The sequence below is a fragment of the Erythrolamprus reginae genome, chromosome 3 (assembly GCF_031021105.1).
Source record: "Erythrolamprus reginae isolate rEryReg1 chromosome 3, rEryReg1.hap1, whole genome shotgun sequence".
NCBI lineage: Eukaryota > Metazoa > Chordata > Lepidosauria > Squamata > Dipsadidae > Erythrolamprus > Erythrolamprus reginae.
The window spans coordinates 16,910,952-17,032,847 of NC_091952.1; the positions used below are offsets into that span (position 1 = coordinate 16,910,952).

Below are 121,896 nucleotides of genomic sequence, written 5' to 3' on the forward strand. Positions count from 1 at the left end.
ATCTTATTCCATCTCTATTACCTTTTGTATATATCTTTCATTTCTTTATATCTTTTATTTATATATCATTGGTATAATACATCTTTGAAATAAAAAGGAAAGAAGGAAAATGTTTGTTCCTTGTTTCTATTGCAATTGTTTCAAGATTTACATTCCCTATATAAAATGCATCCTCAGAGGATTTAAAATATAATACTCCAAACAAAATAAACATACATTAAAGTAAGCTCAAGACAACAGTTTTACCAAAGTAATATCCAAGACAGATAGTTCCTTGTTTACCACTGGAAAATTATTTGAGGACAAATCTGAAAAAAACGTGGAAGACAAGGCTGCTTCATATCTCAAGACCTAAAATGGTCACCTAATATCAAAAACATCATCAAAAAAGCACAACGAAGAATGTTCTTTCTGCGCCAACTCAAAAAGCTCAAACTGCCCAAGGAGCTGCTGATACAGTTCTGATCATTGAGTCTGTCATCTGCACCTCTATAACTGTCTGGTTTGGTGCTGCAACCCAACAAGATCGACACAGACTTCAGAGGATAATCAGAACTGCAGAAAAAACAATTGCTGCCAACCTGCCATCCATTGAGGACCTGCATACTGCACGAGTCAAAAAGACGGCAGTGAAAATATTTACTGGCCTCTCACATCCTGGACACAAATTGTTTCAACTCCTATCCCCAAAACATCACTACAGGGCACTGCACACCAAGACAACTAGACACAAGAACATTTTCCCCCGAACGCCATCACTCTATTAAACAAATAATTCCCTCAACACTGTCAAACTTTTTACTAAGTCTGCACTTCTATTTCTACTAGTTTTTTCTCATCATTCCTATCATCCTTTTCCTCCCACTTAGGACTGTATGACTGTAACTTGTTGCTTGTATCCTAAGATTTTTATTAATATTGATTGTTTCTTCATTGCTTATTTGACCCCTATGACAATCGTTAAGTGTTGTACCTCATGATTCTTGACAAATGTATCTTTTTCTTTTATGTACACTGAGAGCATATGCACCAAGACAAATTCCTTGTGTGTCCAATCACACTTGGCCAATAAAGAATTCTATTCTATTCCAATGGAAAAGGCCTCCATCCAAGTTGCCAGATGCTTCACCTCTAATAAAAGAACCTCATGCCTTTGGCCTCTTACCATAAAGGGAGCCAGAATAACTGTTCATGAAGTACCAAAATGTGTTCTTTATGCCCAGTTGCTCTTAGTAGACTAGCTGTTCTGTTCCAAATTGTATTATTTTCCCGAAATGCCTTCAGAGGCAGCATCGTATAAAAAGCATGACAATTTGATTCCATTTCTAAAACTATAATATTCACGGCTTGTGCCAACAGAAGCACAAAAAGTATTGTCAGCAGTGACCAATTCCAATCTTCACTATAACTTTCTGAAGAAAAGTTCATCACATCCCTGTTGAGAAAATGTTCTGAACAAAATTCATTAAACAAACCATAAACCATGAGGTTTCTAATGAAATAGTATCTGGACATATCTGTGTACGTCTAAACAAACTATGGCACCATTTAATTGGAATCATTACCAAGATTTTGAAGAATACTATAACAGCCCTGGTGGTGTAGTAGTTGAACTATAGTACTGTGGGCAACTCTGTCCACAGCATGGAGTGCGATCCTGATGGGGCTCAAAGTTGACTCAGCCTTCCACGATTGGTAAAATGATGATCCAGATTGTTGGTGGCAATATGTTGACATTAAAGCACTGTGGGGTAGTATATCAGATTAAAAGCTAATGGAATTGCTGTACAATATCTTGCGAAGCACCATCCATTCTTCCTAATTAAAAATGGTCCAAGCTAATGTATTTTTCGGAGTATAAGACGTACCCCACCCCAAGAGGCTGAAAATTTGGGTGTGTCTTATACTATGAATGTAGCTTTTCCAAAGTCAGGAGGTGGGGTTTCCCATGGAGGGGAGTCTCAGGGGAATCCCAGGATTGCAAAAATAGGCATTCTGAAGGCAACGGAACCATGGAGCTCTATGGGGTCTAGTGCCGCGGAGAGGTTGCAGCGGCACAATCCGGTCAAGAGCCTCCGCTGCAGCCTTGTTCCAGGCCTCAGCAAGAGACTCTGCCAAACTGTGGACGAGTGCCTCTGGGATAACCCCAATCGCCCTCTGAAAGCCCTCTGGGTCCATCAGGCGTCTGGGGCGGAACTGCCTAATCGGTTCCACCTCCTTGCGGGGAAGGACTGCAGCCAGGAAGTCAAGCCGCAATAGAAAATGGTCTGACCCAGCAGTAACAACAAATTATTTTACCTTGATTCCTGCAGAAATTCGAGGTCACTATATAATATTTCCACTTAATTTTCCAGTTAAGATATGATGGCTACAGTATGACGTATGAAAGGTTGCCTGAAGCATTCTGCTAGCAAGGTTATGCCTCTTGAGCAATGTTCAAGGTAACTGCTTGACTTAACTTCATATTTATTACTGAATGCTCACTATCAAAACAGAAAAGGGGAAAAAAACCCAGCAGGCTAAAACATTTAACCCCAGGCCATCCATCTTAATAGCTGGTCATTAATATTAAGGAAATTACTAAAACTCATTGCACCACTCACAATGTCTCAATAACCTACTGATTTTTAAATGGACATTTTTCTTAGGGTTCTTTTAAAAATTATTACACCAAACCGATCCGAGAATAAACAAAAACTGTGGGTGTTATTAAGCGTTTGCATCCATCCTGCTTCAGAAGGACTCCAGGCAGCTTAGAACATTAAAACGTTAAAATTGTCAAATATAAAAATAAAATTGAAATACAAACAAAATAAAATCATGGGCACGAGATGGAGAAGGAGTCAGCCGGATGTAAGAGGGGGGAGGTGGATTAGCTCTTACTTAATTAACCAGTTCCACTTTAAAGATCCCTCATTGGGCCCAAAGCCTTCTGGTAAAGCCAGGTCTTAAGAGTCTTCAAAGCAAATAAGTAGGATTATTATTATTTATTATTATTATTATTATTATTATTTATTTTTTAAAAAATATACTTTATTAGATATTTTTAAAAAAGAAAACAGGGAAAAGGGGGTGGGAATACAAAAAATAGAAGTGGGAGGGGGTTGGGGTAAACAGTATTTTAATACAGCGACTTATATATATTATTGTATATACATTCCAAATATTTGTCTATATGTCAATATTTTGTATTCAATACAGTATTCTTATTTGGATGATCTTATAGCTGTAGTATTTAATAGTCCAAGAATAACGTGGAAAGAAGAGGTGATTGGAGGTGGGATAGAAAAGGAAAGAGAATGGAAAGAAAAGAAGAAGAAAGAGAGGAGAAAGAAGAAAAAGAGGAGGGGTGGTACCTGCAAACTAGCAGGCATTTGGGTTGTGACGACTTAGTTTGATTATACAGTATTTATTATTTTTGTTAGTGAGAAGTAATTGTAGGTTGCGATATTAGTAAATTTCTGATAATTATCAAATGGATTGAACCCAGAGAGGGGTTGTATTGATTTTGGTCCGAATTTTTATTATTATTATTTATTAGACTTGTATGTCACCCTTCTCTGAAGACTCGGGAGGCTCACAGGATACAATACAAAAACAATGTGTATACAAATCTAATTAATTAAAATTAGGATGAGGGTAAGACCAAAAAGCAGGAGCTAGTGATGGCCTGCTACCAGAATGGTAAGATGCTACATTCCGGTAGCAATTTTTGGGATGCGCACAGAACTGTGCATCCTGATGCGCGCCTGCGTGAGTTTTGGCTTCTGCATAGGCGCAGCAAGCGAAATCTCATGTGAAGATGCTCGTGTGAGCGCGATTTCAGCGATTCTTGCCGATTTTTTGCTTTGGCGCATGCACGGAAGCAAAAATATCAGCGAAAATCACCAAAATCTCATCCAGGCGTGCATCGTCACACAAGATATTGCTTGCTGCGCAGAAACCAAATCTCACACCGATAGACGCGCGCACACCTGCAATGGCGTCAGGGGGAGCACCGGTAGCGCCAAAGATAGCAGCCCTTTGCTCGCAGGAGCTCTTCTCCTTCTTCCTCCTTTCTCTTTGAAAAGAAAAGCCCATCACAAAGCCAAGCTGTAAACTTCATTATCCAAGAAAATAAAATTCTAGCAAGAACTGACTGACTACCTACTCTGGGATCAAGTGACTTACCCACTTCCTAACCCTCTGTTTGATCTGTGGATCATTCAATCATTCATTCATTCATTCATTCATTCATTCATTCATTCATTCATTCATTAGATTTGTATGCCGCCCCTCTCTGGTATTCATAACTGATGGCAGGCATCTCTTTGGAATTATTTCCCCATCTTGGCTGCATTAGATGAGAAGGAGAAACATTTTTGGTATCATCAACACATTGATGGCACTTCGCCTTAAATCTTCAGGCACCACAAAAGCATTAATGAGGCTGCAATGATATAAAATGACATTCTGGCCCATGTAAAATCATCAAAGAAATATGAGCATGCATATCCAAAGTTTCCCATTACTGTATTTTAGTTTAAATTCAGTTAGCAAAGAGGGAAGTTCATCAGATATAAAGAAATACACAAACCACATAACCACATTCCTATTTCTTCAGGCACAGTTCATTATATAGCCCATAATAGAAAATAATACTGTTCTTTGCTTAAATAGATAAATAGATAGATAGATAGATAGATAGATAGGTAGGTAGGTAGGTAGGTAGGTAGGTAGATAGATAGATAGATAGATAGATAGATAGATAGATAGATAGATAGATAGATAACCTATTTAAAAATCATATGACCACTTTTTGTTTTTCTCTATTAAAAAAAAAGTATGACATACTGTAACTACTAACATAAATATAAGCATTTTTCTAAAGTAAGACTCTTCAGAATGATAGATTTCCTTCATATTTATAGTCTTGACTTCATTGGTTGTGACAAAAACAAAGAGGCAGAACAAAGATGACAAGATACAATAAATACGGACATGAAAACTGGCCAGTTAAATTCAGAGGCTGCGTTTGATCGCACAAGACTGCACTGGTTGGTCCAAAAAGAGAACCTGTGGGAAACACGCTAGGATGATGATGATGAAGAAATAGTTATTTCAAACTAAGAAAGAGATTAAATGAGTAAAATGTTAATTTCCATTAAACAGAGACTGAGTTGATGGGATTTTGAAATCTGTTGTGCGTGTAGATTTCAATGAAATAGAAATAAGTGAGTGGGACATCAAATTATATGTCCTGCAATAACTAATGACAAATTCAATCAGACTGAATTTTCGATATCATAACTTAAACCTAATAGCAGTTTTATTCATATGTATAAGCCCTGGGCCAGGACTGAACCCCAATTACTGCTGCTGCTGCTGCTGTAGTACGGTAGTAGCAGCACGTACATGAAGAATTCATATACATTTAATAACAAAATGCAGATTCTGCCCAAATGTCATAATTAGGAGGGCACATACAAGGTGGGTGGAATGAAAGTATTAGATAGCTAAAGTTCAAGAACTAAGATGGTTCTTTCATCGATATGCGGAAAACCATTAATCGTTGATTTAGATTTGTGTCTTAACCTACTTAGACAAATAAAAGTGATATGGAATGAGCACACTGAAGAAACAAAAGTTAAGACCAGTAAGAGGAAAAAAACAAATTACCGCATATACTCGAGTATAAATCAACCCGATTATAAGCCGAGGCACCTCCTTTTGCCACAAAAACTGGGAAAATTTATTGACTCGAGTATAAGTCGAGGGTGGAAAATGCAGTGGCTACTGGTAACTTATAAAAATGGAAACCAATAAAATTACATCAATTGAGGCATCAGTAGATTAGATAGATAGATAGATAGATAGATAGATAGATAGATAGATAGATAGATAGATAGAGAGAGAGAGAGAGAGAGAGAGACAGAGAGACAGACAGACAGACAGACAGACAGACAGAAAGACAGATAATAGATAGATGATATATATATAGATAGAGATAGATGATAGATAGAGATAGATGATAGATATGTCGATAGAGATAGATGATAGATAGATAGATAGATAGATAGATAGATAGATAGATAGATAGATAGATAGATAGACCGACCGACAGACAGACAGACAGACAATAGATAGATGATATATATATATAGATAGAGATAGATGATAGATAGATCGATAGAGATAGATAGATAGATCGAGAGATCGAGCGAGCGATCGAGCGATCGATCGATCGATAGATAGATAGATAGATAGGTAGATAGATAACAGACAGATAGATATAGCTAAAAATAAAATAAAATAAAATGAACCGGCCAGACCCCTTTTTCCCTATTGTGCCCAGCCAAAAAGCAAGCCGTCGCAATCCCTGGCCGGGGACTGGGCAAAGGGGGAGAGAGATAGAGAAGCTACTATTGCCGATTCCCCCACCCACGATCTCTACCCCCACACACACCTCCACCAAGCCATTCTGGGATTCAAGCCTAAGAGAGGCTCCTCGGGACAAGCGAGGCAGTTGAGCGGCGAGCACACAAACTTTCCGCTGGGCTTTTCCTTCTCTCCTCGAGGCGAAGCAGCCGGACGCTGCACAGCAGAAGCTGTGGACGATGCAGCCGCCTCGGGGAAGCAGGCGGAGGGCGAGGCGGGCAGCAGGCAGCGGCCTCTGAGGGAGAGAGATAGAGCCCGGCTGTTGTTGCCGATTCTGGCGCTTAGCATTCCCCCCACACACACACTGAGCTCTACCCCTCCGCACACACACACCTCCAATGAGTCATTTTGGGATTTGAGCCTAAGAGTTCCAGGCGCCCTGACCAGAAGCCGCCTCCCGCTGCACGGGGTGGAGGTATGTGTGTGTGAGGGGTAGAGCTCAGTGGGGGGGGATGCTAAGATGAACTGAATGCTAAAAAGGCACCAAAATAGAAGTTTTAGTTCCTAACACCATGGGAAATTTGTCTTTTCCCATGGTCTTAGGTGACTCCTGTGAAACAGATGTTCGATTCACCCCCCCCAAGGGGTCCCAACCCCCAGGTTGAGAACCACTGTCCTAAAACATCTTTGGATCAGGTGAAATTCCAAAAATTCTACTATTCCAATTCCATTGGAAGAAAACAGCTACCAAAGGCTATTTCTGTATACTTTTATTTCCACAATGGTGCTGGTACAGTGATACCTCGTCTTACAAACGCCTCATCATACAAACTTTTCGAGATACAAACCCGGGATTTAAGATTTTTTTGCCTCTTCTTACAAACTATTTTCACCTTACAAACCCACCGCCGCCGCTGGAATGCCCCACCTCCGGATTTCCGTTGCCAGCGAAGCACCCATTTTTGCACTGCTGGGATGCCCCTGAAGCTCCCCTCCATGGGAAACCCCACCTCTGGACTTCCATGTTTTTGTGATGCTGCAGGGGAATCCCAGCAGCGCAAAAACGGGCGCTTCGCTGGCAACGGAAGTCCGGAGGTGGGGTTTCCCAGCGAGGGGAGCCTCAGTGAAATCGCAGCATCGCAAAAACACAGAGGTCCGGAGGTGGGGGAAGAAATATTTCCCTTGATTTGTCCTTGCTTTCTTACCTATGAGCTTTAGGGAGTGTCCCCTCGTCCTAGTATTGTGTGATAGAGAAAATATTTTTTCTCTATCCACCTTTTCTATCCCATGCATGATTTTATACACCTCGATCAAGTTCACCCCTTAAACGCCGTCTTTCAAGGCTGAAGAGACCAAGGCTTTGCAACCTGGTTTCAGGGTCCCTAGGTACATGCACAGGGGGCATTTGCATTGCACTTTGGGGACTGGGGCATTCGTGTGCGCATTTTGGGCAATCGGCACCAAAAAAGTTCACCATCGCTGGCCTGTGTAATCCAACTGGTCTATGAATTTTTCCTTCCATGCTGAAAAGGACAGTTAGGTCTGATAAATTCTGCATTCAATGAAACTGAATGTCTGGAGATGGCAAAAGAAATTTGTGCAACTGTGATAATAAATTTATTTCTATGTTGCTTCAGCAAATATACTCCCTAGATGCCAGCATTTTGCCTGTAAGTTTCTTGAAGGAGAATCATCTTCTAACAAGTTTACAAACAAGTAATAGCTGGGTCATATGAGAACTGGGAAAGCAAAGAAACTGACCCGTTATGCCTATATTTATATGTATTTTCACCTTTTTTGGGGTGTGTGTCTATGGAGGGGAGGAATCTACTGGCCAGCCCACTGATCATGCAAGATGCTAAACTTAGCAAATATCTCTCCATTCACCCTGCCAACATAAGTTGTAGTTGGGTGTGAAATGCCAAGTTTTCTTTTTAAAAAAAGCAGCTGCAAGCAATTAAAATGTAACCTTCAAATCCATGCATTTTGCTCAATTCAAGCCCAAGCTTGAATAGTTTACAGGATAAGTAAACTATAAAAGGGAGGAATTATTCAACTGTCCAAGTTCAAACTGATATTTTAGAATACATAAATGAAATCTACAGTCCTAGGAGGAGTGGAAAAACTCGGATACACCTGCATTCTTCAAACAGTTCATGCTCCTTTCTGGAAATAATAGTCTATATGCTGGTTTAAACAAGATCAAAAACTCAGCATTTACCCCTTTTTTTAATAAAGATTCTTTTCCATCTTCTTAGTGGACTAGTCTGCAAAGAGAATTTCCATAAATAGCCAAACCAGAGACAAGGGTCATATTTGCAGGCTAAAAAGATCATTTCTTCTATCCTGATATAATATACTGCTCAAAAATATAAAGGGCATGCTCAAAGATCTGAATGAATGAAATATTCTCATTGAATACTTTGTTCTGTACAAAGTTGAATGTGCACAACAGCACGTGAAATTGACTGTCAATCAGTGTTGGACAGTTTGATTTCACAGAAGTTTGATTTTACTTCATATTGTGTTGTTTAACTGTTCCCTTTATTTTTTTGTGCAGTGTATATAACACATATATAAGATAATACAGGATAGCAATTATGGGCTTCTCTAAGTATGCCCATATCACTCCAACACTCCGCAGTCTGCATTGGTTGCCGATCAGTTTCCGGTCACAATTCAAAGTGTTGGTTATGACCTATAAAGCCCTTCATGGCACCGGACCAGAATATCTTCGGGACCGCCTCCTGCCACACGAATCCCAGCGACCGGTTAGGTCCCACAGAGTCAGCCTTCTTCGGGTCCCGTCGACTAAACAATGCCGTCAGGCGGGACCTAGGGGAAGAGCCTTCTCTGTGGGGGGCCCGACCCTCTGGAACCAGCTCCCCCCTGAGATTAGGATTGCCCCCACCCTCCCTGCCTTTCGTAAACTCCTTAAGACCCACCTCTGCCGTCAGGCATGGGGGAACTAAAGCATTTCCCCCTTGCCCATGTTGTTTTGCCATTGATTGATTGACTGTGTGCCTGTTTTTATATATTTTGGGACTGTTTTATGAATTAATTTTAAATTGTAATTAGATTGGTGGGTATTGGATTTGTTATTATGTACTGTTTTTTATTATTGTTGTGAGCCGCCCCGAGTTTGCGGAGAGGGGCGGCATATAAATCCAATAAATCTAATCTAATCTAATCTAATCTATAAATGGGGATGGATACACACTGTCCTGAGCTCCTTCAGGAAAAGAGGGATACAAATCTAATTACGAATAGATTGTAAATCTAATTAAATAATGACCATAACTTCTGCAAATATAGGATGTCCTTGGAATTATTATAGAAATGGGTTTTTAGGTGCTACTTATTGCACGAACCATGTTGGAACAGCAATTTGATGGAAGACTTAAAAATGAAAGAACTTACTAAATGAGTTATGAAATGCTATTATTTTAGGCCTTCAAAATATCTGGCCCAGGAAAAGATGGTTTTACTGTTTATTTTACTGTTGTTACTTGCACTGAGGTCTCAGGTTTTTCTACCACTTCTTGATTTGAAGCAAAATAATTAAGAGAAAATTCTCTTTTCCCCAATAAATTTGGTTTTTTTAATAAATCGTGTAAGATCCCTGGTTTTATCTTGCAAAGCTAAAGCTTAAAATGAAACCATGCTGTCTTGTATTACCTTAATGATAAAAAACGAAGAGCAAATACATAAGAACAGCATAAATAATATTATGAATTGAGAAGAATACACAAGGCACAGAGAAGCCAGTTGCCTGAAATTTTACTCTATCCAAGAAAAAAAATATTTCCCAAATTGCTAGAACAATTCTTTAACCTTCTTCCAGATTGAAGATTTAAAGCCAGGCAGCTGAAGGAGCAACCTGCTTCCTTTAACATGTTTTGAAGTACAACCACCCACAAGCTCCATCAAAAACAAACTGAGGTCAAAGGTTCAAGATGGCATACAGATCTCCTACGCCAGTGATGGTGAACCTTTTCTTCCTCAGGTGCCGAAAGAGCGTGCGAGTGCACTATCACGAATGTGTGAGTGCCCAAACCCGTAACTCAATGCCTGGGTAGGGCAAAAACAGCTTCTCCCACTCCCCAGAGATTATCTGGAGGCTGGAAACGGCCTGTTTCCCTACTTCTGGTGGGCCCAGTAGGCTTGTGTTTTGTCCTCCCCAGGCTCCAAACTCTTTTCTGGAGCTGGGAGAGGGTAAAAATACCATCCCCCTGGAGGCTCTCTGGAAGCCAAAAACGCCCTCCTAGAGCCTCTGTGCAAGCCAAAAATCAGGTGGCCAGAACACACATGCATGTTGGAGCTGAGCTAGGGCAACGGCTTGCATGGCAACTGATATGGCTCCACGTGCCACCTGTGGCACCCATACCATAGGTTCACCATCACTGTCCTAGGCTGATTTAACCACAGAACAGAATTAGGTCGATTAGGTCAAAGCTTCTTACCAGAACCAATTTGGGGGTGTTCCCATTTTTGAAAGCATGCAAATGCAAATAGATTAACAAATACTACTTTAATGAAGGTAAAAGCGTTCTGTGAGCCTTTGGCATATTGACATGCTGGCCACATGACTTCGGACAATCTTATTTATTTATTATTTATTTATTTATTAGATTTGTATGCCGCCCCTCTCCGAAGACTCGGGGCGGCTAACAACAATGAAAAGACAATGAAAACAAATCTAATATTAAAAATAATTTTAAAAACCCCAATTTAAAGAACCACTCATACATACGAGCCGGGGTGGCGCAGCAGGTAGAGTGCTGTACTGCAGGCCACTGAAGCTGACTTGTAGATCTTAAGATCAGCGGTTCAAATCTCATCACCGGCTCAAGGTTGACTCAGCCTTCCATCCTTACGAGGTGGGTAAAATGAGGACCCGGACTGTGGGGGCAATAGGCTGGCTCTGTTAAAAAAGTGCTATTGCTAACATGTTGTAAGCCGCCCTGAGTCTAAGGAGAAGGGTGGCATAAAAATTAAATAAATAAATAAATAAATAAATAAATAAATAAATACAAGCATACCATGTATAAATTCTATAAGCCTAAGGGGAAGGGAAATTTCAATTCCCCCATGCCTGACGACAGAGGTGGGTTTTAAGGAGTTTGCGAAAGGCAAGGAGGGTGGGGGCAACTCTGATATCTGGGGGGAGCTGGTTCCAGAGGGTCGGGGCCGCCACAGAGAAGGCTCTTCTCCTGGGTCCCACCAAACGACATTGCTTAGTCGATGGGACCCGGAGAAGGCCAACTCTGTGGGACCTAACCGGTCACTGGGATTCGTGCGGCAGAAGGCGGTCCCAGAGATATTCTGGTCCGATGCCATGAAGGGCTTTATAGGTCATAACCAACACTTTGAATTGTGACCGGAAATTGATCGGCAACCAATGCAGACTGCGGAGTGTTGGTGTAACATGGGCATTGTTGGTGTACCATGGCAGCCTCCGCCTAGAAATAGACATGAGCACCACGTCTTAGAGTCAAACACGACTGGAGAGGGAAATCTTTACCATTACTTCCTGCCATGTTCTTCCCTCAACAGTCAAATTGGTGTGTATAAAACATGGGTCCCCAAACTATGGCCTATGGGCTGGATACGGCCCGCCAAAGCCATTAACCCAGCCCGTGCAGAACTATGAGGATGCCCCACCCACATCGCCCCACCCACCCTTAGGCTGAGCACAGGACTTACTTTCACAAGCCCTGCAGAACAATTTTGGCTTGCAGAGATATTCTGGAGGCAAGGGAGGTGAAAAATGAGGTGCATAGATAATAATAATAACAATAATTTATTGGATTTGTATGCCGCCCCTCTCCGCAGACTCGGGGCGGCTAACAACAATAATAAACACAACATGTACAATCCAATATTAAAAAACAACTAAAAACCCCAATTATAAAACCAAACATACACACAAACATACAATGCATGATTTGCAATGGCCTAGGGGGAAGAGCTATCTCAACTCCCCCATGCCTGGCGGTATAAATGAGTCTTGAGTAGTTTACGAAAGACAGGGAGGGTGGGGGCAGTTCTAATCTCCGGGGGGAGTTGGTTCCAGTGGGCTGGGCCGCCACAGAGAAGGCTCTTCCCCTGGGGCCCGCCAAATGACATTGTTTAGTCGACAGGACCTGGAGAAGGCCAACTCTGTGGGGCCTTATTGGTCCCTGGGATTCGTGCAGTGCCCTAGAAGGCGACAAATAGGCCCAAACACACCATTTTTGGTCAGAAACCGAGCCATTTTTCACCTTCCTGGGTCATCTGTGGGTGGGTCAATGTGGGCGGGCAGTCTCATGGTTCTGCACAGGCTGCATTAATGACTTTGGCAGACAGTATCTGGACTGCATGCCATAGTTTGAGGACCCATGCTTTATATATACTGTAGGTCAAAAACTGCAAGCACAGGCGTCCCAAGAGGCCAAAAAATGGCAAAACTGGCCCATTTTTCATCTTCCCCCCACCTCCAGAAGATAAAGTGAGAAAGAGAGACAGAGGAAGAGACAGAGAGATATTTCTCAAGCTGCTTGGGGCGGAGAAGAATTGCTGCAAATTGCTGAGTTTCCTGAAGTGGACCACAGCTGAAAAAACGATCTAGTAAAAAGAAAAGTCAACTAAAAGAGCAACATGCAAACAAAAGTAAATAAAACATACCCAGGAGCAAAACAAATTAAAGTTTAATTTGTGTGCATTGTTTAATGGACTGTGAAATTGGCCACACCCGCCTAGTCACATGACCTAGCCATGCCCACCCAGTCATGTGACCACCTAGCCACACCCTCCCACCCACCCAGTCCAGTCTGAGGGACTGTGAATTGGCCCCCTGTTTAGAAAGTTTGAGGACCCCCTGATAAGGAGGATGTGATAAGGGATAAAATAAATAAATGATAAAATAAATTACTGAATATGTGCTCAAGGTTCAGATCGACTCAGGAATACAGTATTCTGCAGCCCCCAGAGAGATAATACAGCTTGAAAAATTGATACATCACACTTGCCTCGTGAAAAAATATATTTCATGTTCTCTACTGCTAACTGCTGAAAGAAAGAACACTATCCTTAATAAGAACAGATTCTGGATTCAGTTGTAATGAATTTCTTTAAAATAAAGCAAATACAGTGATACCTTGTCTTACAAACTTAATTGGTTCCGGGACAAGGTTCTTAAGGTGAAAAGTTTGTAAGATGAAACAATGTTTCCCATAGGAGTCAATGGAAAAGTGATTAATGCGTGCAAGCCCCAAACTCACCCCTTTTGCCAGCCAAAGTGCCCGTTTTTGCACTGCTGGGATTCCCCTGAGGCTCCCCTCCATGGGAAATCCCACCTCCGGACTTCTGTGTTTTTGTGATGCTGCAGGGGAATCCCAGCAGCGCAAAAACGAGCGCTTCCCTTGCAACGGAAGTCCGGAAGTGGGGTTTCCCAGCAAAGGGAGCATTAGTGAAATTGCAGCATCACAAAACCACTAAAGTCCTCGAAACCCCACCTCCAGACTTCCGTTGCCAGCAAAGCACCTGTTTTTGCGCTGCTGGGATTCCCCTGCTGGGATTTCCCTGCTGTGATTCCCCTGCAGCATCACAAAAACACGGAAGTCCAGAGGTGGGGTTACCCATGGAGGGGAGCCTCAGGGGAATCCCAGCAGCGCAAAAGCGGGTGCTTCGCTGGCAACAAAAGTCCAGAGGTGGGGCATCCCAGCAGCGGCGTTGAGTTTGTAAGGTGAAAATAGTTTGTAAGAAGAGGCAAAAAAATCTTAAACCCCGGGTTTGTATCTCGAAAAGTTTGTATGACGAGGCGTTTGTAAGACGAGGTATCACTGTATAATGGTGGTACTTCATGTAATTTAGTGTTTATGTACAGTCTATCTTTCATTCCCTCTCCACATTTTCCCAACTGTTTGGATTGCATGTGACAGATGCTGTTCAACAGCAAAATAAACTATTTTTATTCACTTCTCTGGAACTCCTTACAAAATGTGCCTCAGAATTTTGGGAAGTATGGGAAGCTTTAGACAACAGCATAGGAAGAGAATTTGTTTATGGGTGTTTTTAAAAATCATATTTACCATTTACTTCAAAACCATACTATAATAGCAGTGTTTCCAGATGCTTCATGAAGGATTAAACATACAGGATTTTGGGGCAACTATTCCTACTTTGTATAAAATAATAAAATATGTTAAACTTCTTTCTATTAAGCATTTAATGGAAAGCATTTAAAAGCACCATTACAAAGACAGAAATAGGCCAAAAATAAATATAACTCTTGATAAAATCAAATTGTCTACGGGATCTTCATAATAGCTACAAAAGGTGGAATCTACCATACCTTTATGAGAACCCCTGCTGAAAAGGCCTTTACTAAAGCAGAAAATGACCAAATTAAGATTTGAACAATTTCTATCCATAAAAATTAATTGGTATAATGTAGAAGTCTGTTTCCTACTTTCAACTGATACTGAATTTTAGCATGACCAGGAAAATGGAGAGATAAAAACACCAAACACATTTTCCTGGGTTCCTTGCATTGTACATACCCTATTAAACCTGCACAAATATCCATTTGAATGATTATTTTATGAATAAAATGGTAAATCTATCAACAGTGAAGAGATTAGGAGTCAACCTTGTGCGAGTCACAATCGAACTCCTGGCAGTCAGCAGAATTAGCCTGCAATACTGCATTCTAACCACTGGACTAATACAGCAAATAAAAACTAAAACCACATACTAGATACATATCTTTTTTTCTAAAGGGAAAGCTACATTAATTCAAGGTCATCCTTTTGAAATGATGTAACACTATGACAGAATATCAGCCAAACTATAGCTAATGAGCCTTAGTGGCACAGTGAGTGCAGTACTACAGGTTCTTCTGCTGCCTGCAAGCTGCCTGCAATTTGGTAGTGCAAATCCAAATTGACTCAGCCTTCCATCCTTCCGGGGTTGGACCCAGATTGTTGGAGGCCATATGCTGATTCTGTAAACTGCTTAGAGAGGACTGTAAATTATTGTAACCGGTATATGTGTATGTGCTATTACTACTGTCTTATCTGAACCATCATACGGATCACTGAGACCTATATAGCCTTTACACACATGACTTATCAATAATGATGCCAAGTATAATCATCCAAACTTTAAACATCTGGCTGATTGTGTGACAAACCATAATAATATTGATAATAAAAAGATAAAATAAAATTATACAAAATAAAAAGTAAAGAGTGGACAATCGATGCGGCCATATCAGAGGAAAGTAGAATAAAAGACAACAAGTTGGAGAACACCACAAAATATCGAAAGCCAAACAATTGAAAGATTATAGCATAAACCAGCCATGGTGATTTCAACACTTAGTGCCATAACAAAAATATATTGGATGTCAGTTAGACAACCTACACATTGACAAAATTTCCATCTGTCAGTTACAAAAGGCCACCTGCTTGATCCACACGAAATGAATGGCAAGCAAATTTAATAAATAAATACTATGCCAAAATATTACAACATCTTGGCTTCTTGGCAAGAACTCAGTACCTATGAAGGCCAACACTAGTTAAAAACCTTGCAGCTGTGATTTCACATTGCCGTGTTTATAATAATAATTTATAAAATCTGTACACAACCAAAGAAATTATAATAAAACCAATAAAGATAAAAGATAGCAAGCGAAAAAGAGAAAAGTGAGGGCCTCCCGTTTCAAAGGGTTGAGATGAGCCAAGCCATCCATAGTTTTTTTTAGGAGAGACAAAAACAACAGCTTCCAAAGTAGCAAAGATTAAACATGATAAGGCTCAATTAGGACACTAACGTATGATGCAGGTACAGAAGGGCAAAATGTAAAAGATACAGAAGGGCAAAATGTAAAATACCTGATCATGAAACTTCTCCCCAGGAGAAAAAGAAAGCAGTTTTCTTGCTGTTGGTTTGTAGAATCCAAGACGTTTTTATAAAATATTCAATGGAGGTGGGGAGGGGAACACTCAAAATTGCAATACAAATTTGTTCGGCAACAATTAGTACCTCTCAACACACAACGCGCTGGCTTACAAAGTTTTTGGGAGAAACTGAATGAATTCAAAGGTAAGTCCTTTGCAATAATTAGCCCCGCTTATGTAAACAGAACTGCCATGGGTCAGAAGCAACCTATGGAGAGGAAGGTGAAGAGAAAATTCCAGGAAAGTCTGCATCTCCTGGAAGTATCTTGCTGAGAGAGACAGAATCAAAACATAGTCCTTCTGGCCTGGGTAAGCAGGGAACTTCCTATGATGTAACAGATGTGAAATTAACAAGGAATACTGGGATATTAAACGAGGAGTAATTGGAATCTTAAATGGCTCATTTCATTTAGCTACTGTGTGGATTTCTGGTATCTGATTCCCAATGGTGGAGCTGTTTCTTCTACTGTTTTTCTCCCCCAGTGTCTTTCAACCAACCTTAACTTCTGGCAACTGCCTGGGATAAGCCATGCAATTTCCTTGGCAATTTTTTTTGGAATTTTATTTTATTTTTATTTATTTATTTTGTCCAATACAAATTGAAAGTTAAAGAGAATTAAAACATGTAGCAGTAAATATAAGGGAAATGATAGAAGAAAAGATATGAGAATAGAATACATCAATGAAGAATAGAGGAAAAGATATATGCAAATGTAGGAAGGGCAATTGGACAGGGGACGGAAGGCACACTAGTGCACTTATGCTAGCCCCTTACTGACCTCTAAGGAACCTGGTGAGGTCAATTGTGGATAGTCTAAGGGAAAAATGTTGGGGGTTGACACCACGGAGTTGGTGAATTGGTTTGCCACTGCCTCCTTCCCAGAGCCAAGAGAGAATGAATGGTGCAAAGTAACCCAGCAGGCTACCTACCTAAGGCTGTACTAGAACTCAAGATTTCCTGGTTTCCTGGACGAAGCCTTTACCTGCTACATGCCATTCTAAAAAGAACTGATTTTGCATGTCTCCTTCCTCTTCACTATTTTCAATTGTAAAGTTCTCTGCATTCACCCCCATAAGAAAAAAAATACCAGAAAAGAACTTTGGGTGTCCAAAATTACTGGAGCAGAAAGCTGGAGTTGGGTGCAAATAATCAAACAAGTTTTTTGGGGGACTGTCTAGGGAAAAGAAATGATGAAGGCATAATCTGAAGGAAAACAATTATCTTTGAACAGATCCTTTGAAGAAATGACTTAGAAGCTCAGATTTTTTCTATTAAACATGGACTTCCTATTCAGAATACTAATTAAAATACTGTAAATTTGTGTCATGTAGAGTTTTTTTTCTAGTCCCATGTCTGCATAAATGCCCAGCGAAATGTTTCAAAGTATATGGCTTGGTTGCAATATAACCTTTTTTTAAAAGCCTGACAATTAAATTTTGAATACAGTGTTCCCTCGATTTTCGCGGGTTCGAACTTCGCGAAAAGTCTATACCACGGTTTTTCAAAAATATTAATTAAAAAATACTTTGTGGGTTTTTTCCCTATAACACGGTTTTCCCCACCTGATGACGTCATATGTCATCGCCAAACTTTCGTCTGCCTTTAATAAATATTTTTTTAATAAACTTTAATAAATAAACATGGTGAGTAATAATCTAAATGGTTGCTAAGGGAATGGGAAATTGCAATTTATGGGTTTAAAGTGTTAAGGGAGGACTTGGGATACTGTTCATAGCCAAAAATAGTGTATTTACTTCCGCATCTCTACTTCGCGGAAATTCGACTTTCACGGGCGGTCTCGGAACGCATCCCCCGCGAAAAGCGAGGGAACACCGTATATCTTTACACTTCACAGTATGTGGCCCATCAGACCAATAGACAATGTCAAAGTGTTGTATCCATCACTGGAAAATAAAATGCAACTATGTGTCAACAATCTAAAACAGCACACTATCCCAAGAAAAATTTCCTGAAGTACAGTAAATCTTAACGTTGTATAATCAAGTATGTGGCGTTTACTTCATGTTTACTCTTCACTGAGAGCAGCACAAAATAATGAGCGACAGCAAAAGCTGGCATGACAGCCACAATGAGGAAGGAATGGCAGCCAAAACCTTGCCTTCATAAAACCTGACAAGCGAACCTTTGATGAAGTTTAGCTAACGACAGTTTCCTTAAACGTATTTCTGAAATCCAATCTCCGTGTCCTGGATTAAACGAAACACGGGGAAGAGGGATGTGGAATCTACAAAACCAGTTCCCAAAATGAAATCACACCTGCATCTTCAAGGAACGTGTAACCAGAATTGAGATTACTTACTCGGCATTAAATCCATTGACGTGCAAGATCCGCATTTGCTTGACGATTGTGCTTTTACCAGATTCACCAGCACCTAGAGAGCAAAAACAAACCAGTTTCAGAAAATAATAAGGAAAAATCCAGGAAGATATGCGTGGCTGCTCCTGTTCAACAAGTAGAAACATAGAAGTCTGACGGCAGAAAAAGACCTCATGGTCCATCTAGTCTGCCCTTATACTATTTTCTGTATTTTATCTTAGGATGGATATATGTTTATCCCAGGCATGTTTAAATTCAGTTACTGTGGATTTATCTACCACGTCTGCTGGAAGTTTGTTCCAAGGATCTACTACTCTTTCAGTAAAATAATATTTTCTCATGTTGCTTTTGATCTTTCCCCCAACTAACTTCAGATTGTGTCCCCTTGTTCTTGTGTTCACTTTCCTATTAAAAACACTTCCCTCCAGGACCTTATTTAACCCTTTAACATATTTAAATGTTTCGATCATGTCCCCCCTTTTCCTTCTGTCCTCCAGACTATACAGATTGAGTTCATTAAGTCTTTCCTGATACGTTTTATGCTTAAGATCTTCCACCATTCTTGTAGCCCGTCTTTATCCCCCGAAACTGAACCATGCAATCTAAACTTGAAAACTGAAAGGAAAATTTTTTAAAAAAGTAATTGCCACTGGAAACTGCAACTGTAAGTAAAAATAAATGCCAAGTTAAAGTCATGTGCGAGAGTGGAAGCTCGGAATGTTTCAGTATGCATTTTTTTTCACCAGGGTCTTTACTGATTTTCTACACAATGTAAAAAAACCTCCAATACCTTAAGAGGAAAAAGATAAGCCACCTAATGCTATTACCATTTCCAACCAAGCAAGACCAAATTGCTGCAGCCCATACCGACCAAAATACTTTTGCCGTTTTAGTCTGGAGATCTTTCATGCCTTCTACCCTATGGCACAGACAGTCAAATGCACCAAACATTGAAGACATAAAATTCTCTGGCTTTCCCTTCACCCCGTTGTGACATAAGTTTCCTATTCTGCTGTATCTCCCATCTGCCCTCAAAGAATGGTGTCCCCCCCCCCATCAACTTCACATATTCTGCATGACCTTAAACTGCCTAGCCAGCCGATTAACCTACATCCTCGCTTCTGCGCCCCTCTTTCTCCTTCTCTGGAAACAAGCTTTCTCCAAATCTGCCCCCACTCAGCCAGCCCAGGAGATGGTTTCAGACATAAAATCCGAGAGCTTATTAGTTTGCACTGTTTTTACACAGAAGGCACCCTTTTCTCCCACAGGAGCACAAGACTTGCTTTACTAACGCAGACCCACGGAAACCCCCATTCCTTTTCTAAGGTAGCTTCCCACCAGCCTGAAGGGGAATAAAGGATACAATGCTTAAAGAGGGCATTGCTCGCGAAAGAACTGTAGTATCTCTGGTGCCAAGCTTTCTCTTAGCACTCACTACAGCACAATCCTCCATTTTGAGTCTCATACACAAAACTAAATTTTAGCAGCTATATATCAAAGGCTATTTGGCTGCAGGAGGCTCCAATTTTGTCCTGTCTTTATCTGCCCTGCCATTCTAGCCCAATTACCATAGCATACTGGCTAATGTTTTCAGCCTTCTTCAAATCCAACCATTAAACGCGGTGAGACAAAAATATTAAATTTTCACTGCCTTTCCCTTTAATTCATCACCAATACTGGTGAAAGTCAAATTTCCCATTTCTCACAGCCAGACAAATAATTGCATCAAATCCTTGCCAGTCACAGAGCTGTAACACGTCTTTCTTACAAATCAGTAAAAGAACTTGATCAAAAGCAAAGGTGTTTCCCACACTTTACACACAAACACACACACACATGTATGTCTTATAATACCAGACCTAAAAATTAAAATCAACCTATACTGAAGCAATGACACATTGAAATAAAAACATTAATCCCAACATTGTTAATACTGTATAGAATAGAATGTATTGATCTGTAAAAGATCAAATTGAAAGATGTTAATTTTTCTCATACGTATAGAAGCCACAAAACATTTGTCAGTTGAGACACTACTTTATGTATCCTAAAGTATATGAAGCCTTATAAATAACATTGGACAGAGCTTCCACCCCAATTTAATTATTTTTAATGTGTTCATAATATGTTGGAATACTCGAAATGCCCTGCATATTGTGCTGTCTTATAGCATTTACAACAGCGAAGGTTTCTTGCTGTTAACTGTTTTGTCCAAACGTAAAATTACTACTTTATGTATGATGATACATTTAGGCCCAGCTAAACATAAAAGGAAAACATATCCTAACTATGAAGAATCTGACATTTTCTCTCAACATGTTTTTGATCATCAAAATTTCAACAACATATTAAATTGATTGCTATCTCAACCTAAAAAATACATATATGGAAGTAAATCCAATGATTTAAAAATATCTAGTACCGGTATTATATGTATTCTTAAGATTGTAACCTTGGCAATAAGGGTTGTCTGTAATATGTATGTGTAAGGTCAACTATTTCATCCCAACTTAAGTTAAACAGGATCCCGAGAAATCATTTATCATAGGAAACATTCTGCTATTCTTTGAATTGATCTTTAGTCCTCCAAATCAACAATGTAAAACTCACTTTTCTTATTTTTTTTCCTCCCTAAAATCAGTCTGTTCAGAAGGAATACTCTACTAGCAAGCACTAACCTATTTAGATAAATACATGCTAGAAAACAGTACTATTCACTTTATTTTTACTCGGGCTCTTCAAATAAAACTGTAGAAAACTGTGGGAAAATATATCCAAATAGGCCGTGTCAAGACTATGCTAAAACTCCAGCTCTTTGAACAAAATGACTTATTCCCTGTCCCATTTTCAACAAAAGTATACAATAGAAGAATGCAATCCAATCCCAGTATTTAAAATTTAATCAAGTGTTAGATTTTTTTTAGCTCAATCCCTTTGCCTTGTATTTCCCAAAGAAATACATGTATTTTTCGCCCTCCACCTCACCAATATACTGCAAAAAAAATTCAAGAGACTTCCTGCAAGGATCCAACATGCCATCTTCAACAGACGGGCAGAGTTGAGTCCCGATTCTCCTCATAATCCCGTGTTTCCATCTACTAGATTTACTTCAGTTCCCACCACCAACGGCCTGTGGCATCAAGCACCTTAACGGAAGTGCCGGAACGAATGTTCTGTTGCATCCCCTAAAGCTAACCACGTCAATCTCAATTGGGATATTTCCTTTTTATAGGAAAGTGACTTTATGCCTTCAACGGGTTCACACCTTTAATTAACAGCTGCCCAAATCATGACTCGAAAAGAGGGGCCACCGCTTCGCCCACCCTTATCACCCCCACGCAAGCAAATGACAAGCCACGGAAGCAGCAGGGCAAGAAGTAGCATGAGGCAATTTTTATTTATTAACCAACTGGGAGGGGGGGGGGAAACCCTCCCAAAGGATGGGGGGAGGGGGAGAAGAAAAAGGAGTGTTATTAAAATAATGACATTATCCTGAGGTTTAAACTAAATTACAAATTGTGACAATGTATACTAGTACAATATATATATTGTACTAGTATACATTGTTTTATATATATAAAACATTTAACATATATATATATATATCTTGTACTAGTACAGCAAAAACGTGATACATACATACATACATGCAATATCTTAGTGAAAGTGTGTTTATATAAGTGTTATATGTTTATATGTATGTATTTTTTTGTTTTTCCTATTTCCTATTTTAATGTACACAACTACAAAAATATGTACCGGTATGTATAAAGCTATAATATTATGTATAACGTACAGCATTATAATACAATGATACATAAAACTAATATAATGTATAAAACTAATACAGTACAGTACAATAAAATAATGACATTATCATCATCACCCTGTGTGTCATCTGTGGAATTTTCTGGCAAGGAAATGACCAGGCCATCCCCGCCCCCACTTCCCACCTTAAGGCCACAAAAAAAAAGGATAATTTGAAAAAAGAGGAGGGGAGAAAGAACCCCCCCTTATCCTGAATTGGCCTGGAGGTCTTAGCCCTTTTCCCTAAGGGGTCTCACGTGCCCCCCCCTTTAAGGGGTTTAGTCCAAGCTGCAGGATTGGGGGGGGGAGACCAGCGGGGTGGGCCGAGGCCTACTTCTTTCCGACCGCCCCCTCCCTTCTCACGTCCCCTCGCATTTCTCCCCTCCCCTCAGCCGCTTCCTTACACCCGGATATGTCAAGCCAGGGCCGCCAGCTTAGGAAAAGGGCAGCAAGAAAGCAACCCCCCCCCCCCTCCACGCCGCCCTGTCCTCTTCCTGGCACAGGGCCTGCTTCGTTGGAGGCGGCGGGCGAGCCAGCCAGCCAGTAGGGCCCCACCTCTCCTGCTCTATCGCCCACCCGTCGTCCGGGCCCCTAGGAGAAGAAGGGGGGGTCCTCCCCTCTCTTCCCGCGCCAACCCCCTCCCCGGCCGCCCGCGCGCCTTACCCAACAAGAGGAGCCTGTGCGTGGCCCTGTAGACCTGCTTGTCCTTCTGCAGCTGCTTCTCGATCTTCTTGTTGGCCTCGCGCTGCGCCTTCTCCTCGTTGCGCTGATCCTCCGTCTTGCTGTTCCCCAAGCAGCCCATCTTGAGGGGTGGGGGGGAAAAAGGAGGGGGAAGCAGGAAGCGCTCGGGGGCGGCGGGGCGAGGCGGCGGCGAGTCTCCCGTCGTCGTCCGTCCCGTCCCCCCCGTCCCCCGCCTCGGTTCAAATATTTCTCCTTTCACGCGCAGCTGTCGCTAACCCAAAGACATGTGGGGAGACCACGAGAGGGGGGGTGGGGTGGGGGCCCGAGGGAAAGGGGTGGAGTGGGGGGGGACAGAGACGGCGATGACTTTGCTGCCGCTCGAGCCGGGCCTTCTTCGCCTCCTCAACGCCGCCGCCAGCGCCGCTCGCAATGCAGATTTGATTCCCCCCCCCTCCAATTAAAAAAAAAAAAGCGCGCACACACACACAAAAAGGGGGGGCAATCAGGGAGGGGGGGTTGCCCGGGAACACAGAGGGAGGGTCGGCAGCCACGGGAAGGGGCAAGAGGGAAGGATCACGGGTTAAAAAATCGGCTTCCCTTTTCCTCCTTTCTGCCCCCCCACCCCCCCAAACCCCGCAGGGAGAGCCACCACCAAATCTGGGTGGGTGTTTTTCTCCCCCCCCTTCTTCTTCTTTAAATATCTCCACAGCTTCCGACGCCGGCGGGGCGCGTGAGGCGGCACGGAACCGAAGCTCCCCCGAAAAATTGTCCTTTTTTCCCCCTTTCTTTTCCCCTTCTTCACTTTTCAGTATAATCCTTCAGGGTCGAGGCGACAGCAGCAGCCAGCTCCAGAAAGCCGGGGGGCAAGGAGGGAGGGCGGGCGGGAGAAAGAGAGAGAGGGACCCTCCCAACTCCGGGCACCCGAAGCTCTAGCGACGCCTCTTCTTCTTTCGCCTGGCCTTTCCTCACCCCCCACTTTTTTTTTTTTTGCTTAAAAAATCGTCCCTTTTCTCGCCGCCGCCTCTTCTTCCTCCGCCTCGCCGAGGCAAAGCGGGGTGAAGCCGCCCGAAAGGGTCACCGCTAAACCTTTTTTTTTCCGCCGCGTCGGGCAAAGGCAAAGTAGGCGAGTCCCTTTCTTGCGTTGGGGCTGGGTAGATTCCCCCCCCCTCCTCCTCCTTCTCTCCAAGCCTTGCGGTGCGGCGGCGGCGTCTTCCTGCTGCCCTTTAATGGTGGTTTGTACAGATCCAAAAGGCCCCGCTTCGTTTCGTTCCTTCGTTCTCCTCCTCGCCCTCTTTAATTTAATATACAGTATATATATTTTTGCTTATTCACATTCGGCTTCCCGAGGCGGCTCGCTCTCGGTCGGCTCTTCGCTTCTCCGGCGAATGCGGGGAGACGGAGGGGTAAAGGGGACGGGAGGGGAGGGAGGAGGAGGAAAGAGGCGAGCCGAGAGGAAAACGCAGTGTTGGATCTCCTCCCCCGAAAACAAAAATAACTCTCCTATGGGGGAGCTTTCCTGCCGCGCTCTCCCCCCTTTCCCCCCCTCGCTCCCTATTTTAATTCCTCTTCCCCTGCATTTCCCCCGCGAAGGAGGGCGAACCAAAGTGACGGGAGGAGGGGGGGGGAAAGCGATTTTAATATTAAAAGAGCGAGCGAGCGAGGCGGCGGCAACGGGGGGGGGGGGGGGGCGGCGAAGCGCGAGCGAGAGGCAGCGACGGGGTGGGGCAACCTCGGCTCGGAGTGAACCATGGGAACTCAACACCATTCACATGATAGCCAAACGTCAGGCGTTGACTGACTAGAGGCGCCCTCTTCAAAACGCCCGCAAGGGGGGAGAGGGAAAAAAACTGAGGGGGGGGGAGAGACGGGCGGTGGCTTGCACGTGTCGCTTTGCCCGCTCCCTCCTTAGCTTCAGCCGCCCAGGTGTGTCTTTTTCTTTGGGGGGGGGGGGGTTGTATTCTCATGAAGACGAGGGAAATCTCTTTTTCATTTTTTTTTCCTTTTGGGAAACGCTTGCAGTTTCGCTTCGGAGTAACTTTCCGATTTGGGGAAAAGAGAGAATAGAATACAATTTTTTATTGGCCAAGTGTGAGGACAAGACACAAGGAATTATGTACATGAGTTGTCTCAGTGTACATAAAAGATAGATTTGACAAGAATCCTGAGGGATAACACTTAATCATACTTGGCCAATAAAATAATTCTATTTCTACTAGTTTTCCTCATCATTCCTATCACCCTTTTCCTCCCACTTATGACTGTAACTTGTTGCTTGAATCCTAAGATTTTTATTAATATTGATTGTTTCTTCATTGCTTATTTGACTCCTATGACAATAATTAAATGTTGTACCACATGATTCTTGACAAATGTATCTTTTTCTTTTAAGTACACTGAGAGCATATGCACCAAAGACAAATTCCTTGTGTGTCCAATCACACTTGGCCAATAAAATTCTATTCATTCTATTCTAAATGGGGTCAAACAAGCAATGAGGAAACAATATTAATGCAAATCTTAAGGATACAAGCAACAAGTTACAGTCATAAGTGGGAGGAAATAGGTGATGGGAATTATGAGGAAAAAAATAATAGTAATAGAATATAATAGTATGATTTTCTTGGCCAAGCATGATTGCAGCCACAAGGAATTTGCCTTTGGTGCAGATGCTCTCAGTGTACATAAAAGATATGATAGATTTGTCAAGAATCATGAGGGACAACACAATGATTGTCACAAGGGTCAAATAAGCAACGAAGAAACAATATTAATAGAAATCTTAAGGATACAAGCAAGATACAGGTTATAGAATTTATACATGGTATGTTTGTATGTATGATTGGTTTTTTAAATTGGGGTTTTTTTAGATTACAGTATTTTTTAATATTAGACTTGTTTACATTGTCTTTTTTATTGTTGTTAGCCGCCCCGAGTCTTCGGAGAGTGGCGTTATACAAATCAAATAAATAAATAAATAAATTACAGTCAGTCGTATGTGGGAGGAAATGGGTGATAGGAATGATGAGGGAAAAACTAGTAGTAATAGTAGTGCAGACTTAGTAAATAGTTTGACAGTGTTAAGGGAATTATTTGTTTAGCAGAGTGATGGCTTTTGAGGAAAAAACCTGTTCTTGTGTTTAGTTGTGGTGTGCCGTGCTATGTAGTGTTGTTTTGAGGATAGTAGTTGAAACAGTTTATGTCCAGGATGCAAGGGTTCAGTAAATATTTTCACAGCCCTCTTTGACTCGTGCAGTATACAGGTCCTCAGTGGAAGGCAGGTTGGCAGCAACTGTTTTTTCTGCAGTTCTGATTGTCCTCTGAAGTCTGTGTCGGTCTTGTTGGGTTGCAGAATCAAACCAGACAGTTATAGAGGTGCAGATGACAGACACAATGATTCCTCTCTTGTACTGTATCAGCAGCTCCTTGGGCAGTTTGAGCTTCCTGAGTTGGCGCAGAAAGAACATTCTTTGTTGAGAGGCTCCTTTGGGTGCAAAACCACATTCTTGGTCCTCCCCCCCTTCCCCAAAAATGAAGGGGGGGTGTAGATGGACCCCACCCATAAAGAGTAAATCCTGGTGCTTGTTGAAAAACCTTTTTTTCTTGGGAATGAAGAAGAAAGCGGAGAAATGGCTTGGAACAAACACCACCGATCCTGGCCATTAGAGCAGATCAGTGAAGGGTTGCAAAAAAATTTACTATCACACTGTGGGCGTGGCTTATTTTGTGGGTGTAGCTTGCCAACCATGTGACCAGGTGGGAGTAGCTTGATGATCATGTGACTGGGGGTGGCTTAAAGGTCATATGACTGGCTTAAAGGTGGCTAACTTGATATCACTCACCCAAGGATTTAGGTGCCTGACCTGTCTTTGCCTCAAAGAGATACAATTTCCCTATCTATTTAATATTAATGAACATCCAAAATATACTATTTAACTCTGTGTATATATGCCATATGTGTACATAAATATTACACACAGGCACACAAAAATATATATTATCTATTACATAAACTGCATGTGTATGTACACACATGCACAGCTCTTCTAAAATTATACACATTCAACCTCATTTACTGCAATAGGAAAAACATATCCAGAGCTCAGAAGGGGGGGAAAAGGAAAAAAATAAAAATGTTTCTACCAGTTCTGTGTACCTGACTGTGCCCGTAGGAGCCCATCACTGAATATACAGTAAGACCTCACCTATCGCTGGTGTTACGTTCCAGACCCAGCCGCGATAGGTGAAATCCGCGATGGGGAATAGTACTTATTTAAGTATTTATATTGTAATTGTTTGGTAAGTTTTCATTGTTTTAAGTGTTTATAAACCCATCCCACACAGTATTTATTTTAGATACAGTATTTAAATAAAGTATTTACAATTTTAGATTTTTTTTTAAAAAAAAACCCTGCTGATTGAGTTCCGCGTGCTGTTTAAATCTGCCGATCGACTTCCTCAGAAACCCACGAACCAGTGAAGATCCGCGAATGATTTTTCTCATTAATATTTCTTGAAAACCCGCGATGAAGTGAAGCCGCAGTAGGTGAAGCGCGATACAGTGTTCCCTCGATTTTCACGGGTTCAAACTTCGCGAAAAGTCTATACCACAGTTTTTCAAAAATATTAATTAAAAAATACTTTGCGGGTTTTTCCCCTATACCACGTTTTTTCCCACCCAATGACGTCATATGTCATCGCCAAACTTTCGTCTGCTATTAATAAATATTTTTTTAAATAAACATTAATAAATAAACATGTTTATGTTTATGTTTATTTAGATTTGTATGCCGCCCCTCTCCGCAGACTCGGGGCGGCTCACAACAAAGTGCAAAAGACAATTTACAACAAATCTAAATTTCTACTAAAAACATTTTAAAAACCCCATTTCTAAACACGCATACATACATACCATTCATAAATTGTATATGCCCGGGGGAGATGTCTCAGTTCCCCCATGGCTGACGACACAGGTGGGTCTTAAGGAGCTTACGAAAGGCAAGGAGAGTAGGGGCAGTTCTAATCTCCGGGGGGAGTTGGATCCAGAGGGTCGGGGCCGCCACAGAGAAGGCTCTTCCCCTGGGGCCCGCCAACCGACATTGTTTAGTTGACGGGACCCGGAGAAGGCCCACTCTGTGGGACCTAATCGGTCGCTGGGATTCGTGCGGCAGGAGGCGGTCTCGGAGGTATTCTGGTCCAATGCCATGAAGGGCTTTAAAGGTCATAACCAACACTTTGAATTGTGACCGGGAATTGATTGGCAACCAATGCAGACTGTGGAGTGATGGCGAAACATGGGCATACCTAGGTAAGCCCATGACTGCTCTCGCAGCTGCATTCTGCACGATCTGAAGTTTCCGAACACTTTTCAAAGGTAGCCCCATGTAGAGAGTGTTACAGTAGTCGAACCTCGAGGTGATGAGGGCATGAGTGACTGTGAGCAATGACTCCCGGTCCAGATAGGGCCGCAACTGGTGCACCAGGCGAACCTGGGCAAACGCCCCCCTCGCCACAGCTGAGAGATGGTTTTCTAATGTAAGCTGTGGATCGAGGAGGTCGCCCAAGTTGCAGACCCTCTCCGAGGGGGTCAATAATTCCCCCCCCAGGGTAATGGACGGACAGATGGAATTGTCCTTGGGAGGCAGAACCCACAGCCACTCCGTCTTATCCGGGTTGAGCTTGAGTCTGTTGACACCCATCCAGGCCCCAACAGCCTCCAGACACCGGCACATCACTTCCACTGCTTCGTTGACTGGACATGGGGTAATTTAGTAATAATCTAAATGGTTGCTAAGCGAATGGAAAATTGCAATTTAGGGGTTTAAAGTGTTAAGGGAAGGTTTGTGATACTGTTCATAGCCAAAAATAGTGTATTTACTTCCGCATCTCTACTTCGCGGAAATTCGACTTTTGCGGGTGGTCTCGGAACGCATCCCCCGCGGAAAGCGAGGGAACACTGTATAGCGAGGGACTACTGTAACTCTTATTCCAATATGTAAATTAAAATTCTGTCTACATCAGGCCCTTGGCCCAGGGGAGTAAACATGTTCCTTTGTGTCATCCGAGACTTAAGCAGCGTCTTGTTAATTTAATTAGGTACTTTCGGGTTGGATACCAAGGATTCTTCCCTGCGTCTTCAATTATTTGTGTTAGATTTATATTCCGCCTGTCTAACAATTGGAGGCAAGGTTTTATGATTTTTTAAAAAAACTAACCAACTTCTAGGTGGCTTCAATCATAACTGAAGTTCTATGCATTTAAGGACTATGGAGAATTAGAATTAAGGCAAGACGGGTCAGAAAAATTTGGGAGAAAAATTCGGGAGTTTGGTGGCATATAAATTTAATAAATAAATAAATAAATGAATAAAATAAAACAACTCATAATGCAGGAATTTTTTTAAAAAAACTGCTACAAAAATAGCAGTAAATGGAATGTCAGTTCACAAACCATCCTGTTTCTGGGTGTGTCAAATAAAGCCAAATCTTCAAGATATTTGAAAACAGGTTATGGTTAAGTTATGGTTTGTTGAATGAGACACTAGTTAATATAGCCTCTGTAAGACCAAGTACAGTTGAGCTTAATCCCAAGTGAATAAAAAATTATATTTTTTTAAAAAGTTAGGTCAACAATTAGTACTAGTTCTAAAACTCAGTTCAAGTAATGAATTACAGTACTGTATATTAAACAAGAGAAATATAAGGTCAAATGAACATGAACCCAACTTGTTCTCAATTTATGAGATTATTTCAAAAGCAACCACAGGTAATCCTTGACCATCACGGAGTCCAAAATTTCTGTTGCTAAGTGAGACATTTGTTAAGTGAATGTTACCCCATTTTGTGACTTTTTGCCAAAGTTGTTAAGTGAATCACTGCAGTTCTTAACTTAGTAACAGTCCTCATCAAAATATTTTTCCTTATAAAGGCTTTAGCTGAGCTTGGTGCAACTGATTGTACACGGGCACTTGCTTGAGTTGGCCAGAATCTTCTCTACAGGTCCAGTGTGGGTCCCAGCTAAATTTGTGCGTCCAGCCCGTGATGATGCGGCATCAGAGTTCCAGAAATCCAATACCAGAACTACAGACGATGACGCTCCAGAAAGCACAGCGCCTTTTTTAATCCAGTATGAGGCCCTTAAGCACCCAATTTGACATGGGGAGGAATGAAGAAAACAACATCAAAAGCTCAGCAGATTTTATGGGAACAGAACCAACCAGAAACTCTCATCTATGCCATCTTTCTAGTTATCACTGCCAATTCACTTCTTCTTATGCTTATTTGTTTTTGCTGTTTTATGCAATGTCTGTCTTCCATTATTTCTTATTGTACCCCTAAGTGACAAACTACACTTTACATAAAACTCAGGCTCATGTGTTATATAAACAACTACAACAATATGAGTGGGTCTTCTCCGAGTCCCGTCAACTAAACTAAACAATGCCGCTTGGCGGGACCCAGGGGAAGAGACTTCTCTGTGGCGGCCCCGGCCCTCTGGAACCAACTCCCCCCAGAGATTAGAATTGCCCCCACCCTCCTTGCCTTTCGTAAACTACTTAAAACCCACCTCTGCCGCCAGGCATGAGGGAATTAAGATTCCTTCTCCCCCTAGGCCTTTACAATTGTATGCATGGTATGTTTGTATGTATGTTTGGTTTTTTATATTAATGGGTTTTTAATTCGCTTTTAGTATTGGATTATTATTGTATACTGTTTATGATTGCTGTTAGCCGCCCCGAGTTTTCGGAGAGGGGCGGCATATAAATCCAATAAATAATAATAATAATAATAATAATAATAGTAATAATAATAATAATACAGTGATCCCTCGATTAGCGCGGGGGTTACATTCCAAGACCTCCCGCGCTAATCGATTTTCCGTGTTATAGTGGTGCGGAAGTAAAAACACCATCTGCGCATGCACGCCCTTTTTTTCCCATGGCCGCACATGCGCAGATGGTGGAGTTTGCGTGTGGGCAGCGGGGAAGACACAGGGAAGGTTCCTTTGGCCGCCCAACAGCTGATCTGCTCCGCAGCGCGGAAGCAGCGAGGAGCCGAAGATGGAGTTTCCCCGTTGCCCAGGCAAAGGGGAAACCCCATCTTCGGCTCCTCGCTGCTGCCGCGCTGTGGAGCAGATCAGCTGTTGGGCGGCCAAAGGAACCTTCCCTGGGTCTTCCTGCTGCCCAGGCAAAGGGGAAACCCCAAGAGAGCCAAAAGAGCACCGGGCCGGTTGGTTCCCAACCAAAAGAGTTTACCCCGATTGTCCTCGGTGGGGGAAAACAGCGCGTCGCCAGGCTCCCCATCTTCAAGAGAGGCGCGACGGCTAGCCAGGATCCACGCAGGGGAGAAAAGGCGCGCGCTCCCAGCCGTTGCGCCCCGCTTGGAGAGCAGCGGCGAGCAGAGCACAGAAGACGACGAGGCTTTCGAGGGCTCCAAGGCGGGCGGCGGCGCGTCCTTCGAGCACGCCGGCGGCGACCCCAAGCTGAAGGCGGCCACCAGACACACACACGCCGCCGCCGCCATCCACCCCGCCGGGTTCCCCGCTTGCTACCTCTTCGCCTTCTCCCGCCTCCGAGGCCGACCAGCCCAAGCCGCAACAGACACATACACGCACTCCCTCTCTCGCGCTCACACAGACGCACTCAGACAGAAAAGAAAAAAAAATCCCCAAAAGAGAGGGACAAGAGGCAGGCACAAAGCGGGGGCACAAGGGGAGCTGCCTGGCAGAGGTTGCTTTTTTTCTTCTCGTGGGCAAGTGGAGGGGGGGAGAGAGAAGGAAAGAGAGAGAAGGAAAGAAAGAGATGAGAGAGGAAGAGAGTGTGAGAGAGGAAGAAAGAGAGAGAGAAATGATAGAAAAAAGGGGAGAAAAAAAGAGAAATGAGAAAATGATTGAAGCAGAGAATGACAGGAAAGAAAGAGAAAGAGACAGAGAAGTGACTCTTGGTGATGACGTATGACGTCATCGGGTGGGAAAAACCGTGGTATAGCAAAAAAAACCGTGGAGTATTTTTTAATTAATATTTTTTGAAAAACCGTGTTGTAGCGTTTCGCACTAATCGAGACCGTGCTAATCGAGGGATCACTGTAATGTATAATGATTATCAATCTGAGTATGAAGATAGGACCTTAAATAAAACAGAAGAGTGAGATGTAGGTTATTGTCAATTATTGTCAATAATACAAATACTGATCTTGAATATCTTGATTAAACATTCTGCTCTCTGTTGTATTTAGGATAACAGTTTCTTACTCGGCTCTTTCTATTCTATTTAAGAGTAAAGGTTAAAAACTAACCAACTTCTAGGTGGCTTCAATCATAACTGAAGTTCTATGCATTTAAGGACTATGGAGAATTAGGATTAAGGCAAGACGGGTCAGAAAAATTTGGGAGAAAAATTCGGGAGTTTGGTGGCATATAAATTTAATAAATAAATAAATTAATGAATAAAATAAAACAACTCATAATGCAGGAATTTTTTTAAAAAAACTGCTACAAAAATAGCAGTAAATGGAATGTCAGTTCACAAACCATCCTGTTTCTGGGTGTGTCAAATAAAGCCAAATCTTCAAGATATTTGAAAACAGGTTATGGTTAAGTTATGGTTTGTTGAATGAGACACTAGTTAATATAGCCTCTGTAAGACCAAGTACAGTTGAGCTTAATCCCAAGTGAATAAAAAATTATATTTTTAAAAAAAGTTAGGTCAACAATTAGTACTAGTTCTAAAACTCAGTTCAAGTAATGAATTACAGTATATTAAACAAGAGAAATATAAGGTCAAATGATCATGAACCCAACTTCTTCTCAATTTATGAGATTATTTCAAAAGCAACCACAGGTAATCCTTGACCATAACGGAGTCCAAAATTTCTGTTGCTAAGTGAGACATTTGTTAAGTGAATGTTACCCCATTTTGTGACTTTTTGCCAAAGTTGTTAAGTGAATCACTGCAGTTCTTAACTTAGTAACAGTCCTCATCAAAATATTTATCCTTATAAAGGCTTTAGCTGAGCTCAGTGCAACTGATTGTACACGGGCACTTGCTTGAGTTGGCCAGGATCTTCTCTACAGGTCCAGTGTGGGTCCCAGCTAAGTTTGTGCGTCCAGCCCGTGATGATGCGGCATCAGAGTTCCAGAAATCCAATACCAGAACTACAGAAGATGACGCTCCAGAAAGCACAGCGCCTTTTTTATCCAGTATGAGGCCCTTAAGCACCCAATTTGACATGGGGAGGAATGAAGAAAACAACATCAAAAGCTCAGCAGATTTTATGGGAACAGAACCAACCAGAAACTCTCATCTATGCCATCTTTCTAGTTATCACTGCCAATTCACTTCTTCTTATGCTTATTTGTTTTTGCTGTTTTATGCAATGTCTGTCTTCCATTATTTCTTATTGTACCCCTAAGTGACAAACTACACTTTACATAAAACTCAGGCTCATGTGTTATATAAACAACTACAACAATATGAGTGGGTCTTCTCCGAGTCCCGTCAACTAAACTAAACAATGCCGCTTGGCGGGACCCAGGGGAAGAGACTTCTCTGTGGCGGCCCCGGCCCTCTGGAACCAACTCCCCCCAGAGATTAGAATTGCCCCCACCCTCCTTGCCTTTCGTAAACTACTTAAAACCCACCTCTGCCGCCAGGCATGAGGGAATTAAGATTCCTTCTCCCCCTAGGCCTTTACAATTGTATGCATGGTATGTTTGTATGTATGTTTGGTTTTTTATATTAAGGGGTTTTTAATTCGCTTTTAGTATTGGATTATTATTGTATACTGTTTATGATTGCTGTTAGCCGCCCCGAGTTTTCGGAGAGGGGCGGCATATAAATACAATTAATAATAATAATAATAATAATAATAATAATAATAACAACAATAATGAATAATGATTATCAATCTTGAGTATGAAGATAGGACCTTAAATAAAACAAAAGAGTGAGATGTAGGTTATTGTCAATTATACAAATACTGATCTTGAATATCTTGATTAAACATTCTGCTCTCTGTTGTATTTAGGATAACAGTTTCTTACTCGGCTCTTTCTATTCTATTTAAGAGTAAAGGTTAAATAAGTACAATATAATCCCATGCTCACCTATACACTTGACATGATCTGTCTGTATATAAATCAATTATCGCACTGTTACTAGTTAACTATCTCTGGGGTAAAGCAGTCATTCTAATTGTGTGCACAAGAAGATTACTATAAGAATAAACACAGCTAGCCAAAAATAGAGACTTCTTAGCTTGGGAAAGTGCTCAAGAATCATGTCTACATAGAAACATAGAAGTCTGACGGCAGAAAAAGACCTCATGGTCCATCTAGTCTGCCCTTATACTATTTTCTGTATTTTATCTTAGGATGGATATATGTTTATCCCAGGCATGTTTAAATTCAGTTACTGTGGATTTATCTACCACGTCTGCTGGAAGTTTGTTCCAAGGATCTACTACTCTTTCAGTAAAATAATATTTTCTCATGTTGCTTTTGATCTTTCCCCCAACTAACTTCAGATTGTGTCCCCTTGTTCTTGTGTTCACTTTCCTATTAAAAACACTTCCCTCCTGGACCTTATTTAACCCTTTAATATATTTCAATGTTTCGATCATGTCCCCCCTTTTCCTTCTGTCCTCCAGACTATACAGATTGAGTTCATTAAGTCTTTCCTGATACGTTTTATGCTTAAGACCTTCCACCATTCTTGTAGCCCGTCTTTGGACAGGTCCATTATTATTATACAGTATCTAAATCAGGGGCGGGCTGCTGCCTGAATGGGGAAACTCAGTGGGGTAGTAAAAATGGAGCTCCACTTCAGAGTACCCAATTCGCACTGAAAGATGTTGAAAGAAAATGCAGGATGTCCTGTATAAGCCGCGCCCAGTGTGGTAGTAAAAAATTTGGTAGCCCTTCACTGATCTAAATGTAAGTGAATGACCAAGGCAGTCCAATATAATCACATTTGATCTAAATTGTGACCAGGTTTGGATATATTAGCTATCCTCTTAGATGATAAAGGAATAGACCTTATTTTCTATGTATAAATGAGATGAGGGGGCATAAAGTTGCATTAAAAGATACACATAGTACATGGTAGAGAAGGGAAATTATTACTGACATTAAAATAAATACTAATCTGTCAATCAGAACTGGAAACCACAAAGAATAAGTTTGAAAAGTAAAAAAAATATACAAAAAATATAAGTTATTTATGCCACTTTTCAGAGAATATAGAATGACTTTTTGTGCTTGGAGGAGTATTTTGAAAAAATAGAACTTGAGGAACCAAAGCAAATCATGGTGAAAAATGATAAAGCTTTAGAACTTCTGGCTATCCAAGAATTGTTAGCAGAAATACAGTACTTCTTCAAGATCGGCCTCTTAGAGGACTAGAAAGGAATCTGGTGGTTCTAGTAAACTGCCCTGGCTAGCTTAAAACCTGTTCTGAGCAATTATTGGGGATAAAATAAACATTCTTGCTGAAGAAGAATTAGCGTGGCTTCTTCCAAGTGACGTCTTCTTTCAATGATGATATATAAATGATATATATTTAGAATGTATATATACCAGTGGACAAAGATGAAATGGCAGGCATGTTTTGTTTTGACAAAGTCACACTAAAAACAATATTTTAGCAATCATGAGATGAAAAAAGAATGCACATTATAGTTTGGTAGAACTGATTAAAGACTAGCAAGCAAAGGACAGAAATAGACAAAGATATTAATAGAGGGGCCTCCATCTTTTCAGAACATGTTTGGGGAGCAGTGCTATAGTTGGAATGAAATATATGATAGCCCAATTTATTGATCACATCATATTACTGAAACTCTGGCCCAGCTCCTGCCACAGGGAATGGGGAGGTGGATGCAGGGGAAAATTCAACATGTCACAGGCCTGTGTTATTGCCGACAGAATCAGTTCAGAGTTTAGTTTCCTCGGACGAAGAAGAAGGTGGGAGTGACTCGGCAGAGGGGGGCTTGGCACACAGCCCAGGCAGTCAATCTCCCTTATCTTCCTTTGATTCGGATGATGACGTTTTGGATCCACGCAAGCGCAGAATTATGCATAGAAGAGACCAAGTAAGAACATATTACAGGAAATAAGGGAGGCCACCTGTGTTTGGGTGGGGCTCCAGTAATTAGGGCTGCTGCTATAAATAGCAGCATGTGAGTTTGGCCATTGTGGAAGAATATCTGATCGGAGTTCGTCAGGAATCTTGTGTTGCTGGACTTTGTTGCCTTTTCACGCCTTTGAAACCAAAGCAGAGCAACGTGTGTGTGTGTGTCTCACTTCGTTGGAAGAAGAAGGAGTGTGAAGTTTCTTCACAGCTGCTAGCTAAGTACTTAATGACTGCTTAAGGGAAATTGTACAGACTACCCGGTTGTTTTGGAAAGAGTGCTCTTTGCAATACAAAAAGAGTGCTTAGTTTATTTTGAATTTTGTGATGAAGAACATTGTTTTGAATTTTCAAACATGTGTGTGTCTGAAATTTGTACCCTTGAATTTTTGGGAGGCTCCTATCAGAGAGCCTGGCAGAACAGTCCGTCCCCCGTCCGTCCCCTGTCCTATTGCTCTCCTATATCTCCTATACCTTTCTTCTATTCCTATATCTCTTCTTCTATTCTTTCATTGATATGTTCTATTACTTTATCTTCTTTTCTATTATTTCTTAGATATATTTTACTATGAGTATCTCCTCTATAACCTCCATCATGTATTTTACTATGTGTATATAGATATAGACCCACTAAAACCCTCATTGTGTATTGGACAAAATAAATAAATAAATAAATAAAATAAATAAATAATTTACAATGTACCATGTCAGATATAATGCCGAGATAGAAACCATTGTCTATAAAATGTTTTCTATAAAACACAGCAAGTGAAGTCACACATATTTAGGGGAATCGTGTTGCTGTAGAATAAATGTTATATCCTATAAATGTTAAAGCCCCTTAAGATTTAAATGCAGGGAACTAGTTTGAATACTTGTATGAGAAGATGTATTTTCAGAAAAGGAAACTTGGCAAGATAGACTTTGAAATATACACTGACAACTGATTCTTTGTTAGGAAAATGGTTGCTGTAACGTGATGGCATTGAATACTGGGCTAGCTGTCAGATCTGAATTAACTTTGTGTTGAAATGAACATGACAGATTTTCCACCTGCCCCAGGTGCAGAACAAAACTGTTGCAGTAATTCTCTATGCTTGGACTTTCTGATGTTGAATGAAGGAGAGTAATTAAACAGTACAAGATTTCAGAAGATATTTTAACATGGAAGTAGGTGCATCCTTTGTACATTAGGTACAACCATGGTGATATTTTTCTGAAATGCAATTGGTACTTGGAAAACTGCAGGGCCGTATGGGTAGTCATATAGTGACCGTTCAAAGTTATAACGGCACTGAAAAAAAATTCCTTATGACCATTTTTCACACTTACACTTACACACTTACTTACAACTCTTGCAGGATCCCCTGGGTGACATGATCAAAATTTAGAAGCTTGGAAACTGACTTGTGTTTATGATGGTTGCCGGATCCTGGGATCATCTTTTACAACCTTCTGACAAGCAGAGTCAACAGGGAAGCCAGACTCACTTAACCACCATGTTCCTAACTTAACAACTGCAGTGATTCACTTAACAACTGTGCCAAGGAAGATGGTATAATGTGGCAAAACTCAACAAATGTATCACTTAACAAGAGAAATTTTGGACTGAATTGTGGTCGTAAGTCAAGGATGACCTGTACCTGCTGTGTTTACATCATCAGCCTAATACAGTGTTTCCCAACCTTGGCCACTTGAAGATATCTGGACTTCAACTCCCAGAATTCCCCAGCCAGCGAATGGTGGCTGGGGAATTCTGGGAGTTGAAGTCCAGATATCTTCAAGTGGCCAAGGTTGGGAAACACTGGCCTAATACATACAAGGGTTGCCCAGAATGTAATGCACCACATTTTTTTTCTTCAACAATGAAACTTACACAAGAAAGAATGATGTTTCTTCTACACTCCCTACGTAATCTTCCACGTAATCTCCATCCCCTTCTGTGGCCTTCCTCCAGTGAGACACAAGGGCTTGTATGCCCTGTTGGTACCACTCCTTGTTCTGCTCACAAAGCCATTTCTGCACTGTGTGAATCACCTCTTCATCATCCTCAGCTGTGCCCAGCGACTAACCGTACTTCTGTCGACTGCAGATTCACAAACATTTGCAAATGTTCCCAACAGTTTCTTTCTCTGCAGTGAGAATTTCAATGATGACACGCTACTTGCAACATGCCATTTCGAGACACGGCTGCAGCCACACTATCTTGCTGAAGAAAGGCAAAATTTACACACGCACTCCTGACAATTCAAATAATGTATATCTAAAGTTTCGCATTTGTACCATTACTGTTGATGGAGAAAAAAAATGGTGCATTACTTTCTGGGCGACTCTCGTTCCTTGTAAACACATGAAATAAATGGTGCCAGAAGATACATTTTTAAAAAATTATTTTTGTTTACAGATGAGCATAGAGCAGAGAGGCTTGTTTCTGCCATTTGATCTGGGTATTTTTTAAAAAATCAATTTGGAAAAATAAAAATACTGGCCTTCCTTTGAAGAATTGTCCATTTTTTAATCAATTTCACCAGCCAATATTTGAGAGCCGTCTTAATTCCTTCTAAGCAGTTTCCATCTCTTATTCTCAATTTCACCATGCCCGTTTCCCACAATTCAATAGATTTGCTAACTATGCCAGATAGATTCTGATGCAACACCATGCAAAACCATGGTGTTGCATTGTTTGAAACTGCACGAATTAGTATTTGTGTTTTTAATGTTTTAAATGGGGCTCCTGATTGGATGGCCTTATTATTCTTAGTTGCCAGGGGGGCATAAAGTTCTCAGGGGAAGGGGGGGTAAAAACCCCCCACAAGATCAGAGAAAAGCTGACATATTTTTGGAAGAAAAACAGATCTGGATGCATTAAGCATTCCATGAAAAAAATCAACCTCTCTTAGAAACATATCCAATGACGGCCTAAAAATGGACTTATTCAGCAATACCAGATTACATATTGTACCGGAATATATATTTATTTGTTTGTTTGTTTGTTTGTCCAATACACAATACATATGGAAGAGAATAGACTTGAAGTAATATATATAAAGATAATATGTAAAAATAGAGAAGATATATGAAAGGAAGAAAATATACATGATATATGAGATAAAGAAAAGACAATTGGACAGGGGACGAAAGGCACACTAGTGCACTTATGTACGCCCCTTACTGACCTCTTAGGAACCTGGAGAGGTCAATCGTGGATAGTCTAAGGGAGAAATGTTGGGGGTTAGGGGTTGACACCATTGAGTCCGGTAATGAGTTCCACGCTTCGACAACTCGATTGTTAAAGTCATATTTTTTACAGTCAAGTTTGGAGCGGTTAATATTAAGTTTGAATCTGTTGCGTGCTCTTGTGTTGTTGCGGTTGAAGCTGAAGTAGTCATTGACCGGTAGGACGTTGCAGCATATGATCTTGTGGGCAATACTTAGATCGTGTTTTAGGCATCGTAGCTCTAAGCTTTCTAGACCCAGGATTGTTAGTCTATTTTTGTAGGGTGTTCTGTTTCGAGTGGAGGAGTGAAGGGCTCTTCTGGTAAAGTATCGTTGGACGTTTTCAAGGGTGTTGATGTCCGAGATGTGGTTCCAGGCAGATGAGCTGTATTCAAGGATGGGTCTGGCAATAGAGGTAGAGGTATAGAGGTATATGGAATAGAGGTAAACCCTCAACTTAGAACCACAATTAGGACTCTTTTTCTAAGCAAGGCCATATTTTACCATATTACCATATTTTTCAGAGTATAAGACGCATCTTTCCCCGCTAAAAGAAGCTTAAAATTTGGGTGTATCTTATACTCTGAATGTAGCTTTTACTAAGTTTTTTTTTAAGCCTTAGCGAGGTGCTAATGCAATTTTTCGTACTTTGATAGCTAAACGATCTTCCCTTTGCCTGCTTCTTTCATTGCTTCTCCCTCCCACAATCAGCTGAGCTTTTTTTCAGCCCTAACAAGGTGCTAACAGTGAAGCAAACTTCTGTGCTTTGCTAGCCATCAATCTTCTTCCTTTTTTTCAATTCTAATGAGGTACTAATAAGTGAAGCGATCTGTGCTTTGCTAGCAAAGCGATTTGCCTGATTTTCTCATTGTTTCTCTCTGAAGCGAGAGAGAGAGAAGTGAAAGTTTTAGAAACTGTTTTTATCCTCAACCAGGGAATAAAAAGCAAGCACACGGGCTTAAAACCAGCAAACGAATGTGTTGAAGTTGACCAGACCATTCCCTATTTTCTTCCCCCAAAACTAAGGTGCGTCTTATACTCCGAAAAATATGGTAGATGAATTTACACCTTTTTAGTGGGTCACTGTAGTTGTTAAGTAAATCCCGCAGTCATTAAGTGAAACTAGCTTCCCCTATTCATATTACTTGCTGGAAGCCAGCTGTAAAGGTTGTAAATGGCAACCACGTAGCTCCCAAATGCTGCAATGGTTGTAAATACTTGCCAAGCGGTTGGATTTTGATCATGTGATTGGAGATGCTGCAATGGTTATAAGCAGTAATGGGCAGCCAAAAAATTTACTGCCACACTGTGGGTGTGGCTAATTTGTGGGTGTGGCTTAATTATCATGTGACTAGGTAGGAGTGGCTAGCCAGCCATGTGACCAGGTGGGAGTGGCTTGAAAGATCATCATCATTCAAGTGAACTGTTAAGTCCTAGACTTACAACCTTACTAGTGTCGCTTGCTGGGGTGACAATTTGGTTCGTGTTTCCCGTGCTCTCCTTCCTGGATTGCCCTCCCCCGCCTCAGGCTGGGTCGCTAGGCGAACGGGTGCTGCCAGAAGCATAAATGCTGCCAGCGCCGCTTCCACCCACACCTTCTGCTTGCTCCTCAGGTGGGAGGTGGCCACATGAGGCTGGAGGGGAGCCAGGCAGGAGAGAGGGAAGCTCGTCCAAGGCCAGGAAGGAGGAAAGAGGAAAAAAGCAAGGAGTGCAGGCACAGCAGCAGAGAATGAAAGAAGAGCCGAGCTGAGACCAGTAATTGAGGAAGTGACAGCTGCCAATCAGCTGGAGCTGCACACGCATCTTTATTTCCACCGGTGGAACTGCGTTCCACCTCGTCCTGCCTGCTGCCCACCCCTATTATAAGTGCGAGGACGAGTTGTAAGTCATGTTTACAGTATCATTGTAACTTTGAATGGATATAAGTTAGTCCACCATTTAATGAAAATGAAAAGAAGTATCAGTTAATGTGCACGAACAATAAAATAATAATTTTAACTCTAAAGGATCACGACATTTTATTTTCTTATTTTAAATATCAATGTAGGGGTGCAGTTTCTTAAAAGTAAATCCATCTTGTAAGACTGGGTACAGAGAGACTGAAACTTAGGTTAAGTCTTCTTTCTGGATTATCTCAATTTAAAGAATTATTCTGACTTTTGACAAGCATGATTTTTTTTTAAAAAAATGGCTCCAATAGAACCCTACAGGGCGATACCTTAACGGTCTTTTTTTAGTCTCCTATATAATATTTTTTTCCCCTTCCCCAACCTCATTTGCTCAAAGTCAACTAAGAAATCAGACATCTAGTTTGTTAAAACACACATGTTTAAATTGACTCCATGTAAGTAGAGGAGCATTAGTTAGAGAAAAACAATGCAACTATTTTTACATTTGAAATGTTTTTTGTCAAAATAAAACAGGCCCAGAAGGTGATATATCCCAGATGAGGACCTGTCACTATGTCTAGCTTTGGAGTTAGCAAAATAGATGCTAAAATGTTATTTTTAGGAACAGCTCTTCCCCATCTTTTTTTAGGATAACATTAACTAGAATGTATGCGTGTGCCAGAATTTGACAGAACTCATATTAGATTATGTATATGTATGCTGGCACCCGTATGTGAATGCTCAATGAGCCAAGATTAATTTTGCCAGTTTCTAAAAAGTGAAGAGATGCACAACTGAAATTTGACAGCCATTTAAATGAGGCTCAGTACATTCACCACTGTGCTTCTGAAAATAAGAGAGACAGAATTAATCTGGGCCATTCAATGCCCATCAAATTTGGGGCCCTGACAGCAGCATAATCTATTTTGTGTCAACATTGAAAGAGTAAAGATGCAAATCTTTCAAGGAAAAAATGTATTACTCCATAGCATATAACCAGATATATTACTTTTCAGGTATAATAAAAGTAAGCAGGATAATTAGTAGCTGAGCAATATTCTTTAGCCAGAGTTTTACCAAAGCTGCCACCATAATATGTCGGATGCAAGCTACGGACCATGGGGATGTGGATGGGTGGAGGATGTAGTATTCCAAAGAAATGATCCTATCTCTGGTGTTCCATCCTTCTAGCCAAATGTCAGTCTGGTCTTGACTCAGAGGTATACGAGGAAGAATAAAAACACATGATGTTCAACATAACCGGAGGACCTGTTATCCTAGGCAGCAGCCCTTTGGCCAGCTGAAAATTGTTAATGGAAACTAACAAAACCTTGCGAGATTCCAAAAGGACAAGAAAAGGTTCTCTGCTATCTCCGAATTGGTTCATTTTAGTTCTTAAAAGTCCTCGGAGAGGGGCAGCATATAAATCTAATAAATAATAATAATAATAATAATAATAATAATAATAATTATTATTATTATTATTATTATTATTATTATTATTATTATTATAGTACAAAACAGAAACAAGATGAGAGAATTATGGGAGTTAAAAATAAAAAAGAAACTCAAGAGCATTTCTGAATGATTGGTGTTAGCTTTAGAGATTTACTTACTTACTTACTTACTTACTTAAATACATATTTACTTACTTACTTACATACTTACTTACTTACATACTTACTTACTTACTTACATACTTACTTACATACTTACTTACATGCTTACTTACTTGCTTGCTTGCTTGCTTACTTACATACTTGCTTGCTTACTTACTTACTTACTTACTTACTTACTTACTTACTTACTTACTTACTTACTTACTTACATACTTACTTACTTACTTACTTACTTACTTACTTACTTACTTACTTACTTACTTACTTACTTACTTACTTATTAGATTTGTATGCCATCCCTCTCCGTACACTCGGGGTGGCTAACAACAATAATAAAAACAGCATATAACAAATCCAATATTTAAAATAACTAAAAACCCTTATTAAAAACCAAACATACACATAAACATACCATGCATAAATTGTATAAGCCTAGGGGGAAAGGGATATTACTTACTTACTTACTTATTTACCTACTTACTTATTCATTTTCTATGCCACCCTTCTCCTGGGACTCAGGGTGGCTTACAACATGTGAAATCCATTAGAGGCATTAATGGGAAAAGATACTTTGGGGGTGTTGATCAGTGCGGTACCATCTAGATTCAGCCACAAAATGATTTGAATGGTTTCTTATTGGGTTTTAAACTGTCTTCTATATTGTTTTTTAGATGTTGTGAGCCACCCAGAGTTGGGTGGCCTATAAATTAAATTAATAAATAATAATAAATAACAACAACCGAGTTGGAAGGGACCTTGGAGGTCTTCTAGTCCAACCCCCTACTTTGGCAGGAAACCCTACACTACTTCAGACATCCAACATCTTCTTAAAAACTTCCAGTGTTGGGGCATTCACAACTTCTGGAGGCAAGCTGTTCCACTGATCAACCGTTCTGACTGTCAGGAAATTTCTCCTTAGTTCTAAGTTACTTCTCTCCTTGTTTAGTTTCCATCCATTGCTTCTTGTTGTACCCTCATGTGCTTTGGAGAATAGGTTGACTCCTTCTTCTTTGTGGCAACCCCTGAGATACTGGAAGACTGCTGAGATACTGAAATAAAATGTGAGGTTTTAAGATTAATAATCAGAAAACAAAGATGCTAACAAAAATATTAAACTGGAAAATTAAATAGAACCTATGGAGAAAGCTGGTTTTAAGATTGAGAAAAAAGTAAAACACTTGGGAATTACTATGATAAATAGGCATGGGAACTTGCCTGCCTTGAACCCCATTGAGAATCTATGGGGCATTGCCAAGAGAAAGATGAGAGTCATGAGACCGAATAATGCAAAAGAGCTGAAGGCTGGTATTGAAGCATTGTGGTCTTTCATAACATCTCATCAGTGCCACAGGCAGATAGCTTCCATGCCACACCGCATTGAGGCAGTAATTGTTGCAGAAGAGGCCCAAACCAGTACTTACTTACTTACTTACTCACTCACTCACTCACTCACTCACTCACTCATTCATTTATTGTTAGAGTTGAAAGGGACCATGCAGGTCATCAAGTCCAACCCCCTGCCTGAGCAGGAATCCTAAAGCACCCCAGCCAAATGGCAGTCCAATCTCCTCTTGAAAGTGTCCAGAGTTGGGGAGTTCACAACCTCCGCAGGCAGGTTGTTCCACTGGTTGATCGCTCTGACCGTCAGGAGGTTCTTCCTTACTTCTAGGTTGAATCTCTCCTTGGTCAGCTTCCAGCCATTGTTCCTCGTCCGGCCCTCTGGTGCTTTCTGTGGCAACTCTTCATATACCTATATACACCTATCATGTTCCCTCTGGCCCTCCTTTTCTCTAGGGTATCCATGCCCAGTTCCTGCAATCTCTCTTCGTAAGTCTTGGTTTCAAGTCCCATAATCATTTCCTTTCTTATACTTTTTAGAAGTTCGATATTGTTCTTGTTTTATTGATCGCATGTAATATTCTAATTTTCTGAGATGGTGGATTTGGGGTTTTCATGAGCTGTACTCCATAATCATCACAATTATGACAAATCACAGCTTGAACTATTTTGCCTTGCATGTAATAAGTCTCACATATTACGTTTCACCTTTTAAGTTGCATTACTAAAATAAATGAACTTTTGCACAATATTCAAATTTTCTGAGTTTCACCTGTATAAACAACCACGTAGTTCGTTTAACAACCATGTAATTCATTTAACAACCATAGTGATTCACTTTATGGTGCTTGTAAGTTCAACTTATGACCGAAGTTCTGAATGCCAATGTGGTCATAAACCAATAGCCATAGCACTATTGCTTTACTCATATGCTTTACAGCCCTCTCTAAGCAGTTTACAAAGTCAGCATATTTCCCCTAACAATCTGGCTCCCCATTTTATCAAGAAGAATGGAGGGCTGAGCCACCTTTGAGCCAATCAGAATCGAACTCCAGGCAGTGGAAGGCAGAGTTAGCCTGCAATACTGTATTTTGACCACTATGCCACCAGGGTTTAGGTAGTCAAGGATTACTTGTAGAAATAAACCCAGGCTGTGCTGGAAACACCTTTGTGGAGCTCAGCTCAAGAAGCATGGAAACAAAACTAGAGATAAGGACAAAGGAATTATTGGAAAACCATCAAGGGGAAATTAAAATTAAACTAAGAGACAATAACAGCAGAAGTTTATCTTTGTCAGTGGTTTTCCCATTTATAGTTATCAGATACAAAATGGACAAAAAATATGACACGTAGCAAATTTAAGACAGAATTAGAAGTATAGTTCCTCATTGGTACTAAACATGTAATCACTAAAATGTATATACTTTTCTTGAAATCACAAACAGAGGAACAACAGATTAAACAATGTATGATAAACTTTGAATAAAAACTTTGAATAAAGTGGGTTAAGAATTTTGGTTATAATATAAAGATGGCCCAATGGGAAAATAGGTGGTGAAAAACTTTGAATTTTACCTTGTGTTGAGAATTCTTACAAAATGATGCTTCATTGATATATGATCCCAGAGAAATCTAGTATGTATAAAGGAACTTCAAATATATGTTGCAAATGTGAACAACGCAATGGCACATTTTATCATGCTTGGTAGACATGTAAATAAACCTAAAATAGGTCTACATTTACTGATGACTAAAAACCTATGGAGTTTTTGCATAAAAAAGAAAAAAAATGAACATGATTTATAATATTTGTGATTAGTCAGGATAGATTATAGAAGAGTTGTGTGGTATCAATTTAGAGAAATAAGATATACAGTGATACCTCGTCTTACAAACGCCTCGTCATACAAACTTTTCGAGATACAAACCCGGGGTTTAAGATTTTTTTGCCTCTTCTTACAAACTGTTTTCATCTTACAAACCGACTGCCGCTGCTGGGATGCCCCGCCTCCGGACTTCCGTTGCCAGCAAAGCACCCATTTTTTGCACTGCTGGGATTTCCCTGAGGCTCCCCTCCATGGGAAACCCCACCTCTGGACTTCCGTGTTTTTGTGATGCTGCAGGGGAATCCCAGCTGCGCAAAAACAGGCGCTTCGCTGGCAACAGAAGTCCGGAGGTGGTGCTTCCCAGCGAGGGGAGCCTGCGTGAAATCGCAGCATTGCAAAAACACAGAGGTCTGGAGGTGGGGTTTCAAGGACTTTGGTGTTTTTGTGATGCTGCGATTTCACTGATGCTCCCTTCCCTGGGAAACCCCAACTCCGGACTTCCATTGCCAGCGAAGCGCCCGTTTTTGCAATGCTGGGATTTCCCTGCTGGGATTCCCCTGCAGCATCACAAAAACACAGAAGTCCAGAGGTGGGGTTTCCATGGGGGGAAGCCTCAGGGGTATCCCAGCAGTGCAAAAACGGGCGCTTCGGCTGGCAAAAGGGATGAATTTTGGGCTTGCACGCATTAATCACTTTTCCATTGATTCCTATGGGAAACATTGTTTCATCTTACAAACATTTCACCTTAAGAACCTCATCCCGGAACCAATTAAGTTTGTAAGACAAGGTATCACTGTACCTGCACTGTACTCATAACTCTTGTGAAAATATTGGAAGCCCTTTCTCTTCTATTTTATTTCAACTTTTTTCTTCTCACTTTTTTCTTAATATTAGCCTGTATTTATCCTCTTGTTTAAAAGTTACAATAAAATCATACTGAAAACACTAACTGGGAGAACGTCTTTCTTACGCCAAGCCAGGTTCCATATATGGTCATTGGATTGCGGCATGCTAATTATAGTATAAATAAGTAAATAAATAAGGACTCTTTTGTCTTGACCTTCAATATTTATTCTTTAATCCAGAGGTTTTTCCAACCTTGGCAACTTTAAGACCAGTGGACTTCAACTCCCAGAATTCCCTAGATAGCCATGGGTCTTAAAAGACCACAGGTCTTAAACATTGCCAAGATTTAGTCTGCTTTAGTCCCTGTAATTAAAAAGATATCAAACAAGGCAAGATGGATGGATGTACGTAACAACACCTATTGCATTTTTACCCACAACAACCTTGTGGGGTAGATTGGGGACAAGGTCAATTTTTATTACTACATTTTGACATATACAGAGAACGAAAGTAAATTTTCCCAATGATTAAAAAAAAAAAACCAACCACAAAGAGACGGTGCAGTAGAGGTGCTGTGATTTCTACCAACTTGAAAATCCCACGGTTCTTATTTATTTACTTTTAAAAAAAAATCTGTCTGAAAATAGCTAATAAAAATATATAAATTCCATAAAGCCTCTATGAAAACGAAGCTCGAAACATGTAGCATACAACTTTGCTAACAAATACAGCATACACATGTACATAGAGAGGAGATTTAATAGGAATTACGGTATGTGCACAAGTAACACATATATGATATTCCAGTGTGCTCACTGGTTAGATCTTTTTAATTTACCTTTCAGTATCACTATTATTTTTGTTGAATCTGTTGGCTATTTCAGCATTAAAGCTTTTTTATGGACTTTCCACTAACTACTCCTGGGCTGGTTAGAAGAAACTGTACTTTTTAACCCCTTTGTGGATTACTATGCTTGATAATGCTTACCTTGTGTCTTTGAAGGACTGTTTTCATTACTTTAGTCTGTACAGATGCTGGACGCCCAAGGAGACTTCAACTTTCTGCCAGTTGAAACCAGTGTTTGGCCAAAGGCTCTTCTCTGCAAATAATAATAATAATAATAATAATAATAATAATAATAATAATAATAATAATAATTTATTAGATTTGTATGCCGCCCCTCTCCGAAGACTCGGGGCGGCTCACAACAAGCGATAAAACAATATTGTACAGGCACAAATCTAATATTAAGAAAAAACTAAAACCCCTATCAATTTAAAAAACCAAACAGCACATACATACCAAACATAAATTATAATAAGCCTGGGGGAAAGGTGTCTCAAATCCCCCATGCCTGGCGGTATAGATGGGTCTTAAGTAGTTTACGGAAGACAAGGAGGGTGGGAGCAGTTCTAATCTCCGGGGGGAGTTGATTCCAGAGGGCCAGGGCCGCCACAGAGAAGGCTCTTCCCCTGGGGCCCGCCAGACGACATTGTTTAGTCGACGGGACCCGGAGAAGGCCAACTCTGTGGGACCTTATTGGCCGCTGGGATTCGTGCGGTAGTAGGCGGTTCCGGAGGTATTCTGGTCCAATGCCATGTAGGGCATAACAAAATTCATCTCTAAAATTTACAGGCACAGAACCCAAGTTTCAACTACTAATCAAATTCCTAATTTTCCAAACTATTTACGATAGCTTATATGACCCCAATCCAACTGACTATTCCTGATAAGTGGTACCTCTACTTAAGAACTTAATTCATTCCGTGACCAGGTTCTTAAGTAGAAAAGTTGTAAGTAGAAGCAATTTTTCCCATAGGAATCAATGTAAAAGCAAATAATGTGTGCCAACCCATCTCAAAAGTCACCCCTTTTGCCTTATTACCACCAGCATTCTGATCCTTGTTCGGGAAAAGGTGGGGGGGAAGACAGCGGAGGCTGCCCGGAGGGAGCCTCGTGGGTGGATTGACACACGGAGGGAGCTGCCTGGCAGGAAACAAATAAAAACTCAGAATTTGGATGGGAGGAGGAGGAAGAAGAGGAGGACGACAGTCGCAGCCCAGAGCAAAGGGAGCGTTTCTTTTCTCTGGGTGCTGGCAGAGGTTTATTCCCTCTCCAAGCGCCCAGAGAAAGGAAAACACTCCGCTCGCTCTGGACTGCCAAAGCCTCCGTAAGCGTCACCAAAAGGCTCCTCTGGCAGCCCATAAAAGCCAAGGTGACCGGGATTAAAGGGGGAATGGCAGGAAACTGGTTGGGCCTTTGTGCCATTCTCAAATTTCCTGGGAAATTTTTCCAGGTTCGGGTTCTTAAGTAGAAAATGGTTTTTGGGAAGAGGCAAAAAAAATCTTGAACACCCGGTTCTTATCTAGAAAAGTTCTTAAGTAGAGTTGTTCTTAGGTAGATGTACCATTTTATATCTAAGAGTTATAATATGGGAGAAGCAATGGGAGCCTTTCTGATATTTAAGAGCACAACCCTCCTTAATTCTAGCCAACCTCAAGCTGAGGTACAATTTGATTTTCTTTAGGCTTAATACATTTTGCTCCAGCCATTTGGTAGATCATGTCTTAATTAAGTGTAGGGACCCAGCTAGCTATAAGTATTCTTTGAAATTCAATTTGTTTACATTTTAGGCTAGTTTTACATCTGTTCTACAGAATTAGGTGATGTTTTTAATATAAGAGAAAATACATGCGCTATTTTAGGCCAGGTCCAATTACATCTAAATTGCCAGGCCAGATCTTGTTTCATTTTGTTCCCAATAAGTATGGGCTGCAGTTTAGCATAATTTTTTAAAGCATACAGGTCACTGAACCAGTGAAGGACTGCAAACTTTTAATACCACACTGGGAGCGTGGCTTATTTTGTGGGCATGGCTTGCCAGCCATGTGACCAGGTAGGAGTGGGCTTGATGATCATGTGACTGGGGGTGGCTTAAAGGTCATGTGATTGGCTTAAAGGTGGCCGACTTGATGTCACTCACGTCAAGGGTTTGGGTTAGGTTAGGGTTAGGTTAGGGTTGGGTGCCTGGCCTCTCCTTGCCTCAAAGAGATACAATTTCCCTACCTATTTACTATTACTGAACATCCAAAATATACTATTTAATTCCATGTATATATGCCATATGTCTACATACATATTATACACAGACACAGGAAAATATACATTATCTACTGTATGTCTACTGTATGTACACACACATATGCACGCAGAGCTCTTCTAAAATTATACACATTCAACCTCAAAAAATCAAAATTTTCTATCGGTTCTGCGTACCTGACTGTACCTGTAGGAGCCCATCACTGCACTGAACTATCAATTAAGTGAGCTAAAAGACCACACAATTAACTCACCAGTCCAACTTTAAGGTGATGGAACCCAGCTTAAACATACCTCTTTCAGAGGAAGGGGCAGATTTTCTCCAAATATAGATGAGTTAAAGGCTGAAATCCTCTCTTGTAACCGACTGCATCATATTTACATTCTAGGTTTCATTTCAAGAAGCGATTAGCATCTTGGACTCAACGTTCAGCGAAACTTCAGATCGTGCAGAATGCAGCTGCGAGAGCAATCACGGGCTTTCCTAAATATGCCCATGTCACACCAACACTCCGCAGTCTGCATTGGTTGCCGATCGGTTTCCGGTCACAATTCAAAGTGTTGGTTAAAGTTTGAGTTTGAGTTTGAGTTTAATCAGAATTGTATACGGCCCCTCTCCGCAGACTCGCGGCGGCTCACAGCAATAGCAATACAATGTAAGACAAATCCAATATTTAAATTGTCCTATTCTTTTTAATATGTTTGTGAGTGACATAGGGGAAGGTTTGGTAGGGAAGGTTTGCCTATTTGCCGATGACTCTAAAGTGTGCAATAGGGTTGATATTCCTGGAGGGGTCTGTAATATGGTAAATGATTTAGCGTTACTAGATAAATGGTCAAAGCAATGGAAACTGCAGTTTAATGTTTCCAAATGTAAAATAATGCACTTGGGGAAAAGGAATCCTAAATCTGAGTATTGCATTGGCAGTTCTGTGTTAGCAAAAACTTCAGAAGAGAAGGATTTAGGGGTAGTGATTTCTGACAGTCTCAAAATGGGTGAGCAGTGTGGTCGGGCGGTAGGAAAGGCAAGTAGGATGCTTGGCTGCATAGCTAGAGGTATAACAAGCAGGAAGAGGGAGATTGTGATCCCCTTATATAGAGCGCTGGTGAGACCACATTTGGAGTACTGTGTTCAGTTCTGGAGACCTCACCTACAAAAAGATATTGACAAAATTGAACGGGTCCAAAGACGGGCTACAAGAATGGTGGAAGGTCTGAAGTATAAAACGTATCAGGAAAGACTTAATGAACTCAATCTGTATAGTCTGGAAGACAGAAGGAAAAGGGGGGACATGATCGAAACATTTAAATATGTTAAAGGGTTAAATAGGGTTCAGGAGGGAAGTGTTTTTAACAGGAAAGTGAACACAAGAACAAGGGGACACAATCTGAAGTTAGTTGGGGGAAAGATCAAAGGCAACATGAGAAAGTATTATTTTACTGAAAGAGTAGTAGATCCTTGGAACAAACTTCCAGCAGACGTGGTTGGTAAATCCACAGTAACCGAATTTAAACATGCCTGGGATAAACATATATCCATTGTAAGATAAAATACAGGAAATAGTAAAAGGGCAGACTAGATGGACCATGGGGTCTTTTTCTGCCGTCAGTCTTCTATGTTTCTATGTTTCTAAATTAATTTAAAAACACCACAAAGCCCTTCATGGCATCGGACCAGAATATCTCCGGGACCGTCTTCTGCCGCATGAGTCCCATCGACTAAAAAATGCCATTTGGCGGGACCCAGGAGAACAGCCTTCTCTGTGGTGGCCCTGACCCTCTGGAACCAACTCCCCCCAGATATCAGAGTTGCCACCACCCTCCTTGCCTTTCGTAAGCTCTTTAAAACCCACCTCTGTCATCAGGCATGGGGGAACTGAGATATTCCTTTCCCCCTTGGCTTATAAAATTTATGCATGGTATGTCTGTATGTATGATTAGGGTTTTTTAAATTAACTTAAATATTAGATTTGTTTATATCGTCTTATTATTGTTGTTAGCCGCCCCGAGTCTACGGAGAGGGGCGGCATACAAATCTAATAAATAAATAAATAAATAAAATAAATTCATGTAACCCACTCAATAAATATGTGGGGGGTTTGTTTTGTGTGAACCCAGCTAATTGTGGCTTTATTAAGTAAATGCAGCTAAATCAAGATTTGAATCCAGTTCCTAGCTGCCAACCCAATGGCTTCCCCATTCTATTTTTTTAAGAACCCACTAGATTCCCCCCTCCCAGGTTGGTGTATTTCCTTCAACAACTACATATTATGTTTAATATAATTTCTAGATTAACCCCATATACCAAGTTCAGACAGTAACAATAGGAAACTTTCTTCTGAGGATGGGATTTGCTGAAATCCTAGTTTGAGTAACATGTGGAGGTTTTGTTAATTTACTTCTGTGGGACTCAGATTAAGCTGGAAAAGGATGGAAATTGGTTAAATTCTGTTTTTCCGTGAATATGTTTCTGTTCCTTTTTCCAAGCCGCTAGGATAGGGAAGAATGATATTTAGAATTTTAAAATGACATCATTTATATATAATGCTTGCGGAAGGACAGTTTTAATGATTTTGAGCATGCAGAGATGTGGAAAATGTATGTGGTATTTGATTATCCACATTCTCACAGCAATGATTTATATGAAAAAACAATGTCCTTTTTTTAAAAAAAAAGGGAAAAAAAGAAAATTATAATAAAAGCTCAAGAATTGAACAATGTTAATTCTGCAGCCAATCCTATAACATTTTAGCTGGCAATAACCATCTCACCTTAAGAGGATTTCCTTCAGATAAGTCTCAAAATTATTTGCTAATTAAGGATGAGTTTCTATAAAACTACAAACATAAGTTTTCATCCCCTCCAACACAGAAGAGTAATAGAAACCTAAAAGCACTTGTGCAATGATAAACTTTTCAGCTACTTGGGGATATAAAAACAGACTTTTTAAGACAATGTTAGAAACATAAAGCAGAGGCCTTTCATATTCATATTTCTGCAACTAGTACAAATATATATATATAAAAAAATAAAACTTCACAGCTAGAGTCAGAGAGAAATTATAGACTTTATATATGTGTACATGAGTGTAAAATAGAGGGGAGGATTCCTACATCAGTCTAGTCACTTCTGTACATTTGGTAAGATCCAGTTTCTAAAAGCTTATTCTTTTAATAATAAAATGTATTGTTCTCAAAAGATACTAATTCCTCCTCTGCCTGATTTTAAGCCACTTTGGACTTACACAACTCTCTTCTCACATTGTTTAGGAGTCCTGCTACTCCTAAACTGCTTTAGGAGTCCTGCTACTTTCTATTTTTTTATAATGCAAGATAAATATGATTATTAATGCTAATAATAACAAGGAGGGCATATGAGTTGAGAACTGAGAGCTGCATTTGATTCCCCGAGCCCTCAAACGTGACAGAAGGTAACCCTTGATAAATACACGTGATTGAAGATGCTCAGTTCATTATAAACTGAATGTAATTGCAGATTAAATAAAATGCTGATCCAGTTACCTTCTTGGATTTTTTTCTATTTATCATGATCTTGAGAGACAAAATATGGACTTGGCTAAGAAGAAGTTGTACATCCTGAACCAAGTCATATAAGCAGTGACCATGGGTTGTTTTTTTTTTTACATTTTAAGCAAAATTTCACTTGCTACAAAACTTAATCATTGTATGGGTAGACTTCTCTCAATAGAAAGGACTTAAGGACTTCTAAAAAGACTTTTTAGTAAGTTTTTTAAAAAAGCACGGGATCAAAGCATGAAATTACCCCTTTCTCCCGCATTATATATTTTTAATTTATTTTGTCAAGCATATATTAGGTAACAGATATAGTTTAAACAGGGTTATTAATACATGAAATGGATACGAATGAAGGATGGTAAGTCACTTTGGTGCATTTATGCATGCCCCTTACAGACCAAAACATCGCAAAACATTTTGACAAGAAATGAATGTGGCAAAAGTATTTTTCTGGATCTTTTCTAATCTTGTATTTTCTAACACTTTAGTGCCATTGCAAAGCTTTCCAGATATAACTCTCCCTTGAACAATCTTGGCTGCAATATAACAATTTTATGTTCTTTCACCCCTTTCAAGCAAGCTTGTTCAGTAACCGATAGATATTACAAAAGCATAAGGAGAAAGGGGAAAAAAACTTATATAAAACATCTGTTCTCTCTGCAGTTTTTTTCACTGTGGAGCAACCACCTTTATAGAATTTTAAGATTATTCAGAAATTTCTTTTCCTGATGTCCCTTCTGATTCTTTTCTTTTCAAGTAATTAAACCATCTCCATGCATTTATTTTTTTTTAAAAAAAACAACTATGTTCCTGCCTCTGCAGAGAACACAAAACACGCCAGCTTTGAAAGCTAAAAATAGACCCGTTCCATTCGGAATGCAAACTATTCAGTCTTCAAACCTATTTATACAGTGCGCGAATTAATTGCAGATGGTCAATTTGTACAGCAAGGTTCCTGAAGCCGATACAATAAGCGCTGCTCCCTTTTCCTAACAGAGCAGGTAAAAATGATTTAGGTATGGGCTATTATAAGATACAATGCAGTTTATTTAAACCTCTTTCTGGCGGGGGCATTCATTTTGTAAAATAACCATTTGCTTTGGCGTACCCTCACAAAAGAGATGTTGTGATGCATTCTTTGTCCTGCTCTGTGTTATATGCTGTTGTGCTGTTTGTAGGGAAAGCAGAAAGAAAGCTATGCATAAAACCCAGGAAGTACAGTATTCTGGATTATACTTCTACCATGATTTCCAACAACTTTTACAACTAAAAGTTTAACAGCTTGCCAACCAAATTTAAAATATTTTAAAAATAGCCAGTCTTCTTTATGTCTAAACAAAAGCGCTGGTGATGAGAGCACTTTGATCTACCTCTCTGTATCAATGCATTTCTATCAGGGCACCTTTTGGTTTACAGATATTAAAACAGGAACAAGATAAGCTTTGTGAGGGCTGTGGTAAAATGGGAGGCAGAGTTTTTGGTTTCTCATATGGTTGCTTGATAAACAATAAGTTTATCTGCAAAATATTTTTTCAAGCTTAAGCCTTAATAACCTTTTGCTTTGGGAGTCAATAAAAAGAAAGGAGAAAAGATAGGAGAAAATTAAGAGTGTTCATCTTCTTAATTCATCAATAGGCAGAGACGCTTCCTATTCTGTTTTTAGCACAATAATTACAAATACATTTTGCCTTAAATCATAGATAAGGTGCAATGTGGAGTCACAAGGGAAACTTTAACTCTGTAAAAATGTATCACAGGCAGAGAGGGATGCTAACGTTATTGTTTGGCCCAGCTTATCTACCACCATCTCCTATATCTCCTATACCTTTCTTCTATTCCTATATCTCTTCTTCTATTATTTCATTGATATGTTCTATTACTATACATTCTTTTCTATTATTTCTTAGATATATTTTACTATGAGTATCTCCTCTATAACCTTCATCATGTATTTTACTATGTGTATATAGATATATACCCACTAAAACCCTCATTGTGTATTGGACAAAATAAATAAAAAAATAAAAAAAATAAACTATATTCTGACTTAAACCCTACAATACAGTTTTCAGAAAGCTTCACAATCTCCTGCATGTTACATTGATGTTAACAAAGAAAACCTAATTTTCTCTGTATTACGTGCTATTTTTAAGAAAAATTCAACATTTTGATGAATCTTTGTTTACCAGATATGATCGCCAGATTGGATAAAAGAGTTGAGTTAACTACACACCAAGCTACAATTGCTTTTCATCATTTCTATATCAGCTGCAGTAGTTGCACTAACCCAAAATGAAGCAGATCACATTTTGGGTTAAATGGATGCACGAAACCTAGACAGGACAGAGTTTAATAATTTGTATTACAATAAACTGCATAGACAGGAAGGTTTAGAGCAGGGGTCCCCAAACTTTTTACACAGGGGGCCAGTTCACTGTCACTCGGACTGTTGGGAGGGCCGGATTATTAAAAAAAACTATGAACAAATCCCTATGCACACTGCACATACCTTGTTTTAAAGTAAAAAACAAAATGGGAACATACTATTTAGAGGGGGGAGAAGATCTGAAATTCATATATGTTTATGTTTTGTTTTAAATTTTCTTTTGTTGACATCTGATTGGCTATACAAGGTTTTCTTGGCTTATGAAAAATGTATAAAGAAAGAAGGAAGCACTTTGGCATAATGTTTAATAAGTTAGAAATATAATTGGTGTTGCACTTTTTGAAGGAACATTAAGGAGGGAATTTAATTAAAAGAAAATGAATGTAACTGGATGACAAAATTAGAAAAAAACCCTGTTGCAACTTTTTTGATGATTGATATTAGTTACTAACAAAATACTGTACCACATTTTATTCATGGAAAATTAGATGGTACACTGTGTTGTTTGAATGTATGTTGAGAGAAAAATTTAAAAAAATTACACACACACCCAAAACAGTCCTTCCTTCCTCTGTCCCTCCATTTCATTCTTCCTTCCTTTCTTCCTTGTTCCCTCCATTTCTCCTTCTTTCCTTCCTTCCTTCCCTCCTTCATTCCTCTCCACTTCTCCTTCCCTCCCTCTCTTTCCATTTTCTTTCTTTCTCTCTCTCTTTTCCCTGTGCTCTTGTCACTCACTGGCGGGCCGGATAAATGGCCTCAGTGGGCCGCATGTGGCCCGCGGGCCATAGTTTGGGGACCACTGGTTTAGAGTATTCTGCTGTTAGAAGTGGCAGAGAAGATGCTGTTTCTCCCTCCTGGGTTAAAAAAACAAAACTGAATTAGCAAAAATATTTTATTTCAATCCTAAAAATGGACCAGTAATAGAATTGATGCAGTCAAGTATGTGTTCCTTTTTGGGAGCACAGCAGGGGCGGGTTTCTTACCTTTTTTTACCGGTGCACTGCATGCGTATTGCAGTGCTATGCATGTGTGCGCGTCCACAGCATGATTCTGCTTCTGTGCATGCGCAGAGGGACAATTTTCTTTCTGCGCATGCTCAGAGAGCCAAAAATCATTGAAAAATATTTTTTAAAGATGGTGGCACGCGTGGACCAGCAAAGAGAGGGGCGCCATTGCACTAGAATTACGCAATCTGCGGGCCGCTACTGGAGCAGCACTGGAGCGGTAGGAACCCCCCACTGGAGTGGCTCAGCCGCACTCAGTCCCCATTGCTTCCCCTAGCTGGTTTCAAGAGTTGTGTTATGGTTTAAGTCATGGCGGTCTAACAGAACAATTCCTTCAGCTTGCTTGGGTATCAAGCAAAATTAAAATTATTAAAAATTAAATTAAAAACAAACCAAGGCCACGGCCTTTTCATAGGTGGCACCAGCTTTGGTGGGATTTCTTCCCTTCTGGAGTGCTTTTGGGCTTACCAAAGAAACTGAAGATCGTTCTTGAACTGTAGCCTTCCCTTCTTAATGGACTCTATTAGAATAAACTATTGTGTATACATAATTATTTTGCCTATAGTTTTCTCAATATTTACCATTTGTTTTTCTCCTTTTCAATTGTTGGATTTACTATTTAAATCAGTGATACATACCATCAGAGGTTGATTCCTTGGGACACTATGGATAGAAATTCAGTAATAAGTAAATACAATTTTCTGTTACTCTTGAAAGCAGAAGGCTAGTTAGGGGCTATTGTGGAAGCAAATTAGTGTCACTGTTGTTGTTTGCCTCCTGAGATAATTATCTATCTGTGCTTAATGCTTTTCCAGTCTTGTGGAAGACATATCATTAATCCACATTTCACTTGTCTTAGCCATGATATTGTCGAATGAAATTCTGCTTATTTGATATCAATTGTGTGGCGCAAGTTGATAATGATATTTTAAATATTCAGAAACTTGAAAATCTATCTAGTATTATTAAATTATCTAATGAAGTCATTTTTAATCATATATGATTGCAAAAAAAAATTAGGACAAACAAAAGAATAATTTAGGTCTTATTTCTTGCCACTATTTATTTTTTTAATGCATTTCTGATTTCAGTGGGAATTGCTGTTTGTTTCCAAATGTTGTAACAAACATCGGCCTCTCAAAACTTGTTTTTTAAAGGACGATGTGGGGTGAATGACAACCAACCAGATGGAATAAAGAGTGTTTGTCCACAGCAGAATTTAGTTACATTAAGTTTAATTCTGTACCAGAAACTTTACAATATAGTTTCCAGGGAATTCAGATAATGCCAAGAACCAAATATTCTCCCCCCCCACCCCATCAAATCCCAGTGTGATTGTGAGTGTATAATGTTTGCATTCCATAAACTGCATATTTGTAGATATTTTGAGACACGTTGTGGTTCGAACAGGAGGATTGTTTTTTAAGTGGGGGAGGATGAATTTTTTTCCTCAAGATGTTTGTAAGAAATGTTCAATCTAAAGCTTGGGTAACCCTTGATAAACAGGCTGATAACAAAAGAAGAAAAGTTAGCTGGGAACAACTTTTGCCTATGTTTTTTGAAATAATTATTACCCTATTGTTGTTTTAGGCATCATAATAATCTTTCCTATTACAGTATTTCAGTATTTTTATGAGCCATTTATCACCATATGTTCATTCCTGTCACCACAGCCTTCAGCGTAGTTCCATTCCAGCCTGTTTTATTTCAATTAAAAATCCCCTTTAAATTATATTACATCTCCCAAGGAAAAAGAAAGTTTCTTTTCCTGCCACTGAAATATTATTTTCTCTAAGTTAATAATGCAGATGGCATGAATTATGTTTTCCTCTTCCAAATGAACAGGATTTAACACAAAGGCATTTGCAGCAGTAACAAAGTTGCTGATTGTGCTGTGTTACATGGAATAATACTTCCACTTTTTATTGCAACAATATTCCATGCCTCCGATTCTTCAAATCAGATGGAGAAAATTTTGAAATAGAAACACTGTAATCCGAATTACCAATTGATTAATTTTTGGCCCAGTGACGTTGTGTTTTAAGTATCGAGTATTAACCATTTGTGCTTTTCCTGCAAAGGCAAAAGTGATGAATTTATAACACGCAGCCTGAGCAGTATAAATTTGGTTATGCTGCATATTGGGCGTCCTCCTCAATCCACAGCTCTCATTAGAGAAACATCTTTCGGCTGTGGCGAGGGGGACGTTTGCCCAGGTTCGCCTGGTGCACCAGTTGCGGCCCTATCTGGACCAGGAGTCACTGCTCACAGTCACTCATGCCCTCATCACCTGTAATGCTCTCTACATGGGGCTACCTTTGAAAAGTGTTCGGAAACTTCAGATCGTGCAGAATGCAGCTGCGAGAGCAATCATGGGCTTCCCCAAATATGCCCATGTCACACCAACACTCCGCAGTCTGCATTGGTTGCCGATCGGTTTCCGGTCACAATTCAAAGTGTTGGTTATGACCTATAAAGCCCTTCATGGCACCGGACCAGATTATCTCCAGGACTGCCTTCTGCCGCACAAATCCCAGCGACCAGTTAGGTCCCACAGAGTTGGCCTTCTCCGGGTCCCGTCGACTAAACAATGTTGTTTGGTGGGACCCAGGGGAAGAGCCTTGTCTGTGGCGGCCCCGGCCCTCTGGAACCAACTCCCCCCAGAGATTAGAATTGCCCCCACCCTCCTCACCTTTCGTAAGCTCCTTAAAACCCACCTCTGCCGTCAGACATGGGGAACTGAGATATTCTTTCCCACTAGGCCTCTACAATTTATGCATGGTATGTGTGTATGTATGTTTGGTTTTATAAATAAGGGTTTTTTAGTTGTTTTAGTATTGGATTGTTACATGCTGTTTTTATCACTGTTGTTAGCCGCCCCGAGTCCATCTACTTGCATCTACTAAAGTTCAGAACCTTAGAATTTTTTTTAAAAAATTGAAATTGCAAAGAGGCACATGGAAGAAAAGGTAAACCTTTATTTATGCATGATTTTTCATCTTTAGGTGGGTGGAGATGGCATCAAAGAGTGTGGCAAAGTTGTCAAAGCTCATGTCACTTATCCCATGTCACTCTGCCATCTCTGGCTCTCAATTAATGCAAATTAGTTCTGGAGGAACAAGGAAAGTTAATGTCCCAGGTGCTTGCTCTCATTCCATTCCCCTTCACTGGGAAGGGGTACCGTTTGGCCATAAAGTGGAAGGACAATTAGAAAACAGTGCACAAGACTTGCATGGGCCTTTCAAAATTTCTTTGTTCACCGTAGAAATCCCTTTAATTTTTGCTAACACTGATGAGTTGTGGATGTTTGGATCTCTTGAAACATTTCCTTTTCCACATTGACTTTTTAATGTCCAGAATTGCTTCTTCAACCTGGTTCTTGCATTGCACTAAGCCAGGGCTGTCAAACTCCTGGGCCGCGGGCCAGATGCATCATGCGCTGGCCACGTCCATGCCCAATTTAGTGAAGGGGGGGGGAAGTCCTGATATGTCATGTGATGACGCCGTGACAATGTGTATTTGACAACCCTGCCCTAAATGAATGCTTAATGTATCCTAATTGGCTGGGCTCAGATGTTATGCTAAATTTAGAAATCACTTCTGTGGGTTCCATATAACACAGCAAACCATAGTCTTGCTCAATTTTCAGCTTGGAGTGCTAGTGAACTCAATCATGCCAATCTTTACATTAGAAAACTTTGGTTTAATAGCCATTGGCGGATTGGTTGACATGCTATGGTTATGCAAACCGGAAGTCACCACCAAACAACATTCATACCCCTCCACCAAAATGGGGGCATATTTTCTATATACCATTTTAACTCAAGAGCAATATACCCATTTACATCTTATAAAGTAATTCTAATTTATTCTTTATAACTTGGTCTCAAATTCTACTAACCACGTCCTCTTACCTTGTCCCATCAGTTCCCGCAGATTAGTTTCATTGGCCGAATTCATCCTGTCTATAATCTCAAACTGAATGTGATCCACTATGTACCGATACCAATTTGGTATTGTCCATTTTGTCGCATCCTTCCAGCCTAGGACAATTACCGCCTGAGCGCTTTCTATCACTGCTTCTTTTATTTCTCTAAATTCTCACATCTCATTCCTTTTAACTAATACCACCATTTCCTTTGTAATTTTTCATAATATTATCTCCGGGATCGCCTTCTGCCGCACGAATCCCAGCAACCAGTTAGGTCCCACAGAGTGGGCCTTCTCCGAGTCCCGTCAACTAAACAATGCCGTTTGGTGGGACCCAGGGGAAGAGCCTTCTCTGTGGCGGCCCCGACCCTCTCCCCCCAGAGATTAGAATTGCCCCCACCCTCCTCGCCTTTCCTAAGCTCCTTAAAACCCACCTCTGCCATCAGGCATGGGGGAACTGAGATATTCTTTCCCCCTAGGCCTTTCCAATTTATGCATGGCATGTTTGTATGTATGTATGTATGTTTGATTTTATAAATAAGGGTTTTTTAGTCGTTTTAGTATTGGATTGTTACATGCTGTTTTTATCACTGTTGTTAGCCGCCCAAGTCCATGGAGAGGGGCGGCATACAAATCCAATAAATAAATAATAAATAAACAAATAAATATATTTAACATCCTATTAGTGTCCTTTTGCACTTCTTTCCAAAAGTTCTGCACTACCGGACATTCCCAAAACATATGCATTACTGCTCCGGAACTCATGAGACTGACAATGCTATCGTAGCCAAAGCTTTGGGGACAGTATTTAGTTTGAAGCAACTGATATTTGTCATTTTTATATTTCAATTCATTTCTTGATTGGAAAAGATACAGATGCAGCCTGGAGAAGAAAGATACTTTCGGTTAATACTAAAAACAGACATCCTACTACAACCTGAAACTTTTAGACTACTATTCCCCCTGAAATTTATTTGGCTCACGTCCTACTCCTTTCCTGGAAGGCTTTGAAGATCTGGCTGTTCTCCTTGAGTTGGGGTAGATAGGGCCTCCTTGATGGATGAGTTTTTACACATGTCCTGCATTGATTGATTGAGTAATATATTGGTATTGAGCTTATGAAATAAATAAATAATAAAAATTCCCACCAATATGGTCTTTGCCACCAGTGGTGCTAACTGTTGCTGATGGGAGAAACACAAAGCACATAATTTATTTATGTTGTGGTTGGCTCTGGCCCAGTTCCTGCCCCAAGGAATGTGGAGGTGGATGCAGGGGAAACATCAACATGTCATAGGCCTGTTTTATTGCCGACAGAGTCAGTTAGTGCAGTTTCCTCGGACGAAGAAGAAGGTGGGGGTGACTTGGAAGAGGGTGGCTTGGCACACAGCTCAGGAAGCCAATCTCTATTATCTTCGGTCAATTCGGATGAGGAAGTGTTAGACCCACGCAGGCGCAGAATTATGCATAGAAGAGACCAATTGAAGAAATATTACAGGAGATAAGAGAGGCCACCTGTGTTTGGGTGGGGCTCCAGCAATTAGAGCTGCTGATATAAATAGCAGCGTGCTGGTTTGGCCATTGTGGAAGATTATCTGATCGTTGTTTCTTCAGGACCGTGCCTTGCTGTTTCTGGACTTTGTTGATTTTTCACGACTTTGAAACCAAAGCAGAGCAAAGTGTGTCTCACTTCGTGGAATAAGGAGGGCTGTGACGTTTCTTCACAGCTGTTAGCTAAGTACTTAAGGACTGATTAAGGGGATTGTACAGCCTACAAGGTTGTTTTGGGACGAATGCTCTTTGCAATACAAAAAGGGTGCTTTGTTTCTTTTGAATTTTGTGATAAAGAACATTTTTTTAAAACTTTCAAGTGTGTGTGTGTCTGAAATTTTTACCCTTGAATTTTATGGAGACTCATACCATAGAGCCCAGCAGAACAATTATTTATCTATTTATTTATTTATTTATTTATTTGTTTGTTTGTTTATTAGATTTGTATGCCGCCCCTCTCCGAAGACTCGGAGCGGATGTTTCCTACCTCTTCTGTTTTATATATATATAATTTTTTAATTGATTTTAAAATATAAAACACACACGCAACATACAACAAGTGCTCAGTTATTAGTGCCCGCCACCAGACAACATTCGTAATCCTCCACCAAAATGGGGGCATGTTTTATATATACCATTTTAACTCAAGAGCAATATATCTATTTACATATTATAAAGTGATTCCAATTTATTTCTTGTAGCTTGGTCTCGAATTCTACTAACTATATATCCTCTTACCTTGTCCCATCGTCCCATCAGTTCTCGCAAATCAGTTTCATTGGCCGAATTCATTCTCTTGTCCATACTCTCAAATTGAATATGATCCACCATGTTTCCTACCACTTCTGTACAAAATGAATAGCTGGAAAAGGAAGTGTTTGAAAATACAGTAATACCTCATGATACGAACTTAATTGGTGCAAGGAGGAGGTTCGTAAGACGAAAGGTTCGTAAGACGAAACATTGTTTCCCATAGGAAACAATGTAAAGTCAATTAATCCGTGCAACCAAAAAACCCCCCGCAAAAAAACGGCTTTTGGCGACTGCTGGGAAGCCGCGTGGCTGTTTTAAAAGGTGACAGCCGGCCTGGGGGGCTTCCCAGCACCCCCCCGAACCCGGGTTTGGGGTTCGGGGGGGTGCTGGGAAGCCCCCCAGGCCGGCTGCGACCTTTTAAAAGAGCCGCGCCGCTTCCCAGCTGTCTCCTGAAGCCGAACGGCAAAGCCGAACTTCCGCGTTCGGCTTCAGGAGACAGCTGGGAAGCGGCGTGGCTCTTTTAAAAGGTTGCAGCCGGCCTGGGGGGCTTCCCAGGACCCCCCCGAACCCGGGTTCGGGGTTTGGGGGGTGTTGGGAAGCCCCCCAGGCCGGCTGCAACCTTTTAAAACAGCCGCGTCGCTTCCCAGCGGTCTCCTGAAGCCGAACGCCAAAGCCGAACTTCCACGTTCGGCTTCGGGAGACAGCTGGGAAGCGGCACGGCTGTTTTAAAAGGTGACAGCCGGGCTGGGGGGCTTCCCAGCAACCTCCCGAACCGAACCCGGGGTTCAGAAAAATTTTGCCTCTTCTTACGAACTTTGTTCGAGTTACGAACCGGCGTTCGGGAGGCTTCTGGGAAGCCCCGCCGCCCGGCTGTCACCTTTTAAAACAGCCGCGCGGCTTCCCAGCAGTCTCCAAACGCCGGTTCGTAACTCGAAAAAAGTTCGTAAGAAGAGGCAAAAATTTTCTGAACCCCGGGTTCGTATCACGAGTTGTTCGTAAGACGAGGGGTTCGTATCTTGAGGTACCACTGTACTATAATAGTGATATTAGTGAGGATGTAAGTAGAGGGTTTTTTTTAGTGTTGCAACCATCTCTTTGTGCACCCTAGATAATTGGGGAGAATTATCTCTAGGCCTGTATAACTGTTTGTTTATTTATTTATTTATTAGATTTGTATGCCGCCCCTCTCCGCAGACTCGGGGCGGCTAACAACTTGTTCTTCAAAGTGCAGCCATAATTCAAGAACCCACCTATCTGGAGTTTATATATTCTATTTATTTTCAATTTATTGCAGGGGAGGTTGATTAAGAACAAAGAATACTTAAGGAGACTTGAGATGGATATGAATTATTTTGAGAACTTATTTGGAATGATTTAAATGGGAAATTAATTTGCTTCCTTTCAGAAGAGAAAAATTGTATTCATTGTTTTTAAACATTCTTGTAGCTTGAATATTTAGCACATGAATATGCAATTAGTCTATGAAAGTATTCTTTTTTTCATTGTTATGCAAGATATTTCATTGTTGGCAAGATATTAAATGACAAGTCTAGGGAAAGAATAAGCGCAAGCAGTTGATACAATATTACATGATATTAGGAAGAATGACTATAAGTAACTCAAACTGGTCTTGTAAATTTTTGTTAATATTAAACCTGGATAGCATTATTGGTAAGCCATGATTAAACCACTAAATACTAGAAAAAACAATAACATGAGTATCTCCTATTTGGAAATTATGATTGCCAGAAATTTGATAATAGATTTTTTTAAAGTGAATGTACTTTATGAATGTGTTTATGAAATCCTGTTGCAATTCCAGCTACCACAGATCAAGTGGGATACCAGACGTATTATATTTTATCCATCTTTATAGACAAAGCAATTTTCCTGTTAGAAACATAGAAACATAGACGTCTGAGGGTAGAAAAAGACCTCCTGGTCCATCTAGTCTGCCCTTATACTATTTTCTGTATTTTATCTTAGGATGGATATGTGTTTATCCCAGGCATGTTTAAATTCAGTTACTGTGGATTTATCTACCACGTATGCTGGAAGTTTGTTCCAAGGATCTACTACCCTTTCAGTAAAATAATATTTTCTCATGTTGCTTTTGATCTTTCCCCCAACTAACTTCAGATTGTGTCCCCTTGTTCTTGTGTTCACTTTCCTATTAAAAACACTTCCCTCCTGGATCTTATTTAACCCTTTAATATATTTAAATGTTTCGATCATGTCCCCCCTTTTCCTTCTGTCCTCAAGACTATACAGATTGAGTTCATTAAGTCTTTCTTGATACGTTTTATGCTTAAGACCTTCCACCATTCTTGTAGCCCGTCTTTGGACCCGTTCAATTTTGTCAATATCTTTTTGTAGGTGAGGTCTCCAGAACTGAACACAGTATTCCAAATGTGGTCTCACCAGCATTCTATATAGCGGGATCATCATCTCCCTCTTCCTGCTTGTTATACCTCTAGCTATGCAGCCAAGCATCCTACTTGCTTTCCCTACCACCTGACTGCACTGTTCACCCATTTTGAGACTGTCAGAAATCACTACCCCTAAATCCTTTTCTTCTGAAGTATTTGCTAACACAGAACTGCCAATACAATACTCAGATTGAGGATTCCTTTTCCCCAAGTGCATTATTTTACATTTGGAAACATTAAACTGCAGTTTCTATTGCTTTGACCATTTATCTAGTAAAGCTAAATCATTTACCATATTACAGACGCCTCCAGGAATATCAACCCTATTGCACACTTTAGAGTCATCGGCAAATAGGCAAACCTTCCCTACCAAACCTTCCCCTATGTCACTCACAAACATATTAAAAAGAATAGGACCCAGAACAGACCCTTGTGGCACACCGCTTGTAACCTATCTCTGCTCAGAATACTCACCATTAACAATAACTCTCTGATGTCTATGCTTCAGCCAGCTGCAAATCCATTGAACTATCCAGGGATTAAGTCCAATCTTCACTAATTTATCTATCAGCTCTTTATGTGGAACCGTATCAAAGGCTTTGCTGAAGTCCAGATAAGCAATATCCACGGCACCACCTTCATCCAACACCTTTGTGACATAGTCAAAGAAATCAATGAGATTAGTCTGACATGATTTGCCTTCAGTAAAGCCATGCTGATTTGGGTCCAATAAGTTATTGTTTTTTAGGTGCTGATTTATCCTCTTTTTGAGTAGTCTCCATCATTTTAACTACAACTGATGTCAAGCTAACTGGCCTGTTGTAATAATAATAATAACAGGGTTGGGAGGGACCTTGGAGGTCTTCTAGTCAAATCTCCTACTTGGGCAAGAGACACTACACCACTACAGAAAAATGGTTATAAAACATCTTAAAACCTTCCAGTTTTTGAGCATTCACAACTTCTGGAGGCAAGCCGTTCCACTGATCAATTGTTCAGTTGTGCGTGCTTTGAAAAGACAAAACTCGAAGAGTTGGATAAAGTTTGCTGGAAACAGAGTGGACAGGAAGAAAAAGAAGGGATAGTATAAGAAAAGGTAAAGAGACAAAGGAATAAAGATGGATTTTACAAGTGAGTTCAGGTCAGCAGAACAATGTAGAACAAAGAAACCTATGCCAGATAGATCTGTTTTTATTGTATAGGCCAGTGATGGCAAACCTTTTTTTCCTCGAGTGCCGAAAGAATGCAGGTGAGAACTATGCATGATTACCCACACCCATAATTCATTACCTGGGGGGGGGGAAACAGCTCCCCCCCAGGAGGTCATCTGTAGGCCGGCAACTGCCTGTTTCCCAACTTATGCTGGGCTCAGTAGGCTCATGTTTCGCCCTCCCAAGGCTCCAAAGACTTCCCTGGAGTTGGGGGAGGATAAAAACGCCCTCCCTTTTTTCCCTCGGGACCCGAAAGAGTGTGGGTGAGAGCTATCATGCATGCACGATTATCCATACCCTTAATTCATTACCTGGGGGGTGAAAACAGCTCCACCCCGGAGGCCCTCTGGAGGCTGGAAACAGCCTGTTTCCCAACTTCTGATGGACCCAGTAGGCTCATGTTTTGCTCTCCCAAGGCTCCAAAGGCTTCCCTGGAGTTGGGGGAGGATAAAATCGCCCTCCCTCATCCCCCCGGAGGCTCTCTGGAAGCCAAAAATGCGCTCGCAGAGCCTCTGCGGGAGTAAAAAATCAGCTGGCTAGCACACATACACGATGGAGGTGAGCTAGGGCCACAGCTCGCGTGCCAGCAGATATAGCTCCATGTGCCACCTTTGGCACCCGTGCCATAGGTTTGCCATCACTGGTATAGGCAAAACATTTTTTCATTGGGTGCCGAAAGCAAGTGCACATGCATACCCACACACATAATTCAATGTCCCCCATGTGCCACAGCCCCCTACACATGCACACATGCCCCCCCATTTCTCGACTTCTGGTGGATCCGTTTTTTGCTTTCCCCAGGCTCCAAGGAAGGCCTCCCCCCTCCCTATGGAGGTCAGGAATGGCCCATTTCCTGACTTCTGATGGGCCCAGTAGGCCTATTTTTTGCCCTTTCCAGGCTCCAGAAATTTAGGAGCCTACGGAGGGTGGAGAAGGTGCAAAAAAGAGCAACCAAGATGATTAAGGGATTGGAAACCAAGACTTACAGAGAGACTGAGGGAATTGGGCATGGATAGCCTAGAGAAAAGGAGGGCCAGAGCGGACGTGATAGCAGTCTACAAGTATACGAGGGGATGTCACAGAGAGGAGGGGATCACTTTATTCTTCAGGGCACCAGAGGGCCAGACGAGGAACAACAGCTGGAAGCTGACCAAGGAGAGATTCAACATGGAGATAAGGAGGAACTTCCTGACGGTCAGAGCAATCAACCAATGGAACAACCTACCAGCAGACGTTCTGAACTCCAACACTCTGGACATTTTTAAGAGAAGATTGAACTGCCACTTGACTGGTGTACTATAGGGTTCCTGCTTGGGCAGGGGGTTGAACTTGATGGCCGTCATGGTCCCTTTCAACTCTAACAATAAATAAAATAAAATAAATGAATAAATAAATAAATAAATAAACAAACAAACATTCCCCCGCTCCCTTGGCGGCCCTTGGAAGGCTAAAAATGCCCCCCTAGAGCTTCCGCACCAGCCAAAAATCATCTTGTTGGGGCCAATACACTAATTCTGTAAAACATTTAGAGAAGGCTGTAAAGCACTGTGAAGAGGTATACAAGTCTAAGTGGTATTGCTATTAATTACAGGCCAGACAACTGATGCCCTACTATGATGTTATGCTGAAGAAAAGGAATTATATCAGCGTTTTAGCTTTAAAAATGCTTCACGTCATAGGTATAGAATGTAACAAAAAACAGCTTCTTGGGCAACTTGGCAGTGGAGCTTATAAGCAAGCAAAAAAAGGGGAAGAAATGTAGCATATCAAAAGCACATTGCGATGGCTTGGATTCCAATGTGGGGTTGAACAACAGAAATGTCCTGAAATTGAAGGAACTGTTCTCATCCCTCCCTGGGACTAACCTTGGAAACTTCGGCATAGAAAGCCAAGCAACATTTCTTCTCCAAGCTACATCTCAGGACTATTGAGACAGGGCTCAATTTGTTCCCCAGCAGGCACAGATAAATTTGGAAGATATTTGCAATCTCTATTGGAAACAAACAATCAAGTGACTTGAGCCTTCATTTAAATCTTTTCTAAATGAAAGCAGGGATCAGAATGCCCAAAGGCAGGTCTGTCATTGTTTTAGGGGAAAGGGCCATTATCCCCACCCAACCCACTTGCATAGATATCCATTTGTAGATATTGATATCCATGATAGAAAGTGATATCTCTATACAGTGGCACCTCTACTTACGAACTTAATTTGTTCCGTGACCAAGTTCTTGAGTAGAAAAGTTTGTAAGAAGAAGCAATTTTTTCCATAGGAATCAATGTAAAAGCAAATAATGCCTGTGATTGGGGAAACCACAGGGAGGGTGGAGGGCCTGTTTCCTCCCAGGAGATTCCTAGAGAGGCTCCACGGAGGCTTCTCCCCGCCTTTTCTGGCCCTGTTTCCTCCCAGGAGATTCCGAGAGAGGCTCCACAGAGGCTTCTACCCACCTTTTCCGGCCCTGTTTCCTCCCAGGAGATTCCTAGAGAGGCTCCACAGAGGCTTCTACCCACCTTTTCCGGCCCTGTTTCCTCCCAGGAGATTCCGAGAGAGGCTCCATGGAGGCTTCTCCCCACCTTTTCTGGCCCTGTTTCCTCCCAGGAGATTCCGAGAGAGGCTCCACAGAGGCTTCTACCCACCTTTTCTGGCCCTGTTTCCTCCCAGGAGATTCCTAGAGAGGCTCCACAGAGGCTTCTACCCACCTTTTCCGGTCCTGTTTCCTCCCAGGAGATTCCTAGAGAGGCTCCATGGAGGCTTCTCCCCACCTTTTCTGGCCCTGTTTCCTCCCAGGAGATTCCTAGAGAGGCCCCACGGAGGCTTCTCCCTGCCTTTTCTGGTTACAGTTTTGGAGGTTCGGGTTTCTAAATGGAAAATGGTTCTTGAGAAGATGAAAAGAAAAAGTTGAACACCTGGTTCTTATCTATAAAAGTTCATAAGTAGAGACATTTGAAGGTAGAGGTACCACTGTATTGGGAATTTAAAGCTGTTTGCCTCACAAATTCATACTATACCTAAAACTTCACCCCAAAAGCAGAATTTCTGAGTTTTGTTCACAACTTAACTGTTCAGTTCTGATACTCTAGAACAGTGATTTTCAACCTTTTTTGAGCCGCGGCACATTTTTTACATTTTGAAATCCTGGGGCACACGACCAACCAAAATGACACCCTAAGACACTCTCCTCTCTTTTTCCATCCCTGTCTCCTCCCCACCCTTGTGTGTGTGTTTGTATACACACTCTTGAAACATTTCCAAAAACAGGTGCTTTTTATCATATGCTTTAAATCAAGAGTCAGGTCTCTCTCTGCTTTGTTTCTCTCTCTTTCCTCTCATTCTCTGTCTCTATCATTTTCTCATTTCTCTTTTTTCCTTCCCTTTTTGCTCATTTCTCTCTCTCTCCCTTCCTCTCCTTTTCTATCTCTCTCTCTCTCTTGCTTGCTTTCTCTCTTGCTTTCTTTCTCTCTCTCTCTCTCTCGCTTTCCTTCTCTCTCTGTCTCTCTCTCTCTCTCTTGCTTGCTTTTTCTTTCTCTCTCTCTCTCACACACACACACACATTCTCTCTCTGCAAAAAGTTGCGAGTCCAGAACCTGAGCTTCCTTCTTTGCGGCACACCTGACCATGTCTCACGGCACACTAGTGTGCCACGGCACACTGGTTGACAAACACTGCTCTAGAACATTTACAATATGGAATATTGGGGGTTTATCTGTATCCTATTATTCAGGTGACTCCCATGATACAGATAAACTCCCGAGTGGTCTCAATGGCTCTCAGAGAGTAAATGACTGCCGCTCAGAGTGCTGATGACCAGATGACTGTAAAGAATATAAATCCTTCCATTCCCCACCATTCGGTCTGAACTGAAGAAGCTTCCTGGATGAGAAGTAAAATGTTTTCAAGGAAAAGAAAAAAAGTTTACAAAAACATCAAGGAAGTCCAGTTGCCTTTTGGGGAAGCACCTTTGAAATTCCTCAAACAGGATTCTGTCTATGAGCTTGACATGTCATGTGGTTGTTTTAAAGGCCAAATTGTAGTTTAGTTCTGCTCAAACTCAAAACAGGACAGAAAGAATGAGGAAAAGGAAGAGGAAGAAAAACCAACAACAGACTCTATCATGACAACACTGGCAAAATTCATAGCTTTCCTGCCCTAGGAGAGTTAACATTTTGCAAAATATGAGATTGTTAAGTAATCAGCCCTGACATTTCCTTATCTCTCCTTCACTGTACAGCTAATTTTCTTCCAAATTTCCCTCCAGCTCTTGCATTGGCTTCAGTAGTTCTTAGCGTATACGAGTAGTTACTTCTGTACAGTGGTACCTCTACTTAAGAACGCCTCCACTTAAGAACTTTTCTGGATAAGAATCGGATGTTCAAGATTTTTTTGCCTCTACTTAAGAACCATTTTCTACTTAAGAACCCAATCCCCTAAAAATTTCCCAGGATATATGAGAGCGGCACGAAGGCCCGGCCAGTTTCCTGGCATTCCCCCTTTAATCCCGGCCATCTCGGGCTTTTCTGGGCTGCCAGAGGAGCCTTTTGGTGGCACTTAAGGAGGCTTTGGCAGCCCAGAGCGAATGAAGCATTTTCCTTTCTCTGGGCGCTTGGAGAGGGAATAAACCTCTGCCAGCACCCAGAGAAAAGAAACGCTCCCTTTGCTCTGGGCAGCCAAGGAGTCACCACAGCGAAGGAAAGGCGCTGGCTACAAAGCGAGCGAGCGAGAGGAGAGGGGACCCTTCAGCATGGGAAGGAAGGGGCAGCAGGTAGCAGTAGCAGCAGCCAGTGTATGGGAGGCAGTGTATGGGAGGCAGCCTCACACCGGGTGTAGGGGAGGCGCATGCTCCTCCTCACTGCCTCATAGTCTCTCTTTTTTTCTTTTTAAGCTTTAAAGTTTTGGACTTTTTTGATTCCCCTTACCTCACCTTCTTCCTTCGGCAGCAACTCTCCTCCTCCTCTTCTTCCTCCTCCTCCTGCCACCCAAATTCCGAGTTTTTATTTCTTTCTTAATGGGTTTACATGCATTATTTGCTTTTACATTGATTCCTATGGGAAAAAATTGCTTCTACTTACAAACTTTTCTACTTAAGAACCTGGTCATGGAACAAATTAAGTTCTGAAGTAGAGGTACCAATGTACTTTCAATTACTTACTGTTTGAAGCAATTCCCTCCATCCAGGATTATCTGACCCAACTTGATCCTCTATATCGTCCAATGGTAAGATCACATATCTCACATTTGGAGAAGGGCGGCATACAAATCTAATGAATGAATGAATGAATGAATGAATTAATGAATTAATTAATGAATTAATGAATTAATGAATGAAGAAAGAAAGAAAGAAAGAAACGAACAAACACCTTTAATCTATAATCAAGTTTCATTCCCGTCAACTAAACAATGTCGCTTGGCGGGGTCCAGGGGAAGAGCCTTCTCTGTGGCGGCCCCGGCCCTCTGGAACCAACTCCCCCCAGAGATTAGAATTGCCCCCACCCTACTTGCCTTTCGTAAGCTGCTTAAAACCCACCTCTGCCGCCAGGCATGGGGGAATTGAGATACTCTTTCCCCCTAGGCCTTTACAATTTTATGCATGGTATGTCTGTATGTATGATTGGTTTTTATAATAATGGGTTTTTAACTGTTTTTAACATGCCTTAATGAAGGCACTGGCTTTCTCATCCTCTACTAATACAGGTGATCCTCGCATTAGGACCACAATTGAGCCCAAAATTTACGTTGCTAAATGAAATATTTGTTCAACGCGTTTGCTCCATTTTATGACTTTTCATGCCATAGTTGTTTAAGTGAATCATTGCATTTTTTTAAGTTAGTAACACGGTTGCTAAGTGAAGATGGATTCCCCATTTGCTTTGCTTGTCAGGTCGCAAAAGTTTATTCATGACCCCAGGACACTATAGCTGCCATAAATATGAACCAGTTTCCAAGCATCTGAATTTTGATCATGTGACCACAGAGATGTTGCAATGGTCTTAAGTATGAAAAACAGCCAAAAGTCCCTTTTCTCAGAGCCGTTATAACTTTGAAAGGTCACTAAATGAATTGTTGTAAGTTGAGGAATCCCTTTAGTTCTCTCCTCCACTTACAAGAAAGGCACACATAGGTACAATCAGGGGTGAAATACTATTTATTTTATTTTATTTATTTTATTTATTCAATTTTTATGCCGCCCTTCTCTTTAGACTCAGGGCAGCTTACAACATGTTAGCAATAGCACTTTTTAATAGAGCCAGCATATTGCCCCCACAATCTGGGTCCTCATTTTCCCCACCTCGGAAGGATGGAAGGCTGAGTCAACCTTGAGCCGGTGCTGAGATTTGAACTGCTGACCTTCAGATCTACAATCAGCTTCAGCGGCCTGCAGTACAGCACTCTACCTGCTGCGCCACCCCGGCTCTCTACCGGTTCGGGTGTACCAGTCATGGTGGCCGCTGGCAGTTCAGAGAACCAGTAGCGGCAGCAGCGTGAAGCTCCACCCACCCACCCACCCACCCAAATGTTTTCTTTTTTAAGCCTCTGTGCATGCGCAAAGCCTTCTGTGCATGTGCAGAGGGTGAAAAAGCACATGCTTCCAAGCTGGTAGGGAAGGTAAGTACATTTCACCACTGGGTACAATCAGTAGCCGGTTCCTACCGGTACGGTCAACGCCATCGTACCAGTAGCCAAAATAGAGTTGCGTGTGCAGCTCTGCATCTCCATGTGTGCGCATGCGTTTCTGAGCAAGATTTTGTTTCCCTGAATGCACAGGAAGGAAAATCTCAAGAGGGGGGCGCACACGTGAGATTTTGGCACATTATTATTATTATTATTATTATTATTATTATTATTATTATTAAGATTTGTATGCCGCCCTTCTCCGAAGACTCAGGGCGGCTCACAGAATACAAAAAACAGCATGACAACAAATCTAATTAGTTAAAAATTACTACTAAAATCCCATATATATTAAAATCAGTCAACCAACTCATTCACAACCGCACATTACATCTCATAGACAGGGGAAGGGGGCTTGATCTAATTGTCCCATGCCTGGCGACATAAATGAGTCTTGAGACTCTTGCGAAAGGCGAGGAGGGTGGGGGCAGCACAAATCTCCGGAGGGAGCTGACTCCAGAGGGCCGGGGTCGCCACAGAGAAGGCTCCTCCCCTGGGCCCCGCCAGACGACACTGTGGAAGCAAAAAAAAATAGCCGAAATCTCACGCAGAAACAAAAAAATTGCCAATATCTCACACCTGTGCAGGAGCAAAATCTCGCTCGGGTGCGTGGACGCACACACCAGAGATGCAAAGCTGAGCACACAGGGCACCGGTAGCAGCAGGAGCGGCAACTCCCACCTGGGTACAATACTGTCCTCTCCACAAGACCTCTAGACAGTGAAGGGCTGCAAAAAATTTTACTACCACACTGTGGGCACAGCTTATTTTGTGGGTGTGGCTTGCCATCCATGTGACCCGGTGGGAGAGGCCTGAGAGTCATGTGACTGGGGAGTGGCTTAAAGGTCATGTGACTGGCTTAATGGTGGCCAACTTGATGTCACTCACGTCAAGGGTTTGGGTTAGGGTTATTTATTTCGGTTAGGCTATTTACTATTACTGAACATCCAAAATATACGATTTAATGCTATGTATATATGCCATGTGTGTACATACATATTACACACAGACACACAAAATTATACATTATCTACTATATGTTCTGTCAGGCTCTCTGGTAGACTCCTCTCAAAAATTCACAGGTACAAATTTCAGACACACACACGTTTGAAAATTCAAAACAATGTTCTTTATAATGAAAATTCACTTAAACCAAGCCCTCTTTTGGTATAGCAAAGAGCACTCGTCTCCAAACAAACTGGTAATTTGTACAAGTCCCTTATCAGTTCTGTGATACTTAGCTTGCAGCTGTGAGGCAATTCACAGTCCTTCTTCTTTCACAAAGTGAAACACACTTTGCTCTGGTTTAGTTTCAAAGCGGGGAAAAATCGGCACACAAAAGGTCAAAGTCAGTAAAGCAGTCACGAAACACAACGATCAGATAATCCTCCACAATGGCCAAACCCACAGGCTGCTATTTATAGCAGCCACACTAATTACCACAGCCCCACCCAACCACAGGTGGCCTCATTTTCTTTGATAATAATCTCTCAGTTGTTGTTGCCTATGCATCGCTCTCCGCATGTGTGGCTGTATCATTAACTCTTGTTCTGAATCCAAGGAGGAGCTAGATAATCGATCTCCTTCTGAGCTGTCTGCCACACTCTCCTCCTCCCTGTCACTCATGTCTTCTTGGTCAGAGGAGCCTTCATCAGCAGATTCCATAGGGAGCAAAACAGGCCTGCAGCATGTGGATGTCTCCCCCACATCCACAGTCCTTGGGGCAGGAGCTAGGCCAGAGCTAACCACAACACTATATAAACTGTATGTGTATGTACACACATACACGCAAGCACAGCTCTTCTAAAATTATACACATTCAACCTCATTTACTGCGATAGGAAAACATACCTGGAGCCCAGAAGGGAAGAAAAGAAAAAAATTCAAATGTTTTTCTACCGGTTCTGCGTGCCTGACTGTACCCGCAGGAGCCCATCACTGCCTCTAGATGAATTTTGTAGAGCACAAGGGCTTGGAGTGCAAGGAGTCAGACTCCAGGGACAAAAATGGATCTTGGGCAGGAGGTGGGGGGAGATATAGGGCAACAGGAGTCTGAAAGAAGCAGGTTTACTTTCAATATATCTCAAAACCAGCATAACAGGGACTTGCAATAGTCCAGCATGCGCAGCATAGAACCTTGCTAAACATCAGGGGATGTGTTTGTTCCCTCTTTCCCTTCACTCTTTTATTTCGCTATCAACCAAGGGCAACTGGCAGCGGGAATTGAATTTCATGCAGGTTCCAATGTGGTATCTCTCCACAACTTGGCAGGAAATTAAAAAGTTCTTCTAGATTCAGCAACCTTGCCTTGCGAACTCTTCTCAAAAATGGAAGAGTTTGATGAAAAGCCCCCAGCAGGGGAACTCCCAAGCATCTCTAGGGTTCCCTAATGGAATCTCAAAGACCAAGCTTTCCTGAACTAACTGACTAACTGACTAACTGACTAACTGACTAACTGACTAACTGACTAACTAACTAACTAACTAACTAACTAACTAACTAACTAACTAACTAACTAACTAACTAACTAACTAACTAACTAACTAACCAACTAACCAACCAACTAACTAAATAGATAAATGAATAAATAACAGGCTATGTTTCCAACACTATGGGAATTCTCACTGAGCACATTTTTGGTTCGTGTGCCAAAAGGGGTGTGTGTGCCTGCTAGCACATATGTACATGCCCACACACATTCCTTCCCCCCACTCATGCGCACCACCACCTCTCGCGGCCCCCCTGTATATGCGCACAACCCACCCCCACCCCCAAGCATGCGTATATGCCTCACTGAAGCCTGGGACAGTGAAAAAACCCAAAGGGCAAACCGGAAGTTTAGAAAAATGGACTTCTGGTTTGCCCATTTGCTGTTTTTCACACTCCTGCGAAAATTTTGTGGTGTTCGGCATGCCAGACCTGAACCTGAATTTTTTTTAAAAAATTGTGCTTCAGTTTGGCGTTCCTGCTGCGAAAGCCACCGCCCGGCTGTCCTCTGCTGAGAAGAAGAGGAAGTGCCGGGTGCCGGTGGAGGAAGGCGGACACCGGGGAGCTGTCGGCTGGTTGGGAGGCTGGGAGGGAGGTACAAAAGGAGCTGGGGAATTGCATGAAGAGATTCTGGGGGCGGAGCTTTGACGTCACGTATACCAGCATTCCATGGAATCCAGGAAGTGATCACCTTGGCGTCCTTAGCAACCTGCTGGTATACGTGATGTCAAAGCTCCGCCTCCGGAATCTCTTCGTGGGAGGGATTCCCCAGCTCCTTCAAAGAGAGGTCTTTTCACGTAATTTTTTTTTTAAAAAAAATGTACGTGAAAGGACCTGCCTTTGCTTGCGGTGCTGCTGCGGCATCCTTTTTCGTAAAAATAAATTTATTTTTTTTTACATGAAAAGACCTCCCTTTGAAGGAGCTGGGGAATCTCACGAAGAATTGTGCGGGTTTGGTTCACCCAACACTATACGTAATTGACAACTCTTGAAGCCGTTTTGGCAATGTTGTTGCAGTGGGCTCTGGCGCTTAGGTTTTTTGTTATTAGTATTCCGAGGTCTTTTACCGAGTGGGGGTTATCTGTGAGAATTTGCTTATTCAGTTTATATTTGAAGCTCTGATTCTTTTTGCCGATGTGGAGGACAGAGCATTTGCTGGTTGAGATTTGGAGTTGCCATGCACATGCCCACCAATATGACTCCACATGCTACCTCTGGCACACGTGCCATAGATTCGCCCTCACTGCATTAGGGTGTCAAAATGGCAGTGTTTTTTAAACTTGGTTATTTTAAGATGTGTGGACTTTAACTGCCAGAATTCCTCAGCCAGCATGGGGCCAGCATTCAGGGAAATAAAGGCCATGCACCTTAAACTTGCCAAGTGCAAAACAAAACAAAAAAACTGGTTTATGTCTAACTATGTCATGTGGTTTTAAATATATATATGGTTAATTTTCAGTCATGGAGACTGGCCAAAATAATTATTATATAATACTAGAAGGAGATACATCTGATTTGCAGCAATAGAAATCTGTCATTTATCAACATTTGAATTAGATTATTGTTCTCAACAAAAACAAGGAAGAAGATTTTTGAACAATATGATTATTTTTCTTAATTTCCCTTTATAGCACAAGCAGGCCATTTTACCTGTAAAAGACCTTGGAATACTCATTTCTTATTTTAAAAAAAATTAATTTTTTAAAGTTATTTTTAAAAACAAAACAAGACATGCATACAAAAAATCCCCACAAAACATATAATACAGAAGGAAGAGCTCTAATCGCTCCACTATTGGTTGAAGTCTTTAGTAAAAAGCTTTTGTTGATTAGATCTAATCAAAGGAAAAGTAACATATTACATATCACTGAAATATACAATTTCAAAATAAAATACTTTGCAATCTTTAAGTTCATTGAGTATTTCTTATATTCAGCTAAGTGTAGACCCTATCCCAAATTTTATAATATTCCGACTCTTCTTGATCTTTCAACCGCCTCATCATCATGTCCAGCTCTGCGCACTCAATAATTTTCCTAATAATCTCATCTTCTTTTGGAGCTTCTATACTCATTTCTAATGACCTAAGTGCCAAAGCCCACTGCAACAACATCGCCAAAAAGGCTTCTAGAGTTGTTAATCTAATCCTACGTAGCTTCTGCTCCAGCAATCTCACTCTGCTAACCAGAGTTTACAAAGCTTTTGCCAGACCAATCCTTGAAGCCCTCCCCCATCCCCCCGGAGGCTCTCTGGAAGCCAAAAACGCCCTCCCAGAGCCTCTGTGCAAGCCAAAAATCAGCTGACCAGCACATACATGCATGTTGGAGCTGAGCTAGGGCCACCGCTCGCGTGCCAGCAGATATGGCTCCGCGTGCCACCTGTGGCACCCATGCCATAGGTTCGCCTTCAAGAACCTGCAACGTCCTATCTGTCAGACTACTTCAGCTTCAACTGCAACAACACAAGAGCATGCAACAGATTCAAGCTTAATATTAACCGCTACAAACTTGATTGTAAAAAATATGACTTTAACAATCGAGTTGTTGAAGCGTGGAACTCATTACCAGACTCAATAGTGTCAACCCCTAACCCCCAACATTTCTCCCTTAGACTCTCCACGATTGACCTCTCCAGGTTCATAAGAGGTCAGTAAGGGCACTAGTGTGCCTTTCGTCCCGTCCAATTGTCTTTCCTTTATCTCATATATTATATATATTTTCTTCCTTTCATATATCTTCTCCTCTATTTTATATTTTTCTTTATATATATTATCTCATGTCTATTCTCTTCTATATGTATTGTGTATTGGACAAAATAAACAAATAACATGCCTATCCTGGCTAGATAGGTAGAAATATCTGAAAGAAAACTCTCCCTCAAGTAACCCTGAGAATCTTTAATATAGGCCAACAAAAAAACTGAGAAATCAATGCGCACAATAAATAAGGAACTAAATCAGGTTATGCTAAGCCATAGAATTGTTAGGGATTCTACCAGCGAAGGGCTACCAAAATTTTTACTACCACACTGTGGGAATGGCCCATGCATTTTCTTTCAACGTCTTTCAGTGCAAATTGGGTGTTCTGGGGTGGAGCTACATTTTTGCTACCCCACTGCGTTCCCCCCCGTCCGGGCAGTAGCCCACCCCTGGATTCTACCCATCCTCTCTATGACCATTTTTCTTTGTTATCTTCTGGTTTTGTAGTATTCGAAGAACAACTAGATTCTGTAATAGTTTGTATCATATAGTATTAACCTTATGAATTTTGTAAACTATATATTAAAAATGGACTGTGAGATGTGTGCGTGCGTGCGCGCGTGTGCACGCGCATTCATATCCGTGTGTGAATTTGAACAATTTGGCATTTTTAGTTACTGGTACTTTATTATTATTGCTTTTTTTAAAGCGGTTTATCGGAAATTCATTGTGTATACAGAAAAATGACAACGGAGTTTGTTCTGTTCCTTCCGTTCCGTTCCAAAAATATGTATTTCTGAATCGTGGCACAATTCGGTAGAGCCAAATGGTGCTCAGACTGAACGGTAGAGCCAAATGGTGCTCAGGTCCTCTTTCTCTGGCAGTGGAATCCATGCGAGGCAGATGCTTTCTTCTGGGAGTGCCAGCTGGAGAACCAAGTTATATGATTTGTAAAGCAAAGAAATCTCCTCTGTTCCTGCACCACATTTGCTGCCGAGCTATTCAGCCAACTTCCCATCAAAGGACTGTTTTTACTGTAGCCCAAAATCAATGCGTAAACACTAGGATAAGCCACTAAGAGCACCACAAGGTACTTCTCAACACTTCTGGCTCGGAGGCCATTGCAGGCGCCTGCAGGCCAATGACAGCAAACCGAGTATATTAAACTCTTTTTTTAAAAAAAAAGCAGCAATAGTAGGTTCTTGTAGGACTTGCTTGACACCCCTTCTGAGAGAGGACTCTGCCAAGAAAAGATTCTCCAGTTGTCCCTGGCTGGAGTAGCAGAAATCATGGAGGAGCAAAGGCCAGCTTAGATTCACAGGCTGGAAATCTTCTACAGGAACAAAAATATTAGCTCCATTATTCATACACACATCCAATTCCACAAAGTACCTAGAAGTATCAAAGCAAACAAAGGACCAAGGGGAAAAAAAACTAAAGGAAGAAAAACCTCAGACTTGAAAGAAGTATTGACATAATATTAACTATAGTAACCAGTAATAGCGCAGCCCAATTCACAGCAGCTCTCACCTGCTGCTTGTCGGGGTGCTTCGGTGTTCTCAGAGTCTCTCGACGCTGTGGGGCCAGAATACATCCGGAACCGCCTTCTACCGCACGAATCCCAGCGGCCGCTAAGGTCCCACAGAGTTGGCCTTCTTCGGGTCCCATCGACCAAACAATGTTGTTTGGCGGGCCCCAGGGGAAGAGCCTTCTCTGTGGCGGCCCCGGCCTTCTGGAATCAACTCCCCCCAGAGATTAGAACAGCCCCCACCCTCCTTGTCTTTCGCAAATTACTCAAGACCCACCTTTGTTGCCAGGCATGGGGGAGTTAGGATATTCCTTCCCCTAGGCCATTACAAGTTATGTATGGTATGTTTGTGTGTATGTTTGGTTTTTATAATAAGGGTTTTTAGTTGTTTTTTAAATTGGATTGTTACATGTTGTTTTTTGTCATTGTTGTTAGCCGCCCCGAGTCTGCGGAGAGGGGCGGCATACAAATCCAATAAATAAATAATAATAATAATAAAAATAATAATAATAGGGGGGGGGCTGCAGTGGGGTAGTAAGTAATGCATTATTTATTGAATACTTAATAGTTTCTTTATTGTCCTTCCTTCTCTACTACCTTAGTATGATCTTTAACTACTTTTAAAATAGGAAATCATTAAATAGTATGTTTTTACCCACAAACACTTTAATCATTTTAATCATTATATGGAACTGAACTTTTACAGCAATTAAAGAACATTGAGCTACTTGCCTAATCTGTTATCGTACTGAACCTTGTGGGTTTAGTACAAAACCTTAAAATGTTTCTGTGCTCAACAGATAATGCTGTCTATCATTTGTCCTTTTATGGCTTATTCAAATAATGTGACTTAATCCATTGAAAAAGAGCCCAATCACCTATTTGAAAACTTATCTTGGCCGATAAGCCACTCCCACCCAGTCACATGATCTTTAAGCCATACCCACAAAATAAGCCATGCCCACAAAATAAACCACGCCCAGTGTGGCAGTAAAATTTTTGCCAGCCCATCACTGATAATAACCCATAGTATTTGGTAATAAAGAACCATAGAGCTTGAAGTAGCCATTTAAGCTAAATCTATACGTACTTCAAAATAAAGCATCCCAAACATATCTTCCAGCTGGGGTAATTGGTGATTTATTTTATGATGGCCCAAGAAGATTACAAGGTAGTCCTTGACTTATGACCGGTCGCGTAACAAGCTTTCAAAGTCACAACAAATATCCCACAAGTACTTACGATCCATTTTGAAGTTACGATGGTTGACTCCACCCTCAATGATCACATTTTCGACACTTGGCAACAGGCCCAGCTTTATGGCCATTTGCAGAATCCTGTGGCCACATGACCATGATTTGTGACTTCTTCTTTTTCTTGCCATTGTTTCCATGGTTTACTTCTGGTTTCAGCAATTGACCAAAAATAAGAGGATTCACTTAAGGACTGCTGTATTTGCTGGACTGCACTGTTTGTTGAATCACTGCTGCAAAACATGTGGAAAACTTGGGTCTAATCATATGATGCCTCGACTTATGACCATAGCGACTTATTAGCACAATTCCAGGTTCAGTAGACAGGGACTACCTGTATTGATGATCAGAGATTAGATTAGATTTATTGGATTTATATGCAGACTCGGGGCAACTCACAACAATGGTAAAAACAGTACATAGTAACAAATCTAATATTTAGTCATCTAAATTACAGTTTTAGGTTAAAAAATCCAAAAAAGAAACCCCAATATATAAAAAACAAGCACACAATCGAATCATACACAAAAACTACATGGGCAGAGGGAGATGTTTCAATTCCCCCATGCCTGACGGCAGTGGTGGGTTTTAAGGAGTTTACAAAAGGCAAGGAGGGTGGTGGCAATCCTAATCTCTGGGGGGAGCTGGTTCCAGAGGGTCAGAGCCACCACAGAGAAGGCTCTTCCCCTGGGTCCCGCCAGACGACATTGTTTAGTCGACGGGACCCGGAGAAGGCCAACTCTGTGGCATCTAACCGGTCGCTGGGATTCGTGCGGCAGAAGGCGGTCCCGGAGATATTCTGGTCCGTTGCCACGTAGGGCTTTATAGGGCATAACCAACACTTTGAATTGTGACCGGAAACTGATCAGAAACCAATGCAGGAGAATAGCTTCCTTTATTGCCAGCCGTAATAAAGGTGATAATGAGTCAGTCTGGAATCATGAGGGTGAACCTATGGCACTCATGTCAGAGGTGGCTCGCGGAGCCCTCTCTGTGCGCTCGTGTCGGCCATCTGGTTTGCACACATGCCAGAGCACCGGAAACTGAAGACCAGCTGGCCAGTGTGTGCATATGTGCACACATGGGCAAGCGTTCCATTTTGGGGACTTGGTGCCAAAAAGGTTTGCCATCACTAGCCTAGAAGATGCTTCTCCTAAAGTTGACAAGCCCATAGTTTTCATTTCCAACCACCAATTCTGTCCTCCACTGCTTCATTATTTTTTCTATAAACATTGTAATGTTTTTACTGACACCAGTTTCTAAATATTTTATGGTCGAACTGTGTGATAACAAAGGAAACATCTTTCTCTAAACAATCCACACCATAGGTAAATTGGTTTTCCCCTTTTGCAATCCTTCAAAATTATTTTATCAACTTGGAGTTGATATTATGTACCTCTACTTTTCCTTTTATTTATTTTTCTGTTCTACTGGAAGGATGTTATTTTCTTCTAAATAATCCCGGGTGTTGACTGCTATTAGGCCTGTGAGTAATTTAAACATTATAAGCAACCATGTTACTGATCTATAGTTTCTGGGTGTCGTTTTCTCTGGGTCTTTTTGAATCAGATACTACCAATTATTAACTTTTGTCAGTTATTAACTCGTCACTGATGTTTCTTTTATGCAGTACTCATTAATTCATTCCATGCAATTAATCATTTCCAGAAGATGTTCACTTTTTAAATCCTTTTCCATTTTTTAACCATTTTTACAGTTATCATTATTTTTTCAATTAGATTTTTTTACTAAATTCATCTTCAAATTCTTTTATCCATCCTGCATTTTTATTATAGCCTCTTTTATTATAGCCCCATACATCTTTCCAAAAGTAGATGGTTTCCTTTTTGTTTGGTTTTCCATTTTCAGAATTCCTGTCGCCATGTATACTTTGGTAAAAATCGCCTCTGGCCTGATTGAAATAGCTGACTTGGCTTAACTTGGAGATTCGTGCCTCACAGGCATTCAATTTTCCTTGCTATTGCTATTATTTGTTGCTTTATGATTTCCAAAGCTTCTTCAATTTTTCTGGTACTAAGCCAGTATTTTTTTTATTAGACTTGTCTTGATCCTTACATTTTTCCATTTTTGCTCTTTTATGTTCTTTAAATTACTCACATCTGATCTTAATTTCTTTATCTTGGCCTCCAATCTGATCTTCCACTTTGGGATTGAATATGATTTTACTTTTGGTTTTCTAATTTTGATACTCAGTTCTTGTGTAGTCACTGTAGCCAAGCTGATCATGTTGTAGGCAAGCGGATCTTATTTGTAGGAAAATTGATCGGTCTGCTCCATAAATGTTCTTTAATCCTTGCAAGCACCTTATTTACACCCTTTATTAGGGAAGCCAAGGTGTTTTGGGGCATGCTACTTTCAATATTGTTATTTTGTCTTTCTATTGGTAATTCTTCCTATGCCATAACTTTCTCTTTTAATTCTTGTCAGGGATCAATTCATGCGTTGTTTCAGTCCTGGAATAAACTGGCTCTGTTGTTGTTGTTACTTCTTTTCAGTTGTCATTTCTGTAATTCATGTCAGCTTTTTCCATTATATTTGTAATTTTTTTAAAATCATCATTTCTTCTACTGCTCAATTCTTCTATTGTTTTGCGCTCTTTTATTTTCACAATTTTCCTGAATCTCTTTATTTCTGGTAATGAACTTCTCTTGATAGCTAATAGTGGTTCAGTGATATTTGAATCTGGATTTTTAAAAAATCTGCAGTTTAAACATTCACTTAAACTAGCCCGACTGTGTTGGTTCTGATTCATGATAGCAGGCTATAATGGTTCAATGTTCAAATAGAGTATAATAATAATAATAATGATAATTTATTGGATTTGTATGCCGCCCCTCTCCGTAGACTCGGGGCAGCTAACAACAATGATAAAAACAGCATGTGACAATCCAATAATAAAACAACTAAAAACCCTTATTATAAAACCAAACATACACACAGACATACCATGCATAACTTGTAATGGCCTAGGGGGAAGGAATATCTCAACTCCCCCATGCCTGCCAGTATAAATGAGTCTTGAGTAGTTTACGAAAGACAGGGAGGGTGGGGGCAATTCTAATCTCCGGGGGGAGTTGGTTCCAGAGGGCCGGGGCCGCCACAGAGAAGGCTCTTCCCCTGGGGCCCACCAAACGACATTATTTAGTCGACAGGACCTGGAGAAGGCCAACTCTGTGGGACCTTTTGTCTTGTCTGTGGTTGTAGTTCCACAAGGCTAAGCTTCTGAATCCTCAATATCCATTTGTCAACAGATGCCCAGGAACTCTACCATTTGATATGTTCCTTGTAGACCTGGCCAAAGACTGGTCTGATATAGGATTCTTTTTTCTATGGGGTTTTATTTGTCCATTTTAAATGGGTTATTATTGTTATGGTTGGTTGCACAATCAGCTAGATGTTTAGACTAAGCTCCTCCAGGCATTTTCATCAGGAGATTAGAACTGCCCTCTTATTTAATAAACAAACATGGTATTTCAATTCAATTCAAGCAATTCAGTTCACTTGCTCATAAAAGCAATGGAAACCCCACCCATTCATTAAAAAAAAAAGCTTTTAGATGTATCTGTTTAAGGTTCTGTGTTGTAGGATTTGTTTCAAGAGTCTTCTATTTTTCTTAATTGTCACCTTTATCTCATGAAATTTCTCTGGATAGCTCTGTGACCCTTTATATTAAAAAAAAATCGAATGATTAAAATTTAGTAAGTTTGTGTTCAAAGAAGCTCATGAAAACGACATTCGGAACAAATGAAAACCAAGATGTTCATGGCTCAGTCTGAACCTGCCACGCCGTGCCAGACTTCTAATTCTACTGGGTTCAGCTCAATATTACTCACAGAATAAAAGAATGGTTTGTACCAAATGACAAAATACCTTTTTGAATTTTTTTTGTTTTAATTTCCACTGAATCAGAAGGTTTAGTGAGCAAAACGTGAAGTGTTTTTGTCTTTTCAGCTTGCCAAAGCATGTCACGTCTTGATTTAAGCTAGTTTGGAGAATATATCCTCAAATCTTTCCCAAACAAGGTTGGGTGAGCAGATTGTCTGATAGGAATAGGAAAGCAACATGGGTTTTCTGCAGCCTCAATAATCTTGCTTGTAGATTGCTGGATTCCAGTGTGAGAAATCACAGTTTGGGGGCAAAGTTGTTAAAAGATAAAAACTTAATTCCTCCCCAACAACCCCATTAACTATTGTTGGCTTCTTGCTGTCTTTGGAAGAAAGCTGAGAATTTAGATCTATGTTCTAAGTTATTTGTCAACTCCTCTCTGTTGGAAAAGAGAGCAGGAATCTACTCAATTCTAAAATTGCCAATTATGTAGGAGGTCCTCCCTCCCACAACTTTTACTTCATCACCCCCAAACCACACCACTGTGCACATACGTGCTAAGTCAAGGATCCCCAAACTTGGCAACCTCATTCTGGCTGGAGAATTCTGGGAGTTGACATCCACAAGTCTTAAAGTTGCCAAGTTTGAAGACCTCCGAGCTAAGGGAACTCCAATATTTTTCATCAGGGGGAGAAAGAGAAGGGTTGAAAAGGCTAGTATTGGATCCCAAAAGGGGAAACTTAAATGAAAACTCCAAGGTTATTAACAGTTTTCAATTCGTCAATGTGGAAATTTTCTTTGGCACCTGGTGTTCATGAAGGTAATCTGAGATGTATTTAGAAGATTTTATTTCACTAACAGGTTTCCTCTAGGACTAAAATGTTCATAATTCTCCATTCCAGATACTCTGCCTGGGAAGACACCAAATAATAATAAAAAAGTCAGCCCTGACCCTCTGAGCTATCTCTAATTTTTCCTTCTCAAATAACTCAGCCTCCAACATCCTCAGCCAGTTAATAAAGCAATTGTAACTATTTTCTCCCATTCTTTTTCTCAGGAATTTTCCACCCTGCAGCCTTCACTATAACCTTCAGTTGCTTGTCTCCTGTGCAATAACTGGCTGGTGATAAAGCCACTTAAGACACCCCTTTCCAGATGTCAGCCTCCCCCTCCAGGCTGGCCATGGGGATGGCCAAGCATTCTGTCCAAAATGCAGTTAAAGGTGACCCTGATTTGGCAGATTCTCCACTTCTTTTACCCTGCTACCCATGCCAGAAACCAAGTGTTAATCAGGGAGGCTGGTGGGGGAATAGAACAGGTTTTACAGTTCTTTTAGTCATTTGGGCGAGAAGGGAAAGCTTGGTAGACCACCTCCCAGGTAAGAGAAAAGATGCAGCATTTCACCCTTATGTTACTGAGCCTTTAAAAAAATAAAATCCCTTCAATGGTCTAGCACTGTGATGGCGAGCCTATAGCATGTGTGCCACAGATGGCAGGCAGAGCCACATCGCCTGGCATGTGGATTGTTTGTTTGTTTGTTTGTTTGTTTGTTCATTCATTCATTCATTCACTCATTCATTCGATTTTTATGCCGCCCTTCTCCTTAGACTCAGGACGGCTTACAACATGTTAGCAATAGCACTTTTTAACAGAGCCAGCATATTGTCCTCACAATCTGAATCCTCATTTTACCCACCTGGGAAGGATGGAAGGCTGAGTCAACCTTGAGCTGGTGATGAGATTTGAACTGCCAACCTACAGATCTACAGTCAGCTTCAGTGGCCTGCAGTACAGCACTCTACCTGCTGCACCACCTCGGCTCCTCTGTTGCCCTAGCTCAGCTCCAGTGCACATGTGTGTGCCAGCCAGCTGATTTTTGGCTCACACAGAGACAATGGGAGGGCATTTTCAGCCTCCGGAGAGCCTCCAGGGGGCAGGGGAGGCCGTTTCCGCCCTCCACAGGCTCCAGGGAAGGTTCTGGATTCTGAGGAGGTTGAAAAACGAGCTTACCAGGCCCACCGGAAGTTGGGAAATGGGGAAGTAAGGGGGCTGTAAATGCATGCGTGGAGGGCAGCGCAGCGCTGAGGGAGCCATGCCTGCATGCGCAGGGTGGTAGGGCACATAGGGAGCATTGAATTATGGGTGTGGGCATATTATGGGTTTCGGTGAAATCACATTCACCATCATCAGGCTGAAGTTTCAAGCTCCGTGCTGTTGTAAATATGGACATATTTACAACAGCACGAAGCTTGAAACTTCAGCCTGATGATGGTGAATGTGATTTCACCGAAACGTCGCATAGACACTAAAAATATTACACGGGGCAAAACCCGAACTCAGAACAATCTACATACATATACCCGTGAAAATCTATAAACACACACACACACACACACACACACACACACACACACATATAATTCTTTATTGGCCAAGTGTGATTGGACACACACACATATGCTCTCAATGTACATAAAAGAAAAAGATACATTTGTCAAGAAGCATGTGGTACAACACTTAATGATTGTCATAGGCGTCAAATAAGCAATGAAGAAACAATCAATATTAATAAAGATCTTAGGATACAAGCAACAAGTTACAGTCACACAGTCCTAAGTGGGAGGAAAAGGATGATAGGAATAATGAGAAAAAACTAGTAGAAATAGAAGTGCAGACTTAGTAAAAAGTTTGACAGTGTTGAGGGAATTATTTGTTTAGTAGAGTGATGGCGTTCAGGAAAAAATACTCTTGTTTTAGAAGAGCTGGGTGTACGTATGTGCACATACACTTTATATAGTAGATAATGTATATTTTTGTGTGCCTGTGTGTAATATGTACGTACACATATGGCATAGAATTAACTAGTATATTTTGGATGTTCAGTAATAGCAAGGGAAATTGTATCTTTGTGAGGCGAGAAGAGGCCAGGCACCCTAAACCAAATCCTTGATGTGAGTGGCGTCAAGTTGGCCACCTTTAAGCCAGTCACATGACTTTTAAGCCACCCCCACCTGATCGTGAAGCCACTCCCACCTGGTCACATGGCTGGCAAGCCACACCCACAAAATAAGCCATGCCCACAGTGTGGTAGTAAATTTTTTTGCTGCCCTTCACTGCAAAGAAGTATGGATGAACTATAGGTCATAAAGAACTCTTGCTTTGAAATAATTACAAATTTGTATTCCCGAAGGGAATGGAATGCAAACATAGCACCTAGCGGTATTCACCATTCTTTAAAGCAGCTGTGTCTTTCCCTGGGACTATGTTTCATGTGCTGCAAAGTATCTTTCAAAAATTATTTTCTAAGCATTGCACAATCCTATTTAGGATTTCTATCCTGGCAACAACGATGCTGAATTCCATCTAGTGCGGCTTCCATTATTGCTTTTATTACAGTAAATCTTATTAATAAAGCCCACAAACTAAGACATCCAATGTAATTCAGATGTTGCTGAATTACAGTTTCCAGCATTCATCACCACTTATCCAACTGTCTGAAGCTGCTGCAAGTTAAAAAATCCAACGATTTTTGGGCGACCTACATAACGGGACAGGTTATCCCTATTGTGTGCAACATTACTCATAAAACTAATATGTGGGAGAAAAGCTGCATTTTCAGTAAAGATATAAAATCGTATGAGAATCTGTGTAATTAATCTACTAACCAATTTAAAGGGATTATTAGTGACGGCCATTTGAGTTTTAGTTGGAAAAGAAAAACAGAAAATGGAGAGGGAGAGAAGGTAAAATAAAATAATTACAGCTTCTACAGTTTGTTATCTGAAAAAGGATACTTTAATTTCTTGTTTTCAGATCACATAAATCTTTTGCCTTCTACTTACAGGGAAGTTTTAATGAATAAGTTTATTCTTCCAGCAGCCACCCTAGATGCCGAATGAGAAATAATCATGCCTTTTATTGCATGATTTTCTGGGACAATAACCACATTAAACTTTCGCTAAAGGCTGAATCAGACAATTGGACTAGGAGTGAAACTGGTGCCCGTGATGTAGTCCTTGAGTTACAACCATTTGATCAGCAACTGTTCAAAGTTTCAAGGGCACCGAAGAAAGTGAATTACAACCAATTCTTTCTTTCTTTTTCTTTCTTTCTTTCTTTCTTTCTTTCTTTCTTTCTTTCTATCTATCTATCTATCTATCTATCTATCTATCTATCTATCTATCTATCTATCTATCTATCTATCTATCGTTAGAGTTGAAAGGGACCATGAAGGCCATCGAGTTCAACCCCCTGCCCAAGCAGGAACCCTATAGCACACCAGTCAAGTGGCAGTTCAATCTTCTCTTAAAAATGTCCAGAGTGTTGGAGTTCACAACGTCCGCTGGTACGTTGTTCCATTGGTTGATCGCTCTGACCGTCAGGAAGTTCCTCCTTATCTCCATGTTGAATCTCTCCTTGGTCAGCTTCCAACCGTTGTTCCTCGTCCGGCCCTCTGGTGCCCTGAAGAATAAAGTGATCCCCTCCTCTCTGTGACATCCCCTCGTATACTTGTAGACTGCTATCATGTCCGCTCTGGCCCTCCTTTTCTCTAGGCTATCCTTGCCCAGTTCCCTCAGTCTCTCTTCGTAAGTCTTGGTTTCCAGTCCCTTAATCATCTTGGTTGCTCTTTTCTGCACCTTCTTCAGAGTTTCAATGTCTCTTTTGAAGTGTGGTGACCAGAACTGAATACAGTACTCCAGGTGTGGTCGGACCAGGGCGTAGAAGAGTGGTATTAAGACTTCCCTGGTCTTGGAGTGTATTCCCCTGTTGATGCAGCTTAGGATTGTGTTGGCTTTTTTAGCTGCTGCTGCACATTGTTGGCTTATGTTTAGTTGATTGTCCACCAAGACTGACGTCTCTTTCACAGTCGCTACTGCTAAGAGGGGTTTCTCCCAGGTTGTATGTGTGTCCAGGGTTTTTTCTCCCTAGGTGAAGGACTTTGCTCTTGTCGATGTTAAACATCATTTTGTTGGTGTGGACCCACTGTGTTAGTCTGTCTAGGTCTTTCTGTAATTTGAGCCTGTCTTCTAGGGTATTGGCTACCCCCGCCAGCTTGGTGTCATCTGTGAATTTGATCAGTTGCCCTTTTATTCCCTCGTCCAAGTCGTTGATGAAAATGTTGAAGAGCAGAGGGCCCACTTACAACCCCATGGTCACGTGATCAACATTTGGTTGCTTGGCAACCAGCATCCATTTACAAGGATTACAAGCATTGCAGGGGTCATGTGATTGCTCTCTGTGATCTTCCCAGATGGTTTCTAATAAGCAGAGTCAGTGGGGCAAATCAGATTTGCTTAATCACCATGTGATTCACTTCATAACTGCAGTGATTCGCTTAACCATCTTGGCACAAATTTCATAAAATCAGGAGCGACTCATATAAGAACTGCCTTGCTTAGCAATCGAAATTGTGGTCCCAAGTCGAGGACTACCTGTATTCAGGTACCACCTTTTATTTGGTGACGGAATTTTTTGCATTACCATATTTTTCAGAATACAGGACACACCTTAGTTTCGGAGGAGGAAAATAGGGGGGAAATCTACCTACCAGGTATTAATCTCTTCTGCTTCTGTATATTATTTTATCCCCATGGTTAGGGCTGAAAAAAGCCTTTTTCCAAGGGAGTAGGAATGAAAACAAGACTGCAAAGACTTAGGGCTGGGGGAAAAAACTTCTTTGGAGGGAGTAGGAAGCCAGGAAAATCGTTAGCACCTCTTTAGGGCTGGGGGGAAAAAGCTTCAAAAAGGCTACATTTGGAGCATAAGAGGCACCCAAATTTTCAGCCTCTTTTAGGGAGGAAAAAGATGCATCTTATACTCTGAAAATTATGGTACTTGTTTGCAAATAAGTCTTCCCTAATTTGGTACTCTCCGAATGTGTTCAAGTTCCCAAATTCTCAAGAATTCTGGGTATTGAAGTCCAACATATTTAGAAACCTCAAACTGAGCTTAATCATTTATTGCTTATTTTGTATATGATTTTTATGACCAGAGTTTAAACAGATTTAAACTTAATATAAACCGCTCCAAACTTGACTGTAAAAAATATGACTTCAGTAACCGAGTTGTCGAAGCGTGGAACTCATTACCGGACTCCATAGTGTCATCCCCAAACCCCCAACACTTTACCCTTAGATTATCTACGGTTGACCTATCCAGATTCCTAAGAGGTCAGTAAGGGGCGAGTACAAGTGCACTAGAGTGCCTTCCGTCCCCTGTGCTATTGCTCTCCTATATCTCCTATACCTTTCTTCTATTCCTATATCTCTTCTTCTATTCTTTCATTGATATGTTCTATTATTATATCTTCTTTTCTATTCTTTCTTAGATATATTTTACTATGAGTATCTCCTCTATAACATTCATCATGTATTTTACTATGTGTATATAGATATATACCCACTAAAACCCTCATTGTGTATTGGACAAAATAAATAAATAAAATAAAATAAATAAATAGGTAACTCAAATAACTCTGATTGGCATACAAGAAACAGAAGCAAGAAAATCACAACATACAATCAATGATTACCATGAATAAAACACCTAACTTCCTGATCCAAATCCCTGGAAAAACATCCTCATCTGCAGCGTGTCACAAAAGACTATTTGATTCTCCAGGTAGGATAGCGTCTCCAAGAACATTATAGATCAGTAAGGATTGACAGAATAATTTAATATTCTAATTTATGTGATCAAAGTATTAAAAATGTAAGCACTGGGGAATTATTCTTAGATAGACCTCTTTGCTTTTCTCTCTACAGTTAAGGAAATGAAAAACAGCATAATGGAAAGATGCAGTGGAGAGCTGAGCAAAAAATACATGAACTTCAGATACTTTTGGAGAAAGATAATAAAATATTGACTTCGAAGTACTAAAAAACAAGTCTGGAGTTTGCTTTACAACCAGGCTTACTTTCAGTGTTTAACATTTTGTTCCATTATGTTTTCCAACTAATCTCTGCAAACATAAAAAAGCTAAGAATTTAATAAATGTCTGCAATGAAAGCTGGCCTCTTCCTGATCCTAATTCTCGCATTTGCTGTCTATGTCTCACTGCTGTTAGAGCCAACCAAAGGAAAGAACATTTTTAGCAACAGTCTTGCTAAGGACAATCTCAGTATGTTCTTTCTGCTACCATGGCTTTTGTTTTGTTTTCAAACTTTTAAAAAGTAAACATTTACAACAAATTCAGGATGCAACCCAAGAATCTATTTTCAATGGTGGAATATTTAGAAAAAGAAACAGCTCTGAGGCTTTGTAGAAGGAATGTCTTGCCTCGCTCAGTATGGATTCATGTCTCATACTAAGGCATAAGGTGTTCGTTTTCTGTGAATTCAGTCAGTTACAGTTTTGTAAACGGTCGTGCAGAATTTACATCTCTGTGGTTTATTAGTTACGCTCTTGTTAAACAACTGATAGCTTATCATGTGATTTCCAATCTTCAACAAAGGCAATGCCAATCTGCCTCCTGCAACAGCATAGCAAGTTTGAATTCACAGTCTTGGTGAACCAGGATTTTGGGGCAAAAGTCCAGGTTTCCCCATATTGGAATAAGGAAACATCCTCAAACGTAGCAGAGTTTAAGGCATTGGGCTGGATCCATCCCTGGGAACAGGGGTGGTGTTAGCATACAGCAGTGTTTCCCAACCGTGGCAACTTGAAGATATTTGGACTTCAACTCCCAGAATTCCCTAGCCAGCATTTGCTGGCTGGTGAATTCTGTGAGTTGAAGTCCAAATATCTTCAAGTTGCCAAGGTTGGGAAACACTGGCATACAGCATGGAAAAAGGGAAATAGAATGGTACACGAGGGCTAATTTCCACACTGGTATATAGTCAGTTTTGGCAGTGGGAAGAGAGTTCTTTTCATTTGTATGTTGCTTGTTGGTGAATCTGCATCATAGAGAGCAGAAGTATTCTCTTAACGCTAGAGTTCATAAGGAAATAATGTTCATAGATAGAATATTTTGTATCTATTTATTGCATTTATATGCAATAGGATTAGGATAGAATATAAATGAAATACAAGCACTGCGTATATATGTTATTACTTGAGAAGAGAAATATAGTTTTGCTGTCAAATTGTTATTTGTGAAAACATAAAACAAGTTGCAACAAGAAGAAATAAAACACATAAGCTTATATTGGAGCCGGTGTATTTATGTGCTCAATATACATTGTGTTGCACAATTCTGTTATGATAATACTCTGCTAAGTGAAGATTACTTAAAAACATAAATTTCATTGAAAGCTAACAGGTGGGTTCTAAAAATTTTAACTGTGGGTTCTGTGGGTGTGGCTTATTTTGTGGGTGTGGCTTAAGGGTCATGTGATGGTGGGGCGTGGCTTCATGATCATGTGACAGGTGGGCATGGCCAACTCAATATCACTCACGTCAAGGGGTGCCTCACCTAGCCCCCTCCCCTCCCAGACATGTCTTGTCACACCCCATCTCAATGTATCTATAGTTCTGTAAACCTTTTTTCAACTTTACTATCTACATACTATAGATCTACATTCATGGACCACTGAAAGGAGGAAAGGGCTCACACACTTTGCACAAGAGTGTGATAGGCAACAGGCTTTTAAGGGGCTGCCAGAAATACAGGGGGCAATATATTTCCCAAAGCACCAGAAGGCAAAACAAGAAGCAATGGATGGAAACTAAACAAAGAGAGAAGCAGCCTAAAACTAAGGAGAAACTTTCTGACAGTGAGAACCAATATAGGTGCAGAAATATTTCAATCATAATAATTTCACATATAAAATAGCCATTTGTGTAATACAAGCTACAGTTAGCCACCCAGAGTGGCTATGGTGGGACAGGTAGCCATACAAATTAAATAAATAAACACATCATGGAAGTATAGATGCCACCTCCATCAGGTTTTCCATCTAGTTGCTGAGAGGCCCCACCTACCGTACTTCCTTTCAGCGATGTGAGAAGCTTCTGCTAATTTGAAGATGAATGGCTCAGTAATGGGGAAAATGTCCTTCCTTTCTTCCTATAATAGCAATTCAGTCAATTGTTTTACATGAAATCTAATTTATATTACTAAATAATATATTTTAAAATGCAGGAACATTTTGAGTAATGATTTTTATTCATCAAATTTACATATCACTGGCTGAGCTCAGCAGCCAAGTTTATAAAACAAACGTCTATAAGTTTTAAATGAATGTTTATGTACAGACATTGAGAAATGTAATAGCAAAACTTACAAAAAGGAGAGAGAGAATATGAAATATTTTAGCATGTGTTCTAATTTCATAAAACAAGTTATCAGTCATAATTAGAATTTTTTTTCTTCATTCCTTCATTTAAACATCTGAATTATTTGTCTCAAAACTACAAAGCAGCGAATAACTTTTCGTAACAACTTTTCTGGTTCTTTACAACATGCAAAACAATCCTTTCTCAGAAGTAAGCCTCATGCAGTTCATCAAAATTTATTCAACAATAACCTCATCATTATTTGTTATGTTTTTATTTGGAAGCAGCATTTTACAAGAATTGCATGTTTTTTCTCTCTTTCGTATACGAACTGAAATATTTTTCATTGGTCAAATTTCCTAATAAAGGCAGGAAAATTAAGTTGAAACCTTAGTGAATACTGCAGCTATCTTGGTGAAAACTGGCAATAAATGAGTTAAGTCTAAAAATATCCTTAAATGGAAACTATAGGCAACATATGCAATAGGCATGCAATGTGTTTGTTATAAACACCAAGCTGAGAGTTCAATTTATCAATACAGGAGTATTTTTATTCCAACTTCCTGTTATTAAATTTATTAAATACTGTACTAAAGAAATATTGAAACAAAAATGGAGTTAATAGATTCTCCAATTTGATAGCTCTGTCAGAACCTGATTACAGTAGTTTTCATATACTGTATAGCTGCTAGTTAGAGAAAGAGAAAAGGCAAAAATTAAACAGAGTTTTTGTTATTTGGGCCATTTGCTCATTTGAAAGTTTCTTTTTCAACATCTATTGTAGGTCGGACATAGATTCACTAATCTGTGAGTCATGGAGCAGGATATCCGTAATATAATCAGATATCTTACCTAGAACCCTGCATGGGAAAGGATAGAATTGAATTATTTGAACTTTTCTTTTTGAAATTTCACTGGAAAACCCAGTGAACCAAGTAAAACATATTGCCAAGTAAACCTAAATAGGGCAGTCAATGCCTGAAGTATATTTAGAATATTACTTTTCTTAATTTTCCATTACTTTATCAGCATCGGGAGCAAAGGAGAAAAAAAAATTCAGAGCAAGTTGTATTTTGAAAATACAAAAAGTGTACCTAGGACACAGCTGATACTATTGAGTTCATATTATCATTTTAATAGCGATTAAATGCACACAATGTTTTTTCAGTAGTCCAGTAAATAGTCATGTGCATACATTATATTTGAATTCATTGTTAAATAATCAGATTTTAGATGTTTCCTGGATTTATAGACTGGGAATAAGCAAATGTATTATTTCTTAGAAACATAGAAACATAGAAATCTGACAGCAGAAAAGACCTCATGGTCCATCTAGTCTGCCCTTATACTATTTTCTGTATTTTATCTTAGGATGGATATATGTTTATCCCAGGCATATTTAAATTCAGTTACTGTGGATTTATCTACCACGTCTGCTGGAAGTTTGTTCAAAGGATCTACTACTCTTTCAGTAAAATAATATTTTCTCATGTTGCTTTTGATCTTTTCCCCAACTAACTTCAGATTGTGTCCCCTTGTTCTTGTGTTCACTTTCCTATAAAAACACTTCCCTCCTGGACCTTAACATATTTAAATGTTTCGATCATGTCCCTCCTTTCCCTTCTCTCCTCCAGACTATACAGATTGAGTTCATTAAGTCTTTCCTGATACGTTTTATGCTTAAGACCTTCCACCATTCTTGTAGCCTGTCTGTCTTAGAGCACCAAAATCTAAAATACCAATACTATTGTCTTCTTTCTTTCCCTCAAAATATATAGCTCAAATTCAACAAAACACATTTCTGCATTCTGTTAGAATATTTCCTTCCTCCTGCAGACAGGAATATTTTCTATTTTCTATGCAATTAAATGATTATAGGCTTTACTTGTATAACATATAATTTTTTAAAAAGATCTTTGGAAAAAAGTGTGGGAATGTACAATTTATCTTAAAAAGTAAAAATAAAAATATAATGCTACTAACCAAAAGCTTTAAGCCAGAGTTGGGTTTCTCCCACTTCGGACTGGTTTTATAGAACCGGTAGCGGGAATTTCCTCCTGCTCACTGAACCGGGAGTGATTGACAGTTAGCCACGCCCCTGAACCGGCTGGCTTGCCAGCATCTATCTTCTCTTTTTCTGCTTCTGTGCATGCATAGAAGCTTGGTTTACGGCACTGGGCAAGCACTCAGGGCACACAATGCGCATGCGCCCACATAGTATGGGAGGAAGCGAATCAGAAGCAAGGTAAGTTAGAAACTACCTCTGCTTTAAGCTCTTTAAATAATGACACTTTCTGTTTCACCCTTCTGTCTCAAACTGTGCAATTGGGCAAAGAAACCTGGAAGGAAAGTGGTTTAAGATCAGATTTTAGAAATACGACATAGCTTTTAAGCTATCTTTTTTTTTAAAAAAAAAAATTAAGTTGATTTTTCAAGAAAAAACAAAGACGTACTCAGAAACATACAACATTTAAGCTATCAATGCGATATCTTTGTACTGGGTATATTCTAGAGAGGAAAGAGGAAACGATAAATCACTTTTAATTAATCAATTTATTTCATTCCCATCCACCCAAACCATAGAACTATAAAACCAGTAGAAGATTCCTTGGAATATGTTGTCTTGTGTCTGGAAATTATCAGCACTCCCATTTTGTTGACTATTACATCAGACTAGGGGGGGGAAATAACATGGAAGGCTTAGATGTAAAGTAACTGAAAGTTCCCACAAATGATTTATGTGAGATTAATATTAATTGTTGTAAATTAGGAGAGGAAAGAGACAGGAGAGGTTTGGCATTCGTGATGTTCCCCGTTATTTTATCCTAGTATGAAAATTCACCAAATTTGCTATAACTGTATCAAATTTGATCATATGCTTTCAAAATAGGGATGTCTGAAAGTTGAGCATATGCTCAAGATATTCCTTTATAACAGTGGTTCTCAACCTTGGGGTCGGGACCCCTTTGGGGGTCGAATGACCATTTCATGGGGGTCGCCTGAGACCCTGGGAAAAGACAAATTTCTCCTGGTATTAGGAACTAAAGCTTCTATTCTGGCATCTTGGAACATATTTTTACAATCCGACCAATCAGGCGTTCCTTCCTGCCAATCAGCTCAAAGCTCTGTTGGGAGAATTGGCGCTAGACTTGTGGTTGGGGGTCACCACAACACGAGGAACTGTATTAAGGGGTCGTGGCCTTAGAAAGGTTGAGAACCACTGCTTTATAACATTTCTAAAAGATTGGGGGGGGAGCCCCTTAATTTTAACAACTTTCCTATTCTTAAACCCTTAAGGAGCCAGTGCAGAATTGATACTCTGTCTGCCTCATTTTGCCTCACTTATCTAAGTCAAAATAACTCTTATTCTCTCTTAAACTGTACAAAGGGGAAACCTGGAAGGAAGGGGGAGGATCAGTCCTATTTCCCCAAATCTTTGCAAATGGCCTTTCCTAAATTAATGACAATTTTTTAGTCAAATTTATTGATAACCCCTTTTTTCTTTCATGCTTTTCCTTGTATTGCTGGTGCTTCCCATATCCCTCAACACTTTACAAATTGGAGGAGGAAAATAATGTTCCAAGCTGGCCTTGATAAAAGGAACCAACTCCCCTCCCTCCCGAATGTATAAAAATTACAATATAGAGATTTCAACGAATCCCTGATTTTGAACAATCAGCAAAATCAGTATACAGTGTTCCCTCGGTTTTCGCGGGTTCAAACTTCGCGAAAAGTCTATACCACTGTTTTTCAAAAATATTAATTAAAAAATACTTTGCGGTTTTTCCCCCTATACAGTGGTACCTCAAGATACAAACCCCTCGTCTTACGAACAACTCGTGATACGAACCTGGGGTTCAGAAAATTTTTGCGTCTTCTTACGAACTTTTTTCGACTTACGAACCGGCGTTCGGAGGCTGCTGGGAAGCCCCGCCGCCCGGCTGTCACCTTTTAAAACAGCCGCGCGGCTTCCCAGCAGTCTCCGAACGCCGGTTCGTAACTCAAAAAAAGTTCGTAAGAAGAGGCAAAATTCTTCTGAACCCCGGGTTCGGTTCGGGAGGTTGCTGGGAAGCCCCCCAGCCTGGCTGTCACCTTTTAAAACAGCCGCGTGGCTTCCCAGCAGTCTCCGAACGCCGAACGCGGAAGTTCGGGTTTGGCGTTCGGCTTCGGGAGACAGCTGGGAAGCCGCGCGGCTGTTTTAAAAGGTCACAGCCGGGCTGGGGGGCTTCCCAGCAACCTCCCGAACCCCAAACTTTTGCCAAACTTCTGGGTTCGGGGGGGTGCTGGGAAGCCCCCCAGCCTGGCTGTGACCTTTTAAAACAGCCGCGCGGCTTCCCAGCTGTCTCCCGAAGCCGAATGCGGAAGTTTGGGTTTGGCGTTCGGCTTCGGGAGACAGCTGGGAAGCCCCGCGGCTGTTTTAAAAGGTGACAGCCGGGCTGGGGGGCTTCCCAGCAACCCCCCCAGTCTGGCTGTGATCTTTTAAAACAGCCGCGTGGCTTCCCAGCTGTCTCCCGAAGCCGAACGCCAAACCCAAACTTCCGCGTTCGGTGTTCGGAGGCTGCTGGGAAGCCCCGCCGCCCGGCTGTCACCTTTTAAAACAGCCTGGGGCTTCTCAGCGGACTCCTGAACGCCGAACCCGGAAGTTCGGGTTTGGCGTTCGGCGTTGGGGAGGTCGCTGAGAAGCCCCCAGGCTGTTTTAAAAAGTGACAGCCGGGCGGCAGCGGTTTTTTTGCGGGGGTTTTTTTTTGGTTGCACGGATTAATTTACTTTACATTGTTTCCTATGGGAAACAATGTTTCATCTTACGAACCTTTCGTCTTACGAACCTCCCCCTGGAACCAGTTAGGTTCGTAAGACGAGGTATGACTGTACCACGGTTTTTCCCGCCCGATGACGTGATATGTCATCACCAAACTTTCGTCCACCTTTAATAAATATTTTTTTTAATAAACTTTAATAAAGAAACGTGGTGAGTAATAATCTAAATGGTTGCTAAGGGAATGGGAAATTGCAATTTAGGGGTTTAAAGTGTTAAGGCAGGGGTAGGGAACGTTGGCTCTTCTATGACTTATGGACTTCAACTCCCAGAATTCCTGAGCCAATCATGCTAGCTCAGGACTTCTGGGAGTTGAAGTCCTCATGTCATAGAAGAGCCAACGTTCCCTACCCCTGTGTTAAGGGATGGGTTGTGATACTGTTCATAGCCAAAAATAGTGTATTTACTTCCGCATCTCTACTTTGCGGAAATTCAACTTTCGCGGGTGGTCTCGGAACGCATCCCCTGCGAAAATCCCCTGCGAAAATCGAGGGAACACTGTATAAAGGAGAGGATGGAAGGAGGGAGGAAGCCCCCTGTAACAGCGTTGCCAAAAAAGCACTAAGAATTGTTAATCTAACCTTACACAGCTTCTTCTCTGGCAACATTACACTGCTAACCAGAGCTTACAAAACATTTGTTAGACCAATTCTGGAATACAGCTCACCTGTCAGGAATCTGCATTGCATATCAGACATGAATATAACCGAGAGAGTCCAGAAATATTTCACACAAAGTGTCCTTCACTCCTCCGCTTGCAGCAAAATACCTTATTCCACCAGACTTGAAATACTGAGATTAGACAATTTACAACTATGTGGCCTCTGATCTGATCTAAATGAAGTTCATAAAAATATATATCAAAGTGTCCTTCCTGTTAATGACTGTTTTATCTTCAACCGCAGCAATGCACAAGCACATAATAGATTCAAATTCAATGTAAAGCGCTCCAAACTCACATGCAGAAAATACAACTTCAGGAATAGAGTGATCAGTGCCTGGAATGCACTACCTGACTCTGTGGTTTCTTCCCCAAACCCCAAAATCTTTAACCTTAGATTGTCTGCAGTCGACCTCTCCCCATTTTTAAGAGGTCTGTAAGGGACGTGCATAAGTGCACCACTGTGCCTACCGTCCCTGTCCTACTCTCCTATTGTCCTCTTTTATCGTTACTTTTTACTTATGTAATGTTTTTACAAATTACTACTATCCTATACATGTTTGACAAATAAAATAAATAAATAAATAAATAAAAGAGAGAGGGGAGGGAAGGGAAGTTCCGACAAAGTTTCACCAGACATTTTCAACAACTTCTATTTTTAACAGAGCTGCTGCTATTTTTAGACAAGGCTGCTGAACCTTCACCTCATCCTGGCAACAAGTAACTTCTCCCCACAGTTGCCCCAGGCAGCACTTGCCTCCTCCTTCTCCCCCTTCACCCCCCTCCGTGTGTTTCTCTTGGCTCCAAACACACCTCATTTTTCACATGGCAGCTTCTCCTGTTCCAGCCCCACCCCAGCTTATTTTTTCTTTACACACACAAACCTGTGTGCACAGACACACTCACAATCAGTCATAGGCTAAGTTTTCCTTTCCTTTCTCCTTCCTTTCCTTTTATCGCTCTTCCTTTCCTTTCTCCTCCTTTCCTTTCTCTTCCTTTCTTTCTCCACCTTTCCTTTTATCACTCTTCCTTTCCTTTCTCCTCTTTTCCTTTCCTTTCCCTTCCTTTCTTTCTCCTTCTTTCCTTTCTTTTCCTTTCTCCTCCTTTCCTTTCCTTTCCCTTCCTTTCTTTCTCCTCCTTTCCTTTCCCTTCCTTTCTTTCTCCTCCTTTCCTTTCCCTTCCTTTCTTTCTCCTCCTTTCCTTTCTTTTCCTTTCCCTTCCTTTCTTTTCCTTTCCCTTCCTTTCTTTCTCCTCCTTTCCTTTCTTTTCCTTTCCCTTCCTTTCTTTCTCCTCTTTTCCTTTTATCGCTCTTCCTTTCCTTTCTCCTCTTTTCCTTTCCTTTCCCTTCCTTTCTTTCTCCTCCTTTCCTTTCTTTTCCTTTCTCCTCCTTTCCTTCTCCTCCTTTCTTTCCCTTTCTCCTCCTTTCCTTTCCCTTCCTTTCTTTCTCCTCCTCTCCTTTCTTTTCCTTTCCCTTCCTTTCTTTCTCCTCCTTTCCTTTTATCACGCTTCCTTTCCTTTCCTTTCCTTTCCCCTTCCCCTTCCCCCTTCCTCCTTCAAAAACTAGTTTTTAGGCTAAAAGGCAAATCTGACCTTGAAACAGCTAAACGTTCCACCACCCCAAATTAGTGGGTGGGAAGGGGATCAAGACTAAAGTTGGTTTGCATTTAATGATAATATAATCTTATTGTGGTGTAATTTATATATTGTTTCCTCTTTTTTTGCCACATAATAAATAATAAGTTTGCCAGAAACCAGGTCTCCAAGGACTGTAGGCGATCTGGGATAATAAACCAGGTACAGGCCATTTTGGGGAGGGTCTGTAAGGCTTGAAATTCCCAGTTATAGCAGTATTTCTCAACCTTGGGAGCATTAAGGGGCATGGACTTCAACTCTTACAATTCTCCAGCCGGCACGCCTCAGTTCAGCAGCCGCACACAAAGAATTCATACATGCTATTCAAAAATAGCCCGTAGCTTAGATGATACGCTTTAAACTAGTTTGATGAATGCTGCTTTTATAATTTCAATTTTATAGTTTTAGCTCTCGTGTTAGTGTTGTATTCATCACAATTTAGCATTCAGCCATTCTAGCTGAGAATCTTGGATCTTGGAGTTCTAGTGGACAACCATTTAAATATGAGCCAGTAGTGTGCAGCAGCTGCCAAAAAAGCCAACATGGTTCTAGGCTGCATTAACAGAGGGATAGAGTCAAGATCACATGAAGTGTTAATATCACTTTATAATACCACATTTGGAATACTGCATTTAGGTTTGGTCACCACGATGAAAAAGGATGTTGAGACTTTAGAAAGTGCAGAAAAGAGCAACAAAGATGATTAGGGGACTGGAGGTTAAAACAATGGTTGCAGGAACTGGGTATCTAATTTAATGAAAATAAAGACTGGGGTGACATGATAGCAATGTTCCAATATCTCAGGGGTTGCCACAAAGAAAAGGGAGTCAAGCTATTGCTTGCTTCTTGTCCTGCCCAAAGCACCCGAGGGCAGGAAAAGAAGCAATGGGTGGAAACTAATCAAGGAGAGAAGCAACTTAAAACTATGGAGAAATTCGTGACAGTTAGAATAATTAATCCGTGGAACAGCTTGCCTCCAGAAGTTGTGAATGCTCCAACACTGGAGTTTTTTAAGAAGATGTTGGATAACCATCCTTCTGACGTGGTGTAGGTTTTCCTGCCTAAGCAGGGGGTTGGACTAGAAGACCTCCGAGGCCCCTTCCAACTCTGTTATTCTATTCTAAAGCTAGAGCCTCTGGGTTTTTTGGTGCTGGGGTGGTTGTTTTTTTGGATTACACCTTCACTACGTACAGAAAGCTGGTTTGAACAAAAATGCAAAAGCAAATGTTTGTTCATTTGCACACTCCTAAAGGGGAAGTAACTGTACAATAATGGCAGCTTTGGCACAACTGATTAGGTGGCACTCTTCACTGTTAAGAAAGATCAAATGTGCTTAGCCTTTGAAACTGAATGAAAATTATCAAGCGATCCCAGGGTTGTAGGCTAGACCAGGAAGTAAGAGTCAGAAGAAGGGAATGGCCAAGTTATTTCAAATGGTCACAAAATGTTCCACCAAGTCAGATTTGGCTTAATAAAGAGATTTGACTTACGATCAGAATTCAGACCACACTAAAAAGGGGGGGGGAGGAGGGGGGGAATACTTTCCCTTGTGAGTGTTGTTGTTAGTGTCGAATGCATGTTTTTTATTTTGTTTTGTTTGTTTTTTCTGTTTTACTTTTTACAGTCTCCAGGGGGAATTGAAATTCCCTGACATTTCCTTGTAACTTGCAATCTAGTTTATTTTATTTTATTATTTATTTATTGATTGATTGATTGATTGTTAGAGTTGAAAGGGACCATGCAGGTCATCAAGTCCAACCCCCTGCCTGAGCAGGAATCTTAAAGCACCCCAGCCAAGTGGCAGTCCAATCTCCTCTTGAAGGTGTCCAGAGTTGGGGAGTTCACAACCTCCGCAGGCAGGTTGTTCCAATGGTTGATCGCTCTGACCGTCAGGAAGTTCTTCCTTACTTCTAGGTTGAATCTCTCCTTGGTCAGCTTCCAGCCGTTGTTCCTCGTCTGGCCCTCTGGTGCTAGTTAAGGCGTGGTCATAGATCACGTCCTACCAAACGGCTAAGCCGTGGAGAAATATCGGTAGCTGGGGAAGCAAGTTGTTGCCAGTTATGCTCGTTTTTGCTTGACTCTGCAAGGCCGCGCGATCCGTTTTTTTGTTAACGTGATTTTCCCCTGACTTTTAAACATTTTAATAGTTTGGGTTTTTCCCCCCTGATTTTTTTCATGAATTCCCTGATATTTCCCAAACCGCCAATTTCCCCGATAATTCCCTGATTTTCCTGTTTTCCGGGTTTGCTGGACACTCTGTTTTTATGATAAAATAACTATTTTTTTAAAAAAGATCCATACCCCACCCACCAGAACACAAAGGCCTAAACCAGAGGTCTTCAAACTTGGCAAGTTTAAGACTTGTGGACTTCAACTCCCAGAGTTGGCTGGAGAATTCTGGGAGTTGAAGTCCACAAGTCTTAAACTTGCCAAGTTTGAAGACCTCTGGCCTAAACCATGCGGTGCCTAATGTTATTGTGATCGCTAGTTCCAATCTGAGGCTTCTATTCTGCTTCTCCACCCTTTCTTCCTCTGTGCCTACCGTTCCTGTCCTAATGTGTTTTTATCTTTTCTATCTCTACTTTATACTTATATTATGTTAAACAAACTACAAAGCAATACTATATTTGTATGACAAAACAAATAAATGAAATAAAAATAATAAAATAAATGCTTCCTTGTAGTTTCTATCGCAGCTTTTTCCTTCCTTTTCTCTCCCACTCCTTCTACACGCTCTCCGCACAGGGCTCTCCCTTCCCCAGCACAAGGAATTTGGCAAGTCTACTTTCTCAAAAGAGTCCATGAAAACACACACACACTCCTTTCCTCCCCACATAATCCACGCTGCCTTTGAGATGGGGAAGTAATGCAGAGTGCAAAGTCCCCATCTGATCGCTCAACAAGCCTCTTTTAACTCCAGCTTTCATCCTCCCCTGCGAAACACCCTCCTGCCAAGAAGAAGAAGGGGGGGGGGGAGAGGGACTAAAGCAAACAAACGCTGCCGTTGCTACGTTTGCACTTTATACCCTTTTATATTTACAAGCCTCTCTTAAGCTAAAAATAGCAACGCGTGATCCATTTATAACTGGCCAGACGTGCCCTGGATCTGCTGGGGGAAGAAGAGGCGTGGTTTGCGGTCCCTCTACCTGAGCTCGTATGAATTTAAAGGAGCCCTCTTTTATTAACTCAGCCCGGGATCTAAATTTCAACTTCTTCAACTTCTCTTCCCTTGGATTGAATTCTTTTTTTCTGGGGTAATTTTTTTTTTTTAATTTCTCTGAACCTACATTCAAACAATGCAATATACCATCTATTTTCCCCATAAATAAAATGTAGTATTTTGTTAGTAACTCATATCAATTATCAAAAAAATTGCATTTCCCCCCTCATTTTGTCATCCAGTTACATACATTATCTTTTCATTAAATTCCCTCCTTAATGTTCCTTCAAAAATATAACATCAATAATATTTGTAATTTATTAAACATTATGTTGTAGTGCCACCTCCCTCTCTTTATTCATTTTTCTGTAAGCTAAGAATACATAACCAATCAAAATGTTAACAAAAAATTAGGGGGAAAAAACAAATAAACACAAATAAATTTCAGACTTTCCCCCTTCCTCTAAATAGTACATTTTGGTTAATCCCGAATTTCAAAATTATTTCCAACCCATATTTAACCAATTAATACTTATCAATTCTAATATTTAACCAATTAATACTTATCAATTCTAATTAAACCACGTTTTTTACTTGCATATTAATATTTTTAAATATTCTATGACTTCAATCAATTAAAAATCATTAACATCATTAATCTCCCCTACAATTCTGAATTTAATTCCACTTCTACATTTATCTAATTCAATATCTCCTACTACATATTACTTATACATATTTTAATGTAGTCAATACTAATAACTATGTTAATACTAAACATCAATTCATAAATTCATTTATCTAATTAAAAAAAATTAGATTAGAGAAACAATTAGACTAAAAAGTTTGAGAAGGGCTGACTAAGCTCTCAGTATTTTTTTCTTAATTGTTTCTCTAATCTAATTTTTTTTAATTAGATAAATGAATTTATGAATTGATGTTTAGTATTAACATAGTTATTAGTATTGACTACATTAAAATATGTATAAGTAATATGTAGTAGGAGATATTGAATTAGATAAATGTAGAAGTGGAATTAAATTCAGAATTGTAGGGGAGATTAATGATGTTAATGATTTTTAATTGATTGAAGTCATAGAATATTTAAAAATATTAATATGCAAGTAAAAATGTAGAACTTTGAACTGAACCACTTTCTTTCTTATTTTTTGTATCCCCCTTTCATTCCCTTTTCCATTTTAGAAACATAGAAACATAGAAGATTGACAGCAGGAAAAGATCTCATGGTCCATCTAGTCTGGCCTTATACTATTTCCTGTATTTTATTTTAGGATGGATACATGTTTATCTCAGGCATGTTTAAATTCAGTTACTGTGGATTTACCTGCAAAGGCTGCTGGAAGTTTCTTCCAAGCATCTACTACTCTTTCAGTAAAATAATATTTTCTCACGTTACTTCTGATCTTTCCCCCAACTAACCTCAGATTGTGACCCCTTGTTCTTGTGTTCACTTTCTGATTAAAAACACTTATCTCCTGAACCTTATTTAATCCTTTAACATATTTAAATGTTTTGATCATGTCCCCCCTTTCTCTTCTGTCCTCCAGACTATACAGATTGAGTTCATTAATGTTATTCTTTCTCTTTCTTCTCTTAAGACCTTCAATTTTTGCAGAGGTCAACTTTTTATATTTGTTCCTGACTTCACTTTTAATTTTACATTCTTTTTACATTCTGCTGGGGGAAGAAGAGTTTGTGGTCCCCCATATGAATTCAAAGGAGCCCTCTTTTATTAACTCAGCCAGGGATCTAAATTTCAACTTCTTCAACGTCTCTTCCCTTGGATTGAATTTTAAACTAGGCAAAATTCACAGCTCGTTCCTGGATTGTGTACTCACAGTGTCTCCAGATGGGTAGCCCTTGCTGTAAAACCATCACAGAATGGTGTGCACCTTAGAAGAGCAAATTGAATACGAGGGTTGCCCAGAAAGTAATGCACCAATTTATTTTCTCCGCCTACAGTAATGGTACGGATGTGAAACTTTAGATATACATTATTTGAGTTGTCAGGAGTGCGTGTGTAAATTTTGTGTTTCTTCAGACAGGTAGCGTAACTGCAGCAGTGTTTCGAAATGGTGTCTGTAAGTGATGTATGTTACAAGCAGCGTGCCGTCATTGAATTTTTCACTGCAGAGAAAGAAATTGTTGGAAACATTCACAATGTTTATGCAATTTATGGAGAATCTGCAGTCGACAGAAGTACGGTCAGTCACTGGGCACAGAGGGTGAGGCCATTAGAGGTGATTCGCACAGTGCAGAAATGGCTTTGTGACCAGAGCAAGGAGTGGTACCATGCCCTTGTGTCTTGCTGGAGGAAGGCCATAGAACAGGGTGGAGATTATGTGGAAAAATAGGGAGTGTAGAAGCAACATCATTCATTCTTGTGTGTAAGTTTCATTGTGTTCAGTAATTAACTGTTGAAGAAAAAAAATGTGGTGCATTACTTTCTGGGCAACCCTCATAGGTGTGCTGGTCTTTAAAGGGCCCCAAGTTTCTTTTTTTAGTCTACAGTATATCAGAATCTCAAATACATTTGAAAACATACTTTGCTTTCAGTAGTTCCCTACTCTCTACCCAAGTGCTCCTCCAATCCACGCTCACAGAACAAATGTACAGGTGAAACTCAAAAAATTAGAATATTGTGCAAACATTCATTTATTTGAGCAATGTGAAACTTAATAGATGAGAGATACTCATCGCATGCAAGGCAAGCTGTGTTCTATGTACAATCCTTTCTTTAATGATCACATGTAATATTCTAATTTTCTGAGATGGGGGATTTGGGGTTTTCATGAGCTGTACCCAGGGGTGGGCTTCTAGCTGGAATGCTAAATTGGGCTCGCTGCCGCGGCTTGTGAATGCTTGTGGAGCCAGTGCGATTTTGCTTCTGTAGTGGTAGCAAAATCGTGCATGGAGTCACAGGTGCGCCTGTGTTTCGGTGAGGTTTTTTTGCTTCTGCGCATGCCGAAACACGGGCACACCTGCGGCTCCCTGCACGATTTTGCTACCTCCACAGCCGCAGAAGCAAAATCGTGCTGGCGCCGCGAGTACTCATGAGCCGCGGCAGGGAGCCCAATTTAGCGTTCCAGCTAGAAGCCCACCGCTGGCTGTACCCCATAATCAACCCAATTATGACAAATCACGGCTTGAACTATCTTGCCTTGCACGTTATGAGTATCTCTCATACACTAAGTTTCATCTTTTAAGTTACATTATTGAAGTAAATGAATGTTTGCACAATATTCTAATTTTTCGAATTTCACCTGTATGTATGTTTACATCCCAAACTCCTCAAACCCATAAAGTAACCAGCCTGCTTGATAATTTAGCTCTTACATTTTTATTTATCTTACATATAATGCAGTTACCACATTGGAAAGTTTGTGAGTTGGACTGATTGGAGCAACATGTAAGTCCCAAGAACGAACAAAAGAACCGAGTGAATGAACACATGAATAAATCAAATAAATCCTGAGGGTGTGGTCCGGTGCAGATGCTCTGGTAGTGGCCAGATAATGCAATTTTGGCACAACGGCTGTGGTGCTGTCTGCACAGGTCTGTGCGTGCCATCATATTTTTTGGGGGTGATTTTCACTGATTTTTTGGCTCTCTGAGCATGCACAGAAGTAAAATCGTCCCTCTGAACATGTACAGAAGTAAAATCACGCAAGGGGACACATGCACACAATGCGCACCGGTCGAAAAAGGTAAAAGGAACCCCCTCCTGGAATAAATTCTATACTTCCCCTAGTTACAAGCCTGACGTATCAATCCAAGCCAGTGTTTCGTGAATAAACCACGTTTGGCTAGATTTCGATATTGTGAAATTCTAAATCATGCTTCTGCAAACCATAACTGCTTCATCCAGAATCCGGGGCCTCGAGCTGAGCGAGACCAAGGACATTACGGCATTACGGGATTTGTGAACTGAGCTACACAGTTATATGTCTATCCAAGCTATGCAACTCCAGAATCCAGGCCAAGGGAATCTCTTCTGTACAGAATAGAGCTCTTGTTTGCACAAGGTCTCATGTTAATACTCCTGGCAACATTTCTGCATGAAAATAGGCTTTATTATTAAACTTTACTGGGATTCTGGCTGATCTGTGGGCTCTGTCAGAGCTACAAACTCTGATCTCAGACTTCTCATTGGGACAAAGAACCACTAATCTAGGCATTGGTCCAAAACAGACAGATTTACAGGACTTTTCTCATCCTCTTATACATGTCGCAAGAGGGTGAAATAAGAATTCCCTTGTGTGTGGGGAGGGGGTATCGATTTATCTATCCCACCTTTAAAGCACTGGATTTCTAGGGCTGTTGGCAGGAGCATTACATTTATATGCTCAGAAAATAATGCTATGATCGCGGAGAGTAAATAAAGCAAAAAATCAAGGGTGGCGCAGTGGGTAGAGTGCAGTACTGCAGGCCACTAAAGCTAACTGTAGATCTGCAGGTCAGTGGTTCAAATCTCATCACCGGCTCAAGGTTGACTCAGCCTTCCATCCTTCCGAGGTGGGTAAAGTGAGGACCCGGATTGTGGGGGAAATATGCTGGCTCTGTTAAAAAGTGCTATTGCTAACATGCTGTTATGCCCTTTGTTAAAGGGCACTCTAAATCAGTGTTTTTCAACCAGTGTGCCGTGGCACACTAGTGTGCCGCGAGACATGGTCAGGTGTGCCGCGAAGCTCAGAGAGAAAGAAAGAAAGCAAGAGAGAGAGAAAGCGCGCGAGAAAGAAAGCAAGAGAAAGAGCGAGAGAGAGAGAAAAAGAACTAGAGAAAGAAAGCAAGAGAGAGAGAGAAAGAGAGGGAGGGAGGAAGGGAAGGAGAGAGAGAGAAAGACATAGAGGGACGTAGGGAGGGAGAGAGAAAGAGAGCAAAAAAGAGAGGAACGGAGGAAGAGAAAGAAAGAGGGATGGAGAGAGAAAGAAAGAGGAAGGAAGGGAGAGAAAGAGGGAGGGAGAAAGAAATAGAGCGAAGGGGAGGAAGAGAAAAATTTTTTGTCCAAGCTTTTTTTAGCCCCCCCCCCCCCCCGCTCAATGTGCCCCAGGGTTTCGTAAATGTAAAAAATGTGCTGCAGCTCAAAAAAGGTTGAAAATCACTGCTCTAAATAAACGTTAGCCGCCTCGAGTCGTTGGAGAGGGGTAGCATAGAAATCAATCAATCAATCAATCAATCAATCAAATAAATAAATAAATAAATATTGAAGGGGCTTTGTGACAAATGCAACATCAATGTAAACATGGCATTTATTTATTTACTTACTTACCCACTTATTTTATTTTATTTGGTTGGATTTCTATGCCACCCTTCTCTGCAGACTCAAGAGCGGCTTACAAAAATGATATAGCAATAGCAATTAAGTCTATATACGCTGCTCCATGGCTCTTTATAGCACTATCTGGCCTGTTTACAATATAAGAGTTATCTGCGCATTTCCCCCAAGCAATTTGGGTCCTCATTTTACCAACCTCAGAAGGACGGAAGGCTGAGTCAACCTCGAGTTCCATCAGGATCGCACTCCAGGCTGTGGGAAGAGTTTGCCCGCAATCCTGCACTTTAACCACTGTGCCACCAGGGCTCTTAGGAAGCTCCTTATGCCTCCTGAACACTCCTCTAAGTGCTGAGAAGTGGGTATAATTCTCTTGCAAGATTCCAAAGCAAACCTGAATGTCGAGCTCATTGTTACGGTGCAATGCAACAGCAATTTGAAAAACCACTTCAGAACTTCTCAGGTCATATTATTTCTAGTGAAAATAAAGTCAAAATAATAATAAAAAGAAAGAAAAGAAAATAAAGTCACAGGCCCCAGATGTTTAGATTCTCTTAAATCCCAATTCTGCTGAAAATCAGCTGCAAATCCTGTATTCCAGTTGGTTGCAGAGCTTTCTTCTTTCTATTCCACTCCCCGTGACCCGATTGGTGCTGTATTCTTTCCTGCCAAGGTCCAGGTAGGCCAGGCCAAGTCTCTACATCCACCTCCAATGAATTTCTACAGTGTGAAATACCCTCAAAGATTTCTTAAACGAACAGGTTTAAGGTAGGACTATTCTGCCACTCCAACACACGAGGTCGCTGTTGAGTCATTTTTCATTCCTTCCAAAGAATCCAAATCTGGGTTTTGAGGGGGGAAAACCAGTAACTCAATTTTGCAAGTTACTGGCTTTCTTATATAGCATCCTTGATTCTAAACAAAAAGACAGAACTGAAAAACATGGTTTAACTCCACACTATAATCTAAAATATATGCAAGGAAAAATTATAGTAAATTGAAGGAAATGGAAAAGGAACATTTTACAGAAAACTGCTTTTGTAAAATTAAATTTTCCAACTTCCCAGTTTTCTTTCATGTCTGAAATATGTGTAAAAACCAGGATATAAAGATTGGGAGGGAGGATTCTTGAAAATACTGATAGTGATAAGGTATGATTAGAGGAAGATTTATCTTAAGAAATACAGTGGTACCTCTACTTAAGAATGCCTCTACTGAAGAACTTTCCTAGATAAGAACCGGGTGTTCAAGATTTTTTTGCCTCTTCTTAAGAACCATTTCCTACTTAAGAACCCGAGCCCGGAAAAATTTCCCAGGAAATTTGAGAGTGGCACGAAGGCTCGGCCAGTTTCCTGCCATTCCCCCTTTAATCCCAACCTCATTTACTGTGATAGGAAAAACATACCCAGAGCCCAAAAAGGAAAAAAAGGAAAAAAAAAAAAATCAAAATTTTGCTACCGGTACTGTGTAGCTGACCAAAATTTTGCTACCAGTACTGCATACCTGACCGTACCCGTAGGAGCCCACCACCGTCTACGGCCCTCCTCCTTCCCGGCAGGTCAAGCTGCCCACTCATACCAAGCCAAGGGTTATATCTGTTTACACACTTAGCAGAGGGGGCTCCATTCTTTGCCTCCGGCTCACCCATTCTCCCCGAGACTCAGTCACTCCTGATCCATTAAAAATTAAAACAGGATGATAATTATAATAATAATAATAATTTAATAATAATTTATTGGATTTGTATGCCGCCCCTCTCCGCAGACTCGGGGCGGCTAACAACAATAATAAACACAACATGTACAATCCAATACTAAAAACAACTAAAAACCCCTATTATAAAACCAAACATACACACAAACATACCATGCATAACTTGTAATGGCCTAGGGGGAAGAGCTATCTCAACTCCCCCATGCCTGGCAGTATAAATGAGTCTTGAGTAGTTTACGAAAGACAGGGAGGGTGGGGGCAGTTCTAATCTCCGGGGTGAGTTGGTTCCAGAGGGCCGGGGCCGCCACAGAGAAGGCTCTTCCCCTGGGGCCCGCCAAATGACATTGTTTAGTCGACGGGACCCGGAGAAGGCCAACTCTGTGGGACCTTATCGGTCGCTGGGATTCGTGCGGTAGCAGGCGGTTCCGGAGGTAATCTGGTCCATTGCCATGTAGGGCTTTAAAGGTCATGACCAACACTTTGAATTGTGACCGGAAACTGATCGGCAGCCAATGCAAGCCAAACAGGATAATTAAAACAGAATGATAAAATTCACATTAAAATTGCAACCCTACTGGGCTTGAGAGGGTGGTCTATAGGGAGATGAATTATCAGGAAAAAAACACCACCTTCATATGGACTCTCGTTAGAACCCATAATTGTGGCTTGCCAATGAAACATGTTGTTTCCAACAGGGCCTGCAGAATACTGAAATAGTTTCCTCCAATTGGGGGGGGGGGACGACAACGGGACAAGCAGCATCAGACAGGAGAAAACAAACCGTCTCCACAACAGGCAAACATTTCTTTTTGTGTTTCTTCTTCTTTAATTCTTCCACAAGCCGCCTTATGAATTACCTGGAGTCCACCAAAATCCTCAAGCTGCCCTGGGCTACTTAGACGCTACTCACGGGGGTGGGGGGTGGAGTTCTGGAGATGCCACCAATGATGCAGGGGACAAAGCTTCTCCACTCATCCGCTGTTCCCCCCCCCCCCAGCTTGTAAGCAAATGAGCAAAGTTTGTGATTGGTGCACAAGCAAAAGCATGAATCTTAATTTTGGTGCACAAGCTTGAATCCACCGTGCACATGGTTTTTATTCCATCTCTGGTAGGTCCTTAGAATTTCTAGTGTCCATGAGTTAATTTAATCTAATTTATTTGACTTCTATGTCACCCAATCCTGCAGGACAAGAAAGGCCGGTGTTCCCTACTTTTCATCAATATATGAAAGTGCAAAGAAGGCAAATTCTTTCTTAAACTGACTGGAAAAAAATCTATATATTTTTTCTTCCAGGTAGAGAAATTAACCCTGGGATGACTTTAGAGCCAGAACCAAAGAAAGAAAAATTATCACAAACTAAAGGTACAAATTATGATTAAGACATTTCTTTCTTTCTTTCTTTCTTTCTTTCTTTCTTTCTTTCTTTCTTTCTTTCTTTCTTTCTTTCTTTCTCTCTCTCTCTCTCATTCAATTTTTATGCCGCCCTTCTCCTTAGACTCAGGGCGGCTTACAACATGTTAGCAATAGCATTTTTTAACAGAGCTAGGCTATTGCCCCCACAATCCGGGTCCTCATTTTACCCACCTCGGAAGGATGGAAGGCTGAGTCAACCTTGTGCCGGTGATGAGATTTGAACCACTGACCTGCAGATCTACAGTCAGCTTCAGTGGCCTGCAGTACAGCACTCTACCTGCTGCGCCACCCCGGATTTCTTACTATAATTTTTAGGTACAGATGTCCACGTTAAATCTGTTTGACGCTTTGGTTGAATTAAATATACCAGGTTACTTTTACTGGGGGAAATCTTGGAATTTGCAAGAGGAAAACAGATTTCTCAATTCACCTTTGGGAAACTTCAGATGTTTGTGTGAAGAACACTTTGTTATCCACATATTATTTTCCTCACTCCTAGTATGGAGCTGAATAATCTTAACCAGAGAAGCCAATACAACTCGTTCTGCATAATTTAAGAGGCACGAGTTATTGATTTGTCAAAGCTGCAAACAATTTTAGGTCATAATTTTGAATGGCAATAGATTGCATCTCATCATCTGGAGTGGTTTCTACCCAAGCAACTTTAAGAGGTTCTTATTTTAATTGCTTTATAAATGTAAAACCTCAGCCAGATTGCTCATTTTCACTTGGCAAATGTCTCCAAAGGTTTGGATAAATGCATTATCCATGATAGACTCCAAGACATTTTACATCTCTGATATGCAGAAACACCCCAGAGTGAAAACATTGTATTCTAGCTATCGCTTATTTAAACAATCCTTCTCAGCCTCTCATAAACTATCCTAATTTTTTAAATAAAAGTTTTACAAAGCATATGAAAACTAACATTAAATAAACAATATATTGGTAATCAATAAGAGATAAAATAAGTAAGCCGGTTCAAAATAAACATTAAATAAACACTAAAACTAACATACAAACACTAAATAAACTATTCTAATTAACTGAAAACGCTCAGCACCTCATCAAACTACAATTCCCAGAATTCTTTGTCAGATAGAAAAGGCCACCATTTTTAGGCAATATAGCCTCAATGTTCAGCTTTTCATGAAGAGGGAAAGGTCAGAAATCCCCATGAAAACTCAAAAAAAAGATGGGTGGATCAGTTCATCTGTCTGGAACCCATACCACATCTCAGACATCAGCACCCTAGAAAATGTCCAAAGATACTTCACCAGAAGAGCCCTTCACTCCTCCACTCAAAACAGAATACCCTACGAAAGCAATCCTAGGTCTAGAAAGCTTAGAACTACGACGCCTAAAACACGATCTAAGTATTGCCCACAAAATCATATGCTGCAACGTCCTGCCTGTCAATAACTACTTCAGCTTCAACCGCAACAACACAAGAGCACGCAACAAATTCAAACTTAATATTAATCGCTCCAAACTTGACTGTAAAAAATATGACTTTAGCAATCGAGTTGTGAAAGCATGGAACTCATTACCGGACTCAGTAGTGTCAACCCCCAACTCCCAACATTTCTCCCTTAGACCAGCGTTTCCCAACCGGTGTTCCGCGGCACACTGGTGTGCCGCGAGACATGGCCAGGTGTGCCGCCAAGCTTCAGCTGGGCGGGGCGCTGCCGGTACTCCCGCTCGCAGCTGTCTCCTGCTCGATGCCGCGGTTTTCGGCGCTCTCCTGCTGAGCCCCAAAGAAAGAAGGCAGGAAGAAGGAGAGCTCCATTCTTCGCACCTTTTTCCCGCCTTCTTTCTTTGGGGCCCAGCAGGAGAGCGCCGAAAACCGCGGCATCGAGCAGGAGGCGGGGGACAGCTGCGAGCGGAAGCCCCAGGACGGAAGTACCGGCAGCGCCCCGCCCAGCTGGAGCTCCTCTTTCGTCGACGGCAAGTGTCCGATGGGAGCGGGGGGGGGGGCGTCGGGGGAGATGGCGGCGGCGAGAGGGATCGCTCTCTCTCTCTCTCTCAGCTGACTGCAAGTGGGAGCCCTGACGGTGGCGGTTGGACGTTCTGCTGGACGTCGTACATGCTGGCGCTGCGTGCCTGGCATATACGGTGTCCAGCACCACGTCCAGCTGCCACCGTCAGGGCTCCCGCTTGCAGTCAGCTGAGAGAGAGAGAGAAAGAGAGACATATAAGAGGCAGAGAAAGAGAGAAAGAGAGACATAGCAAGAGAGGCAGAGAAAGAGAGACAGAGCAAGAAAGAGAGACAGCAAGAGAGGCAGAGAAAGAGAGATAGAGAAAGAAATAGAAAGAGAGACATAGCAAGAGAGGCAGAGAGAGAAAAAGAAAGAGAGACATAGCAAGAGAAAAAGAGAGACTTAGCAAGAGAGGCACAGAGAGAGAGAGAAAGAGAAAGAAAGAGAGACATAGCAAGAGAGACAGAGAGAGAAAGAGAGATAGCAAGAGAGGCAAAGAGAAAGAAAGAGACATATAGCAAGACAGTGAAAGAGAGAGAGAGAGCAAGAGAGAGAGAAAAAAGCAAGAAAGAGATAGCAAGAGAGACAGAGAGAGAGCAAGGGAGAGAGAAAGACATAGAGGAAGGGAAGGAGGGAGAGAGAAAGAGAGCAAAAAAGAGAGGAAGAAAGAAAGAAAGAAAGGGATGGAGAGAGAGAATGAAGGGAAGGAAGGAAAAGAGAGAAAGAGGGAGAAATAGAGCGAAAGGGAGGAAGAGAGAGGGTTTTTTTTGTCCAAACTTTTCTTTAGCCCGCCCCCCCCTTTCAGTGTTCCCCAGGATTTTGAAAATACGAATAATGTGCCGCGGCTCAAAAAAGGTTGGGAAACACTGCCTTAGACTATCCACGATTGACCTCTCCAGGTTCCTAAGAGGTCAGTAAGGGGTGTACATAAGTGCACTAGCCTGCCTTTCGTCCCCCGTCCAATTGTCTCTCCTTATCTCATATATCATATATCTTTTCTTCCTTCATATATCTTCTCCTCTATTTTTATATCTTCTCTTTATATATAATACTTCATGTCTATTTTCTTCAATATGTATTGTGTATTGGACAAAATAAATAAAATAAAATAAAATTAAATAAATAAATAAATAAATAAATAAATAAATAAATAAATATACTACTGGAAAGATACTATCACAAAACCACAATCAGATTAGGTTGCCTCCGAGCAAGATATTTCATCTAAGCCAACCATATAGTTAGGATACTTCATCTGCGATGGTCATTCATAGGAACCAAGTCAATTACCGCTACTTGATTTTTAGATTAAAAATTGTCCGGATTGATTCAAACTATGTTTATTATTTTCAGTATCTGGGGGCTATAAAAATGGCTATGCTTTTGTGTTTGAATGTAGAACTACTACAGAACCTATAATCTGTCCTCTCTGAACAATGATTTAAGATAGAAAACTGAAAGCAAATCAAGAGGTGAGAAGTTTTATATCAAAATATGTTTTACTCTTTATACTGTTTCTATCTTCCTTAAAATATTAACAGAATCCACAAGGTTCTGGGAATCAATGTCTCCACTAAATAATTGATGATCAAGCTGAAACTAAATTAATCAATAAAAATAGCAAATGGGGAAATCCCTTCCTCAGATGTCCTCAAACCCCCACCCCAATAAATTACCCAGATATAATCCACATATCAAAGGATAAGGTCTGCAAACATAAGCAGAGTCAATTACATTAGGTCTCCCAGTAGAACTGTATGTTGATAAGAATAATATCTCTACACACACATACACACATGGTCAGCCTAGAATCAGCACATAGACACTTTACCCTGGACAAGCTCCTCCAAAAATGTTTTGCAATTGCTAGTCATGACCTCATTTGATCATCGGGGGATTCATCTGATGCAAAGCCAAGCTACACCTTCAACTGATACCCTTCATCCACACATCAACCCAAACTCTGTTTTCATCAAGGAATTTGTCCAATGAGGGCAGTGTCATTTTTATTACAGTTTTATTACAGAACGATCAGTATTATAACCAAACTTTAAAAGTTTATCTGGCTTTCATAACCAAGATTTTGAAACTGCACTGGGGAGCATGTAGTAAAGTTGAGTTGAACTTTTGATGATCTCTCACAATAATTCAATTCAATTCAATTTATTAGATTTGTATGCCGCCCCTCTCCAAAGACTCGGGGTGGCATACAAATTTTTATTTATATATAAATAAAAACAACCTATCTATTTTTATTTATATATAAAATGTATTGGCCAATTACTTAATATAATTGACCATATTTTGTAATCACGTAAGATTATTTTCTTTCTTTACAAAATTAATATGGAAAATATAGTAATTTATTTCCACTAGAAGATTATTCTTAAAAACATATTGTTAACAAATGCTGGGTTGCAAAAGCCAACAAGTTAAAAGATATTTTATATACTGGGATTTTCAGAATGGGAAAAACATGAAAGATTTCAAAGGATTGTAGCATGAAGAGCTACAAAAGAGATCCAGAAAAGATAGAGTAAAGTATAGCCATAGCATTTAGACTTCTATACTGCTTCATAGTACTTTTACAGCCCTCTCTAAGTGGTTTACGGAATCAGCATATTGCCCCCAACAATCTGGGTCCTCAGTTTACTCAACTCAGAAGGATGGAAGGATGGGTCAACCTTGAGCCGGTGGCGAGATCTGAATGGCTGAACTACGGCTAGCAGATAGCTGAAGGAGCCTGCAGTGCTGCACTCTAACTACCATGCCACCCCGGCTCTCAAGTTTGGTTAATATAAATTCTGGGCAAATCAGTAGAAATATCATTTAAATAAATCAATAAATAAAGTACGCAGAAGAATAAGATTTGCAGAAGGAAAATCAACATTATTTTTCCAAAGTAATCTTACAGTTGATCTGAGAATGGTGGGATTTTCTAAGAGATTATTTCACATTCCCTAAGACACGACAGCTAATTCTTAACGTTTTACCATAATTGAGCCCAAAGTTTCTACTGCTAAGCAATAAAGTTGTCAAATGAATTTTGCCCACAACTATGGAGTCCAAACTTGCCTAGTTTGATAATGAAACATCTGCAAGAAAATAACCAAGCTTAGAGAGCACCAAGAATCCTATAATACAAATCTGAGATATATTCTCTTCTACTATTATAATCATAGGTGATAAGTTGTAAAACACGTCAGTTATATGAACAACCTGGTTTTACAACCTGGTTTTTTGTGGTGGTGGTGGTGGTGAAATAAATCTGCATTGTGCACTATGTGATTTTTGCTGAGAACCAGAAGTACGTATAGTGGTACCTCTACTTAAGAATGCCTCTGCTTACAAACTTTTCTAGATAAGAACCAGATGTTCAAGATTTTTCCATTTACAAACCTGAGCCTCCGAATCTGTAACCAGAAAGAAAAGGCAGGGAGAAGCCTCCATGAGGCTTCTGTAGGAATCTCCTGGGAGGAAACAGGGCCGGAAAAGGCGTGGAGAAGCCTCTGTGGGGCCTCTCTAGGAATCTCCTGGGAGGAAACAGGGCCAGAAAAGGTGTGGAGAAGCCTCCGTGGGCCTTTCTAGGAATCTCCTGGGAGGAAACAGGGGCTCAACCATCCCTGTGGTTTACCCAATCGCATGCATTATTTGCCTTTACATTGATTCCTATGGGAAAAATTCCTTCTTCTTACAAACTTTTCTACTTAAGAACCTGGTCACGGAATGAATTAAGTTCGTAAGTAGAGGTACCACTGTACTAGCTTTCAGAAAAAACATTATAAAACGCAGTCATGTGACCACAGGACACGGCTAACCGCTGTAAATGTGGCCACGTTGCCAAGGGCTCAAAGTATGGTCACATGACCATGGGCAAGCTGGACTGTCAGAATTTTGGATCTGTGTCATAAGTCCCCCATTTCAGGTTTATTGTAACTTCAAATAGGTTGTAAGTTGAAAACTACCTATAGACACCATGTTGCTTACTCAAGCTGTAGTCCAAAAAATGAAGATGGCAGCCACAATGGCACAACTGAAGTTCCATCTATTGTTTATGTGTATATCAAACTTCATTGTGGCAGCCATCTTCATTTTTTGGATCGCATCCTGTGGACTACTCATTCCTGCCTTAAAGGCTCTTAGTTCCAAATTAAACAGACTCCTGTCAGACCTCTAACCAAAGCCCCACTTAGTAAATTATATTTTTTATATGTGGCTTTCTGTTGTTTCTATTATGTTATTATGGTGCTGTTACTGAATTAATGAGTTTCTGATGCTACTAGGGTTATATTTTGTGGTTTGGGCACAGCCGGGATGAGTTATATTGAAAACAGCCCCAAAGCATTAACAAGAATTAATGAATAAATGATAATAAATACTAATGGTACCCAATAAATAAATCATTACGACATAAACATTTGTGAATTTGTATCTGGCACAATGGGCTTTAATGCACTAAATTTCTGTCATCATAAGTGTGTTAATAAACGTGCCACAAGAATCTTTATGATTGTGAGCAATTGCACAATCTCTTTGGAATTGCTTAGGTTCTGCTTTAGCTGTTTCGAAGCTAGTGCCTTTCTAAATGTTTTCGATTACAATTTCTCTCCACCCAGTGTCATCAGCTTCCAGGAGATGGCCCCATTTTAATTTTAAAAGGAAATCAGATGTGACGAAACAGAAAAGGAAGCCAAAATTGAAAACACTGAAATCGTGGAGGCCCAGCCATGGAGACTTCAAGAGTGACTTTGAGACTTTGAGACAATCCATCTCTCTCTCTCTCTGAGCACTAACATACCATCAGGATTGATGCTGTAAGGATAAAAAGAGAGCAATCTCCACTTAAATTGCCTTGAGCTCTTGAAGAAAAGGCACATTTAACAGCTTTACTTGTTGATTTATTTACATTCTGACTTTTGCATGGAAAACCTACAGAAGAGTACACAAAATGTCCTCCTATTTCTCTTTATAGTGTGTGAAACAGATTTGGTTGAGAGAAAGTTAACTGTAAGGAATAGTATGTATTAAAATAGTATACAATTTTCTCCATAAACTTTAAACAAGGCTGAGAAAAAACAGTGTGGGGCATTGAGTCCCATAGTTGACACATGGCATCTTCAGAAAAACACAGCCTATTTCCCCCAAATAAAACTGAGAGCTGAAGTATACGGAATAATGTGGCATTTTGCCTAAGTACAAAACGTGCAATTGATTTAAACCATCCTATTCTAAATGTAGCCTTTATTTATGAGTACCCTACAGCTTATGAGCTGTGATTGTTTCAAGAGCCTTCGCCCCTCCAAAAAAAAAGAAAAAGAAAAAGCAATTTTACGGTCCCCTAAATCTTGGATGTGTATCCTGAGCTCAAAGTGCAGAACGTTCCTTCAATAAACAGAGATTTATTTTAGGAACCCAGCAATATATAACTTTTATGCTGCCTTGCTTAGATTCCTTCCCTTCTTCAAAAGTTGCCTGCAGGAAGACTGCACAGAATCCATGGAGTGGTGTAATTTAAGAAAAGTGTGGCTAATTGATTTTGGGAGCCTTCTGGTTCTATCTGAGTACTGAGCTGCAGAGTAAGTCTCTATATGTGTTAGAAATGGGCAGAAGGTGTTGTGGTTCAGCCTGAGGCATCTCAGGGACCGGCTGTGTCTCTGCTGGCTCCATGCCCGGAGGAGGATGACAGCGAAGAGGAAGGGGCTGAACAGTCGGACGGGGGAGAGGAAAATCAGGAATGGGATGAAGGAGAACAGCATGAGAGCCCGGGGGGGGGGAAGGGCTCTCCCCAGCCAGTAGTTTGGAGTCATTAGGTGATGAAGCTCAAGCCGTCATTGACATGCGACAGAGATGGTTAGATCAAAGAAAGGAGCAATTAAAGAAGTATTATCAGCACTGAATTAGGAACAGCTGGGTTTGTGTGTGGTCCTCCTTAGCAGGGTTTAAAAGGCAGGCAAGCCCTTGAAGCCATGTGGAGTGTTATCAGTTTGGAGTTGCGTTATCCTGTCTTGTTTCTTGGCGTCTCTGTTCCTGGCTTGTGGCCCAGCAGCTTTGGAAGACCCGTGGGAGGTGTAGGTCTGCTATCTACAGCCTCGGCTTGGCAGCAAGAACTCTGTATTGCTGCATGGACTTTTGCCTTCGTGGATATATCTGAAGATACAGTATTTTCCTGTTTGTAAGGACATTTTCTGTTACCTGTGTTTTTCTTGAATTTTACAAAACTGCCTTTGCCTTTTACCAGTGTGTCTGGCTTCTCTTTTTGGGTTGGTATTGGCTTCTGGAGTGACCCAGACAGAACAGAAGGGAACAATGTAAAAAATTACTTGTCCCTTTGAATGAATTTGTTTATTTGGCAATCAATCAATCAATTAATCAATTTCTATGCTGCCCAACTTCCTAAGGACTCTAGAAGGCTCACAGCAAAAATATAAACAGGCTCAAGCTCAACCCCAACAAGACTAAGTGGCTGTAGGTCTTGCCTCCCAAGGATAATCCCATCTGTCTGTTCATTACTTTGGTGAGGGTGGAATGTTGACCCCCCAGAGAGAGGGTCCACAACTTGGGAGTCCTCCTTGATTCATAGCTGGGGCTAGAGGAACAACTCTTGGCTGTGACGAGGGGGACTTTTTCACAGGTTTGCCTGGTGCACCA

At 40.8% G+C, this 121,896-nt stretch overlaps 1 protein-coding gene and 1 long non-coding RNA gene across 2 annotated transcripts in view; one reads left to right on the plus strand and one right to left on the minus strand.

Annotated features, from left to right (window-relative positions):
• The window catches only part of GNAS (GNAS complex locus), a 160,140-nt gene extending 135,629 nt beyond the window's left edge, over positions 1 to 24,511 (minus strand). The window contains exons 1-2 of the mRNA XM_070744547.1: positions 23,114 to 24,511; positions 18,626 to 18,698 (exon numbers count right to left, since the gene is read on the minus strand). Of these exons, the coding sequence (XP_070600648.1) occupies positions 18,626 to 18,698; positions 23,114 to 23,252 (212 nt within the window). The 5' untranslated portion in view covers positions 23,253 to 24,511. The remainder of the gene's footprint in view (positions 1 to 18,625; positions 18,699 to 23,113) is intronic.
• Positions 24,512 to 54,542: 30,031 nt separating this feature from the next.
• LOC139163633 (uncharacterized) lies at positions 54,543 to 121,482 on the plus strand. Its single transcript, XR_011558504.1, has 4 exons — positions 54,543 to 54,625; positions 113,150 to 113,218; positions 116,648 to 116,720; positions 119,865 to 121,482. It is a non-coding gene; the product is annotated as an uncharacterized lncRNA (long non-coding RNA).
• Positions 121,483 to 121,896: the final 414 nt, after the last annotated feature.